Raw genomic sequence first — 144,179 nt, 5'->3', positions numbered from 1 at the left:
ATACACCAGCATGAATTATACATGTAGCATACACAGGCATGAATTATACATGTAGTATACACCAGCATGAATTATACATGTAGCATACACAGGCATGAATTATACATGTAGTATACACCAGCATGAATTATACATGTAGCATACACAGGCATGAATTATACATGTAGTATACACCAGCATGAATTATACATGTAGCATACACAGGCATGAATTATACATGTAGTATACACCAGCATGAATTATACATGTAGCATACACAGGCATGAATTATACATGTAGCATACACAGGCATGAATTATACATGTAGTATACACCAGCATGAATTATACATGTAGCATACACAGGCATGAATTATACATGTAGCATACACAGGCATGAATTATACATGTAGTATACACCAGCATGAATTATACATGTAGCATACACAGGCATGAATTATACATGTAGTATACACCAGCATGAATTATGCATGTAGTATACACAGGCATGAATTATCCGTGTAGCATACACCAGCTTGAATTATACATATAGTAATATTATTCCCAACTTCCCAACCTTACGGAGGGCATGTAGTGTCTATCATGTCTAAGTGTCTCGGAAACGTTTGAAACATCAAGACCATCTTCCCTCTTTCTTTATGAATATTTCCATGTCATAGACTGAAGTACAAAAATGTTGTCTATTGTAGAATAATTTTGACTGAAACCAGCCTGATATTCACAAATTATATTATTTAAATAGCACCACATTTTCATCTTTTGTTGATCTAAATAATAATGGGAGTCAGTACGGGATATTTCACCCGCAGTAATTATCGGGGTTGTTCTTGTCACCAGGTTTTAACATAGGGCAAAAATACCCTTACCCCAGATAGGAGGGACAGGACAGTGAAACTTATTAACTGCTTTAGAAATTCATGGGCAATTCCACTGGATCAGGGGTTTCACTATTTGGCAAAAAGAGACTGGGTGTAGGTATTTCTTGGAAAAATCGTTAGTTTAAAGAAAGAAATATGTTGGTACTAGGTTATAAATTTTTACGTAAATATTGTTTTGTGTTTTGAGGAGTATTATCATGTGTTGAACGGAAGTAATGATGGAGAACCTTACATGCAGTCAACAACACTGCAACGGTAATACGTAAAGCACATAAACTGGCCACAGTTACCTATTCTACAATCTATGTCATGGATATCAAAAGTGCAACATAATTCAGATTTCGGAGGAGAATCTACCCCACCTTTATGACAACAACACTTGTCTTTTCGTGTCAAAGCTATTCTGAATGCTAGTCTTATCAGTAAATGTTTGCTGACACATCAGATGGAACTTATTTGTGCTTTTTAAAGCTGCCATAACTTTCACAGATAAGGGTTTTGTTATGCCATTTAGTCCTTTCCATATTGCAACACATTCACTCACTTTCTCCGAGTTATATTCGTAAATGGATGTAAATAATAGATGTTATTAGTAGTAATGTGACATAAACATTCCACGGCGATGGCCGAGGCCATGTTGTAGTACCGCACGAATAGCTGCTTCCTATATTCTGAATGGTTAAAATTACATTGCAACCGTGGCGATTCACACCTTTAGAATTTTCCATTCTGAGGCTTCTAAATAATATTGTGCAAGTATTTTTACAAGAAAGGTGTTTAATAGCCGTTATAAATAAGAAACTTAATTATAACACCCTACCTTTGTATTCCCGAAATATGTTGAAGCACTTTGACATAATTTTGTTGTTTTTTAATTACACAGCCCAAGTGCAAGATGCGAGTTCAAATCCTCACTCAGCGTTTTAAACGTTTGTGACTAAATGTTACTTAAAGTGGCATAACTAACAAAAACACACTAGTAAACAAGGTTTATTGAAGACGATACACCTACCTGACTCTGAACCCAAGAAATGTTGCTCCACTGCATTTACAATCAAAGTTAGAAAGCCTGAGTTTCCCTTGCTGCACTCAACATTGACTGAGCCCGAATCAAACAGCATCTCACCTTCTCTGCATATAACGGCAGGTAGACAGTATTGATTGGATGTTTAATCGATTGCATGTTTGATTCTGACAGGTTGTTATTGGGAGTGTTTAGGTGTATGTAGATGACAATTGACTCAATATGTTAATTGTTCATGTATCAATTGTTTCAACAGCGATTATGAAACGGTGTCAGATGGATGCAAAGGGAAAATGACCTTTTATTCAGAGTAAGGATGCATGTCACTTTTATAAAAATACTTGCCATTGCCAATGCAAGCATGTCTATGCTTGATATTAACAAACAGAACAGCAGGATTGTGAGAGTTATTCGTCTTTGGTCCAGGAATGGTAGGGTTTTTGAAACAAGCAAACGAGCCAACAAAGTAATAGATAGATAGATAGATATTGGCGTTTCGAATCAAAATGGGTCAAAAACAGATAAGTACATAAAGACTACACCACAGTAAAACTTTGAGCTATTCCTTACGGAATCATGAGAGACACTAGTGCCAGAATACATGTATATCCATCTTATAATCTATGAACATTAGAAATTCCAACAAAGAGGGTACAGTTTACATGAAGAATATGTATACAAAATGCAGTAGGCTTTCTTAAGAATGCTAAGGCATGTTTTGGCGGATAGCCGATTTAAAAAGAAAAGACATCTAAAAAACTTGTACATTAAGACAAAAGTCGAATCACTAATTAACATACAAAGAACAATGCAATAAAATATGACATTCATCTCCAATAAAGTCCTGAGTAAATTCTTTCAGATAGTGGACAACCAACATAACGATAAGTTTCGATTCGTAGCGGTGTCACCCAAAATCTTAACAATCTAGACTAAGACATTTTCTGATAGAGCGGACTCATAAGGTCCGGTAGAATAGGCCTTAAGCAACTAATGCTTGCCATAAAAGTCGTAAGAGGTGACTAAAGTAATCGGGTGGTCAGCCCAGCGGACTTAGTTGACAGATGTCATCGGTTCCCAATTGCGCAGATCAATGCTCTTCCTGTCGATCACTGGATTATCTGGTCCAGACTCGATTATTTACAGACCGCCGCCATGTGGTTGGAATAATGTTGAGTGCGGCGTAAAACTAAACTCACTCACTCTAACAGAACGAGACATATTACAAATAGCATAGAATTCACTGCCAATATCCATCTTAAAAGTACCGTACACGCGTCACGTATTACCTCGGCTGTTCAGACATGTCGACAATCAACTGATAAGGTTGCACCCCCTCCACATAATTGACCCAACCAGTTGTGACACGGCCACGCAATGCGTCAGTGTTCTCTTGATCAGGTCAAGCTGAACAAGCTGTACATGTCTCATTTCTCATGTCAATTGTCTAATACTTCCGTGACGTTATTTTCATCAGGAGTTTCTTCTACCTGTCATAACTGACTCCAGCTCGCCTTATCTTTCGCCAAAAGTCGAAATTGTTGGCTCCGCACATTTCCTCAAGCTCTTGTAGTGTACGTCTGGTGTGGCCACGCTTAGCATGACTGTCAAACAGTTTCTACTTAGCCACATTTACACTAACCGCCAAAAGAAATGACGGCGATGTTCGCCTGGCGTTATGATGGTTTGACGTCCACTTCTTGGTCTGTCTAAGGTGACCCCAGTCTCTCTGTATCGCTGAATAAGTCTTATAGCCGTGATACGGTTGCATCCAGGGAGTTGGCAACAGCAGTGTACGTCGGCCCCCATCTTCACCATCCCGCTGGCCCTTTCTCCCTCTTCATCTGTTAATCGTGGCATATTTCTCGTAGTTATGGATCATATCATGCGCATAGTCTCTCATCATACCCTAACTTCATTCACTCACTCACTCACTCACTCACTCTCACAGTTGTCAGGTAATTATAAGTATGTAGTTTAGTGGGTGGTAAAGGTCCAGATACGTAAGCCATGGTCAAGCAACAGAAGGGAGCTAACACTAGTTACACTGTCACAAGCAGATTAGCGGGTTAGGGCATATCACACGAAACTGTGTGAAAGAGTCGATTCAGATGGACACACACAGTAATCAACTACTGACAGCCATATTGTTGACATGTATGCATAGTCGCTATCACTTTCATTTCCTTCCGTTTACCATACAGTAATTTCCATTGATGGGAAAATCGGTAAAAACCTCCTCATTGAGAATTAATCACTTTATCCAGGTCAGTTCTGTCAGGTATATCATCAATACCTTCCGCTGCTAAGTCTGCTCAACCTGCTATTATAATCACCACAAATGGAAGAGATGCCTGGCTGAAGACATTGATGAAGTAGGAGCGTCTGGAATAGTTATATTCCGACTGGAGTTTTCAGAAGGTAGATAGCACATACAAGCTGAAATACTACAGCCTGTGACATTTTTTGACTCGGTTTAAGCCATAAAATGCCATTGTATGAGTTGTCCAAAATATTATCGAACGTCAACGATGCTACGTCCACGTTCTCGTTGACCGCCTCTTACAAGAATAACTTGCTGTTGTTGCAATCGTTATGGAATGCATTGTGCTAAGTATGAAGGCCTGTTAGGAGGCTACATTATTTAAACTCTATGCAGTCGCTGTTGCTGTTAGCATGGTTTCAGTTGCTATCTGTATGGTCAGCATTACACACTGAGCAGAAATGGAAACGCGTTTTGTTGTAAAAGACACTACAGCAATGCCGGCCGATTCAGTTACGTTCAATATGCATGTTACATGTCTCCATCACTTCTGTCACTTGACCTCTGAGGGCCCGAACAAGGTCAGTTAACAGTGTACTTTAAGAGTTCTAATCCTGTCAAGATACATTTGCAAGGTTTCAATATCTCCAGTCGTTACTTGGCAGGACTATATGTAACTGGTCGCAACCAAATGAAAGTCTTAATGTGAGTTCTATTTCGTCAATATGAAATTTACAATGATGAATTAGCGTTCGAAAAAAAGAAGAGCTGTAAATAGCTTGAAACGTTGGATCACGTACAGTATACCTGCTTGTCAAAAATACACACATTCACAAATTATCGCAACACCTCATATGTTTCAAAGAACCAATGTGTTACCATTAACCACAACAAAGGAACCTCGATTTAAGTTACTATCTACATAAAGTGACTATTCTAATATCGAAACAATGTAGTTTCTTCAGCGCAGCAAACATGGCAACAGATTGGCTCATTCTGTAGTGCTGATATCTATGGTCTTATGACGTCATCATCAAGATTCTGGCATGCACTCATAAAAAATGGATAAGTGTAAAAAAGCGGACACAATGTCAATATCTGAATAACTTCCGTCCGCTGCAACAGCATCCTTGACTCTTCACATTATGGAATGTATTGCAGTCCGTTCCCGGGCTTGTTTCGATGCATCAAGACGTTTTACTGGAGGATCTCGCTTGGCGTATTCTGCGATCCATAATTCAGACGTAAAGTTTGACGTCGAGTCACCGCGTTTCATTATGGGGGGCTTGTTTCAAGTCAAGATGTACGTGAAGATCACTCTGACTCATTCTGCGACCGATGATGTCCCATAACGAGCTGCAAGGTGTTGATATCCCAAGTCATTGTCTCACGACGTAAGAAATCACAAATGGTTGTGATGTCAGCAATGTACCTAATTTAATCACAAGGTCATGTTTACAGCCATGCACCCCATGCCATCAATGAGCACCCCACCAAACGGCACTTGCTCTAAGACTCTGTTCAGTGTTTCAAACACGAACTTATGAAATCGAATTTCATCCTAGCAGTAACTCTTCCGTATGACTTGAAATTCCAGCCACTTTACAACAAATTATAGTTCTGATTTAATACATGTCAGCAAAGGACAGTAAATAGAAAGGTATGTATCACAGTTAAGTTATAAAACAAACTATGTGCATATTAAAACAACTCATTATTCATCAGATTATTTAGATTACATTGCGACCAAAGTAACAACACCTTACCGTGGACTAAAGGAGCTTCTTCCTGAATGATTTACCGGCAGGTTTTACTGAATGACTTTGGTCACCAGTGGTTGTGTGAAGTGCTAACCAATACTGAAAAAGCCCCCCACCAAAATGCTATCTAGGAATGCAAACACAATATCATTTGATATATTACGTGACACTGTCAAGGAATTTGCTCACAATGAATTTTATCTTACCTCACACATAAATATCCTTTTCTGTTATTTCCAGTGTACCCCACTGACAAGCGCGGTACATTTCAATGTACCCCCGCTGCCAATGGCAACTGATTCGGTACTTCGTGGTACCCTCGATGTGTGTTTATATACCCTGAGCCCGAACGGCAGGGGGTACATTGAAATATATCGGATCCTTCAGGCTCAGGGAACATAAACAAACATCGAAGGTTTGTCAAAATAAATTGGAATGCGAGACAAATCCTTTCGTAGACATCCCTAGATTTTGCAGACGACACCAGAAAAACAGACTAAGAGTTATCTCACTTCCATCGATATGCATTCGCAAAATATCGATAATTTCCGCGCATCATGCATGATTCAATGTTATTCGATATAAAGAAGTACCACTACGAAGTTGCGAATGAGTTGCCACTGGCAGCGAAGTACACTGAAAATAATAGAAGAGCGATGAGTCAGTCAGAAAACGACATTTATGTGTGAGGCAAGATAATAACAGATATCCCTTGCGAGAGAAAAATGTCGGTTTCATTTTCTTGTTTGTGTGTTTGCTTCTCAAATATGATCTCAGATTGGTAAATGTATGCCAAACGAGCCGAACTTCGGATATCTCAGTGTGTTAACGTAGATCACTTTTACTTCGACAAAGCGATGTTAGGCTGAATGCTTATGAGTATGGAATACACTCAAAGCTTATCTCCGCTTGGAACTACACATTGAAAGCGTTTGACGTTTTCTCCATCTTCCCATTGCTCGTATCATCCTGTCCACATCTCCACACACGATGACCGCAGTGACCAGTAGGATGATGGCAAGTCCTGAACTGCCTATAGCTCTGGCCGAAACACGATCATCACTGGCTGAAATCTTGGACCTTCTGTAGGAGGAGAGATTCTTTCGGTCCAACAGATAGCCGCTAACGTCGACTGCAATCGACATCAGGCGGAGCATGCACGCGCAAAAACAGTGGTGCTCAATTGGCGTACTTGAACCCAAGGAAACTGAAACCAACAGAAATAAACACATCTACTTTCTGATTATTTGGCTGTTGCACTATGTTTGATCCCCTTCGCCCACAGGTCGGTTGCTTGGGTATTTGACGCCGAGCTGAACAATATTCAAACTATATGCCGCCTTTCTGTTAACAATCGACTCTGGACCAGACAATCCAGTGACTGACATGGATTGTAAAGTCGTAGTGTTATATTTGCTTTGTGAAACGCTGCTCTATGTCGCCGCCTATGGCAAACATGGAGAGCTGAAGACTTCTAAGGCCGATTTTCATGCTCACAGGAACTTCAACCTGCCAACTCCTGATGCAAATGGAAGTCAAGAGCTTTGAATCACGAGAATCAATGTTTATTGTCTGAGGGAGTACTTTGGGTGAAATTGAAGATTAATAAATTGGAATAATACAATGGATTCTTACCAGTACTTAACGCCACGCTAGATGGATCCAGATCCAATCTGGAAACCTGTGTGCTTGACTCCGGATCGCTGACAATAGTCGGTGATGGCAGCGTGGTGATTTGTGACATGGTCATCGCTGACGTTTCCGAGGTTACAACGTTTGATGCAGAGGCTGTTTTGGACGTTGTGCTGTCATTGCTAGACGTCAAATGATCAATACTAAAGTGCAAATTATGTGATGAACTGTTTCCGAAACCAGCGAATGAGGATGACGAATTAAGACTGATAGGAGAAAACGCACGTGAGGTTATTGTAGATGCCAGATGTGCTTCTATAGATTCAGTCTCAAAGAAGGATGACTTTATTGAACTGGAAGTCATTGAAATAGCGACTGAGTGCATGTGACTCGTGGATGTAAAATGTGATTTTATAGAAGCTTCAGTCTCCATGACGAATGTCTCAGGAGATGTCACTGAACTGGACATCAATGCGTTCTCCTCGGGAACTATATACTCGGATGTAAATACACTTTCGTCAACAGGACCACCGTTACTGAAACTTACATATGAAGAATGTATGCCCACTGACTGAGTGCTGGTTAAGACAGATAGTTGAATATCCTTAGTTGTGCCTGGATATGTAGGTGATGCTGTGATCGGTTCTGACGACTTCATTGATGTCGATGATGTGGTCTCAAAGCACGTGGTTATTGGCTCATTGTCCTTGTTTGTTGGAACCGATACGGCAGCCGAAATGTAATCACCTGAAAGTTATTTCATTGTTTATAAAACAAAAAGTCTTTTTACATACATACTCCATGCTAAAATAATTAATCGCTTAAGAAGTTCAAGTATATTTATGATGCTGATATTTTACAAAGATGTGGATTACATAAAGTTTGGAGTATCAGTGAAAAATCCTAATTATTTGAGCGCTAGGGCCTTGCTAAACGTTCGTGTATTCTGTCTAAAGGACGGAAGTTTATATGTAACAGTGCGAAGCAGAAAATCGAGTGACTGATATCATTACCAACGTTGTTTTCGGGTGATGCCTTGTTGTCCGCCAAGTCACCTAGTCTGGCCACCAGATCAAACAAGTCGAGCCTTATGAACAGCACAAGTTTTTGAACCAATTCTACACCAAAATCAATTCAAACCCTACATTATAAGGTACATCTGGATCTTCCCATGTATATGTACCTTGAATACACCGCTTCACGAGAACTGTTATACCTGACGATGACGTCATTTCCGGATTGTCGTTTACGTACACCTGTTGTCTGTCGTAGATCCTGCAGGGATCGCCGGATGTGGTTTCATTGTCGTAGACTACAGCAACACACTGTACAAGTCCGGTGTAATTGAGACATGTGCGCTGACAGTCATCAATGCTCACATTAATGGAGGAGGCAGATGTAAGAGCAGCAACGTCCTGATCATCAAATCTTTCAAAGGTACATTCTTCTGATAAACCCATAAAAGGAAAACAATTATTAGATGCGATAGGCGATGAGTCATATATATGTTATTCGAATGAAGCGCGAGACATTGCAAATTTACGCCGCTTTTAGCAATAGTCCAGCAATATCACGGCGACCGACATCAGTAATGGGCTCTATGCATAGCACCCGTATGGGGAATTGAACACGTTTCTTCGACGTGATGAGCCAACGCTTTAACGGCTAGACTACTCAAAGACATCAGAATGGATCTGCTTTCATTATCCCGTTTCAGAACAGATCATATACCTTGATAGTGAGGATGATTTAATTCTCTACGTGTGTTATTGTTCCTATGCAAACTCGCCTTTTACCATTGGGCTTTTATTTGCGCTACCAAAGCTATCATTAATTCTTAATAACCGTCCTACTTGGAGTTACGAACAATAATTCTAGTGCCTTCAGCCTTTTGCTTTTTGACATATGTTACAAGAAAATAAGAATTGATCTGGCAACATGAAATACCTGCAATATGAAAGTGAATGGTCTGAGACAAAATAATGCTATTTCAAATCTTTCTTAGATCCACCTTACATTTTGATTTATGCCAAATACATGTGTTAAGTTACATTGACCAAAGCCCATCGGACATTTTGCTGGAACTCGACACGAGTTAAAGAAACTTCCTACCTGTAAACTCTTGACAAACCACTTGACGGTTACTACTACAGGGATATGTGCGGGCCTTGTTATTAGCTAAATGTATCCGTACGCACTTCTCGGTGTCTGGTAGATTTGGCTCCTTTTTATCCCAAGGCGCCCAGGCTCCAAAGGGCTCACAGTCGTGCCACTCCAAGTTGAACACTGTAGGGTCTGTGAGAACACGTTGGTGAAGACCAGTCCATATATCTTCGGTTCTGTAACATTCACGTTACTGATCGATTAAGAAAAAGGCATGCTGATTTGCATGCGACATGTAACATGCATGTCACAACACAACATGTCACAAACAGGTCACAAAAGAGCATGTCACACATATGTCACAACAGAACATGTGAACGCATGTCACAAGAGAGCAGGTCACACACGTCACAACAGAGCATGCACACACGTGGCACAATAATATATATATGCGCGCACGTGTGTGTGTGTGTGTGTGTGTGTGTGTGTGTGTGTGTGTGTGTGTGTGTGTGTGTGTGTGTGTGTGTGTGTGTGTGTGTGTGTGTGTGTGTGTGTGTGTGTGTGTGTGTGTGTGTGTGTGTGCATAGTTCACCAATGACGGACAGGTGGCCTAATTATCAAGCAGAAGTACTACATATGGTCATTCGGTGTGCTTTTTTTTTATGAAAGTCAAGGGGGATAAGCAAGCCACGACAAACTTCTACTCAGCTCCTATAGCGAATTTAACGGCTGATGGCAGATGAATATCAGCAAAGGAGACGGACGGATTCTCTAATTGTCAAGCGAAACGAAAGGGGGAAAAGCAAGCCAGGAGAACGTTTGACGATGTTCTCTTGAGTCTTGGGATTTCCTAAGCTTTCTCCTTAACTAACGATTTTATGAGTGTTTCGCAAAACTCTCGCTTTAGGATCCCTTAAATTTACAATAAAAATACGTCAATATTTGTAGCCAGTGAAGCTTTTTATTCCAGCATCGTAAAGTTGCTGTGTGTTTAAACTGGCTCCTGGCGCATTAAAACATTATGTTCTACGTCTGTGATTGGCACTCCAGAAGCTGAGGAGATGAAGATTGAGGACATGGTTTTTTTAATGGATACAGTGGAAGCTGTCTAAACCGGCACTCAGGGACTGAGGAAATAATCCGGGCTGAAAAAGTAATAATGGACTTAGAGCTGATGGTAGATGTACAAGCCATTAATGGAGGCTGAGAGTTTATGCCGGTGATGACAACTTGCCGGACTGGACAGATGTCGGTTTTGACAGCTTCCAATGTATACACCTTTTTTATTCTGTGGATAGGGATATGGGTGAGCTGAGGGTATATGTTAGAATGTTTTAATCCTAGACAGACTATGTTTTCATGGACTGCTTCACTCAGTTTTGTCCATACAAACGCTAAAGGTTGTTCAGTATGACACATTATCATCCAAAACTGTGTTCCACTGGAGATATTGCTTGCGTGAGATATCGTTTTGGCAGTGGGTTTTGTTGTTGCTCTGACGTCATCAGTTACATGACCCACAATGCTATGACGCCAAACAACCTGATGACGTCACAATGCTATGACATCGCGGTACTGCAAGTCGAATGGTTGAACAGAAATGTACATTTTTCATTGAAAACTAACGAAGAGTGCTTTTTGATGATAAACGGAATCTCACCCTCATGTCCTCTGAGATCAAACATAACAACACTCGTTCATAAAAGTAAATAATTTATATATTATGTAACTTTATCAACTCGTGGTGATGTATTTGATATCAAAAGACACTCGGGTGAGATTCTCTATAAACAAGGTTAACCTACCAGAATTTTGAAAGGAGCATTTTATGTTATGGCTTAACTTTCCTACAGTCTCCAACGCCTGAAGAGATGGTGTAAATCCAGCTAGGGTCCATGTAGGCAGCAAAGGTACTGCAAGTTCCCACGGTCCCTGGTATAGTGATCTACCTTCGGTTGCAGTGATCTCTAGTTCGTTCTTAATTGCATTGTCCTTATTTGAAATCCGATTTAGAAATAGATGCTAGTTTTAGTGTGTGCGTGCGTGTATGTGTGTGTGTGTGTGTGTGTTTGTATGTGTGTCTGTATGAAGGAGAGAGCCCCCTCATGGTGGTATATTACGTACAGATGTCCATTGGCCTCCCAGATGTTCTTCCACGATATGAAGTTATCAAACTTGGCCTCGGTATCTAACTTCAGCATCTGCTGACCATTCGCTTCACAAACAGCACGAGCCTCGTTCCAGGGTTTCGTGGTGCCGTAAAGCGTGTACTTTATTGGGACTGTGGGGGTCGATGTCGCAATATCTGAAACATCATTGACAAGTGGGTTTTTTTCAGTCACAATCAGATTCTCGTTTTAACAAATCCAGGAGACCACAACATGTTACTCCTATCGTCACAATAGTTATGGCACAGCCGGCGTTGTACAATCGACTCTGGTTTTAGCATACATTTCTTCGAAATGGAAAGGGTTCAGTCTCTATGACGTACATGTCGACGGCTGTATGGCGTAATCGGTCTTTGGGTTCTTGAACGACACTATCATTGAAGGAAATAATCGGTTTGCATAGCTGCCTGTTGTATAGGGACTCAAATAGCCAAAAATGACGTCATCGAACACCTGTGTGACCTACTTTTATAGACGGCAAGGACCTTGGAGAACATTTCGTTGGTGACCTCATTTTCACCGGGGGATGGGGGGAGGGGGGAGGGGCGCTATGACCTTGAACTGTCCTCACGGTCATGTGTGTGTTCCTAGACCACGAGCATAGCAGTCGAGAGACATGATGGAATACAGTTAAATCAGGTGGTTGCGTCCCTTTTCCATTTAAACTGCTTTATAACCCTTTCATTTCAGATCATGCATCACTTTCATCCCTGATCAGTTGATTTGTAAGTGCATTAGTAACACCATGAATACACAAAAACTGTAATGCCTCTTGAACAAAGACAGCGTTGCTAAAGGTATGAAAATGAAAGTGCTTGCTACCAACCAGTTACCACGAACCATATCCATATGTCCCAAAGGATACAGTTTGACTGACCAAGTCTCTCATCGACGTGGACATCACTGGATAGATATTTGGATGCAAGATTCGAAACACATAGAACTGTTTGAGAGTCTGGGAAAAAGGTCTGATTATTATCGAAGGACATTCCACACATTTCTACAAATGAATGGTGCGTCTTTCCAACACAATACACGGATACTTTAAAGTAAAGACAGTAACACCTTTGGACTGTATGCTTTGTTCTATGTGATATTGAAAACATTCACATAATGATATCGTTTTACTTTCCAACCAAGATTATACGATATGTTAGTGTATAGATATGTGTTTTCATTATGTGTCACTTATAGTGGTCCTCCTCCTTAAGATACATCACATCAAACTGAGATAAATGTGCACACCGTGGATATCTATAAGGGGCCACGAGGTCAATCTAGCTTCATTTAACCTTAGACCCCTGACAGTGACACTTCGTCTGCAGTCTGAGAGTGAAGAAGAAATGACCCTGTCTGGATGACCTTACAAATGGACCAAACATTACTATTTGCAACGCAAGGGCTATCCCAAATCCTTTACTAACGTGGATGATTTTGTCATCTATTACGAGAAGCAAGGAGTCAAGATGGACCTACCCTCTTCTCCAGACACCTTTGCTCTCACATCTTCCAACCCAACGATCAACAGTCTAAAACCAAGCTAAAGGGAGAAAGTGTCGTCCGCAGCGAAAACGCAACGGGAAGCAGTGTCAGCAAAGCGAATGAAAACAGACTTTTCGATAGAGACAAAAGGCTAAATGTGTCATTTATACTCGGACCACAATGCAGTCAACAACATGTCCCGTATGCTATCAGGCATACTCCAGGACAGACAATATGTTGACACACAGAAGGCAGAAACATCAACAACCCTCTCCTCTTCCACCTCCTCAGCTGCCGTATAATGAATTTATGTGATGTCAGATAAATATCTGCAAATGAGCCGAATCTACTGTCTAATTGTCAAATAGAAGTAACAGACACGAAAGAGGAAAAAGCAAGCCAGGAGGACGTTTGACGAAGTTCTCATGGGTCTGGGGATCTTCTAACTTTTCTCCTTAACTAACGATTTTATGGGTGTTTCACCAAACTCTCTCTTTACGATCTCTTAAACACACAATGAAAATACGTCAGTACATGTGCATATGTAGCCAGTGAATTTTTATTCGGTTTTGTCTACTTATTACAGCAGCGTAAGGATGCTATGTGTTTAGGCTGGTTCCTGTCTGGCCGTGTTCCAACATCACGTTCTACTTCCTTCATTGGTAATCTTGAAGTTGAGGAGATGAAAAGTGAGGACAAAGTTTATGGATATACATCTTTAACGGGGATTCTAATATCGTTGTCAAGTAAGTGGCATGTGAGAAGTAATGTTGATGATATATAAACATGACATTTGTATACAATGGGGAATGGGGCGAAAATGAGGTTTGTTTGGACAATAGATCAGGTTTATAACATAGATGGTACAAAGGATTAAGGAAGTTGAGAGGAAGCCAGTTAAAAGGATGTACATAAGTAGTATACAAAAGAGATTCAGGATGTTGATTTGCAGCCAGATGGGAAAGGTGCATTTGTACATAGATTGTTTACATACGGGATTTAAAAGGCCCTTGGGAAACCAGTAGTGGTGTGATTTTATGCAAGGATAATGTACAGTGGTTAGGTAAAGTTACAGGAAATCAATAGAGCATAAGTGTTGATAGGGCCTGAGGATAAAATATCCTTTCTCTCTGTTGATAGCAGATGTTCTTGAGCTTCAAGACGTTTCCAGGTTTTGAAGTCAGAATGGTTTCAAATACATCAAAGAAGGTTTGTGTTTGTATAAATGAGATCTAACATGTGCACAACCGTATTTTTTTATTGTACCTTGTATAAACTCATACTGTTCAGATTGTCAAGTATCTGTATGTTCTTTATGTCTTAAGACCCGTGAAGGTCCAGGGTAGAATAGGCCTTCAAATCATGCTTGTCGTAAAAGGCGACTTTCCTTGTCGTATGAGGCTCGCTGACTTGGTTGAACATGTCATCGGTTCCCAATTGTGCAGATCGATGCTGATGCTGTTGATCACTGGATTGCCTTGTCCAGACTCGATTATTTATATACCGTCGTCATATAGCTGGAATATTGCTGAGTGCGGCGTAAAACTAACCCCACTCATTCTATGTCTTAACATGTGATCTATGAGAATAAACGTCTTGGTGGTGAGCCAGCTGATGTGCATCAGTTTTCGGTTTCAGATGGAAGATTTCCGAAGTGATTGTTAATGGTTACTTTGTATGCTTTAGGTAAATGATGGGACAAGAGGGGGCCAATGAAATCACCTTCGAAACTGAATGAGAAGGTGTTATAGAGACAGTAGATAGGGTGATCCGAACTCCCTATACTTTAATGTCGCTCTGTTGAACACGCTCCTGGGTATTCATCCAATAGCATACACGTCTAATACAGCGGGTAAACGAGGATAAATGTAATGGCAAACAAGGATAAGTTGAGCATCGATCTGACAATTGATCCGTATATGAGTGCCGCCCACTGGTGCTTGCCATTGCGAGCAAAGGGGCCCCAGGTTGTTCGCGACCAAGCGTTCGCTGACCATGTGAGAGTCTTATGAGCAAGGCGTGTGCAGCTACGAACGGAATTCATCGTCATGCACTGCATGAGCACTAGCCTTCATCTGCTCTCCTTTTCACAAACCAGATGGGTTTGCTCATTGCTGTCCTGTAGACGAGATTTCTGCTCCAGTCCAACGTATGTGCGACATTTAGACCGGATACTTGTGGCATTCAATTACCTCGATGTGTCTGGAACTTACCAATGAACGCTGCCAGGACGAACATCGCTATCTCCTCGAATCTACGCATGCTAAAATTGCACGTTGAAATAGCAGACTGTAAGCTTGTAGGCATCTGTCAGGTGTACCTGTGGGAGGAAATTAGTTGTAAATTGAAATAAAGATAATCAATATCTATCAATAAGAACGATTAATTATAGAGTAACAGAGTTTACGTTAACGTCGTTTTGACGTCAGTCATCTCAGCCATATAGACAGACAACTATGAAACCGGCGTGAAAAAAACTTATTAATTTACAAAATGAAAAGAAAACACTCAGCCTAAACCTGTAGCATATATCAACTTCAAGAACTTTTTGGGGACAATTTACTTAATTTACTTAAGCTTGATATCCATTTTGATATGTACTGAGAGACAATATCTATTTGAACTGAATTCAATACGGGTTTCAACTTAACATATGGGGATGGGGACAGGGGTGTTATTAATTTTAAAATACCACCAGGGATTTGATTGTGTTCAATATTTTCAGGCGTCTCCAAATCGCAATGGTTACAATTAAAAAGAGCCCTACATATCAATAATACTCCTGCACACATTTTCCCACACTGTCCAAGATGGAATCGTGTCAGAATGACCTGATCACGGCAACGGATTTTACGACTAGGCTTTAAAGATTTATAGATATATCGACCGGTACTTCCAACATCCATCTACAGTTTCAAAAGAAGGAGAATTTGTAATAACTGTGGACTCCCTGGTTTCGTCCCAAATTCTCATTGTACACTAACAAATATAGCTAACCTCTTAATTTGATTACTTATTCTAAATACGCCCCAGTCTTTATTTATTAAGTTCCTGTTGGCCAAGGATGGCTTACCCCAGCTCGTATTTTGCACTTTTGATACCGTTACTCTTCAAAATTCACAATACAAACACCCACTAAACGTGTACACATGTTCGAGAGGAAGAGTGCGTGATTAATATCTGGTTTCGTCCCATCTTCTGTTTACAGCTTGACTAACAAGCATCAGTGTCGATATGTTAAACATGTACTTTGGGTTTAATATTACAATGTTAACACTACAATGAATTATATCCGCTCCTTGTCTATATTTTCACGAGTGTCTTTCACAGTGATGTATTGATATTTCGATAAAAAAACCCAATACAAACGAATCTTCTTCAGCGCAGGATATCAAACTGGAGAGTAATGCTTGCATCTGATACTGGTGGAACCAGAAATGCTATTACATGTGTCTACACAACCTTGTCTGAAGACCCGAGAAGGTCCCGAGGTAGAATAGACCTTCAGCAACCCATGCTTGCCGTAAAAGGCGACCATGCTTGTCGTAAGAGGCAACTAACGGGATCGGGTGATCAGGCTCGCTGTCTTGGTTCCCAATTGCGCAGATCGATGCTCATGTTGTTGATCACTGGATTGTCTGGTGCAGACTCGATTATTTACAGACCGCCGCTATATAGCTGGAATATTGCTGGGTGCGGCCTACAACTAAATTCAGTCATGTCTACACAACCTTGTCTGAAAGTCCAAACAGTATGGCAATTATGTTTAAGCGGATTGAGGTTTCTACAAACGCTTGTTTGCTTGCAGACAATCCAGTGATTGAGAACATGAGCACTGACCTACACAGTTAGGATACGATGACAAGTGTGATGCTATATTCGATTCGATAAAAGAACCTGTATGAGATCATACTGATCCTTCAAAGAATCGACTCATTTCACTGACGTGTTGCCTTTGAAAGAGTATATAACACATGACGGAATATCAATAACTTTCTTTGATCATGCAATATCATTGCAATCATACAATGTAGATTCCATGAAAGAAAAAACAGATCCACCGATTGTTGGATTCGTTTTACATGTTTACATGTTCGATGTTTTTTTTTATTCATGTTAATGAATTGATTAATATTTTATTTTAAACGCATTTTTTCAAGTACGAATTTCATTACATGGTAATATGTGAATTTTATTCGAGGGGTGCTCTCGATGGGGTTGTATCTGAATATGTCTGTAACAATTTATTTCTTAAAGATGTGAAAATGATTTTGCCACCTTTATTGTTGACTAGTAATCGGTTTTATTCAGTGTAATCACGATAAAAGACCCTACTCATCATTTTTGACGGAGTGTCACGTGATCACGTCCAAGCGGCTCCTACATTACTATAAAGGTGGACGGGTGCTATTACGGGTATGGAAAGCGTGTTCATACATGCTATAAATTGATACTTTGATGTAATATAACCATGCACTCTCATATGAAAATGGAGATCATGCCATATCATATATTAATATCTAATCAACAGACTTGCACTCTGGGCTAAGTGTTTGTGATAAGATAATAGGAAAAACAAGCTGGCTTCAGAACAGGATACTCTACAATTGATCATAACTTTAACTTTTAGGTTCCTTTCAGTAAGTAGATAGGAGCGGTAGAACCCTATACTTGTTTTATTGATTTTTAAGCAGTGTTCGATTCTGTCAACAGACGAAAGCTTTCGTATTTATTAATAAAGAACGGTGATTCAAAAGTGGATCACGTGCTGTGGTCTGTGTACGTAAACACAATGTGCGTCTATCAATTAACGTAAATATAGATGTCTTTCATGTCCTCCGGTTGTACGGCAAGATTGTTTTCTCGTTTTTTTATTAATGAATTGGTCGACAAAATCACGTCCACTTGTACAAATGGCGTTTCGTTAATCCCTTCCGTACACGAACCGTTCTTTTTTTCAATTTACGGATGACGTCGTTCTGTTTTCTGATACTGCACTTGGATACCAGGTAACGCTGTTTTTCAGGGCATAATCACTTGCAAAAGCCAAAGTTTTAGCTTGAAATGAAATTTAGAGACTATCAGATTTGTCTAATATTCATCTAGTTTTCAAATACAGTACGTTTTTCTCCTATGTAAACTACATTAAAACTTTATGTACTCACACGAAAGGCGATTTGATGTTTTATTTCATATTTTTGGTGTTAAACCCTACCTGTGCTTACATATGGCGGTGAAATCTAGGGATTCCATTCGGCATCAGATATTGAGGCTCTCCATAAAGATTTTGTGAACACCTGCTACATCTCAGTAGATCAACTCCTTATACTGTAACCATTTTGTCAAGATATGAAGGATTGGGTTAGATTACTATACAACATAATAATGTTATACTACATCATGTTTTTCAGTATGAAAAGTGTATAGTGATATTCCAAAAACGTTAACCATTTTGTCAAGATATGAAGGATTGGGTTAGATTACTATACAACATAATAATGTTATACTACATCATGTTTTTCAGTATGAAAAGTGTATAGTGATATTCCAAAAACGTTAACCATTTTGTCAAGATATGAAGGATTGGGTTAGATTACTATACAACATAATAATGTTATACTACATCATGTTTTTCAGTATGAAAAGTGTATAGTGATATTCCAAAAACGTTAACCATTTTGTCAAGATATGAAGGATTGGGTTAGATTACTCTACAACATAATAATGTTATACTACATCATGTTTTTCAGTATGAAAAGTGTATAGTGATATTCCAAAAACGTTAACCATTTTGTCAAGATATGAAGGATTGGGTTAGATTACTCTACAACATAATAATGTTATACTACATCATGTTTTTCAGTATGAAAAGTGTATAGTGATATTCCAAAAACGTTAACCACTATGTCAAGATATGAAGGATTGGGTTAGATTACTCTACAACATAATAATGTTATACTACATCATGTTTTTCAGTATGAAAAGTGTATAGTGATATTCCAAAAACGTTAACCACTATGTCAAGATATGAAGGATTGGGTTAGATTACTCTACAACATAATAATGTTATACTACATCATGTTTTTCAGTATGAAAAGTGTATAGTGATATTCCAAAAACGTTAACCATTTTGTCAAGATATGAAGGATTGGGTTAGATTACTCTACAACATAATAATGTTATACTACATCATGTTTTTCAGTATGAAAAGTGTATAGTGATATTCCAAAAACGTTAACCATTTTGTCAAGATATGAAGGATTGGGTTAGATTACTCTACAACATAATAATGTTATACTACATCATGTTTTTCAGTATGAAAAGTGTATAGTGATATTCCAAAAACGTTAACCATTTTGTCAAGATATGAAGGATTGGGTTAGATTACTCTACAACATAATAATGTTATACTACATCATGTTTTTCAGTATGAAAAGTGTATAGTGATATTCCAAAAACGTTAACCACTATGTCAAGATATGAAGGATTGGGTTAGATTACTCTACAACATAATAATGTTATACTACATCATGTTTTTCAGTATGAAAAGTGTATAGTGATATTCCAAAAACGTTAACCACTATGTCAAGATATGAAGGATTGGGTTAGATTACTCTACAACATAATAATGTTATACTACATCATGTTTTTCAGTATGAAAAGTGTATAGTGATATTCCAAAAACGTTAACCACTATGTCAAGATATGAAGGATTGGGTTAGATTACTCTACAACATAATAATGTTATACTACATCATGTTTTTCAGTATGAAAAGTGTATAGTGATATTCCAAAAACGTTAACCACTATGTCAAGATATGAAGGATTGGGTTAGATTACTCTACAACATAATAATGTTATACTACATCATGTTTTTCAGTATGAAAAGTGTATAGTGATATTCCAAAAACGTTAACCACTATGTCAAGATATGAAGGATTGGGTTAGATTACTCTACAACATAATAATGTTATACTACATCATGTTTTTCAGTATGAAAAGTGTATAGTGATATTCCAAAAACGTTAACCACTATGTCAAGATATGAAGGATTGGGTTAGATTACTCTACAACATAATAATGTTATACTACATCATGTTTTTCAGTATGAAAAGTGTATAGTGATATTCCAAAAACGTTAACCACTATGTCAAGATATGAAGGATTGGGTTAGATTACTCTACAACATAATAATGTTATACTACATCATGTTTTTCAGTATGAAAAGTGTATAGTGATATTCCAAAAACGTTAACCACTATGTCAAGATATGAAGGATTGGGTTAGATTACTCTACAACATAATAATGTTATACTACATCATGTTTTTCAGTATGAAAAGTGTATAGTGATATTCCAAAAACGTTAACCACTATGTCAAGATATGAAGGATTGGGTTAGATTACTCTACAACATAATAATGTTATACTACATCATGTTTTTCAGTATGAAAAGTGTATAGTGATATTCCAAAAACGTTAACCACTATGTCAAGATATGAAGGATTGGGTTAGATTACTCTACAACATAATAATGTTATACTACATCATGTTTTTCAGTATGAAAAGTGTATAGTGATATTCCAAAAACGTTAACCACTATGTCAAGATATGAAGGATTGGGTTAGATTACTCTACAACATAATAATGTTATACTACATCATGTTTTTCAGTATGAAAAGTGTATAGTGATATTCCAAAAACGTTAACCACTATGTCAAGATATGAAGGATTGGGTTAGATTACTCTACAACATAATAATGTTATACTACATCATGTTTTTCAGTATGAAAAGTGTATAGTGATATTCCAAAAACGTTAACCACTATGTCAAGATATGAAGGATTGGGTTAGATTACTCTACAACATAATAATGTTATACTACATCATGTTTTTCAGTATGAAAAGTGTATAGTGATATTCCAAAAACGTTAACCACTATGTCAAGATATGAAGGATTGGGTTAGATTACTCTACAAGATAATAATGTTATATTACCTCATGTTTTTCAGTATGAAAAGTGTATAGCGAGCAAGTTGGATCTTGATTGTTGGGCTTTTCGAGTTAAAACTCTGCTCTTTGAATGTGGATTTGGGTCGACGTGGACCGATCAAAAGGATCAACAACATCCCTTCTTTCATTCAATCGTTCCAACAGCTAGAGGTGGGTTGATATTGATAACCAGCGGTGGTTCGAAAGTTTAAATCAGTGCTCTAAATTATCTTTATATCGGTCAGTTAAAACTGAGGAGAATTTTGAAAGTTATCTGTCTAGTATATCAGTGAAACTCTGCACTTTGTTTTCTAAGATGTTCTAATCACTGCTTAATGACTGAAAAGGGGCGTACACTGGGACTAAAAGCCTATGTCCATTAATATTGTTCCAGCTGTAGAAAAAGAATTACATTTTGTTCTACAATGCCCATTTTGTGACAAATTAAGGCAATCATTATTCCATCATTGGAAATATCTATCAGAATATAAGCTGTATCTACTTTTAACATCAGTCAATTCACGTATCATGTAAAGTTTAAGGAAGTATATGTTTCATGCAATGAAGAAACGTAGACTGTTTCTGTCGCCAACTTGACCATGATTATTAATATATCACCTGCCGACTGCGCGGTGCTCGGTCAATACTTGTATCCTATTGTTCAATACACTGTATAATGGACCTATGGCTCCTCTACCGCAATTCATTCATTCATATATTCATTCACTAAAGGTGAAGTAATGTCTTACCTGCCTTGTAGATGTAATGAATGCAGACAAAGGGCTGCACCAAATCTTTGTTGAGACCTATGCACTAATAAATCGGATTGTATCTGTCAGCTCTCACACGGAAAGAGAAACAATGGCTCACCTACCTTTAGGCGTCATAAAAGAAATCCAGATTGGAGTGTGTGGTATGTTACAAAACAGGTAGATTCTTAAACAGTTTGCATGGATAGCACAAAGTGTGTAGGCGTATTTATCGGACTTCAGTATAGTTTATTACTTAATCTACAATCATTCACAATCCGCAAAAGGCAAGAATTTTTCAGAATATACCTAATGAAGAGAAAAATATTTGTCGAGATTCAGGCATCTGGAAACCCTGTTTACCCACATACAATAGGAGAAAAGATAGACGATACACCTACCTGACACTGAACCCAAGAAATGTTAATCCACTGTAGCTGCAATCAAAGGTAGAAAGCCTCAGTTTTGCTTACTGCACTGAGCCGGAATCATCCAGTATTTCACCTTTTGTTCACATACGGTATGTAGACAGTATAGATTGGTTAATCGACTGTGTGCTTGATTCTGACGCGTAGTTGAGGTGTATACAGATGCGGGTGTATACAGGTGTATGCAGAGGCATTATCCAGATTATTTATATCATTGTTTCAGCAGCGATCATGAAAATATGTCAGCCAGGCGCAAAGAGAAAATGCCCACCCTACCTTATAGTTCAGAGTAAGAATACGTGCGAAAGCTGCTTGACAAGAATTTTCACATTCCAAACTAAGCTAATCCCTCCCATTGTCTTGAGGAAGAGCTGTATTCGCATTGATCAAAATTCATACATTAACAAACTGAATCGTCAGATTGTTAGTGTTATTCATAGTGGTAAAGTTTATGTTTCCGAAGGTCAACTAGCTACGGTATATTTCTGATGAAAGTTTTCAAGGAATAATCAGGTACTCTAAACCAAACCCTTTGTTAATTGAGGTTTAATGCCTTGCAACATGAATGGTGTCGAATAACGGCTTGTAAGAGGTGACAAGGTGGTTCTCTTTTTCCACCTCAGAGCAAAGAAGTGGCTGGCAATGGTTGTAACCCCGTTACCATTCCACATATCTTAAGTTCATGTCCTTAACATTGTAACGAAAATTGGCAACTATTTTCTTAATTGTTCAAAGACAAATGCCATGCTTGTGTCCAAGAGCGGTCGTCGTGGTCACTCTCGGGTGGTAGTTTAGGATGGTGGACAAGAAACAGGGAGGACATGAGTCGGTGTTAGAGTTGAAGACAGCGGCAGCCATGTTTTATTACTGTTTGGTCGAAGGATGGTCAAAATGGTAAAATACAGTGGTAAACATGTGACAGAACGCACATCAGGACTGAATGGCCAATGATCCCGATGTGGAGACCCGCTCTGTCACTTACACACATTCAGAAGTCCGACGGCGATTCTTCATCGTCGACGTAGTCGTAGGTGGGGCGACGGCCTTGGCCGACACCCCGACTAGACGCACAGTCCGTCCACTTCTGTCGATGATCTAGTCTCCATGGTTGGTCTTGCTGGTTGGTCTCGCTGGATGGTCCCGCCGGTTGGTCTGTCGACTGACCATATCAGTCAGGTTTTTATACACAGGGCCATTGCGTCACATTGTGCAAGATCACTGGCCCATGCACATGTACATACGTCAGATTCGCCGACGTAGGGAGGTGTTAATTGACATGTATTGATAGCGTTTGAGAATTAAGGGTCCTGCCCGGAGGGGGGTTTATGATAAGAGGGGATACACCGAATGTTTGCCGAATACATTACATAGACAAAAGGGGATAGAATTTCGGTGCACTTTGGACTTAAATTGAAACAAATAGATTGTTTGAATAAATGAAGTTTTAAGGAAACTTATTGAAATGATTCAGTCTATGACAACACCCCTGAACGTCGTGGAGCTTTTGTCCTCAAAAGCACCTTTTGAAAATAATGACAATATTGGATGTACAAGTATACGGTAAACTGCATGGAACGTTGACGCGTTGACAATATCTGGTAGAGGCATTGATCATAAGTCACATAATCGTAATGGCATTAGATAAGATATACAGGAACGTCAAAGTAATATATGAATCGTATTGTCAACATTAGTCAGGCGAAACATAACAATAACAATACTGGACGTTTATACACAAAATGCAGGTGAGCGGAGATTCCAGCTCGTACAAAAACACAAGCGAGCGGTTATCCAGCTCGTACAAAAACACAGGTGAGCGGCTATCCAGCTCGTACAAATAAAACATTGGACGTTTCCACCGAGCGGCAAACTCCTGCTCGCGGTCGCCCATACAGTCGGAATACCTAACTGATAAGTACACGTATGACTTACAGGAACAAAAACAGAATGTGCGTAATGCGTCGTCGTTTGCATTTGAATGTAATATTTTCATGACAACAGTAAGATCTTTGAAATTGGGAGTCTTATATTAGTGAGCCTAGACTCGACAAGGCTAGCAGATGTAGATGTGATCTGCACTAAAAGTAGAATTGGCATGAGAAAAAAAAATAAACCTAACCAACTTCAAAAGTCTAAACCGAAAGTTGATGAAAAATTAATTCAAGTGCAATTGGCTCGTAGATATTTTAGCGAATTGTATATTGTGTGCCAGTTACCATAGAAAGTATTATGCACATGGATACTAAATTTTCGCCGGTATCATAACTAGGCACAAAAACACGTTGGCAAAACGAAGAAGTAGGATGTAGACTGGATAAACAGTCTCCATCAAATAAGCTTGGAGAGACAAAACTTATTATACTTCTACGACTGCTATTACCACATAAAAAGATTTAGACGTTTTCACGAAGAGTAATTACAGTATTGCATAACTCATTATAAGCTAATGTCTATAGTAAAAGTTATAGAGGAACAAATTGTTAGAAAAATCCTTGAAACCGGGAGTCTGATTTGAGTGGGACGACTCGGAACCCGCAGATAGCGTTGATCTGCATTAAATGTGTATATGCAAGAATATGTAGTAAAGTAAGAGCCTAACCGACTTCAAAAACTTAATCTAATAAAGAAGTACGCCTCATAACATCACGTACAGATAGCAATACATACTCAATCAATGAAAAGGGGACATATATAGACACATGAACATGAACGCTTGGAGAGGATTCCACATACCTTGCATGAACAAGAATGTCCGAGAGAAGCGTATAAACACATAAGTTTTGAGAACGTTCGAACAAGAGTTCACATACACTGTCACACGAGCACGACGTGAAGCACTTGATGAAGAATCTTGAGTATTGATATGATCTTGAAGGATGACGTTGATAGTTGTTGTATTCACAAATGGACTTTGCTAGGTCTTGTTGTTTTCAATGATTTTGTGAAGGCTGGTGGTTATGGACTGCTGTCTCGTTGATGATAGTCAGGTCGGCTGTCTGTCTGATGTCTTCGTTCTTCCGCCAACATGGCGCCCGACGTTGACGCTGCTCTTGTCAACCACCATTTCTAAACTACCAGTTGCTTTGCTGCGAGTTAGGGTAGGGGAATCGTGCGTGAGTCACAGCAAACTCACGCTACCCGGATTCTCCACCAGTTAAGACAGCTCGCTTGTGCCGGTTAGGGCAACCTTTAACTTTACTAGGCTAAAGGGGCTGTCAAGCCTCGATTTGGGGAATTAGCTATTGGGAGCGAACCTTGAAACAAGAAAGGAGAGAGCTGTGAGTTCCTTGGGTTTATTCAAGCAAGTGTGCCTGAGATGGGAGAACCCAGGATTTTATAACCCACAGCTCTACCCGTTTGTCGTTATCAAGTTTCTCCGATGTTGGAGTTTTCCATATGCGTTATCTACCCTATGCTGAGAAAGTTTACTATACGAGGTAGGTGGTGAGGAGATGATTACCTAACAAGACTTGATTTTCTTTATGGTATAGGCATGGCTGGTTTGTGTCAGCTGCTAATCCAAATATCTGTCAGTACGTGGTCATGGCATTTACGACAAGACAAAGAGGGTGGTACGATGGTAAAGTTGATTTTCGATTACGGCCTAGTTGGTGGTATAGATGCTCCTGCTGAGATGGGCCTACCTATCTGCGCTTGACCATGGGATGTAGCCGAGAAGAAAGGCCAGTGCCGACACAGCTCACTAATTTCATCTGTGATTAATTAGTTAAGGCTGGCATGGACGTGTTTGCTAATTGCCTGACGCTTTGCTTGACAAAACAAGATACACTATGCATAGTAATTGCTCCTATACGGATTTCCTTAGTTAAGAATTATTTTTGAAAAATATAAAAATATATGAGGAAATATATGCACTGTAACACTTGCAATGACTTAAGGGGTTTTATTTATGTACAGTTTCGTTTTTTTTTGGTTTCGATTTCTGGTTTTTATGACAAACAAATCAAATAAAAGGAATATGACATTTTACACATTCATATGCGCAGGCATCCAATTTTCCCGTGATTGTCTGGTTTAGCTTAAGCACCTGTTTACTGTTGGGAATCTGGTTACTCCTTTAGTCAAGCACGTTTTAATACATTAATGTTGGAGAGAGGATCACGGGTGTGTTTGGGTATATCGAAGAGAATCGTGTTCCTATTTAATGACCATTTTGGATCAAGGTCTCGACATTTTAACTGGTTTCACGTGTGGATCTGAGATATGTTTTGGTGATAATCATAATTGTTTTGGTTGTAATCATTGATTGCGAGATATACATGCATCTGTAGGCATACAGGGTGGTTGATCCTAAAGAATCCACGTTTGTCGCACAGAGACGACTCGGCAGCCTGACTGAATTCCCATAGTTGTATCTGTTTCTTTTAATTAGCAATGCTCTCTCGATGGCTCGGTAACTACGTGCCTATATGCAAAACGGCTTGAACGATTAACAATTTTTTTTATTCAGTTTCAACGAACTCTCGAGGCCTGTCAGATCTTTGGTTAGTTTAATGCGTCGATATTGTAATGATTGTCTTTCAAACGAGTTTCACAGAATGACGATATTATGCTAGTCACGTGATGGATGGATGATTAAAAACTGATCCCCTCGCTTAAGGTGAGAGACGAATAAAGGGATTGGGTGGCCGAGCTCAGTGACCTAGCTGATGTATGTCATGTTATACCTTTCACTAGATTGTCTGATCCAGATCTGATTATTTACAGCTTATACAGTTTGTTACTATGACTACTTGTGACAGTATTGGTAGTAGCCGAGTTAGTTAGAATGGTTACAGCAGCTGTACGGTTTGCTTGTTGAGTAACACCAGGGGCCTGTAAATAACCCCAGAACAATCCAATGATCGACATCATGAGCATCGATTTACGCAGTTCGGATATGATGGAATGTGTCAATGAAAGCATCAAACCTCGCCACCTGAGCTCGTTACTCGCCTCTAAACACACACCATTTGCTGATGATCAATTCTATCCTGCATTGTGCTTGTAGTTGATATTGACAGACATGTCACAATCGGTATGGGATGCGTTATGCTGTCTAAGAGGGTCGGAATAGAGGCCATATTATTTACACTTTGTGTTTGCGTTGTCATCAATGTTGTCGTGTTTGTAATTGTTATCTTTTTATCAGTATTATTAACAGGGATGAAATAGAAACATGTGTTTTTTTTGTTTGTTTGTGTTTTTATTTATTTATTTATTTATTTATTTATTTATTTATTTATTTATTTATTTATTTATTTATTTATTTATTTATTTATTTATTTGTTTGTTTATTTATTTATTTATTTATTTATTTATTTATTTATTTATTTATTTATTTATTTATTTACGTCGTTAGCCCTGAAGGTCAGTCCACATGTGTTCAAGGTGCAAAGTGTAAAATGTCTCTCCAATGAAAGAGTCCGTGTCAGGTCCAGCAAGGATAGTCAGGAAAGGACTTAAGGCGTTCGATTCCTGACAAGATTCAGTTGCCCATTTTCCATACCTCCACTGGAAATACCTGGCTGAACAATGTATAATTATATACCTGGCCACAACCAAACCAAAGTTCCAATATGAGATGTCGCCAGTGTATGACTGTTGTTGGCAAATATATACACACATATACAAACGGTACCCTGGCATATGAAAACACGAGCACGAGGCCTGAACAAATGAAATCGAATTTCGTCCTACCAGTATCTGAGGGTTCACATTTCCCTATCATCAACAATTGATCCGACAATTGGATGAGGTCTCACATTTGTTTAATATCAACAACAATTGATTTCCCAATGTATCGACCAGGAAGAACAGTTTACTGAAACGTGATATTTGCTAACACGCACTTCACATGGTCGTAGCACGTGCATAACTTAAAGAAATGTATGGTGCGCCAAAAGGATCAGAATAATTCAAACTACATGATTATGATAGGGGGGTAGGTGTTGTCATTCGTTACAGTCACGTGTGTATTTTCAAATATAATTGTATGGAACTATTAATTGTATGGAAGAAAATTCTTCCCTTTCATAGTTTGCCTTGGGATAGCCAAGTGGTTAAAGCGTTTGCTCGTCGCGGTAAACACAGGAGTTCAATCCTCTACATTCGTACAAAGTGTGGAGCCTATTTGTGGTGTCCCCCGTCGTGATGTTGGTGGAATATGGCTAAAGCGGCCTAAAGCCAACCTCATAATTTGTCTATGTGTCCAAAGGACATGAAAATGATTCCTTTTCGCGGGCTGCTTGTGACATCCCTCGAAAGAGGCTGCAGTTTACAGAGTTGTGTCCCTTTGGCATAAACAAAGCCTATCAAACATATTTGGACTACCAGGTTCGCCACGACTGGCCATACATGCCTCTTCAATGCATGCATACTCATCTCAGTACCTGCCACACAATGAGTGAGTGAGTGACTATTAATTCACGCCGCATCAGCTTTCTTGCTGCTATACGCAGCGAGGCATATTATAGTTGTACACTGTATGCACATAAGGCCTCTGGCCCGTATACATAGTGTTATAATGACAGACAGCACACTGACATGATTGCAAAGCGTGAAAAGCATCATAGCATTGTGAAATTAGTTACCAGGCGAAATGAGACTCTTCCATAACGACAGTGCATGTATTAGAAACATAGCTAATTTAACAGGGACAGATTCGTCTTTTGATGATAGAATTCTCATAAGTGATTCCCTTATAGCGTGACGCGGGTATTTCTGTGGAATGTACTCCTTTCTTAACTCGGTATAAGCGTCACATATAAACAACAGATGATATTCATCCTCGATATCCGCCATACAGACCGGTCAAAATCTTAGAAGTTTGGCCAGTGACTTGTGACGGCCAGTACTGATCATAATATCCGTTAAGCCAAGACTAAATCTAATAACTGTATTTCTAAGTTTCTTGCTTGTAATGTTTGTCAAGTAGGTTCTATCAACGTTTTAAAGGATCTATGTACATCAAATCTAGAACTTAAATTAAGGGTATTCATCCAATTCTGTCGAAACATATCCACGGCTCTTTGACGGAATTCGTTCATAACCAGCCGCTCGTTACCGACCCCTTGGAAAATCCACACATACCCAATTCCATACGAAAATAACAGATATCTTACATTTGATGCCCGTGTAACATAACCAATATTATCTAGATACAGTAACATGTTATAAGACTTTTTGTGTAGACCTTGTTCATGCATTTTCAGTATTTTGAGCCAATGTTTATTACAACGAAGATGAGAGTTTATGTACAGTGGGTATCTTCCACATTCCCCATACACCATGCAGTTTGGTGTTGTAATATTGATATTAAGGAACTTCTTACATGCTAGCAGATGTATTTTTCAATCGGTTCGTAAGTATTTCTGCCCCATACAAAAGCATTGGTTGAATCTGTGCATCGAAAAGTTTAAAAAAACTGATGGCAGCAAATATACCAGAGCCTATTTCGCTTTTACCGATAAGGCAACGGCAGTTTTACCCATATTCAATGTATAATTAAACAGTATTCCAAGACATTTGTATTTAGGAACTATTTGCATTGAAATGCCGTTATAGTACCATTTTTCGCCACAAGCGATATGCCCTACCCGTCTAAATACAACAATATTTGACTTGTCTAGATTGACATCTAATTTCCATACTTTCGAGTAGTTCTCCAAAATGCCTAGCTGGTTCTGTAAACCTATCACTGTGTCCGATACTAATATCACGTCGTTGGGAAACAGCAGCATTAAAATCTCCAACATATCAGGGTATAGTTATACTCCATATTTCCCTTTATGGATTATTTCATTTTCTAATTCGCTAATGAAGAAGGAGAATAGAATAAGGACTTAACAAACATCCTTGCTTCACACCCAGTAGGCACTCAAAATAGTCAGTGAGTCCCACATTGCTGCGCACACAAGCCGTTACGCATAAATACCTTGTAACATAAATGACATTTACCCCCCTAATCCTATATAAACACGATTTCGGCGAATAACAGCACAATATCTAGTTTATTACAGATTACATTTAAAACAAATTCTGAGAATGCATAAGAAGAAACTGCGATGGAACTTCCGCTGGTGGAAGTGCACTCCAATTAGAGATATCGCAGGTGTATGGTTATATAATGCCAGGAACCAACCTATCGCACGAAGTCCATGCCGAGATCCGATCTGGCCGTATGTCCATACGGGAAGCGAAGAAGAAATACCACATATCGCAAGCCAGATATACGAGAAGTAGTTTAGACCCTGAACCACAAACAAAGACAATGAAGTCTTCGAGACCCTGCTGGAGAAGTGTCCCCGCGTCTTGCTTTCCGATCGAGAGAAAAAATCATGGAGCGATTGGGCCACACCTTCAAGGAGCGATACCAGATCTTTCGCAAATTTCTCACGAGTTCATAGAAGACGTCAAATAATCGATTTCGTTGACATCTACCCACCCAACCAATTTTGACCCGCAGCGGGCAAACTCCGAATCGTTCTCGCTGCTGACTGCTATCCGGAACCCAAGGACGGACATAACCGTTACATGGACCGCCTCGCCATCATATCGAAACTCTCCACTGTCTTCGATGAAGACAAGTCGACTTGCAAGTGCGGAGCTATCGACCACTGCGTCGGCAGCAAGAAATGCGTTCTCTGCAAAAACAAAGACATGGACTTCACACCCAAGGAACGCCTTCAACTCGAGGGTCCGAAATCGCGATCGACTTCTGTCTCTCGAACACAGAGAACTGTACGATGATGAATGCCTCCTCTGGTGCCTTCGAAGCCGCAAACTCCTCCTGGACAAATTGGCGGACAATTGTCCATTCGAGAAGACAGATTCTTGTACCTTCCACCGGCTAGATGAGAAAGTAGAGCCACCACAGGGATGTCGGAACGGTATTCCTGTTCAAATACAGCAGGTGAAGGACATGGAAGCGGCAGCCCTTCCGTTCAACGAATACCTAAAAGCCCCAGACGTTCCAGAAGGAATAAGGGAAGAACCGACTGTTGCTGCTACTTGATTTGCCGACCGGTGGAGAAGAAACGATTCCGGTGTACGGCTCCAAGAAACGGTTCGGGACGCCGGTGGGATAGAAAGCCTCCGGTTGGCGGGTGGACCGTTCGTCAAGGAAAGACGATCGAGAAGTCGAGTTGCAGTTCCCCAGAGACTATTCTATCTAGTGCATGAAGTTGGGGTCTCCGGGTTTAGCCGCATGTTTTGGTGTCTTTTTCTCATGGATCGGTGGGGTGCTGTGGTACATCCGTTGTACGACGTTCCATGGAAGCGCGGCGGCCATCGAAATGTAGAGCCATCTTTGTGTCGATTCCACCATCAGCCCGACCCTCTGTATATCGAAATGGTTCCCTTCGTCTTCTTCCTCCTGCTGCTCCTCTTCGTCGTCGTCGACGTCCGGTCGTCTGACGTCTGCCAAGTCTCGATCTTCCCCATACGTTTGTAGAAGTCCTTGACGGCCGGCAGCGTGCGACCGGGTATTGCTACTTTCGATCTATCTCGAGTCACCTTTTCGGTGGCAACGGTTCGACGTCTGGTACTTCGTCTTCGACTAGAGGCGGAAGCACGGTTTTACACGATCGGCTCTCACCGTATGCCGTAGAGTCTTTTCGATCTCGGCTGCCGACAGCACACCTCGAAGTGCAAGTATTTCTTGGACTTGGTCTTCCGGCAGTTCTTTTTCCGAAGGCACGTTGGATATTCTCCTATATTGAACTCTAATTGTGGGTAAGCCCACTGCAAACCCATGAGAAACCAAAATGTATGGCGTATATGTCATCTCAGGTTCCATAACGTCTGAATTTTATGGACCTGCTTGACTTTTTACCATCAGAAAATATTCTCGTCCAGACTGCTCTCATTTAGCTTGCATGCTGCTGAGTATGGCGTTAAACAACAAACACACCAGCTTTAGAAGTCTAAACTTCAGGTGTTATGTGAACATCTGAAAGTAACTTTGTCATGATATAATGGTACAAGAATTCTGTATGACCAGCAAATAAGAGAACTATAGGTATCCATCATCGGGAAAATAAGAATGTATTTAAGCAGATCCTTCGAGTATTACCAGTGGGTTTAAGAAGTTAAGTTTTCTCATCGTACTATGCCACTCAATTTCAACACATCAAGCCTCTGAAGATCCTGATTAGAATTGATCTGCAGTAGTCTATGCGTGTCGTCAGGCTCGCTGGCTTGGTTGACACGTCTTCTGTGTGTAAATCGATGCTCATGATGTTAATCACTGGATTGTCCACGTTCGATTATTTACAGATCGCCACCATATAGTTGCAATATTGTTAAACTCACTCAATCCAAGACCTCAAATTCAGACAGAAAAAAATATAACTAAAATGTAACTAAGTGCTCGAATGTGTCCCACGTTAGCTTTCTGGGACAGTTACAGTCCGTTTGACTGAAAAGCGAACCGATGTATTGCAGTCCACCTCAAAAACTGAGAGACATATAATATTCAGTGAAATGCTGATCATAGTCAAAACGTCAGATCAACCCTGCAAGTGTTTTTTTGCAGAATTTATTTCCCTGAAATTTAAAAAAAAAACTGTTTAAGAAACTATCATTGAAATATTGACACAGTTCACAATTTGTTACGAGGGAGGACGGGCAGAGAAAGGGACAGCCAGGTGTGCGAGAAAGGATGGAGACTGCACTTGTGCACGTGCTTCTCGAACACCTGGATGAAATTCATTTTCAAGACCATCCCCAGAAAACGGGCAAATTGCATCGAGAAATTCTTCAAACTATCGATCCATTTCATTTACCTGCTGACTTAGCAAACTCATGCCACACGCGATGAATTATCGATTAGATTGTGTGTTCTGTTTATAAACAAGCATCGATAGTTAGTGTGCCCTGATAAACTAAATTGATTCTCCAATCACGACTGAGCTCCCATTTCTTTAACTTTTAAAGAAATAATAAATTTATATATTACTTTGTATGTATTTCAAAAGCTTTATATGCATGGGTGTTATCTAACAATGTGATCTCTCTGTGTAATGGAGGCTGACGTTTACGATGCATAAAGCATACAGCTTTCAAGCAGTCAGAAGATTTGTTAGCTGACGATTGATCACACGTTCATTATGGGAGCCTCCAATAGCCTGAAAATTGAATTGTACCCTTAATAGTATCCTTAAATTTTTAGCTAAAGTTCAACATTAGCTAAAGTTCAGCTATGGCCCATCCATAAATAATTTTCGACAATAGTTCCTCCTCAAACGGTTCTTAGTCACAGTTCATCTTGAAACTGAATTCTAGCCCTTAAATACTGGTGGTGGCCCTTCTTGTTTTTGCTGAAGTTCACGCTCGTATAGCGTTAATCATCTATGGCTTTCCCTCCATCAATTTTCAACTAAAGGTCACCCTTCTATAACCTTCAACTAGGGTTCACACTCTTATAGCGTTAATCCGAAGTTCACCCTCTAATGGTTTTCATCTGAGGTTCATTCTCTAGTAGTTTTCAGCTAAAGGCCATACTCTAGTATTTTTCAGCCATTATTCACACTCGTGCAGTTTTGTTAAGCTAAGGTTCATCCTCCACTGATGTCATTGTTCTCCAGTTGATCGTCATGTCCATCTCTTATGTAATGACTAACATGACAGTTGATCGTCATGTCCATCTCTTCTGTAATGACTAAATGACAGTTGATCGTCATGTCCATCTCTTCTGTAATGACTAAATGACAGTTGATCGTCATGTCCATCTCTTATGTAATGACTAACATGACAGTTGATCGTCATGTCCATCTCTTCTGTAATGACTAAATGACAGTTGATCGTCATGTCCATCTCTTATGTAATGACTAACATGACAGTTGATGGTTTTACGCTGACATGCATCTTTTCACTACGATGTATTCATTATATTTTGGATTACATTTAGAATGTGAATGATCAAATCAACATATCCTCGGATGATTCGTTAAGGAGCAATTCTCCTATCTATGTACATATTAGGTGACGATAGACTACAATGCCTTCTGCACTTTGAATGGGACTTTGGTTTCAGACATGGTCCTCAGTTAGTGAGTGAATGACTGAGTGAGTCTGGTTTTACGGCGCATTTAGAAATATTCCGGCACACATCACGAAACCCGAGTCTTCGCATGACGAGACCAGGGGACTACCCCACAGACTCGGGGAACTAGTATCTGAGAATAAACACAATGTATTTTTAGATCACATAGGTACAAATACTTTGACTACAACCGACACATTGCAATATTCTACAGTAACCCAGGTTTGTCGTAAGTGGTGACTGCTCTTGATGTTTGCAATGACTCAGGTGTTTAGGTGGCTAGGCATGCTCATTGACTTGTAGCATCGTATCCAAATGCATAGGTACTAACGATGTCCGTCAATGCATAATATGGTCACGACTTTTACTTAGACAAAAATGACATACCGCCACCAGGAGACGACTAAATCAAACAGTTTCTACTAAAAAATGTATACATGGTGGTTGCTGGGCAGCTGCATATTCCCCCTCGGGATCCCAATGGGCTATTCGTAACTAGATGAATTACACACACACACACACACACACACACACACACACACACACACACACACAGAGAAAGAGAGAGATCAGATCGTTAATGCATGTCTTAGTTCATCATCTTTTGCAAAGGAATATAGGTATTAAACAGAAACGAATTATACCTGATAAAGATCAATATGCAGTGTACGGGATCTAATGTAAATATATAAATGTACCTTGTAAATAGTTTCAAAAATGTTACATAGATGAAGGTACTACGTCCTTAATAACTTAATCGAAATTTTAAATAAGAATCAATGTAAATATATCTAATTCATAGGGGAAAATATTAGTAAAAAGGAATTAATGACAATAGACTTAATATGTTAAACAAATAAAAAAGAAACAAAAATTGATGAACATATTCTTAATAAATATAGATTCCGAAAAATAACATAGTAAACAAGAATTAATTATATGTTCATACGTATCTGAAATCCCCTCTCGAGAAGTTGCTTACAGTAAGCAGTAAAAGGATAAAATCTGAGTCTTTCTTCTTGTAGCTGTATTGACAGACACTGGGTGAGAGAGCATCCTTGTCTTTGTTCACTCATAACAGCGGTAGATGGTTTATAAATAAACGGTAAATCAATTTTTCAATCCATCATACAATGTTTATGAAGGTTGTCAACCAGAGGCATACAGGTAAATTTCCGGATGGCATACCCTTTTGTGTCCTAAGAAATAGACATGTCTTTTGTTTCCATAATAAAAAATATACCTGTTAATATTAATGTGTTTGGTTGTCACAAACACGAACATGTTTGGTAGTTAATTCCTGGTGGAATTGTACTCACCGTCTTTGAAAAAGGTGTTTACGTAACTGACAACACCAGTTCTAAATTCAACGGGAAAGGGGGTTGTGATAAAAACGCCGTGACGTCATTCTATTTGAAAAGCATGATTAATGGATGTCAACTTCTTTATTATGAATAACACGGAGTTTCGGAGGGTATGCTTGTCCTTATATCAGGATCATTCAGCTGATGAAAGAGCACGCAAACGCTCCGAAACAATGAAGAAGTTGACATCCATAAATCTTGCTTTTCTTATGCAATCCAGTCCTAAATATAAATGCCTTTCAAAGAATTGGTCATTCTATTGTTTAGGTGGATAGGGCGGTGGTGTGTTTGTGTGGTGTGTTGCGCGAGGAGGTGGATGGGTTTTGTTTTGTTTTGTTTGGAGCGACGTCTACGACGTCATCCGAATCCTCCAACAACGCTACACTAACTCCGCTAAATCATTCTTTTGATACATAAAGATATTCCCCTAGACGATGCGTCCTTTTTCTGCCATGGTGCGTGTAAGCGACTTTAGTTTTACACAGTTTTGAACAATATTCCAGCAGTATCACAGCGGGGGACACAAGAAATGGGCTTCACACGATGTACCCATGCCAATATTCCAGCTCTAGTGAGTGAGTTTAGTTTTACGCCGCTTTTAGCAATATTCCCGCAATATCACGGCGTGCAACACATGAAAATATGCTTCATACACTGTACTCATGTGGGGAATCGAACCCGGGTCTTCGGCGTGACGAGCGAACACTTTAACCACAAGGCTATCCCACCGCCCCTATTCCAGCTCTATGATGGTGGTGTGTAATTATTGACACTGCATCAGACAATCCAGTGATTGAACAAACAAGAATACACAACTCAGACAAAAGCTCCAGTCTTCTTTTTAGGTCTTTGGCATGTGTTACAGGGATGTTACAGTTGATGCTCATGCTTTTGGTCAGTGGATTGTCTAGTCCAGACTAAATTATTTAGACCGATGCCATATAGCTGGAATATTGTTACAAAATAAAACAGCACAAAATGAAGCTAACTCTCTATAGAATTGAAAGGAGCAAACACACGTTGAAAATGATATTAAATCAAATTTATTTCAAGTTGATGACATTCAGATATTCAACCGAATTATCTTGTCTGGACTTTTTTTTCTGAACTGACAACATGCGATTAGGTTATGAACATCTAACAGATCGAAACATTCAAAAATTAAAATCCATGATGATGTCAATACGCAATGATGTAGATAATAGTTTTAATAAATGGTAAAGTATTTTAACAGCCACAAGAGTTAATAAATCTGGGAATGACAGATATAAAGAACTAACATGTTTTTTAAGTTGTTTGAAAATATAGCCTAGAATGAGGTAGCACTGATGAGTTTTGGCCACTGAAAACATTTCAAAGGTAGGTTATTGACAAGTATTTATCAACATCTCTTGCCATTTTGAACTTGACATTATGAGGCATGTAAGCATTACATAAATGAGACCAAAATATATAAATGTAATACACAAAAGAGTCTGCTTTCACAAAAAAGGTATTTAGGTGATTCTGTTTGTTCCCTAAACTTCCCTAGCACTGTGCAATGTTTTCTGCTTTAATCCATCCGGGGAAAAATCATGAAGCGTTAGATATGGAAAACTTGGTGGCCATCTTGGATTTTTTGGAAAGTGGGCCCAACAAATCTTGCACCCCTAAAGATAAGGGTCCCATTGAATTAAATCCACAAAAATGTTTCCTAAAACTGATTTTTATTTCCTAAAACTGGTATTTTACGTGGCTGATAGACCTGTTCTACTACTGGTTCCCCACCAATGGGGAAAAACGTTGGAGTAGGATCTCTTCCAACACACACTTTCAAAAACTCAAAATAATTTGTCATATTTTCTATTTATTCTTTGTGTTAAATTATCCATAGTGTGTGTGTGTGTATGATGCTATGAAGATTCTGTGACAAAGATTATGAGACAACATAAGCAGCGCTAGTTAACACACAGGGCAATACTGGATAGTATTAGCAAGGAAAGATCTTCTAAACTGAAAAAGGTCATTAATTCTAACGATGACGAAAAAACAGTACAAACAATTCAGATCCTTGGCCTCCTTTCACAAAGCACTAAGGTGATCGTAAATCACTAAGGTAACCTCGGCACAGTGTTAAAGAAGGGGGGTTAAGGTTAACCTTAACAAAGGCTGCTTCATGGAAGGAGGCAATTGTATGTAAGTACCGAAAGTACCGAAAGTACCGAAAGTACCATCTCATCACAAGCGATTAAACAGAAATGTCCACTGCAATAAGAAACTAACACAACCTTTCATCATATTTAAAGCATAAACATTTCAAATGTGAGAAAATATTTTTCTACACTTTTTGTAAACACTGGAGATTCAGACTAGCGATAGATCTACCAAAAACATGATATTACCCCCACAAGTTAAAAAAACAGAGGTTAGATCAATTCTTTTTCCTGTTTTCTTGCTTCATGACAATATGCCAACATTTAGAGTCAATTTGAAAATGAGGCCCCAAAAATACCTTTGAGCAAGGTTTACCTGCAAAAAAACACAGAGAAAACTGTTCTAACCTCAAGGGGAGACATACATCAACAAGAAAAAAAGTAGTAAATAATACGTCAATCAACATCATCTGCTCAAAAAATGGCACATGTTGGACAAAAAACCCAGCTGAAGAGAGTGGACAAAGATAGACTAAAAATTCAAACAAAATTAACTTCAAGCTTCCATTCCTTCCACAGAACAAAATTTATTGTACAAATATAGAAATAGCATTTTTACTGTGTATTCATTTTCAATAATCATAAGACATCTTTGCAAAAGAAAAGTCTATACAGGCTTGTTTAATAGCATCGTTTGGCACAAGACTCTTTTCAAGAAATTAGAGGAAATAACCTAAGAGCTGAGAGTGAATATTTCTTAACAAAACATCAGCAATATGGCACACAAGAGGTGGTTCTGTCTGGTGTAAACCCATTTAGATTGAGTGAAGTTTTCTATCACTATTAGCAATATTCCAGCAATATCACAGCAGGGAACACCAGAAATGGGCTTCACACATTGTACCCATGTAGGGAATCAAACACAGGTCTTAGGCATGACGAGTGAACACTTCAACTAATACAATAACTAGATCTAGTCCCATTATCTATCCTATCACATACCATGGAACTCAAAACACAATGTCGGCATTCTCTAGCAAGACAACCTCAAAATATTTTACCCTTTTTGTCAAAAATTACTAATGCTCTCATTACAACAGTAAAAAATAAAATAGCATTTTGTTTCAAGGAGAAAATCATTACCCCAAATCAAACATTTCATGGCCTCACAGCATATGTATGAATAACATGCACATTCTGAAACCAACTCCTTGAAGGGATGAGAATGAGGATATAGTGATGGATTTCTCACAAAATTCTAGCAAATTAACAAAATTCACTTTTGTAACAAAGTTGTCCTACTGATATGTGCAGCTGATATGCAGGCTTCTGTCACAAAACACTCCTATCTGTCACGACTGGAATGACAGCAAGTTTGTTTTTTTTAAACTGACAAAAATGTTACTTATTCAAATCTACTTCAAAAATATAATTCACCTAGACACTTAAACATCATTCTCCTAATACCAACACCATTTATCACCCACTTAACCATATCATTAACACTCCATTTAACACTGCAATGACACTGCATTGACACTTCATTAACACTCCCTACACTTGAATACTGACACTATCCACAGATGCTCTGCGAATTCACAGTAAACAGCTCAGCTTGATAACTGAAGACATACCCTAAATACCATTTGATTTGATGATGACTGCCGGTACTTTATTTATTGAAATGCTCATAAATTCAACTTATACCCTATTGTATATGTGAAAGCATTAATTACATACGTGATGTCTGAAAATTTGTGCGACGGATCACTTACTGTATTGTAGTGTATTTCACTTTCAAGTTGTAAAAATATCTGAAGATACCAAAAGCAGTTAGGCATATTCATATATATTTATATTTTCTGTAATGCCACGGAAAATATCAAAACCATAACCAAATATTAAACATTAACTTGCCTGCACTGTCTACACAACTGGGCCCCAGTGTACAAAGCTATCTTAGTGCCATTATGATGATAGTGAGTGAGTGAGTTTAGTTTTATGCCACTATTAGCAATATTCCAGCACCATCATGACAGGGGACACCAGAAATGGACTTCACACATTGGACCCATGTGCGGAATCGAACCCCAGCCTTTGGAGTGGCAAGCAAAGACATTAACCATTAGGCTACTCCATTGCCGCTTAAGTGATCATCACTCCCATACATTAACCTTGGCTTCCTATAACCAACGCTCTAAGATAGCTTTGTGGAACGGGGTCCAGCATCCTATAAGCAGAGACTGAGTCAATACTGTGAAAGATATATTGAATAATATAAAGGATTTGATAATCATCTTACAATTGACCGGCAAATTGTTTAATTGAATGACTGAACTGTTCTCTTGATGATATCGATGCATTCATACAACTGGGGCTCGGTGATTGTCAATGGTGGAGCGAAGCGGATGATATCACCGTGTGTAGGCTTGGCAAGGAGTCCATTATCTCGAAGCTTCACGCAGACATTCCAGGCATCCCATTCTGGAAGAACACATCCACAAAATTGAAAACAAATCCTTTTTAACAGAAAAAAGATTCTGGAAGAACACATCCACAAAATTGAAAACAAATCCTTTTTTACAGAAATAAGATTCTGGAAGAACACATCCACAAAATTGAAAACAAATCCTTTTTTACAGAAATAAGAATCAATTTGTCTTGGACTGCCTATTGAATAGATAGTTGAGATCAATACCAGTACTTACCTACCAACTGTGTATATTTTGGAGAATATTTTTTCTCTCTGAATCTGTGAAGTTTAATGTTTTACTTACAAATGTTATATTCATATGAAGACATCCATGTGTGTATGTGTGGCATCTTGTACTAGCCCAGACTTTAGCTGGTTTTATAGTGCTCGCTCATTGAGATACCATGCTGCAGTTAAGCATTTATGCCAAGCAAGATGCAGGGACTCACAAGAACCATATTTTACTGTCTCTTGGTATGACCCAGCTGGGCATTGAACTGCTAAATTAACTGTATGTGCTGACTGAGGTGTAACTGGTCAGTGGACAGAAACTTACTCTTGTTGATAACAATTGCATTCAATAAACCCTTCCCCCTCACAATGCTGACGACATCTTTGGGCAGTGTGCTCAACTCCGATCTCAAGATCTTCCCCAGCTTTTCGGCATTGTCAGCCAGGTTCTCCTCCTCCAGAACCTAAAAAATGAATCATCATCATCATCATCATCATCATCATCATCATCATCATCATCATCATCATATCTTTAGAAACCCTTGTTTGTCGTAAGAGGCAAGAAATGTGATCAGGTGGTCAGCCGCATTGACTTGGTTGACACATGTCATTGTATCCCAATTGCATAGATTGATGCTCATGCTATTGATCACTGGACTGTCTGGTTTGGACTCCATTATTTATAGACTGCTGCCACATAGCTGGCATATTTTTTAATATGGTGTCATCGTTTATCACCATCACCATCATCAAGATCAACAACCACGATCACCATCAAAACCATCAGTTCTATCCCATCAGTTAGCCTGCCATCACCAGCTTTCACCAACACAGCCTCCTACACACTGTCATGACCATTATCATCCTCCAGTGCCTACCTAGCCACTATCACTCTACCATCATAGTCCTACAACCATCAACTACCACCACCTACACCATCATCCCCCTCACATGACCACTTAACACCAACTCCACCATTGTATCATCAGTTACGATGATCTGAAATTTTTTAATCAGTAAATTGGCAGTTCTGCACAGGAATCAAAACACACATTTGAAGACTCAAATGAATAGTAAACAGATTTACCTCTAATGCCGCAATTGCAACTTTACAAGCAAGGGGGTTGCCACCAAATGTGGAGCCATGCTCCCCTGGTTTGATCGTCAGCATCACCTCATCGTCAGCAAGGATAGCAGATACCTACATCAAAGAAAAACATGTGAGTGGGTGAATGAGTGAGGTTTTATGCCGGTTTCAGCAATATCAAGGCAAGAGACACCAGAAATAGACTCAACACAGTGTACCCACATGGGGAATCGATCCCAGTTCTTGTGCATGAGGAGGTAACACTTTAACCACTAGGCTATCTCTAGCCCTAGAAAAACATATACAACCTAAAGAAACAGCAAGTAGACAGTATAGTCACTTGTCACAAGTAATCGCAGCCAAGTAAGGCCATATACACCATATATGTATTTTCGAAACACGATTTATGCTTTTGGCTTGATCATATAAGATCTTACTGGTAAAACGCCTCCGGACAGAGCCTTTCCAAGGATGACAATATCTGGGCGGACGTTCTCGTGGTCCACTGCGAGTCGTCTGAAACACAGACATGTTGACAGTGTCAGAAAATAATCAATATTTTGATGTCTATGTGGTCACTATTTGTAACCCCATATCATACAGAGCCTTGTACCAGTCAGAATCAATTGCACAAATGTCACTTCCAGGGTATTTCTGAACAGATGCATCAGCCCATATGGTACTACGGTTGAACTCTCTAAATACATATTCTGTCTGTATATAATCCAGACTGGACCAGACAATCCAGTGATTAACAGCATGAGCATGGATTTAGCCAACTGGGTTACAATGACAATGTCAACCCCTCAATCCCGTAAGTTGCCTCTTATGGCAAGTATGAGTTACTGAATATCAATTCTCAACTGACTCTTCATGGGTCATGAAAACGATCATTATCACACACACACCTGGGATACAACAACATGTGTCTACCAAGTCAGTGAGTCTGACCACTCCATCCAGTTAGTCACCTCTTATGACAAGCATGGGTTACTGAAGATCAATTCTAACCAAGATCTTCACGTGGACGCTAACCACTAGATTCTCTACTCCACACTTGACTATTTATAAGCCTGTGTTATACAAATGCATGCAGCACTTAACAACATGCAAATTGTTAACACAAATAAAAATACAGGATAAGAAACATGTTTGTTGTCCTTACTTTCCCGTCCTGGCCAGTCCAGTCTGCACTTCATCAGCTATCCACAGCACGTTGTACTTTGTACACAGCTCCCGCACTTTCCTCAGGTACCCCTCCTGGGGCACGACCACGCCCGCCTCACCCTGGATGGGCTCCATCATGAAGGCACATACGTTAGGGTCTTGCAGCTCTTTCTGGGGGGACAGTCATAATTGTTGTTTGGTATCATTCAAGTGTAACGTCTAATTCAGTATAATATATTTCAGCTATCAAAAACAGTCTGAATAAATGAGTTCAGTTTTTCACTTTTAATGGGTTTTTGAGAGTGATTTTAGTTTCATGCAGCTTTTAGCAATATTCCAGCAATATCATGGTGGGGGACATGAGAAATGGGTTCCACACATTGTGCCCATTTGGGGAATCAAACCCAGGTCATCAGTGTGACAAGATCCAGTGATTGATATTATGATCATCCATCAGCAGACAAGAAGCAACTGTCATATCGATAAGCGTGTTGGTCTGCCATGGGAATATACCACCTACATTTAGCAGCAATGGTTGTCAGAAAATCTGACAAACAACTGCCCGCCCTGCAAGACTCTTTTGATTATTCTAAAACAGTCAAACACTGAAGTTGAAAGCACCCATGAAAATACTTCAGATTGTCCTAGGTTCAACACACCTTAAAAGGGTGAATAAATAAGGTACATGCTTGGATCAAGCTTTTACGTTGCGACATCTTTCAGTTCGAAACATCGACACAATGGTGTCTGAATGTATGAAAGTAAATGAACAATTAACAGTACATTTAATGTCACAAATAATATTCCTCTAAATACTTTTCTGTTTTTTTCATAAATATTTGCAATTATAAAAAATGGTGCACGATAATGAAATGACCATCACACTTTGGGAATCAAACCCAGGACATTACACACCAATCCATAAACTACACATATTCCACCCATACCTCCAGAGCTGAAACATCATCGTAGTTGACAATGGAGAGGCCAGGCATGTAGGGGCCATAGCCATTGTAGCAGTCAGGGTCAGTGGAGCTGGAGACAGCAGCGAGGGTCCGACCCCAGAAGTTGCCTGCAGCAAAGATGATCCTGGCCTGGTTGTTTGGGACGCCCTTGACCAGGTATGCCCACTTCCTAGCCAGTTTACAGGCAGTCTCCCCGCCTTCCACGCCTGTAGAGAAAGGGTGGTCAGTGAGTCCGCCAGGTGGTTTAATGCAAAAATAATCAGATTTTTATTAAAAAACCTCTAGGTCAGGAGAACTGACAACCACTCAAAGATGGCAAGAAAAACACTGACTGCCCACTCTGAAAGATCCCAAAATGCCCCAAATTCTAAAAAAAACCTCAGTTTGACAATCTGAAACAGGTGAATTATTACCTCAGCAGCACTTTTATAATGAAAAAGCCCAAAAATAACTTAAGCAATCTGTCCATCAGACTCAAACTGTCTACTATGTTCATTCTGGGAAACTGGTTTTCTCAAATTGAGTTAAAACTCAAAACTCAGACTTAAGTTTGATTTGAGAAATCTGGCCAGATGTCAGCTTTGTCCCTGTCAATAACTTCCTGACAAAAGTATTTTGTTGTCATCATTTGCTGCATACAGGAAAATATGTATGCCATTTGCAATTTTTTAGCTAAAAATGGAGAACTTCTCACATGACAATGGAAAATAAAACCCACAATCACGGACAAAGAAATGGCAGCAACATGGTTGTGGGGCCTTTTTCAGACAACAATCTTAAAAAATCCAAAATTATCACACTTTAATGAAAGACTTAAAAGTCATGGTGCTAAGATCTCTTTGTTGACTGAGACTATATCTATAACACTTGAATAGACATTAACCTTCCGAATCATCAAGGATTCCTACCTGTGTTCATGGGGAGGACTTTGTCATACTTGAAGAGTTTGGTGATAAATTCCTCGTACTCTCCCAGACAGTCGTTGTAGAAGGCCCTTGATGACAGAGTCAAGATGTCTGCCTGATCCTTCAAGGCCTTGACGATCTTGGGGTGACAGTGGCCCTGGTTGACAGCACTGTACGCACTTAGGAAGTCATAATATTTGTTGCCCTCCACATCCCACACAAACACACCTGGCATGAAGAAAAATATGGTAAAGAAGGATTTGTCATTTTCACTGGGATTTGAATAAAATTATCAAATCAACACCTTGCCACCATGACCAACCTGAACCAACACATCATCCACATCCACATACATTAATCAGTTTTCTTGCACCTACAACCATTAATCAGCTTTTCTTGCACCTACATCCATTAATCAGCTTTTCTTGCACCTACCCTATCACCAAATCATCTCTAAACCTGCCATCTTCAACCCACCAAACCAGCTCAGCATCTCAAATCTTGCCTTTCACTAACCACCCAGTCACACCTTCATCACAGATCTCACCTTCCTTCAACCAGTCGATCACCCATCATGTGAAATTTTTGCTTTCTTCCATTTAACCCAGTTGACCCATCATTTCAGCTCCTACCTTCTTTCATCCACCCAATCACCTTTCATCTTTGATCTAATCTTCTTTCCTCCACCCAATTACCTTTTCATCTCTGATCTAATCTTCTTTCATCCACCCAATTACTTAGTCATTTCAGCTCCTACATTTTTCCATCCACTGTATCACCACCATCCATTTCAGCACTTAGCTTCCTTTAATCCACCCATCATTTTAGGTCCTGCCTTCTTCAATCCACCAAATAATTCCATCACTATACGTCCTGCCTTCACCCATCCAACCATCACTTCAGTTCCTGCCTTCTACCAACCACTGAATCCACACATCACTTCAGTTCCTGCCTTCATCTGTCCACCCAGTCCACCCATCACTTCAGTTCCTGCCTTCTACCAACCACCCAGTCCACCTATCACTTCAGTTCCTGCCTTCATCCATCCACCAGTCACCCATCACTTCAGTTCCTGCCTTCATCCATCCACCCAGTCCACCCATCACTTCAGTTCCTGCCTTCTACCAACCAGCCAATCCACCCATCACTTCAGTTCCTGCCTTCTACCAACCACCCAGTCCACCCATCACTTCAGTTCCTGCCTTCATCTGTCCACCCAGTCCACCCATCACTTCAGTTCCTGCCTTCTACCAGCCACCCAATCCACCCATCACTTCAGTTCCTGCCTTCATCCATCCACCCAATCCACCCATCACTTCAGATCCTGCCTTCATCCATCCACCCAATCCACTTATCACTTCAGTTCCTGCCTTCTACCAACCACCCAGTCCACCTATCACTTCAGTTCCTGCCTTCATCCATCCACCCAGTCACCCATCACTTCAGTTCCTGCCTTCATCTTTCCACCCAGTCCACCCATCACTTCAGTTCCTGCCTTCATCTGTCCACCCAATCCACCCATCACTTCAGTTCCTGCCTTCATCCATCCACCCAGTCACCCATCACTTCAGTTACTGCCTTCATACATCCACCCGATAATTCCAGCTGCTGGCTTCATCCATCTACCCAATCAACCCATCACTTCAGTTACTACCTTCTTCCATCCACCTGATCACTTCATCACTTCAGCTCCTGCCTTTATCCATCCATCCATTCACCCAATCATCCCATCACTTATAATAGCTTCACTTCTTCAGACATACCTTCTCCTCTGCTGAAGGCAACTGGAAGCGGGCCGTAGTTATGGGCACCGTATTTAGCTTCTCTATCAAATATGGCTTGTGACTTAGGGCCAATCTTGATTTCCTTGTCAATAGCTGGAGAAACCTGTGTTAGTGACCTTGACCCCCTGACAAGCATCTGAGACAGCTGTGAAGCTGGGCGCCCAAGTCTCCTCAACATCTCAGCAGGTGGAGTGAACCAGCAGTTACACTATACTCTCGGAATACTCTGAAAATCGCAACATACAGAACATGAAACAAAAACAAACAATGTTTGACATTAGAAAGATTAGAGTTTGAAAGATATTTTAGCATTCAAAACAACAACAGTAATCTACTGTCTTCAGTTTGATCCACTTGCAGAAGGACAAGTCTAAATCTGTTCCATTTCCTAAAATCAGTTGATAATTGTCCACATAACATAAAAATCTACTAAAAACAGTCAGATAACCAAGTAGACTTGCAAGTCAAAAATGTGTGTGCAGCACTGATCAGAAAATCACTCTTGTGGCACAAGCTATTGTAGCTATACTATTTATCTTTGGATTACAGTTGACAAAGTGAACTGGGCTTTATGGGTCAATATTCTACTTCAACTGAGGCTGTAATACAGTTAATAATCCTGACTAGGAATTACTTTTTCCCCTTTTTCTCTGATAATTATATTTAACTATTACACTAACTAAACTATATCATCATCATCATCATCATCATCATCATCATCATATCACAGTTATCATCAACGTTGTCATCATCATCTTCATCTACATCTGACAAGCCCCTCAACACAAACTGTCGAATTGTGAGTAATGCATAAATTTTGTCAAATCATATTTTTCCTACATTCTGTGGTTTATTACTGCTGACCAGCCAGGACAGATAATCATTAAAACTGCAAATGTCAGAAAGTTATTGCATCCGATCATTCTACACCAATTTCCACAAATGGTAATAAATACAAAACCATGAAGATCCAGTGTAGCGTGCCACAGTACACCCAATCCCTAGATTGGACTATACCTGGATTTAAAGCAGCCTAGGCTAGAATATGCCCTTGGTACATTATAGCCAAGGCCAATTTATACTCCAGGGTGTGAATCCGCCAAGGCCAATTCATACTCCCCAGTATAGCCCAGCTAAGACAAACCTGGGGTACAGCAGCCTAGGTTAGATTATGCCTGGTTATATCACGTCATAGCCCAATGCATATCCCAACCACATCCACTTTTCCAAGATCAGAAGATCAGACTTATATTACTTAAACACGAAATCGGACCAGACCAATTTTGTTTCTTGTTTTACAAATCCACCAGTCATACTTTTAAGACATGAATAAGGAAATCAGTAAAAACAAATGACAAATGATTACTACTACACTTGCCATTAGTGTTCACAAATTAAAACAAAATATATTCCCAAAACATCGAAACACAATTGTAAAAAAATGTTCAATTAACTTGTTTGTTCATAATGTGATTACATGTAAAATATCCTGAAAATTCAGCTTCTAAGTCCTCACTGTTGTATGTATACATGTACTCAGTTAAACACTGACAAGTACATCAAAATGATCTTGGTTATTTTCAAGATAAATTGCATATTCTGTTGTTGATTGGAGGTTGAAACTTGGAGTCACCAACTTTTGTGTGAATGTTGACATCATGACCCAACAAATTCACTGTGGCAGATGATCTCTGCATCTGTTGCCCAGACGTCATCATGAGACATGGCAGAGGTGGTTACATATTCATTCACATTGGTTCACGCAGTCCTTTACAAGATGGTGAGCATGTGGTGAATAACTTCACCTCCAAGAAGGAAGTCTCTCTGATCCTGCAAGGATGTAACTGATGGCCCAGAAGCAGCAGTTCTCATCTTTCCTTTAGTTTTGTACAAACATTGATGGTTGTCCAGGGTCACACACGAGTCAGTAGTACTCAACATTACCAAATCTAAGGCCAGGAGTGGTGTTAAGATACTGTCTTCTTGAAGATTATAGTGGGTTGAAAGTCTGGGTTTGCATGGATTTCTTGGAGATGTGGATGCCATCATTGTCTGTGTTTTCATGTGACTAAAATTGTGTGTCCACTGCTCTGGACCATCATTGGAAGAGTCACTGGCACATTCATCTGGAGTTTGAGGTGTTGGTGGAAACTTAGACTAAGACTTAGTCTCTGAATATATATATATAAAATTTGATAGAAACAAATAAACCCATTTTAATTGAAAAGGAGCCCCATCATCATGAGACCAGAGATTCAGAACCTGAGGAAATCTAGACTTTCTTCGTTTAAGGATTTGGCATTACAGAAAAGGCTTGGCATTAGGCAAAATAATGAGGTTCAGGGACTGTGAGACAGACTAGTGAAACCTGATCATAAGGAAAAATCTTGAAGTTACTGGCATGCCATTATACCAAGGCATAGGATAGTCTATCCCAGGCATTTTTACACAATGGATACGGTTTGGCCTTGGACGGTTTATTCCCCGGGGTATACTCTGGCGCGTGCTGAACTATACCCAGGTTTAATAGGGTTAATCTGACCTGTTACACCTAGTTAGAATTGTCTTCAGCGACCATGATTGTCGTAAGAGGCAACTGACATATCAGGTGGTCAGGCTCACTAGTTGACACAACAAACCAACCAACAAACACAACTACTGTCTGAATCTTGGTCAAGGTCATAAGAATGACCCCTGCTGTGACCTTTGTTGGTAATTTCAAATGCTTAACTATCACCATGATCACACACACAGAGCTCCACGTAAGGCACATATTTGCATATTTTCCTCAATAAAAATCACATTTACTCACTTAATTACGAATCTAGGAATACAAGAAATGCATAAGAATCGCTAAAAACCCAATAGGTCTATAATACTTTGCGCACATTACTCAATCAACTAAATTGGCTTGCATATGATTCTTCATGGTGCCCAAACTCTACAACAGCATTAGCTGATGGCAGGTGATGCCTTCATATACATATACTATTATAGCCATAGCCATAGCCACTATCTAGAGTTTGCTCTAATAGTCACATGACATCTATGTTGAGTATTTAGAAAAGGCTGCCAAATGTTTGGCAATATGACAATTACTAAAAAATTTTAGTCTATGCATTTATATTTATATATGTAGAATTGTTCAGCAATGTACCCAATAAGAATAAGAAAGTCTGTGAGAAACTATTCAGTTCTTTTAACTAGTGCAAGTACATGCTAGCTACTCCTCAAAAATGCAACTACTCATACATAAACAGACATGGGAGTAAATACCCAACTGCTTGAAAAATTATCTGGAGCTCTGCATACATTTCGAAAACACGATCAGTGCACCATCTTTGTCAACCTTACTGTGATAGCATATATATTTCCCCCACCTGTCGACTTGGTTGGACTGTTAATAGGTTTTGTATTATAATGAATAAGAGCTTATTGTGAAGTTCATCTCTTGTTACTTGTTGAGCACTTATTGGCCGACATTTGCATCTGCAGTCCGTACAAGTAGTCCGTACACATGTCCACAAGACTAGCCCTGGACAGTAAGTATGTAACAGTCATGTTATCTAACCGTCTCCAGTTATCCAGAAACAAATGCTCCATTTCATATGTCAGTAATGAGTTTATTGTCCGTACAGGTAGTATAGATATGTACCCAGGAACATTTCAGCAAACAGAAATGTACCCTTCTAAAAAACAGAACAGTACCCTAAAAAGCAGACAAGTTCATGCTGTAGTTTCAGCTTTCCAGATTATCAAAATGGACAATTCCATATTCTTCAAACCAGCACCACAACTGGTTAATGTCACAAATACACCCTTTCATCTATCACACAGAGTGAGTGAATTTAGTTTTATGCTGCACTCAGCAATATCCCATCTATATGGCAGTGGTCTGTAAATAATCGAGTCTGAACCAGACAATCCAGTGATCAACATAACGAGCATCTATTTGCGCAGTTGGGAACTGATGACATGGGCCAACCAAGCCAGCGAGCCTGACCACCTGATCCCGTTAGTCGCCTCTTATGACAATCATATCTGCCTTTTATGGCCAGCATGGGTTGTTGAAGGCCTATTCTACCCTGGACCTTCACAGGTCATGTCACAGAGATATTAGTTGGCTGCATTTTAGGTAGGTGTAGTCAAGATATCCATCCCAGGAATGTACCCTTCAAGAATACAGAACAGTACCATATACAATCATTGCGCCTGATCATGAATGTGGATGATTCCATACTCCTCAAACCAACACTGAAACTGGTTTCATAAAACAAGGTTAAGCTAAATGATGGTGTCCTTATAAAAAATGACAGTTGGTTTTTACATACAGTATATATATAAAGACGGTTCCCATTTAGGAAATGGAAACAGTCTGCCAATTTTCAGACACCAGGAACCAGTTCAGTGCACTGTGCAATTAAGAACAGAATCATCCCCAGGTTAGGTATTTTTGTTTTGGTTGTACACAGAAACATATCTGAGGTAAATATCTGAATGGTAACAATGAAGTGTTCACATTTAGCATCAGAACTGAACATATTGATGTGAAATTGAGAGAGTTTAGTTCAAATCACGTTTAGCAATATTCCAGCAATATCATAACGAGAGACCCCAAAATGGAGGCAACTGACATGATCAGGTGGTCGGGCTCGCTGACACGTCATTGCATGGAATTTAGCTCATATTGATCATCACTGGGTAATCAAGTCCTGACTCAATTATTTACTGACTACTGTCATATAGTTTTTTCATTAAGATGATCAGAGAGTATGAACAGCACCTCCCGATAAACGCCCCCACAACAAACATGCATTTACTGAACAACAGTTGTAACCTAGATCTTCAAAGAGATACAGGCTGACATGTCAACACTCATGAAGGAGTCCTTTAAGTCCTACTAAATCAAGCTGAATGGTGAAAGTCTCCCACTTCTTGTTGTCTGACCATGACCTTGTTGACTGCCTGGAGAATACACATGTCTACTTGATAATTGTACCACAGAGGTTGAGGCCCCCCTCCACCCCACCCCCCCACACCCCCCCACACACACACTTGTAGAAGGGTGCCTGCCTGCCTTCCTGTGTGCAGGTGCATGTGAGAGAGAGAGGGAGGGAAAGAAGGAGAAATAGAAGGCAAGAGAAAGTATGGGACAGATAGAGGGTGAATAGCAGAGAGAAAAAGAAGTAGAGGAAAAGGAGAAAAATACAGTGAAAGGGCAAGAGAGAGGGAGAGAAAAAAGGGAAAGTGAACATGAGATAGAGAGAGATGGAAGGAAAGGAGAGTGAGAGAGGGAGGGAGAGTGGGATGAAAGGGGCCAGAAGGAGAGAGAGACACTAGTTATGAAGGCAGAGTGTAATTTATGCATTAACAAATAGATGCAGTGAGCTCCTGTGCATTTGGGTACGATGTTTCAAGTCGATAAGCATGCTTAGCCATCCAAAGATCTTAGTCAAACATAAATGACAGTCACCACTTACGACAAAGTCGGGTTACTGTAGAATATTGTAATCTTTATGGGTCGGGAGTAGTCAAAGTATTTGTACCAATATGGTCAAAGTGTACATCGTCTTTCTTCTGATATACTAGTCACCAGAATGCTTAATTATTATTTGGGCCTATGGCCTTGTCTAGTGGTTAAAGCTTTCGCTTGGCAGCCCGAAGACCCAGGTTCAATTCTCCACATTGGTACAATGTGTGAAGCCCATTTCTGTGATGTTTCCTGGAATATTGCTAAAAATGCCACAAAATCTAATTCAATCACTCTTTCACTGAGGACCATGTGCATCTGAAACCAAAGTCCCATTCAAAATGGAGAAGACAGTGAAATCTCTCGTCACGTAATATGTTCATGCATGCACAGATACTGAGGCATTGTTGCTTAACGAGTCAAGCGAGGATGTGTTGATTTGATCATTAACATTCTAAATTAATTCTCAGATAAAATGTGTACATGATCCATGTCTGCATAAAACTATTAACTATCATTTCAGCTTCTTTTAAGACATGAACATTCCGATCAGTTGGAGAACAATGGAGGATGAACGTAAGCTGAAAAATGTACGAGTGTGATTATACCTGAAAAATACTACAGGTTTGGCTCGAGCTGAAAACTGTTAGAGGATGAACCTCAACTGAAAACCACTGGAGGGTGAACTTCAGATGAACATAATACAAGGGCGACCTTAACTTAAAATTGTTGGAGGGTAAACCTTAGATAAGGTAGAGATAATAGAGAGCGAGTTTGCTTTCACTCACAGTATCTGCACCAGTGGTTACTTAGGAGATAAACATACCGTGTTGTAAAATCAGAACTATATAACTAAATAGCTCTAAATTTGATTTAAAACCTCATGCTATGTGGGTTGGGTATTTTATGTGTTCGCTTTTAAATCATACCTAGGGCTACTATAATTTCGTTACACACAGTATGTTATCTTCATTCTACCTTAACCGCATTATTAAAATTTTAAAAAAAATACATATTGTTTTGGAAAATCAGAGGTATATAACGTGATTATACATCTCTGAATGACTTCAGTATTCACTGAAGTCATGGTAGAATACTTGTTTCTGCTTGTAACGTAACTGCAGCATGCATCATCAAAGACACAGAAATTATTTTGCTAGTAATTTAATTATACACTTCACAGAAGCAACGAAAATGACAACTGAATAAACATTAACCTTTGCCAAAGTAACTGGTTGGTGGCCAGGGATGAAAATATACTGCATAATTAAATGATAAGAACAAATCTAACGTAAAAACATTCTTTATTATTGTATATTTATCATAGGATATTTATATAGCGCATATGTGCATGTAACTACTGCTTGCTCAAGACGCTGGTATTTGTTTCCCTCGATCATTGGATGTCGGTCTCAGCGTCACATTGTATTATCAATCTCAATTAACTCCCTTGGCAGTATACATTATAACTCAAGCTGCCACTTGGTGCAACGTGTTTTATTGTTGCTCTCTCATCCTAATGAGGTGCCCAGTTCACAGATGGGTGGACTGGGACATGTAGTCACAGTACTTTTTCCAAGTTTACTGCATGTTGCTGTACCCGCAACTAGGTGTATGTACATATTCATGTGGCCACCACCTGGTCATATACCAACGGATTCAGGGGTTGTGTAGTGCACAACACGGAAAGGGTCTGCACACAAAGATTTTTACATCCAGTCACAGGTTGGCTCGATCCCGACACCTCAACCTCACTGGATCACTAGCCTGGCATTTTAGCCAACTCTGCCACAGCGCCACTTCTTTTGACTACAAACATAAATAATGTATAACAAGGCCATGAACACCTGTGGACATTACACATTGTTTGATATAACACTTGGCAATATTTCCACCACAACAACATAAAAAAATAATTCCAAATTCATAAATATTCAACCCTTTTTTTATATTATCATTAGACTCAACTTCAGGAAAAAGATGGGACAATGAGCTGCTGTCACTATCAGTCAATAACCTTGATTGTTTTGGACAGCTGTCAGTGAGGGAACATTTCAGAAGTTAAAAGCGCTAAACGCATGGTGGGGGATAATAACACAATAGTTTAAAACAGTTTTTAATTTTACTTGTTGTGGAATCTGAAGAATTCTGTGTAAAAATTAGTTAAATTAGCTGTTTATTGACAACAAATTATCAATACACATAAATTTGGTATTTGAGTATTTACTGTAATTTAAGAAAATGTGTTCAGGGAGTACCATGGTGACACACTTTTGCAATCTCAATGTGAATACTTTCTTTCACACTATCTCACATGTCATGTGCATGACATCTGTGACTTCCAAGATCAAAGATACAGGTCTGTGTGCTATGGGGCTGTCATTCTGTTTTGAGAGTGCAAACATCACCATTGGATTTGTTGCATTCATACATTTTTACTGTAAATCTAACAAAATTTGTATATTATAACAGTCTGTCAGTGTGGTTTTACACAGCTGTTAACAATATTCAAGGAAAGTCACGCTGATGGACATTAAAATGGGTCTCTACACATTGTGTTGATTTAGGAAATGCAAGTTTTCAGTTCCTTTTTCCTTCACTACACTACCAAAGTGTGTTTAGTCTGATGACAAGCATCCAGACTTGTTAACTTTTATCATAAAAATTATTGCTCAGTTGTGCAGAAACACTAAAACCATAGCAACATATTACTCTCTTTGAAGACAGAAAGTATGTTTTGATAAAGTCCAAGATGGTGACATCATTTCCAAAACAAAACTATAGTGACAATGTTATATTGATGGTGAATCTGTGGAGGAGTTTTTAATGAAACTGGCTATAGCTTCTACGGCAAAGTTAACATGCTGTCTTTCCTAATGAAATTAAAACTATTATCTCCTTACAGTTATATGATATAGCAAGCTGAACATGGCACACAGGGATTTCTAATTGTTCTAAGTGTACCATGCATTGTGTAACAAAACGTGAACTTGTCTTTGCAAAATATGTTACAAAAATCCCTTTCTCCTTGGCTGAGTTGAACTGCTCTTGTTTAGAGCTTCCTGCCATTGTTTACCCCTAGAAGTAGTTTGGTGGCACAAAATTCCACCAGAAGAAAGAATGTAACCTCTGTGAAAAGTCTGATGCTGGTAATGACATTCACGACATTTTTCTCTGCCTTTTCATCAAACATCATCCAAAAAGGTGCATCTCAAACAATTATGTTAAAAATCCATTGTTTTAAGATTTAAAGAATTGTTTAAATGTAAACGAATTATAGCTTTTTGGGTTTTTTTGTTTTAAATCTGTGTATATTTTGCAGTACTATCATGAAAACTGTACAGTCTTCATAATAAACTATACACCAATCCTATGTATTCTCAACAGAATACTTATACTAAGCATACAGCAAGTATCCTGGTCTAAGAGTAATAAAAGTTCTGTCCTGTTCTGAAGTCCAAAAACTTCCCAGTTGATGTGTATGAGTTCTAAACAGCATTGAAACACCTTAAAGAGACAAATGCTTCAAGTTAAAGAAATCTTTCAAAATTTTGTACTACTCTCTATCAATAACCCTCTGTTATAAAAGTATTGCCGATGTGACGATAAATATGAACGCACTCACTCACTGTTATAAAAGACACTGTCTTCAGTTATGTGGGCAAAATGACACACTTTGAATTCATTCATCACTGATGCATACTGAAGGAATTAAGATTTTCCTAACTTTTGAACTGCTCCCAACCTCTGCCTGATTCCTGCAAGTCCTAAACACACAGCTGGCGTGCTAGACTGTCACACATTCCCTTCATGTCTGTTCAGGCCAGCACAACGTGACCGTGGTGTGAAACTGATAAGAGATATATTGCATAACTCATTTCTGCGGTTCTATCAGTCTTTAGTTCATTGAGTAAGGCCTGGTAATATATGTTCGACATTGTTGAAGCACTTCTGCGTAGCAGAGCAACTGAAAACCTTTTTTTAGTTTTCACACTAAGTTAGCCTTTATCAAATCATCTTAAGCAGCACATCTTGAGCTAATGCTGAACAATGTTAAAATGTTTTATTAGAAAATGTGGTCTTACAAGGTTACTGCATTGTTTTTTGCTATAAAACTAGGTACACATTTTCAAAACGATGATGTAATAATAATTTGCATAAACTGCTCCTATAAACATGATTGTATAGTTTGACATGGCTTAAACAGTGATTGAACAAATTCAAATTTTCTTATGATTTATGCTTGAAGAAGAACACCTATGTTACCCATACACTCTTATATGAAGGGCTAATTCCAAAAATACACACAGACCCACTGTATGAACAGAGAGAGACCTGGGCGATAGCCACCACCTACAGCACATGAGAGTTCTTCAACATGGGCTATCGAAGTGTTGAGGCATCGCAGCACAAACCCCCTACATGTGTCAGCCTTGCAAATGAGTGATCGACCAATACACATTTCGAAAATAGTGTATCCGTCCGCGAGTTTTATGCACGAAGCGTCAGATTGTCAAATTACACGAAATGCGGTTGACACGTGCTAGTAATAGTATACAGACAGTTTTTACATTTACATGTGTTGGCTCGTTTGTTCACTTCCCGAAGATGCGCATATTGCTCCAAAACACCAATATCCTGTCATGACATGATATTATCACCTAAGTACTTACATGTCTGAAGTTGGTCAGCAGGAAGTGACAGAAATCAACACCCTGTGTATTAGATAATGAATGCGCTGACTGTCGTGCGAACACAATTCGGTGACGATCCAGAGGTTGAGAGCCCTTGGAGGTGTGTGGGAGACCACCAATCATTGTGCGTGTTTTCCTTCGTCCCAGGGTGAAGGTCGTTCAGTATGTTTTGCATCTGTGCCAAGTACTGACGTCACATCATTATAAACGATACTGTTTATAGTTCTTGCGGAAAAAACTTACGGTTTTACTCTATGCATGCACGGGCACACTAAGGTATGTAACTGTCTTTTTCCTCCTTTCAAGGATTAACAGGTCTTTTTTCTGGAAATGTGCGCGTGTTTATACTCCACTGAAAATACGGTTAGCGTCAGCATTTATTTATTTCGTTAGTTAAATTCATGCATCTATTTGATAATATACCTATGTATGTAATCATTTTTTATCTCGAATTATGAAGTCATATGACTGAGATTTTCTCCTTCCAGTTCAAAAGGTTACTTGACCGGAATTTAGTGTTTCTTCAAACCCGGAAGACAAACCAATTATATATTTGAAGAAATTATTCTGAAATTTGCTTCACAAAAACGTAAAATTAGAGTCAAGCGCAATTTAGTGGATAATCAGTGTTAAACACAAGAAATCTCAAATTTATCTATTGAGTGTCACGTGATCTTTCACTGGCCGAGCGCTCAAACACAGCAGTTTTAAACTTTTACAACTTCACATAGCAAATTTTAAAAGACCGCAAGAAAATGTCTTGGAATGAAAATTAAAATTGTGACTCGTGTGCAGTGACAATGACTGAAAAAAGTCAATGTGCCATACATACGTTTGTCGACTTCAGTGGAGAGTGAAAATGCCGTCACTGAATGTTGCCAATTTATACTTGCATAAGTAAAATTTTACAAAGTTTGCATTAGCTGTTTTTCTTAATTTTTTCGAATTGGTGTTGTTTTATTAAATTTGTATGTTTCTGATGACTAACGCATCTACAGCTGACGGTAAAAGGAATCACTAATGCAACATTATGTATGCAGATCATAGCTGTTTCAGTAATAGTCATAATAATTTCAACAGTTCCCGTCACATAACTGAGGTGTTTCAGTTTTTGTCGCCGCCGCCGCCGCCGCTGCTGCTGCTGCTGCTGCTGCTGCTGCTGCTGCTGATGATGATGATGATTCATCTATGATCTATGATTTTCCTCAACATCAACTGACCTTTTGCCGCAAATTACTTAACATGAGGCTATCTAATGCACTTGTTACACATAAGGTCATCAACTGTAGCTGTTGCACATGAGGTCATCCATAGTGTTGCTGTTGCACCTGAGCTCATGTAACGTAGTTGTTGCAAATGAGGTCATCTCTAATGTAACTGTTGCACCTGAGACCGTCTATAGTGTAGTTGTTGCACATGGGGCCATCTGTAGTGTAGTTGTTGCACATGGGGCCATCTGTAGTGTAGTTGTTGCACATGGGGCCATCTGTAGTGTAGTTGTTGCACATGGGGCCATCTGTAGTGTAGTTGTTGCACATGGGGCCATCTGTAGTGTAGCCGTTGGACATAATGCCATCTATAGTGTACTTGTTGCAGTAACTTGTGTCTCCGCCCACATTTTAACTGATTCTGCTTGCATCTCGGATTATATTATGTGTCAAATGTAGTTGCCTTGGAAACATTTTCACTCGGAACAGAGTGAGGTGAGTGAGTTTAGTTTTACGCCGCACTCAGCAATATTTCAGCTATATCATCAGTCTGCAAATAATCGAGCCAGGACCAGATAATCAAGAGGTCAACGGCGTGAGCATCATTGTGCGCAACTGGGAACCGATGACATGTTCCAACCAAGTTAGCGAGCCTGACCACCCTATCCCGTTATTCGCCTCTTACGACCAGCAAAGTCACCTTTTATGGCTAGCATGGGTTGCTGAAGGCCTTTACTTCACAGGTCACTCGGAACAGATGTAATTCCACCAAGTCTAGAACAACTCTACTGGGTAAATCCGGGGCTTTGACGAGATAAAATATGATATTTGACGAGGTTATTTTGTAAAATACCGACGGGCCAGACGTAAATCAGCCATACGATTGCAAATGTCGGAAACTCATTGCACGCGAACATTCTATGTATCAATGTCACGTAATTGGCAATAAATAAAATAACACCAAACTTGGATCTTCGCTGCCTTTAATACCGCTCGTATTGATGGGAGCTGGTTTGATATTTCATGTCTGTGACATACGCAGACATCTGTCCAGCATATATATCAAAGGTACACTATACAATGTTTCATTCATTTACAGCTGTTCTGGTGGTTTTCTTTTGAACATCTAATTGTAATCGTATGTTACCACAGATAACGCGACCATGTTCACCATGAGGGGCGGGGCGGGGCGGGGCGGGTTAGACTATGGTGCTTAAAACATTCACTCGTCACACCGAGGACACGGTCGGGTTCAACTCCCAACATGCCTGGGGGTACAATGTGTGAAGCCCATTTCCATCGCCTTGATATTGTTGAAATATTGCAAAAAGCGGCGTAAAACCCAACTAACTCACCCACCCATGTCATTGGGGAGAGTCTGAGAAATGAGATGTGAATGTATATTTCTAATGCTGAGTAATCGTATTTGTTCAATGCTGCACTCTTCAATATTTCATCTATATGGCGGCGGTCGGTAAATAATCCAGTGGTCAACAGCAAGAGCGCCGATCTACACAACTGTTCACAGGAAACGATGACAAGTCAGGGAACCAGACCACCCGATCCAGGGGTTTTCTGTGCCTTTAACAAGATTGTGTTTCTGAAGACCAAATGTAACCCGGATCGTCAGTCACCCGATCATGGAGCCAGTTAGACGTGTCCGCTTTTATCTGCTTTTACCGACGTTCGGGTAAAGTTAATGCAGATCTTCATGCATCATCCACAATGCATGCTCAAGCTTCATCGTAAAGCTACAGGCATGTTAAATATGTGAGGCCATTCACAGTCGCATGTATTTCAACATAGCAAAACCACACGTTAAAGCAGGGTGTATACAACTTTTTGAGAAATGGGGATGCACACTCTTGAGAAAGTTGTGGTGTACACTTCATTTTATAAACTCTCAAGGTAAAAGGTGGGATAGGGGTTGGGGTTGGGGGTTGGGGGGTGGGGGTTGGGGAGCACACCTTTGCACCCTCCCACTGGATCCGCCTATGCAAAAGAACACATTGTATGGACCCACTTGTATGCACATTCACGAATCATTATAAAGTTCAGAATTATTCTGCAAGATTGAATTCTATATAATTCACACTAGTGCAAGAGATATTTAATAGAACGGCCACACAAATATAACCATTTTAGCCTCTGTCGTATCAAAGCAAACCGTGATCAGTAACATACATCCATTAGCACCCAGTTCGTGTTTAAGAAAAAACATCCGTAGTGACAATTTGTACACGGATACAGAGTAAATAAATCATAGACATGATAACACTACCAGATTCAAATTATCTCGCGATCATAGTATGATTTATGGGACACACTGATAGACATATGCTGTCATGCTTCCTTCATGAAAACTGTATCACCGCTTGTGGTATTGCCAACATACACACTTTGAATAGGCAGAAAAGCAGATGAGAGAGGTTTTAATTCCATTTTGTACAGTCTCGCTCGAGAAATACACATTTACAGATCATTACATATGATAAGTCATTCTACACGTACCTGTTTATCAGCAGAAAATTCTCTGTGGCGATCTCTGAGAAATTCACAAGCTGAATTGCTACAGTTAGCCAACTCAGTGCAGTGAGACAGCGCTGCGATTATCACATAAAGGGACATAACTCCTACTGGTGTGTATTACATCGAATTTCATCATCATTGCACGTTGTCACTTCTGTGAAATATTTGAAAACTTGCTGACCTTGCAACAATATTAAAATAAACTTTGGAGATATGTTGGTTTGTGTTTTTAGATTGTTTTCAACGCAGCAATATGTCGGCGAATCTGTAGAGGATGCGACCAGGAAAGGAGGGAAAATCCACCAAAAGTGTTTTATTTAGGTCATGTAATGTTGTTAAGAAGAAAGCTAGTTAACATTTTCATCCACACTTGTGTAGAATCCATTGGAAATTCAATCAGGTCTAATATCGACCCTTCGCTGTTTTTGAAGGAAGATCGATATCAGGTTAGTAATATAATATCAGACGCTTATCATGTCCAAGAAAGTAATTATGTGCTCCAGTGAAACTTGCAAATAGCGTAAATTAATCTGAGACGTTATTCGATCGGTCTTTATTTCAAGCTGCATTGAATTCTATCACTTCTTAGGATTTTCCATAAAGAGAGGCGGTGTTCTGGCCTGGAGGTCAAGCAAGGTGTTCCCTCATCGCACCAGAGTTCCTGGTTTGATTCCCAAAGAACGATATGTGAGATACTTCTCTTTAGACCTGTGAAGATCCGGATTGTAACTGTTCTTTAGTAACCACAGTTGTTATGCTCATGGGTTTCACAAACATTCTAGACCCGTGAAGATCCGGATTGTAACTGTTCTTTAGTAACCACAGTTGTTATGCTCATGGGTTTCACAAACATTCTAGACCCGTGAAGATCCGGATTGTAACTGTTCTTTAGTAACCACAGTTGTTATGCTCATGGGTTTCACAAACATTCTAGACCCGTGAAGATCCGGATTGTAACTGTTCTTTAGTAGCCACAGTTGTTATGCTCATGGGTTTCACAAACATTCTAGACCCGTGAAGATCCGGATTGTAACTGTTCTTTAGTAGCCACAGTTGTTATGCTCATGGGTTTCACAAACATTCTAGACCCGTGAAGATCCGGATTGTAACTGTTCTTTAGTAGCCACAGTTGTTATGCTCATGGGTTTCACAAACATTCTAGACCCGTGAAGATCCGGATTGTAACTGTTCTTTAGTAGCCACAGTTGTTATGCTCATGGGTTTCACAAACATTCTAGACCCGTGAAGATCCGGATTGTAACTGTTCTTTAGTAGCCACAGTTGTTATGCTCATGGGTTTCACAAACATTCTAGACCCGTGAAGATCCGGTTCAGTAACCCATGGTCCAGGCTCGATTATACACAGACCGCCGCCATAAGGATGGATTAATGCTGAATGCGGTGTTAAACAACAACCAACAACCAACCTTGATAAAAACCGACTGCATGAGATCTTCATTATGTCGAGCTTTCCTCCCTCCTCAGTCAGACATGCCGCGTGTGATATAACTGGGAGATTGCACACTACTGAACAAATGGGGCTGCAGGCTTTATTTTCATTCCTTTCAATGGTCATTTCACAAAATTTCAAGGTAAAGGTGGGTGTAAGGGTGCCCACTCCCTGCACACCCCCATCACCAAACAATGTGCCCGATTGCAGAGCTGATGATAAATGTACAAGCCACGGAAGGGACTTGTTTTTATGCCGGTGTTGTCAACTTGCTGGATTGGACAGATGCCGGTTTTGACAGCTTCCGCTGTATATCAATGTCACATGTGCTGTACACTATGCCAAATGACAAACCAGTTGAGTAAGTAGATCCTTGCTATCCTTCCTGCTTCGTGAGTTCCCACAAGAAGATGACACTCGAGGGTACATAATAAACTAATAATGATTTAGCTGGTGCATATAAACAATATCTACCGATCATAAGATACATAATTACATGCTAACCACCGGGGTATGATAGCATTCAGACAAAATGATGTTACAACAGCTACCATACCCATGTTGATAAAATAACCCCGCTGGAACTGATCTTCAGTATTCCATGCTTGTCGGAAGATGCGACTAAGGGGATCGGGTGGTCAGGCTCGCTCACTTGGCTGATACATGTCATCGTATCCCAGTTGAGTAGATCGCTGCTGATGCTGTTGATCACCGGATTGTCTTATCTAGACTCGATTATTTACATCCCGACGCCATATGGATGGAATATTGCTGAGTGCGGCGTAAAACTCAACTCACCCACTCATGATCACGCAGGATAAGTTCGACGTTAAACTGATTTTCCATCCAAGACGTTGACACTCGATGAGGGTCCCGAATGAACTAAATGTAGTTTATCTGGTGAATCTAAGCAATATCTGCCATTTATTACATGACTAAACATATGCCAACCACGGGGGCATAACTGCATTCAGACTAAACGACATCGCAACAGCTGTGTCATGCACATGTTGAAAAATTAACCGACTGCGAGAAAATAGAGTTACTGTAGTATTATTTTCAACTTTTTCATTCAAGATTAGTCAGATGTATTCAGCGAGAACACAGTCGTGATCTCATTGGATTTCATATCATTATTTAGATTGTGTTGCATTAGTCCAGATGTTGTAAGTAGAATTAAAAGTATTATAGCGTATTTGTACCGTGCATATATCCATGCATAAGCACGCTCATTGCGCTACGTGTCAAGTGTCGAGCAGCTACAGGTGGAAGACTGTCATGATTATGTGTACCATGTGTATCTAGATTTGATATAAAGGTAAGAAAGTCACAACAGTCTCTGAGGCTCTGCTTAAAGCTGTTCTGATACAGCGCTGTCTTTATTTTTGGCACAACAACAGGTTCGTGTCTTGTGAGCGGTGAGATCGAGAAGGTGTGTGCACGGTTAAAAGATCGGATAGATAAGAAAGTGCATTTCCAATGACACAGCGGAAAAGAAGACACAAGAGTTTAAGCTTGATCCGGGACTCGAAAGGAGTGGTTGAGGTTTAGTTTAGCTGTACCCCAGCTATATGGCACTGGTTTGTAAATAATCTAGTCTGGACCGGATAAGCCAGTGATCAACAGCATGAGCATCGATCTGCACAACTGTGCCATGATAACGTTTCCCAAGTCAGTTAGCCTGACCACCCAATCTCGTCGGCCATCTTTTACTGAAGAGCAATTCAAACCCCGTGTCTTCACGGGCAGCTTGTCCGATAAGAACGTTGTTTACTGTTTATAAAGAAATATTTGTAAAACTGCTTTCATTACAATTCATTCTGAGTCGCTGCCCGTGGTTGACTTATCTACTTCCAATAGTTACTGGATACCGAAGATCAAATATTCAATTCCACTGAAAGTAAGCGGAGAGTGTACTGTACAGGGGCCCGTTTCACAAAACGCTCGTAGCCTAAGATCTCGTAAGTTTTCTCGTAGCCATTGTACCTCCTATACTGTAACAAAGGAGCTACGGATGCTACGAGAAAAGTTACGAGATCTTAGGCTTACGAGAGTTTCGTGAAACGGGCCCCATGAGTTATTTTATAGAGCGATGATCCTAGGGTCCATTTGCACAAAGCGATCTTAGCGCTACGACTACCTGAAGCTTATGTTGGAGAATGTTAGTTACAATCACTGTAGCGCTAAGATCGCTTTATGCAAGTGGGTCCAGATGTATAACCTTGACCATCTGCCGCGATCTTCCCGAGGCAAGCCTGTACACTTGTCTCTATCAAAGTCTACCTTCTGCACGGCCTTGGGTGCGGCCTACTAGTAGTGGTTGATATTATGAGCAACTACCCAAGTTGGCGAAGTCGGGCGTGTTTTCAAGATTTGGTACCAAGGGTCACATTTCCGCGGTTCGAGTCCCACCCTGTGTTTCGTTAACTGGTAGACCGCTTCACTAAACCCGTTTGAATAGTATCCCTATGGAGTTTATACATGTATTTTAACTTAGTGTAGGTTTGAAGAAGAGTCCGCCATCTTTGAAACAGTACAGATTCAGGTTTGAACTCAAAACGCAAGTTATGAAGCCTTTAATTTACAGTGGGCTTTCAACATTATTGTTACTCAAGTTCCTTCATTTCTACAAACATTGAACATGGAGAGATGGAAACGAAAGATTGTCTCTTTCAACAGTATGACCGTCAAGTTAAGACGCGTTTTCCACAAAATTGGATATGTTACATGTTGGAAAACGGCCATGAAAAACGAGCCATTTTCGTTATTAACATCGCACACTCTTGGAATGTTGGGATTGGCTTTGTCATCTACCTTGAAGGAATATTAAATTTGTATTCATAATAACAAACTTACAAAAAATCACCAGATATTCCCTACGCGTATTGGTATTACATTTTATACCATGAAGCCACAAAAATGATGCAACATGAATTGAAGGTTACACAACACCAAATGTTTTCCCATAGACTTCTATAGTAACCTTATATTTTTTAAAAAAATATCCAGGCTATCAACAGCCATTCCATGTACACATGGGCACAGTCTGGCCTCTAAACTACAATAAAACACAAGTTGTGGCCAACTTGTCCGGCACATTTGCCAAGCACAGGAAGCGGAACACATCAACCCCCAGCTCCGCACCGAATGTCACCTACTTCAAAATATAGGTACACACATAAGCATAACCCATGGTGATAAAAATGACAGCACTAAATACTTAAAATTGTGGTCAGTTTTAATAACAGGGTGGATGTGCTTTTAAAACACATACACATCTTACACTATTTCATCCAATCACAGCTGTCACAGGCCTCTGTCCGTTTGAGTTGTTTCCATACGGTCCTCGCTCGGGCAGCATGTGATATTGATATAGTGTAGTGGAACCTGAAACAGACTATAACTACATGAAGTCACCATTTACCCGGAAATGAAAGAGTTATCGTTCGGACAAGGGAGGTAACTCCATGTTTATAATTTTTGTCGTGACAGACGAAGCAAAATTTAGAAAGGAACGTCAACTGTTTATCAGCCAGGCGTGTATGTAGTTTGACACGACCAGGATGTGGTCATATAGTAACTGAAAACCTAGCTACGGAAAACATATTTGATGCTTTACAAAATACAAAGATATTTGTACAAATATGAAAATGGTTGCAGCTGAAATCTGACTCGCGAGCTCATCTGAGTTTACGTAAGACAAGGAAGTAATATTACATTTCGGATCATGTCATATCCATTCGTGTGTGAAGGGTGACGGATACAACAGATACTCCTCAAGCAGCATAATGTAAGGTAGGTCTTATAAACGAAGTTAATTCTCAACATTGTGTTTGTGATATAATAACCTGTTGACATTGTATGTTTTTATCAATTTATTGTTGCAGATTGCAGGTACGACCTTCGTAAAATGCAAACTCAATATTTGAAAAGAGGAGACCCTGTTCAAAATTTCTCTTGAAATGTCAGGTCCAAAACCCCAGACTCTCAATTAACAACAATAAACAGATACTGTTGTTTGTGTCACCTCATATCAGTTATCAAGTCCATTCTCTTCACAAATGGTGAAAATTTACATAGATTTACAAACAATATTTGGTGCAGCGAATGGTACGTAGCTCAACATGTTTCCCTTTATACTTTAGATATTTGCTATGGTCTTAAATGCCATAAGCAGTTTAGGTGCGATTAGGAATATTGGTTCGCCACCCAATAAATGGTATTACCAGATATAAATATATATGGAAGTAATATTCTTTAGTATCGCCTCAGCAATCCCTCATCCATGTATGATCTTTAGGGTCATTTGTGTTATGGTCAGGGTGTTTATGAAGTCCACATTATTCAATTAATTGGGACAGCTTATTGATAATATTGCGAGTACATTTCATAAACTCAGTAGAATAATAACACTCTTCACAGTTACCCTTTCAATATTTTCAGCTGGTATACAAGTACTTTTAATGTCTTTATTTACTTATACATTGCATTTGTAATATACTTGAACACTTGTATGCCTGCTGTCGTAATGAAAAAAACCTAAAACAAAACGTGACTGCTCTCTAGATTCTGTCACTCTCACTCTGTGACAGATGTTAGGGATCATGTAAAACACAAGGGACAGTGAGGAAGTGACCAGATTCAGATTCCCAGCCCCAACCCACCAAACCCCTTGCCCCACGCCCACCCCACCCCACCCACCCTTCACTGACAATCCATATAGATCAAGCAAAGTGTATAATTTTGCAAATCTTGGGCACCATTTTGGCCCCTGAGCAGGCTTAGATAATTCTCCTACATAATCAATGCATCATGTTTCTTTTTATAGGTAATTCACATTGTTGAGCATAATATGCTCAGGTCACAATGTATAATGTTTATGAAAATGTCTGATATGAATTAAATTTTAAAATACAACATTTTTAACCATAAAATCTCCATCTTTCAACAAGAACAAAAACACAAACTGAATTAGTCATTTTAGTATAAAAAGCAGAAATAAGAACTATAGGCCTAAACGTGCTAATGAGAATAAGGGCCATTTGACAGAGTTTGTGCTTGGGTCAGCTGGCGGTCATAGCAGAAGAAATGGGGTCAGTCAGTCAGTCAAGTTCAAAATGACTGAGGCGTGGGCTCTTATATTTTTCTTCCCCGTGAGTTGACAACAGGAAAAACACCAGATTCCATGTCCTGTCCATTTTTAGGAAAAACTTACTGACATTTTTATGTCACTGTCATAAATGCAAACTATTAATCATATTTTCCTACACTGACCAGACAGCTCAGTTTCATAGTTACTTGGCCTCAGTGACATGATTCATACATGCATGCCGGTCTCAGCCTGGTGGACCACCAACATCTTTATCACATCCTGTTATCCCACCCAAATAATCTAGACCAGTCTACCAGGCCAGTTATAGTAACTCAGCTGCATGTATGTTTAACATTAAAATTGACATTACAAAACCTACTAAATAAATACCCTGCAGGGCAGCCTAGTGGTTAAAGCTTTCATCTGCCACATCAAGGGCTTGGGTTTGATTCCCAACATGTATACAGTGTGCAATGTTAAGGTATTGACTAATCACACCGAAGGCCAGGGTTCGATTCCTCACATGGGTACAATGTGTGAAGCTGCTTTCTGGTGTCCCCCACCCTGATATGACCTGGAATACAGCTAATAGCAGTGTAGAACTAAATTCTGTTACTCACTGTTAAGCATGTTTGAGAAAACATGCAAAAGTGGCGACAAGTTTATTTATTCATTAACCTGTGCAGTGCTGTCTCCATCTTAAATTCTCGCACATCTGGTTATCCCTTTCTCTGCACTCCTCCCTGATAACAAATTGTGAACTGTGACAGTATTTCAGTGATAGATTGTTAAGCAACTTTCTCATTTTTAGGACAAAATTCTACAAAAAAAATCATAGAGTGAGTATGATGTTTTGATTTATTATATATATATGAACAGCATTTCATTGAGTACTTTATGTGTATCAGTTTTCCAGTTAGATTGCATTTCATCGGTCCACTTTTGAGCCAAACGGACTGTAACAGTAATTGCCTCATTAAATTAAAGATATATGTTGCATAGTCGTTTAAAAAATTGAACATGATCTTTCTCTGTTCAAATTACAATGCTGTGGCAGATAATTTGTCTTAGAGACCTCTCTTTGGGAGGTTTTTGTTTTCCTTATGTCGAGTGTCTATGAGGAAGTTTCTGAGGAGATATGCAAGAGGATATTTGTAAGAGATTACACATGAGTAAACTGATATTTAGCCTAGTTGCTGATGCATTTGATTGTCACGCCGAAGACCTGGGTTCGATTCAGCCCATATGTGCGTTATGTCCAAAGCCCATTTCTGAGCTCTCTCGTCGTGATGTTACTGGAATATTGCTAAGAGAAACATAAACCTATACACACTCATTAACTGGGGTGTCATGTCCGTAGACTTCATTCCATAAAGCCAACATAGGACTAAATCGTCATGGTCAAGATGAGGTTTTAAAACTGTTGTTGTTAAGCAACACCCACCCACTCACTCACTGCCTCACTCACTCACCAGCCATGGTAGTCATCAGACTTAAGTCATGGAGCTTCGGAGTATGATGCTTCTGATTCTTTTGATCCATTTTTGGGGGGAATCTTGTGCTTATAACTAACAGGTTGTCTTGCCTTTCTTGTCAAATGCCCAGTATCTACTTGACAAGAGACATGTTGTCTAATCACAATGTGGCAGCCAAAGAAAATAAGCAAAGAAGAACTGGCCTTTGGCAGGGTATGAAAGTCCCAAAACTTTCAGCCAGACCACAGGACTGGTTCGATGTAAAACTTGACCAAAACTTACCTGTGCGTAAAATGTCATCATATACATGTCTAAAGTTTAACCTGACCGTCAGGCAGGTGAATTTGAGAATCTAGCAGTGTGTGTTGAAAATAACTCCTCTCGAGCAGTCAGGCTAGCAGGTATTTTCTAACACTGCCTTTAACTCATTTCTTTTGAAAAAGTTCCAGTCTTAATCTGGTCACCCCTGCTTTGTCAACAGTCTTAAATGTAATGTTGTTGATAGAATATCTGCCCAGAAAGGGAGGGTCAGTAATTCAGTCCCTCTGAAATTGGTTCCTTCTAAAAAGATGGTAGAAGATGATACTATTTATTTCCCTGACTGGTCATCCTGATTTTAACAGAAGTGTATTACAAGGTTGGTTCTGTGTCTCGAGTTTTGTGTCCCAGTTTAATCTTCAACATACCATCTCAAGGAAAGCACTCAGGTGTGAAACTTTCATTGCTAGTCATACAAAGCACAGACACACCCAACACACACAACACACACAACACACCCACACATTATTCAGATGTTCACAACTTTGCAACCGTACCTTTATTTCATTTTGAGTTCTGTTTGAATAAATCATTGCTAAAAGTAGTTATGTTTCAGACAAGTAGTGATAAAATTTATCCTATTTAAAAAATTTTCCCCCCAAAATATTTATGTACAAAACAAATCCATCTGGAGTGATAAAATTTATCCTATTTAAAAAATTATCCCCCAAAATATTTATGTGCCAAACAAATCTAGATTGAGCTAAACATTATCTTTAATATTTGGAGCTAAGGCAGTCAATAAGTTGTTTCAAAGGCATTTAGAAGTTGGTAGAATCAAACTAAATATGCTTTGTATAATATAGAAGTTGAACTATTAAGCATATTTAGTTTGATTCCTCCAACTTCTAAATGCCTTTGAAACAACTTATACAACATCATCATGGATATGAGGCAGTCTCAGCGCTCAACCAATTCACCAACTTGTCATCACTTCACCTGAAGGAGAAACTAGGAACTGTCTCGAAACATTGTGACCTTGTATAATAAAGAAGTTGAACCATAAAGCATATTTAGTTTAAGGCAGTCAATACTTGTAAAATCGTCGTACACCTGAGTGGACAGCTATTTATTGTATTCTCAAGGACCTTGCAGGATGATTAGTTGTGATGTAACCTGTAGAATATTCCAGCAATATCACGGCAGGGGACACCAAAAATGTTCTTCATGTATTGTACCCATTTGGGGATTCAAACCAAGGTCTTCAGCCTGACAAGTCAGTGCTTAACCACGAACCTTACTCACCTCCCTTTGTTTTGATTAAAGCTCATTAGTGGTTGGGAGCTATTTCATCTGGGGACACAACTTTAAAGGTCACATGCAACCAAAAAATCAAACATAATTAAAACACATTTATCACTTATTCATGACATATAATGTACACTGCTGCTTTAAAAAAAACAAATAAACAAGATCATAAGTGTACAATCGCGATTCAAAAATGCAATATTTTGTACTTGGGCTTACTTCCCCCGAAACGAAGCCTGCGGGAGACCGGACCCAGTCATACTGGGTGGATATGCACTCAAGTGTAACGACGGTTTCCGATTGGCTGTTTCATTTGCTGATATGCTGAGGGCTCATTGTGTGTACAGAAAGATGATCTGTTTGATGGGCATTTTAGAAGTGTAGCCAATCACAAGAAAGTAAGATTCTGTATGGATAACAACTTCTTTTTGTGTACTTGATGCGTCGTTTCAGTATGGATTCATATACTGTTGTCAAACAAAATCATATACACTAAAAGAAGTTGTTATCCATGAAGAATGTATATAGAGATGTTGGGTTTGGAAAATACATGTTCTCTGAATTTGTGCTCGATCCAATAAAAAATCATGTCAGTAGAGATGGTAAACTACTGCGTGGCTGGAATCTGTCATTCGTCCAAGTACAAAGCAGGACTTGAAACTGACAAGAGTTTGCACCAGTTTCCGTCAGATCCAGTCATCCGAAAAAAATGAATGTAGTATGTTTACAACCCACAGACATAAAAACATGTCATGTGTATCACACATGCCTAATTACATAATGTGGCAGACACGGGACTCGGGTGCACGAGTCATAAATCAACTTATTTTCTTTATGTCGTATAGTCTGATAGGTGTTAAGTTCAAATTGCACATGGTCAATGATTGAAGTTGTGTATTGCATGTTGTCTTTAGCAGACAGGCAGGCAGACATATAGGTGTGAATAAACCAGACACTGAGCTTTCTCTGTGACAGAGACTGCTTACCACAATCAACAAGTCTTTTTACGTAAAGAGTAGATTATTTATTTGTTTGTGTACACAACCAAGTTTATACCACTGCTCAAAACCTCAGACGCTAGGCATGCATACTGTTTCGAGCTCCGCGAACCTATTCACTGCGCATGCATCACCGGCGCAGCGCAGCACAGCTGTTGAAACCAGTTTTCCCCCCAGCGCTGGGGGGAATTTAGTGAAACGTTTGAACTCCGATTTGGCGGGCTTTTTTTCCATCACGTTTTTTTCAACTTTATAGGTTGAATTGGCATTTTTTATGATTTGTTTCTGTAAATGCATACCGAAAGGTACCAGAATCTGCAAAGTTGTGTTTTACGTTGCATGTGACCTTTAAGCTCAGGTATGTGCCAAATGCATGGTTTAAAGGGCTGTCTTGATTCGTTGCATGTCATAAGCATCAAAGGAGGCGTTCATGTTTCAATTATCAGTGCACTTTCAGTATGTGACTAAGCCAGATTCTATGCTTATATGAGTATGACTGAGGGAGTAAGGTTTTTCACCGCTGTTATTAATATTCCTGCAATATCACACCAGTAATGTAGGGAATTGAACCTGTGTCTTTAGACGATGAGCACACTCTTTAACCTCTTGGCTCCTGTGCTGCCCCACATTCATAGACAGATCTTTGGAAAGTTAATAATGAACAAGAGATAATGGGAGGGATGACAGCATATGGATGAACAACTTCTTTATTGCTGTGAGAGCAACGTTTTTGTGGAAGTTCTAACACCTTTATCAAGCAAGTGATAAACTTCCAACTTCTAAATGCCTCTCAGAGAAGTTAAGATATATATAATTGAGATATGACATGTGTCAACTGGGGCCTGTGGTCATCGGCTCATGGTGAATTAGCTCATTATTAAGATGAACATTACGTTGACGAAGACAAATGAATACGTTGACGAAGACGAAGGCATAGTTTAGTTCAAACTTTTTGTTGGTTTCACTAGACATGACAAACAAGTACACATTAATGAGGTGAGCGGATTTCCAGCTCAACCCCAGGGCCTTTCTTGCGAGCAGCATAATCCTGCTGGCAGTCGTCCCTATTCAGACAGTGGGAATACCGGACTCCACACTCACTCTCAGTATAGATGTGAGCATACATATGTATACAGTTTTCATTAACAATGGACAAGCAAAGATTCAACAATGGACAGATAGAAAAACAATAGCACTTCCAATAGCCAAGGGGGATGACCAATAAAGGCCATAAATGTCATATAAAGTAATCAATGGAAGTGACAAAGAGGAACAGGGTAGCTGACAAGACAATGATAAAAATTAAGAATGCAGATTAAATAATAACAAATGATTATCATATGGCCTGGCTACATAGTTTGTTTTTTAGAAATATTTGGATGATGGCTGCCCTGAATTAGACACTATAACACAGGCATCAACCAAGTCCTGTCCTGACCATCTGATACCTTTGGAATCCTCTGACAACAAGTATAGTGGGCTGAAGATATATTCTAACCCTGATCTTCACAGATGTTAGTGATCATTTAGAGTATGGGAGTTGCGATCATCCGATCATTATGATAATCTTGGTCATAAAGGAATGGAGATATAATCATGATAATATACCCAGCATAGCTAAAGAATGTGAGAAAGCTGGAGGTTAGTCCATAATCAACAGTCACTGTAGCTACGGATACATCACAACACATCCTAGTCGTCACCTTGAGCAGCGGTGACCATGGTGACATTGCTTATCAGCGTAGCACACACTCCAGAACTAAGTCTTCTCACGATATTCAAAGCACGCATTGATGCTTTATACATGGTCGGGTTGAGGCAGGCATGTTACTTTAAGCCTCATGGAAGGTGTAATAGACTTCTGTGGACATTAAGCTGGGAGAAATGAGCTCTACATTTACCTGAATCTCAAGTTGTTGCATGTCCCATGGGGACAGGTTGTTGTTTGACACAGCACAGCAATATTCCAGCTACATTTGTAAATAATCGGATCTGGCCCAAACAACCCAGTGGTCAACAGCATGAGCATAGATTATGCAGCTGGGATAAGATGGCATGTGTCAACAAAGTTATAGATGCAGATTTTAGTGTTTGAAAAAAGTGAACCATTGATGTGATAATGAGTACAAAGCAAGGAAAAAAAGTCGCTTTAGCAAATATTTGTGTACATGCCCATGCATCCATTCTCAATATGTGTAGGTAAAAGGATGCAGTGTTCAACATCAAGTAAGTTTTACCCTTCCTGCTTTGAAATATTTCAGGTAGGATGGACAAGTGATCTGTTGTCTGTGACAAACACAAATGACTGTATGAATCAAAGTAAGGGATATTGGATTTACAAGATTGATAAAACGCAAATGATGAAGCTAAGGAGGAAACAGATGATGAAGAGAAATGAAGGGGAAATGTGGCCAGTTAATTCCATTCCTTTGGAAATGTTTCGTCTGAATGGATATGTGTTACTGTTTCTCATATCCATTGGTATTGGGTAGTGGTATCCTTGCAAAATGGAATGTCTCCTACTTTTTTCGACTAGTATATAACTACTGAAACACAGACGCTCCTGTAATGGACCTCGTCTGTCTCCAAGTCCCTTCCACCGAGCTGTGACTGCAATCCTAAAAGGCCTAAATACAGCAAGTCTAGATTTCCTCAGGTTCTTAATCTAACATCCAAGTGGGTGTCCTTTTCAAATGAAAAAGAAATATTAAAGTTTCTATGACAGTTATGATATTCAGAGACGATGAGTTTATCTAGTAATGGATCCTGAACAAGTATTACTGAACAGTGTGAAAGACGAGTGGTTTCATGAATAGGCTCACACAAGCAAAGCACTCGAGTGTCGATATGAATGTGTGTTGAGGTTGATGTTTTACTTTTAAACATGTTGATCAGTGTTCTGGAGTAAAAATCTTCCCTGTGTTCTTTAGTATCCCAGTTTTAATGACATTACTCTTCAAGGACACAAAGTGTGTCAACCACAGATGGTTGTTTCATACCTGCTTAACTGAGACATATAAGTGTGTGTTAAGGTTGATGTTTTGAACATGTTGATCAGTGTTCTGGAGTTCTCCTTGTGTTCTTTTGTATCCCAGTTTTAGATGAAAAAGTAACATCACTCATCAAGGACACAAAGTGTGTCAGCCACACATGGCCCAGTCGTCTTACAGCTTAGCTGACACATACAGATGATAAGGCTTGAAATATACCACAGTGTATTCACCATGTTCATACTGCGTAATTTGTTTTCAGTTCGGTAAACTGAAATTCACTTTGAAAATGTGGTACAAAAAATATCACCTTACTCACATTGTGCACATTACTTTTGGAAAGTCATCACAATTATTCCATGTAATTTAATTCCAGATGACAATCTTCATTTAGCTACCATTTCTGACATTTCTGTGTGGTTATTGTCATCAACTCATGCTAAATCGATTGGATGAATGAGATCATGTAAAGGCACTTTCATTTGTCTCCCAATTGCAAGAAGATTTCTTCTCAATCTCAGAACTTGAACCGTACCGACAGTGCTAGTCTGAGGTATATATATCCAAGAATGCCCATGCAAGTCTAGAAAAAGTGGCAAGTCTAGATTTCCATAGTTTCATGTAATGAAGAAAGTCTCAGGTCTCCATTTCATTAGATTATTTTTTTTCACTATGAACGTTTTTTCAGTAAAATATGTTCATTTCAGAGACTACCTGTTAGTCTACGACAGTGTCTTTCCATGAAAATGTTTATCCTATCACGTTGTTAATGAATCAAACCGAAATGTTACCCAAAGGGAGAGCTGCATACCACACTATGTACAGAACTGTGACATGATGTAGGGTTTTCACCCCTATGAAAGATTTATTAGAATGTTGTTAGGTTTTGGTACTGACATCAGTGCTACTGGTGAACATGAAGTGTTCCTGAAAGTTTTATATTACTTGTCCTGGTAATAAGAATTAGATGATAGTTGGCTGATGATATAATGATGGCTTAATTGTTGGTAAGTGATGGGAAGGTGATAATAGTAGTAGTTGTGATTGTGAGATTATGGTGGTATGCTTGAAGTTGAAAACGTAGGGTGATGATTGGAGGGTGATGTGACGATGTGGAGGAGGTGATGTTGATAGTAGCTGGTGATTGTTGATGATGGTGTACATGGGGGTAAGTGGCCTTGGTACTAGCTTGGTACTTAGATGATGACAATGGAGATGATGATGATGATGATGGTTGTCAGGTGGAAGTGGCTGCGGTACTAGCTGCTGCTGCTGCTGCTGCTGCTGATGATGATGATGATGATGATGATGATGATGATGATGATGATGATGATGATGTGGTGGTGGTTGGTTGTGGTGATGATGACAACGTTGATGATGGTTGTGATAGTGATGGTGGCTGTGGTAGTGACTAGCCGTTGGTGGTGGTGATGATGATGATGATGATGATGATGATGTGGTGGTGGTTGGTTGTGGTGATGATGACAACGTTGATGATGGTTGTGATAGTGATGGTGGCTGTGGTAGTGACTAGCCGTTGGTGGTGGTGATGATGATGATGATGATGATGATGATGATGTGGTGGTGGTTGGTTGTGGTGATGATGACAACGTTGATGATGGTTGTGATAGTGATGGTGGCTGTGGTAGTGACTAGCCGTTGGTGGTGGTGGTGATGATGATGATGATGATGATGACAGTGATGAAGACTGTGATGGTCGTACTTGCTGTGGTACTGTCTGATATTTAACGATGATGATGATGATGATGATGGTGATGATGACAATGGCGATGATGATGACGACTGTGTTGGTCGTATTGGCTAGGGTGCTATCGGATAATGATGATGATGGTTGTGGTGATGTTTTGTGATGATGATGATGATGATTATGATGACGACGAAGACGATGACGACAACGGCAATGATGGTGATGATTGTTATGATGACTGTTGTGATAAATGATGATGATGTTGTTATTGCCAGAATACTGATGATGAATATTGTTAGTATGTGAACAAAGGTCAAAGACAGATTCACAGCTATCCTGAGAAACCATCACACTTAGTAAAGAGCAGACATGTTATGGAGGCCAGCTAATTGCTTCAAAAGCTTAAGTTTACTGACATGGAATATCTTATGGTGTTCAACATCAGATATCTACCTCCATTATACCATCGTCAATCTCTATCACATCTGGTATGTCTGTACACCAAATACTTTCTTAAAATACCTCCTCACTGTAATGGCTTCTCCTCCTCTGCAATATGCTATAGTATTCCTGCTGTTGCTGAGTGCATGGGTGCAGATACACAACAGCCCCTTGTGCCCATCAGTCCTGTGCAACTGTCTCCATCGCCAGCCTCTGTTCTTCCACGTTTGGCTCAGCTCAGAACTAAATCCAAGGAAGCCATGTACATTGTCTTGGATTGAGAACTGATTGGTATAGATTGCTAATATTGGTTACTGACTATGTTTGGAATATTAGGAAGGTAAGTGATTTGACTTTGAACTGTCAACCTTTTGATTGTGTTACTGTTTGTTGGTGTTGGAACATGTGAATCTGTGAAACGATGTTTTCACTTAACCACCTCAGATGTGCGTTGGAAGTCAAGTGAGAGGCAGCAATAACCATGATGTCTGTTCAGACAAACTGATATATTAAAAGATGAAAGAGGATAAAGATTGTTAAGTTAAAAACAGGTTTCTTTTCAGTAAGGCCAAGTGTAAAAACTGCGATCATTCTAATTGAGCTATCAATTTCAAGTGCACATTTTTTCATATGAACTGGGGAAGGGTGGGCAAGCTGGCTTAAGCATCACGCTAGTGATCAAGCTTGGTTGAGGTGTCAGGGTCAAGACCTGAGTGTAACTGGTCAAAAGCCTAAACAATGGAGTCCACTTTCTGTGCAGACTATTTCCGTGGTGTCACAGCCCCTAGTGTACAGTACACAACCTTGGTACACAACACCAAGTGGTAGAGCAAAGTGTTAAACTTGGACAAAGTACTGTGACTATGTGTCTCAGTCCACCCAGCTGTGAATCAGGTGCCTCATTAGGATGAGAGAGCCACAATAAATTTGCTGTGACTAGTAACAGCAAGTGTTGCATACTCCCCAGCGAGTTGGGATTGATAATACGATGTGGTGTTGAGATTGACATCAAATGATCGAGGGAAACAATATAATTAACTAGCAATTTGAGGAAGTACAAGTTGCATGGATAATGTGCACTTACTAAGGGGTGGGTATTGCAGAGAATTTTCCTGTTTTGATATATTGTGATACCAAAGCATATGTTGTGATATATATTGCAATATTTTGCAAGAAGTTTTTTTTAAACAAAAAAAAAAGACTTATTATCGAGTTAATGCTGGATTTATAAAGCAAAAGCACCTCAAAATCTCTATGCTTGAGAAAGCTTTAATACAAACTTTTAATTATGATTTAAAAAAATGTAAATAATATTTAGCACTATTAAAAAAGGGAAAGGAGCAATTTAAAAAAAGTAAATATCCGAAGATTTCTGAGTGTTATGAAGTTTTCCAAATGCATGTGAAAATTGGTGTATCGCAATACACTTTGATGTCTGAACCGATTAATACCTGTAAACTGGTTATTATACAGCCCAAATGTGGACTACATAAATATTCTATGATAACAAGTAATAATCTGGTGTCCAGCATCAAGACAGATCACACAAGGAAACTTTGGAATAGTAAACATCTCAAAATAAGAACTGAATTTAGCATGCTCATAAAATATATATCTTTCAGTGCTTGAAACTAGATTTATGTTTTTTCAGCGATCAGCCAAAATGTGTATGTTTAGACCCTATTTGTAACCATGGAAACAAAACTTATATCAATATACAGGGTAACATCAATCACTAACACCTTAACAATGACAATGCTACTGACACCTTGCTTTTGTTTCAGCCCCAGAATGACCTAGGTGAAACTAGACTGACTGACAGCCATGGACAACTTGATTGACAGCTTGTCATCTCATGTAGCACCACTGTCAAGCTAACTCACACCAAGGTAGGCTTTCCCACTTTGACCTGACATTTTCAAAATGCATTTGGAATCAGTGAGTTTGGTTTTATTCCAGTAAATTTTTGTTCCAGCAGTGTATCACAGTGAGGGACACCAGAAATAGGCTTCACACATTGCACCCATGTTGGAATCAAACCAGGGTCTCCAATGCATTTTGAAACTGGATGAACATGAATATATACTAAACAGAAAAAAATAACCTACGAATTTTGCAGTTTTGAAATCTCATAAAAGTAAGCGTTCATGTTTATGTCTTCTATTTAATAACTTGACAAAACACCAGTGGTGCATTTCTTTTTTCCCCAGATTGTTTTTAGTTCTGTATCACAATGTTTCAAAGCTAATTCTTGCTTCTCATAAGCTGAATGTGATGTAGGATGTCCATGATGTAAGAATATTAAAGAAATACAAAAAAGTTGTCATCCATATCCAATGTTGTCCGAACATGCATTGTGTCCACTTATGACCTGCTCAGTTGTGTCTCGGGTCATTTCAGTACAGTGCAGCTGAGTGATGAAAATGTGTGGAGCTGAGTATAGTCACATGACCCATTTACTGAAGGGTCAGTTGTATCTATGTATAGTTTATGTGTCACAGTCAGCTGGGTTGTTAGGTGTATGTGACTTCGTGATTGTTGCGTACAGATTTAAACCTGTGACATTGTTTATGTCTATTTCGCATGATTGTTGTGTTCAGACATTTGGACTCTTTGACACGTTTTATGTCTTATGTGATGTGTTGATTGTTGTAAGTGAATTAGCAACATAGTGAACAGATTTAAGCTGGGACTTTGTTTGTGCACATTCCACTTAACTGTCGTGTTCAGACATATTAACTCCTGACATTATGCATGTCGATTTCTCTTTAACTTAAATATTGCTCATCTTTTTTTTTTTTTCGCAAATCATTTACCCCATTTGCTAGATTCTTCACAAACACATTCGGCAAATGCTGAAAATTTATGTACAATATTTCCTTTTTCAATATATCAGGGTTTTCAGGGAAAACACTAACAAAAATTTTATATGTATTTGCAAGTATCTGCTATGAGTATAATGTTGCAGTGTATTAAGTTTCTCCACTGTTTCTCCACGGAAAGGACATTTGTATATCACACTGTACTGGTGTCCAGTAGACTTTCCAATGTTAATTATGTTGTTTATTTGAAAATTCAACAAGAAAATGATCTGGTTTAGTGGAAAATTTATCAGGGCAAGTGATTTTACATGTGCTGCTGTACCGGATTACACTAGCAATTTTTTAGTCATAATTTTCCACCTGTGGACATTGATTGTGATATTAGTAGTGAAACAGTAGAATTATCTTCTGTAGCATCAGGGCACACATCTGGGTGTATAGCTTTGGGAGAAGTCGACTTCTGTAAGTTAGTCTTTCAATTTTGCACAGTGAGTGATTATTCATTGGTTATGGAGGCAGAGGTTGGGTGAGGGTTTTTGTGAAGAATGACATCTAAAGGGTGGGCATTGATGACATTTTTTGCAAATATTGGTATGATGAAGTCTTTGAAGGGCATTTAGAAGTGAAATACATAAGAATGAAGATTTTTTATGGATATCAACTTCTTTATTATGAGAACACAACGTTTCGGAGTTAATGCTTACATGCTTCATATATCCATAAAAAATCTTCATTCACCTGATGAAGGAGTAAGCATTAACTCCGAAAGTTTGTGTTCTCATAATAAAGAAGTTGATATCCATAAAAAAATCTTCATTCACCTGATGAAGGAGTAAGCATTAACTCCGAAAGTTTGTGTTCTCATAATAAAGAAGTTGATATCCATAAAAAAATCTTCATTCACCTGATGAAGGAGTAAGCATTAACTCCGAAAGTTTGTGTTCTCATAATAAAGAAGTTGATATCCATAAAAAAATCTTCATTCTTATTGGTATGATGGGCAAGAACAAATTAACAAAAAATGTGAAACAGTAAAGAAGATGTGATACATGATACACTGTGAGGACTGCTTTGGTTGTGATACATCCAGAACTCGATTTGATTCGATTTTCAATATTGGACCCTGGATTCAATCATTTTCAATTTGATTCTTTATAAAGTAGAAAACAGATTTCATTTAACTTTCAGTTTTTATTAAACAAGCCATGTCACACTGAAAGCTTCTCTGAAGTTTTTACATGGAAATCAGGAATGTAAATAATATACTAGCTTATGATATACAACTTGGTGATATCATTACTAACAGGAATTCTCATTGGATAATTAACCGAGCATCAACCAATCAAGTTTTGCCTTACTTTGCACTTGAAACTGCTCGAGTTGGAGTCAAAATTACTTTCTTGCGGTGTGAAATTAATTTAAACAGATATTCAAATATAAAATCGGAATAGTGATGATGGTTATTGAAAATCAAACCAAAAGTGTCAGATTCGATTTTCGATGAATCGAACTGAATCATTGCAGCCCTTAGTGATATATGATACATGATATGTGATACATGATATGTGATACGTGAAAGGTTGATCAGACAAGCTATCCACCTCCATTCCAGTAAATGACCAGTCTATAACTTTCTTGAGAGTTGAGAACAGAACATTGTCTGTCTCACAGTCCTTAAACTGCATTATTTTCTCTTTCTCTCAGCCATTTCTGCATCACTTGAACTCTAAAAGAAGCAAGTCTTGATTTCCTGAATGTTTCCTCTCATTTGGGCCTTTTTCAATAAAGAAAATATTTGTTTCTATCAAAATTATGTATATTCCTATACTAAATGAGAAATAGCAAAGGTAGCAATTTGCTGTGCCAAAGAGTCTGTTGTATCAGATAGGTAAATTGTCATAGCATCAGTTTCTCAGTTTCATGAGTTATGTATTTATTTGTATGTCAGTGTCTTGCTTATGGATTTCCACAAAGAGTGAGTGAGTGAATGAGTATAGGTTTACACCATTTTTGGCAATGTTCCAGGAATGTCATGTCAGAGGAATTGGAAATTGGCTGAATTGCATATTGTGCCTATGTTCGGAATGAAATCTAGGTTTTCCCTGTGATGAGCCCTCGTTATCACCATCAAGCTGCCCCAACATCCCTTGCCAAAGACATAAACATGAGAGATTTATATGACCTGAAAAATTCCTTCCACATCAATCTGCTGAGATGGGAAGAAACAGAAATACTGATACAAGAAGTGTTAAAAGTAATAAAACAAACTGTGACGATCTTACCGTAACATGAGAAGTCAGGGATTTACCTCAAATCCTGTATTTAGGGGTCCCTGGAACTCAGTTTTCAGGGGTCCTGGACTACAAAATGGGTGTCCCAGGCTTTGTTGTATTATTGTTGTATTTCAGTTTCTGGTATTGTATTGTGTATCATAATCATCACATTGTTACAGTCATTAAATGCAACTGACACCATAACCCAGCTGGTAACAAACTCAGTGATAACTTAAATGAAATTAAACACAGATGTTTGATTATAGAGAGATTTATTACAATCTAATTAAGAACCATATAAACAATTACTCAGTAATGCTTCATGCTAAATAACACTGACTAGTGTTACTCAGAGTGCAAAAATTGCCAAATCCAAACAAGACAATGATCTCTCAGAATCGTAAGCAACTTGATTATGCCAACTGTAATCATAAGAATATACAGATGTTTTTGTTACTTCATCAGAATCTTTACGAAAAGTATTTAGACTTTTTCTGCATCCCTATGGATGCTGTAATAAATTTTCATGGGTTCATAGTCAGTTTTTATGGCATTGAAGACAGAACTTCACTTCCAATAAATATCTGTAAGTCTTCATTAACAATAGGGATGTATATATCATGATATGATCTAATTAATTTATTTTTGAAGTAACAATGTCTACTCCAAGGCAACCAGGTTCCATCGTTTAGAATCTGTTAGGTCAGGAACAGCTGTACCCAAACACTGTGTCATCTTACACTCAGTCGCAGTGGAACCTTCAAGCTAATTTATGCATACGATATGAATGAATCATCATTGTGATCATGATATTAACGTGTGGGCTTGTTTTGCTAATTGTCCTCAAAGGTAGTTTTCTGTAATTTTCTCCATCGGCATGCTTGAGTCATATGGCGTTGATACACATCAGTGTATCCGGAATGCAGATGTCGTTGGTGGGAAAATAACCAGTTTGAAGAATGTTCTGTAACTTTGAGGGAAATAGGTGCTAGTTTGTTGGATATTGAACATAATGTCAAGAGCGTAGAGTTTATGTTCACACTGGTGCTGCTCGATTGCCATTGTCCTTACTAATGGTATGACCGCAGGTTAAAACAGCTGTGTGAAATGTACAACAGATGTCATGTGGAACAGATGAAATCAACAATGGATGATTAACTTTTTTCTCTGTCCTGGGAATGTCGCTGTTATTTTGTGTCATGAAAACAATGAAAAGTGTGTTTTGAGAATTTCATGAGACTGCCTCAGAGAAATTAAAGGAGTAATTAGACATGAATGAGGATCTGTCTCTTCCAACAAGTGCCGAAATGGCACATGTGTTACGAGGATGTGATGCTGCTTCTCGGTTGAGTCATGAACAGGTGAGCAATGAATAGGTGTCATGAACAGGTGAGATATGACCAGGTGAGTCATGAACACATTACACATGAACGGATGAGACATGACCAGATTTGTCATGAACATGTGAGACATGACCAGGTGAGTCATGAACAGATGGGACATGAACAGGTAGGTTACGAACAGATTATGTTTGAACAAGTGAGTCCTGAAAATATGAGACATGAATAAATGAATCATGAGCAGATGAGACCCTAACAGGTTAGACATAATCAAGGGAGTCATGAACTCATGAGACCTGATAAGGCGAGACATTGAACGGGTGAGACATGACCAGGTGAGTCATGAACAGATGAGATACGAACAGGTAGGTTACAAACAGATTATGTTTGAACAAGTGACTCCTGAAAATATGAGACATGAATAAGTGAGTCATGAGCGAATGAGACCCTAACAAGTGAGACATAATCAAGGGAGTCATGAACTCACGAGACCTAAACAGGTCAGTCATGAACAGGTGAAACCTGACCGGGCGAGACATTGAATGGGTGAGACATGACAGGTGAGTAATGAATAGATGAGATATGAACAGGTGAGTCATGAACGGATGAGACACTAACAGGTGAGTCAAGAACGGATGAGACACTAACAGGTGAGTCATGAATAGGTGAACCATTAACAAGTTAATCATAAACAGTTAAGTGAGACATGAGAAGTGAATCATAAACATTAGTGAGTCATGAACAGGTGTCAGCCATGTACAAATGAATCTTAAACAGGTATTTGTTGTTTAATGATGCAGTTTGTTAATAATCAAACATGGCCCATACAATATAGTACCAATATTATGAGCCACAATTAATGCTGTGTTTATAATTTAACTCATGGATTCTGACCCCCAATCCGTTTTAATGCCCAATGTAGAGTGCTCATTTGTAAAAGTATCATCAAAGTATATATCATGTATTTCTTATGTTGATCAGCCATAGAATGTGTTTCAAACAAAGTTAAGGCCACACCAATTTTATTTCTTGTTTTATGAATCTGCTAGTATTTTTGCAAAAATAAGCAGAAGGAAATAGAATATAATATTACCTGCTCAAGAAATAAAATCCTTATGTTTTTATCGGCCAAAATGTAAATTTTTGAAGATATTATTTTGGATTGTTTTTTGCCTCATTACACGTCATAAATCTCCAGAAGCAAAATACTTTTAATATTTAGAAGGAATATTACTTCAATGGTGATTTTATTTATTTATTATTTTTTTTCCCTCTTGCCTTCAGGCTTTCAGAGAACAGGAAATGTAAGTGGTCTGGGCCCTTATTCTCGAAACGTTCGTAGCCCTAAGAATTCTCTACTTTGATCGTAACCAATGTGTTAAGTATGGGCTTAAGACGATCGTAAGGCTACGAATGTTTTCAGAATAGCTAGCCTGGACTTTTACATGAACTTCTCTTGAGACTGCAATTCCTTTTTTTGTTGAAACAGCAATTATTTAAACCATTTTGTCTTAGGAACTGATATTTATCTGGTTGTCCCAACAGAAAGTTCAGTCTGATGGTGTAAGGATGGTTTGTGTATCTTCGGGGAATCAAACCTGGGTTTTTTGTGTGACGATGACGAGCAAAAGCTTTTAACCACTAGGCTACCCCACCATTCTGATAAAGTAACTCAGGCGACATCTGGCTCATATTTACTTGAGTCAGAAGTACATTTCCTCAAATCTATCTTTTACCCACTTTGACATTTACTTAATCAGCCATCTCACAGTTCCTGAACCACTATGATTATTTTCCCCACTACCTAGCCCTAGTGACACTAGTGACATGACAATCAATCATTGCCATTTTCCCCTCAATATGAATCCCAGTTGTTGTATAATTTTGTATTTGCTTAGCTCTGAGTCCTCAGGAAAACTTATCTCAAACCCCTGAAACATAGAATCAACTCTACAACTACCTAAAGTAACTGTACCTTCATAACTGTATGCTATATGAATTAAATTGGTCTTTAGTAGCCCATGCTTGAATTTTGCTGAATGCTGCATTAAACAACAAGCCAACCAAACAACCAAGTCTTTTAGGCAATGTTCAAATGTATGGTATGTAATATTTGGGATCACAGTTTCTGAGTGAACTGCTTGAGCCCCATCTGGGATTTGAATGAACATGCTCAGAGTAAGGCATGTAATTATCAACACACAAAGTCAGTGATCCAAAGTGGTTTCCCACCACTGATGTTGCTGAAAGCAGTGGCAACTCAACTCACCCACTCATTCAGTCTCAATTAAATAATTTCAAAACAATGACGGAAGTGATTTGTTTCCATGTACATCACTCACTCACTCATCTCTGTTCCCACCCCTCTGAGTCCTTCACATCAAAGTTACAGGGATTGGCAGCCTCAATCTTAAAACACTGGTCTCATTGCACATGATGAATACTGTGAACCAGTGTGCAGAACCAGCATTTGTTTAAGTGTATGAAACTATGTAGATACATGGACACTAATCTTGGCATACTGGTCTTGAATGTTCCGAACAAGATAAGTTGGTCTGACCTTAAGCTAGCCATATTGGCCACAAAACATTTGAGTCTGTGTCATGACATTTGAACCTTCTTATCTGACTTTGTATGATTTGTGGACATGACCCAGGAGTAACCCTTACCGCTGATGAGACATTACGTTGAAACTAAAACATGATTTAGAAGATCTGGTTGAAAATGTGAAACCACCATTGAGTTTTGGACCAAGCCAATGAGAAGACTGCTTTGATGCATGATTTTTGGTTTGTTTCATTGTTTTACTCCATACTTGGTAATATTTCATAATATCTATCATGGCAGGGGGGTCTTGACCAAACGATCCAGTAGTCAACAGCAAGAGCGTCAGTCTACGCAACTGGGAGGTGATGACAAGTCAGTGACCTGACCACTCGATCCCATTAGTAACGTCTTGTGACAAGCATGGGTTGCTGAAGATCAATTCTTACCCAGATCTTCACAAGTCTGGCACCATAGCAAGTGGTCAGGGCAAAGAGAAAACAGTTTGTTGTGTCCATTAACTTGTTATGAGTGTGTGTATTATGATCATTTTAAACGTGTGAAGATCTTGGTTTCAGGTAGTCTTCAGCGCTTGTTATAGAAGGTGATCAATGGGATCAGGTGGTTGGTTGACGTAGGTCTTTGTATCTTAATTGCCCAGATTGATGCTCATGATAGTGATCACCAGATTGTTTGGTTAAGATTTCATTATTTACAGATCAATGTCATATAGGTTGAATATTCCTGAGTGCAGTTTTTAACAACAAACGAACAACAATCTGTTGATGGTGATAAGGTTTTATGCATACACACTGTCAACAACATTTACAAGTATACATCCTTGTGAAATGTGACCACTTGCCTCAATGTATCCTCGTCACGCATAAAGAAGTTCAAGATAAAAATTTTGAACCATCAATAAAAGAAAAACAATGAAAATATATATTGGAAATTGATAAAAATTGAAAAAAATAACTAGTAGATAAGATACGATGAAGGTATAGAAGGATAATCCAAGATTTACGTCTTGTAAAAGTATATAATTTAGATAGGATTGCTTGAATTTTAACATTGAATTTACATGTGTGAGAGTGGAGAGAGTGACTAAGACCTGTTATGGTCTGTAGGGTGAGAGGACTCATAAGTTTGGGTGAGATGTATTTTTCTGATCTTAAGGAGCATCATTGAACACATATAGTTTGCATTGCATGAATGGAAGAGGAAAGATATACGGTTAGTGCAAACAGAATGAATATAAAATGATATTTTTGCTGTAGAAAATACACTATCTGGGGTAGCAACCATTTATGTTGTATCATAACTTATGGCTACATGTGATGATGGTTTTAAGGTAGGGTCACAAATTTGGTTCTGGTGAGGTTACAAGATTTATATCAATTTTGTACATGACTGTATTTTAAAATTGAGCTTAAAAACATCATGAAGCTGAGGTGGGAGAAGGGGAACAGAGAGGTAATTGATTTTGTTCATGACATGCAGAGGGGTCACTTACTTTTTGCATAAATTTTAAAGGGTGGTCATTCACATTGTACATTTTTCTCCATAAAAATCATCACCCTACAGCAAAAAATTAATATCAGCTCCTTAGTTTGTTTTGACAAATGAAATCCCCTGTCACAGGAAAAGAAACATGATACATGGCAAGCATTATTAAGAATTCATGGCTGTCCTGACAGGTCAAATTCCGTTTCACAAATTGATTCAGTCACCATTGTGTGGGCCAGAGGTCACAGGAGTGTGCCAGAAAGTACAGAGGATATCTTTGACAAAAGTGTTAATGACAAATGTTAATGTGTTCATATGTCAACCAATGCAACTGAGGTCAAAGTTCACATGACCTGTCCAGGTCAAGGTTAGTCATTGCTGTATAGCAATATATAGATAGACCTGTCAGGCTTGAACAATGTAGAAGAAAACAGAGTGATCAATATTCAGGTTTGAATATTTTAAAATATTTTCTATGACTTACACTTTGAAAGGTATTCAGGCCCTGCAGACAGCAAATTATAAGAAAGATGTGAATGTTTATTGTAATATTCAGTCTTACAGTTACAGATGTCTTATAAGGGACAGCATCTGACTATTTTCTGGTCATGGTATTGCATTCATAATAACATGTTGTCATCAGGTAGCGAGTCTTCAAAAGTGAAATTTAATGGTTAAATCTGTGCTGCTTCAAGCAAACAATCCTGTGATTGACGTCATGAGCATCAATCTTAGCTGTTGGCAGACCATGACATATGACTCCTCCAAGTCAACAAGTCTTGCAGTTTAATCCCATTATAAGTAATTGCTTATGATCATGGATTGATGGATGCCAATGATATTTGTAATACCGGATCTCCACAGGCAAATAATGTTATCGATCCATCCCACATACCTTCTGCTTCCTTCTGATTAGCAATTCAGATCAGGAGGTCAGGATTGTTGACACGTATCCCACTTGTGCGTATCAGTGCTCTTGCTGATGATCACAGTGGTTCAGACATAATTGTTTCCAGAACGCCGCCATGAATATTGCTGATGGTGACTGTGCGGCATTATACAACAAAAAACATAGAAAACGTCCCCGTTGTACAGTATGGGGTCATCCGTCGCCATTGTATGCTACAACATTGTACTCAAAAACAGTCCTTACTTTGTTTCCCAAAGACCACAGCATGTTTTGTAAAATTTCTGCTTGACTGAAATCACAGTATTCACTGACTAGAATTGTCATTAAGTTTCAATGTAGCTTAGTAACACAAATGTGACACAAAACTACCTTTGATAACTCCTGGATATTTGCTGAATCTTCTGTTACTCTGAGTAGTGCTATGGTTCCTAGATGTCACATTTTTGGTTTAACTTGAATTAATAAGGCTGCTTCTTTCCTGTCCTTGTTTTTATATCAAAAGGAGGAGATTCTTCCCTAGCTAGACTACTGCTTTCCCACCCTTGTTTTAAATATGTCAAGAGAGAAGATACTGGCCAAGCTGGGCTACTTTTTCACCACCTTTGTTTTCATATAAAAAGTGGAAGATTCTGGCCTAGCCCTTGATTGTATAATCACTTTTGGTGAATGGGGTGTTTCAGATATCCATGGTATACCCCTTATCAAATCTTGTCTTTTGAATTTAGAATAAGTCTCTAAAGGGGAATGATAGATGGCGCAGCATTTGATATAGATATTGTGCGTGTTGATGTTTACGTCGGCTTGAGTTGATGGTGCCGATGTGGATACCATATTTATATTCATGAGTGAAGGAATGCGATTATGAATGGACATGAACATCTCAGTAAAACTTAGGCATTTAGTTAGTGTTTCAAATATACATGTTGCAATGATTTTGAGATAAACCAATTTGGAATAAGTTGGGATAGGTAAATTAGAATTTCCCCTTTTGATATAAGAGCAAGGTTGGGAAAGAAGGAGCAGTTAAAGTTGATTCCAGGGAGGGAAAGTTTCACCATGGAAGATCAGACCTGAGGTGTTGGTGGGGGTGGGGGAGTGGAACTTTGTCCTAGGCCTAGGCCAAAGTTTCCCTGGGGAAGATCAAGCCTTGGGGTGGGGGAGTGGAATTTTGTCCTAGGGCGAAGTTTCCCTGGGGAGGGCTTGGCCAGGGGGAAAGTTTGGCCTGTTACACCGGCATCCACTATCTTGGCTGTCCTGTTGATTGGCTGAATGTACATTAGCATGAGTATGAATTATGGCTTTGAAGATTAAGACCATGTATTAACAACACAGTGGATTATGGTTAAAAACGTAAAAACGGTGCAGTTTTGTTAAGGATGATGCCTGTGTAGGTGAGGTAAATTGGTGAGTGAAACCTGTCACCTGCACTATAAATTGATTGTCGTGTCACAGTTTGTCAGTCAATCAGCTGATGAAAGATTTTCTTGCAGATCCTCGGCCTACTCAAAAAGGTATAATTTACTTTATATACATGTACGCTTGTGTTGTATTTTTCAATGCTCTCTTTATTGATGAATAAAGAACATGATGACTCTCAACATGTTATTCAGTTGTATTTTATGGCACACAGAATATCAGTCTGAGATTGAAAAGGGAAAAGTTCGCTAAACCAGCAGGCTCACTATACCGACATATTTTGCTGGTCCCAACGCATGTCAGTTTAGAGGACTTCCACTGTACATATATATGCTTTACCATAAATCTCATTATTGAACTTCAATCATAAGGGGTTTAGCTTATCCAAGTTATGAATATAGATTGGAACAAATAAAGAGCTAAGTATAGATAACCCATCAGTAGATGACTGTCAGTGTTATCCACCATTGTATTGCTTGCATTGTTCAAACAGTTCGACTTGTTTGACACATGTATGTTGTCGTATCTCAGTTGTGTAGATCGATGCTTATGCTGTTGATCATTGGACTGTCTGGTAATTATAGAAGATCAACAGCAGTTATTTACAGATCACCATATAGCTGGAATATTGCTGAGAATTATTCCATTATTCATTAATACAGATTTTAATTGTTTCAGTATCAATTACTAGTATGTTGTATTACAAATGTATTTTATGCAGATAAAGGTTCATTGCTACATATACTGAAATAAATTTCCTTTCAAGCATATAGAGTAATTATCTTACACTTTAATGTCACAAAGACAACGTTTGCTATAATATTTTACTTCTAATTATGAATAGTAGACATGTAAGAAATGAAATGGTGCAGATACATTTACGTTGAAAGGAAGATTCAAGTCTGTAGTGTAAGGGAAGTGAAAGTTATTTGCTTAAAAGTTCTTGAATATATGTATAATCATATGTAACAATGACTGCAGTCATCTTATGACATTTAACCCAGTCTGACCAGTGCCATCTTGTCAATGGAAAGTGGCATCCCGTAGAAGAATATCCAATTAAAACTACCCACATGTATTCGATATCAGATGCCATGGATAGGGCTTAATATAATGGCTTTACATCTAATGCTTAGTCAGTATGCCACCACATGACTCTCACATCATTGTGATATGCAGTTTACATTTTCCTGTTTTTCCGTGGTTAAATGTTTCTTAGTGATTCAAGTTTAACCTTATCACTAGTATGAATAAAATTGGAAATAATTCATAGAATGCTGTTATTTTGAACAATGTTATTTTGAACACTCAAAAGGAATTTTCAAAGGGTAGGAAACTTCTTGTATATGCTGAAAATGTGGTGTGTAACAACAAACAAAGTCTTTACCACTGAGCATGTCCTTTTATCTTACTTCAGCCACGGCTCTAACCAGTTCCTCATTATGTTTGGGCTGGCTCGTGATATTATTCACAGAGATTGATAATTGTTAACTAAATATCATTCGGCCATCGCTGATTATCAGTTCAGTAAATCTGAGTAAAAAATAAAAAAATTCACAAAGTTGGAAAGAGATCAACATTTCCGATAAGTGGCAAGAGGTAGTACATTTATACACAAAAGCAGCACTTTGTACATACTTTGAATAAATCTGTAATTTTTTGTGTTATGTGCATAAAATTTATTTTGCTTCAGTAATTAAACATAAAATAATTTTCACATGATTTTAAAATTGTTCCCATCAATGATATATCCAATTATCAATCTAATTCCAGCCATCACCTGATGTAACACAACATAGATTTAACACTATGTGTCACATTCATATTTGCATATAAATATTGAATTCAGTACATTCAGGAGTGTGAAGCCACTGGAGGGATTTGAGACTGGGTGATATTGTGACATCATGTGTCATTTGCTTCTTGTATTACAGGCAGCAGAATCCTTAATCTTTTGTAACTTGTTGATCAACTTGTTAGAAACTACAAACCATAAATTGTGACAATAATCTATCCGAGAGAAGACTAAAGTTCTCATCCAGGATGTATGACTCTATGTTGTTCCTGTTGTACTTTAATGTACATTTCACAGCCGATAGGCCACATACTGTGTAGGTGTGGTGTACTGACATGTACATAGCTTGTTGATAACTTTCCATGTGTCAGTAATCACCATTTGGTAACATTTCCTGATCGGCTTATGTTATTTATGAAAATCATGAGAAATCAGTTTATATATATGCAAATGAAGGATAAATTTTTATGTGTTATCATCATTCTGCTTATAGGAAATTTATGACACATTTGATACATATTATCAGCTGCCAATCAGTGTGGATTTCCCCACAGGTAGTTAAACATCAACCACATGATGATGTACATGAAAACACTTCTGTCATTGCTATGAAATTGTTTAGCTGATGCAAGTCAGTGCGTGAATTGAGTCTTATGCCACTGCTAGCATTATTCAGCTGCATGACACCAGACCTGGGCTTCACATGTTACTGTGTCGAATCTAACATGGGATCTTCATGTGGTAAATGAACACTGTAACCTGTGACCAGGCTACCCTTCGCCCCTGTTGAAACAAGAATAATGGATAAGCCGCTTTTAGCAATATTCCTGCAACATCACAGGGAGGAACACCAGAAATAGACTTCTCACATTGCATTCATGTGAAGAATCGGACCCCTGTCTTCAGTATGACAAGCAGATGCATTAACCTATGCTACCCAGTGCCCCTTTGAGATAATGGCTTAGAAATTACTCTGATACATTTAGAATCATATTAATGATCTTCATGCTTATGTGAGGAGTGGTTTTTGATACATGATATGACTTCATACTGCTAGAACTGGCCAATCAAAGCTTCTGTGGTAATGTGGATACAGCCTTGGTTTCCGGTGATGAAGTCATGGGGTTGATTCCCTACAATGTGCGAAGATCATTGTCTGTATCCCTGTTGTGATACTGCAAGGATACTACTGAAAGTAATGCATATCACCAGACACCATGCTGTGACATCTGCTTGAATGTATGTGTGCAATTGTTGTGAAACTAATCTAGCTTTGTGTTTTTAAGACTTCATGGGTTGTATTATTTAATGCCTAACATGTTCATTACCCTGAAATTGGTTATTTTCAGATATATGAGAAGATGGATAACGTCATCAAACAAGGATACCTACGGAAGGCCTTTCCTTCAGAGAGGGGGCTTTCCAACCTTCTTGATGTAAGCACCTCAGAGATTACATTCACTTTATATGATCATTTACCAGGACTTCCACAAAGGGATCTTGGCTCTAAAATCATCACGACTTGCAGTCTTTAACTCCATCTCACAACAGTAAGTTGTAGTTGAGTGAAGATCCTTTTGTGAAACACCTGGTCCAGTTTTTCAGATTGTATCAAGATCAAGGTTAGAATTGATCTTCAGCAACTCATATTTGTCGTAAGAGGTGACTAACGGGATCAGGTGGTCTGATTGTTTGGAAGTCGCTGTTTTAAATGGGTCAGCATTGAGATACTTATGAGGAGGAGTACGTGTTTTTTTTTTCATGAATGTTTATGTTATTGAGTAATTTCATGTTTAACCAGTAGCAGTCTGCATAGGTTTAAATATTATGAAAGTTACAATTTGCATAGTTTAAATACTTTCTAAAACCTGCCAAAATCTGAAAACACATGTATAGACATTTTGGAATGTGAGCTCTCACAGTGGCTCTGTCATCATGGGCCTTACATGTAGCCATGTTGAGTTATGTCCCTTGGACACACCTGTAACCTATACTGTTGCTTGGTTTGTCTGTGGCATTATTGTCATGCTTGTGCTTTAATTTCACCAAAGTGTTCATGCCAACAACAAACATTCATGTGTGCTTTTGTCCTGTAACCAGTGAAGATCTGGGCTAGAATTGATCTTCAGTAACCCATGCAACCAAGGGGACTGAGTGGTCGGACATGCTGACTTGGTTGACACATGTATATCATCGTATCCCAATTTCATAGATTGATCATCATGCTGTTGATCACTGGATTTTTTGGTCCAGACTGAACTGTTTAGAGGTAGCTGCCATATTGCTTAATTATTGGTGAGTGTGGTATAAAACTAAACTCACTCATGTTCATGATTCTGTCCACAGAAAATCGACCCCAACAAGTGGTTTGTATTTCTCGTTCGGCAAGGCAAGCCATATTTGGAATATTATGATAAGGAGACTGATGTTTTCTCTGCGGAACCAATCAACACCTTTGACCTCTCATCCTGTAAACAAGTGACTTTCACCTTTCTGAGGAATGCTCGAATTCACACCTTCAACATTATACTAGGTGACCGGATCATTGAACTTGCAACAACATCCAGGTAGATGTAAACAACAATAGCATGACCCACCTGACCAACATGGTGTACAAAGATGATGTAAATTTCCTTCTTCTAAAGGACCTCTGAAGATCCAAGTTAGAATTGATCTTCAGTAACACATGCTTGTTACAAGTAATATCGCTTCAGTTGATCAGACAACAACAAACTTTGTAGGTTTTAATGCAATTTTTCCATTCTTATGGAAACAGTCTTCAGGAACCCATGCTTGTCATAAAATGGGACAGGTTTGTCAGAATAGTTGACTTTGTTGCTATGTGTCATTATCTTGACTCACTCATAAATTTTGTTTTCTGACTAGCTAAGTGCTCTTCTATTATTTTCAATGTACCACACTTTTAAGTGAGGTACAAGAAGATTTGCCTTGCATTCCAATAAATAAATGTTAACAAAATGTTGAAAATTGAAGTCCTGGTGAATTTTAAGAAGGGGAATTACACTGCGGCGACTTTACTAAGACAATACCTGTGGGAAAAACAGCAACCTGTAAGATTTGAATCACATATTTTTATTATTTTGATTTTCAAAACTTGTCATGCAAAACCTGAAACAAATGTATATCACATCTAATTCATGTGATGCAAGTCTCTAAAATGGCATGTGTAGCTGATTGGTTTGTTTGTGTTATCTGTTTACATGCTGAATACTGAAAAATATGTTCATTTCTAAGACTAGATTGCAGTGTAATGATTATCTTGTGATCAATATCCTGAGGTGATGTCATCATCGTAATATTTGTTGTCATTTTCTTATCCCGTGTCAGCAACCACATCCTCTTGCTCTTTCTCACTTCGTGTTGTGGCAAACATGATATCTCGGTGTAAACTAAAGTATAATTGCTTTCCTTTGAAACCTTCCTTCCTTCTTTTAACATGACATGAACATTATCATCAGGGTTATGGGATGGTTGTCAGCCCTTCCATCCATCCATGCATCCTTCCAAACATAAACCCACCTACTCACCAATCTATTCATACAACCATCCATCAATCCATACACCACCCATCCACTCACCAATGTACACACACACACCCATCTGTCCATCCTTTTATCCATCAAAATGCTCTCACCTTCCCTCTCCCCATCCATCTAAACATACACCCCCACACACCCATCCATCCATTCATCCATCTAGACATTCATAAGCTCTTCCCAAGACTGCTTGAATCCTGATGAACAATGATATTTTTCTGGGATTTATCTTCATTTTATTCTAGAGTTCAGTGTTTCCGGGTTTTTCTGACCCCACTATCACGTAAACCCTGAAACATACTCAAGAATAAAAAAGAACATGACACCCAGAAAATTCTCTGTGTTCATCAAATAGCATCTTTTAAAATTCCAGTCATGCATCTATAAGGCACTTTAATCCTTCCTATTTCTGTTGCAGGGAGATAATGATATCTTGGTGCGACTGTCTTGAAAATACACTACAACGACTTGGAATTCTTAGGGTAAGATACCTTTTTGTATTGCTGTAATATAGGTATAGAAAGGTCTGATAGTCACTCACAGTGGCTCATTCCATGCAGAATGCAGACTGAGTAGAACCTTCTTTGTCATGCTTTAAGTCAGTTAAGGTCATTACTATCCATGCTTGTTATCTACTACCCCATGCTTGTCATCAGCAACACATGCTTGTTATCCACTACCCCATGCTTGTCATCCACCACCCTATGCTCATCACTCCACCCAATACTTCTTATCTACCACCCATGCTTGTCATCAGCAACACATGCTTGATGTCCACTACCCCATGCTTGTCATCCACCACCCTATGCTCATCACTCCACCCAATACTTCTTATCTACCACCCATGCTTGTCATCAGCAACACATGCTTGTTATCCACTACCCCATGCTTGTCATCCACCACCCTATGCTCATCACTCCACCCAATACTTCTTATCTACCACCCATGCTTGTCATCAGCAACACATGCTTGATGTCCACTACCCCATGCTTGTCATCAGCAACACATGCTTGATGTCCACTACCCCATGCTTGTCATCAGCAACACATGCTTGATGTCCACTACCCCATGCTTGTCATCCACCACCCTATGCTCATCACTCCACCCAATACTTCTTATCTACCACCCATGCTTGTCATCAGCAACACATGCTTGATGTCCACTACCCCATGCTTGTCATCAGCAACACATGCTTGATGTCCACTACCCCATGCTTGTCATCAGCAACACATGCTTGATGTCCACTACCCCTTGCTTGTCATCAGCAACACATGCTTGATGTCCACTACCCCATGCTTGTCATCCTCATTACTGGTTCGATTCTCAGATTTGATGATGTGGTCACCACCACATTGCTTCAGAAGCTTCATGGCTTGTCAGTCCCAGACTTGGTTATGTACAGATATCATGTCAATACTGCAGCATAGTGTGATCTTAAAAGAAACACAACAATGGTTCCAGTGCAGATCATGCCTAATGTAACCATCAAATACAACACATTCTCTGTTTCCATATCCAATGTGTTTTCAAGACTTTGTTCATTATGTCAATCACTGGTTTGTCTGGCTCAGTCGGTAATGTAAGGACTACTGAAGTAGTACAGTTTTATACAATGAAAACACCAAATGATTCATGATTCTTACATGTGGACCCGTGAAGATCCATGTTAGAATTGATCTTCAGTCACCCATGTTTGTCGTAAGAGGTGACAAATGGGATCAGGCTAGCTGACTTGTGTCATGGTATCCCAGGCTGTTAATTCCTGAATTGTCTAGTCCAGACTTGATTATTTATAGACTGTTTATCACCTGATATGGCTGGAATATTGCTGAGTGTACCACTCACTCACTCACTCACTCACTCACTCACTCACTCACTCACTCACTCACTCACTCACTCACTCACTCACTCACTCACTCACTCACTCACTCACTCACTCACTCACTCACTCACTCACTCACTCACTCACTCACTCACTCACTCACTCACTCACTCACTCACTCACTCACTCACTCACTCACTCACTCACTCACTCACTCACTCACTCACTCACTCACTCACTCACTCACTCACTCACTCACTCACTCACTCACTCACTCACTCACTCACTCACTCACTCACTCACTCACTCACTCACTCACTCACTCACTCACTCACTCACTTTACCTTTTGTCCTGAAATCTCATACTTTTGTTTCAGAAAGAAGATCATGAGCATGTCTACTCCTTCTGTCCAGCTGTTGTGAACAAGATTGGACATGCAAGCAAAGATGATCTGGAGGATGGTTCAAAAGAACAGGAAGGGGCAGCAGCAGATTATTCTGTTCCAGATGAAGAAATATTCGGGACAGTTAGAGAAATGGAGCAGGCAGAAGAAACTGATAAAAAGATGACAGAAAAAGACATTCATGACAATCTTCTTCGTAAAGAAAGCAATGCCAGCCATGCTAGTGAAGATGACGCGTCTGACTATTCTGGGGACTTTGTTGGTAGAGAATTCTTTCAAAAAAATCGGATTCTTTTGGGAGAAAAAAAAGGAAATTCCCTAGGAAGGTCTGCTGTTGTTAAGTCTGATAAGACGAGTGTGAAAACCACTGAAACTCAACCTAAAATGGTGGAGGATTCAAATAACAATACCAATAGTTTTGGCAGTGAGGACAATTGTATAGATGATCTGGATGATGGGTATTCAGAACTGACCAACTGGTTTATGAAAGATGCAAAATTTGGGGAAGGTGGACACAGTGGAATGGCTGTCTCCCAAAATCCATCACCTCCAAATCAAAAGACCACTGCTTCATCACATATCAAAAATCAGGGTTCACTCTCAGATGGAATGTCAAAGGAAAAGCTTGTTGTGGACTTGCCTCAGGAAGGTTGCTGTAGCAATGACTCTGGTTGTCGACCTTTGGTAGGTGGTGCAACTTCTGCAGCCGCTGCTCAAGATTCAGGATTAAGAGGCAGTGGTGCTCAGAATTCCGATCCTGTCTCAAACATGAACCAACGAGCTGAAAATGTTTATAGTGCTTTTCCAGGTGCAGAAGAAAAAGTGTTTTCAGAAACAATTACAAGACAAACGGAAACATCTTTAAAAAGCGTTGAACCTCCTCCAAGGAGTTCAGCTCCGAGTGTAAAACCAATACCAAGGAGACGCACACATGTTCCCTGTTCTAAAAGTGTTGATCATGGAACCACCAAGATGTTTCACAATTGGGAGACTTTTGACTCTGTCGCTCCACCCATATCCACAGTCCCCCCTTCAAAAAGAGCTCCAAATACTTCTGTTGCTTCTGCAACAAGAGACTCCATGAGCAATGGTACAAGCAACATCCCACCGTTGCCACCAAGATTTGACTCATTGCCCTCCTGGTGTTCAGACTCCACTGACGACACCTTGTTCAAAAACATCCAGGAACGCCCAATGCCTAGAGTTCCATCTCCAGTGTTTAACCATATGACCCAGTCTTACACTGGACCTTCACCGTCCAGTCAGGAAGTTCCTCCAATTCCTCCAAGAAGGGATTCAAGGGCAAACAGGGCAGCAAGCACATCGGACATTCCCCCTCCCCTCCCTGCAAGAAGGAGCCAGAGCTTCCGAATTCAACGACCGATTACGTCTCCTCCAAACCTGACAGGTGATGTTCCACAGTTTTCAGATCATCAACCACCAACACCACAAGATATTGACGATGCTGTTGTGCGGCGGCCAGATCGCCAGTTGTCCATCAGAATGAGGATGGAGAGGGGACAGAGTGTTCACACTGTGATATCATTGAAACACAATCAGATAGACATTCTTCAAGGAGAGATGTTGTCAGCTGGTGTTGCTCTAGAGCTTACCCAGAAGTCGTGTCAGGGGATTGCATTGGTGGATATCAACAAGAAAGTTTGGTAAGTTACATTTAGTTATACATATATTTACAAAGACTATATTTTCAAAATTAGTACTTGTATCTTCTGGGACATGAGTGACCAAGACATTACACAGAGTTGTGGCCCTTGGGCACATCAGACACTGTCCTTATGTTTCTTTGCTTGTCGTTAGTCCAGTTTGCAATGCACTGAGCAAACTTCCAGCTATATTGTGGTGGCTTGTAAATAATCAAATGTGGACAGAACAACTCAGTGATCAGCAGCATGAGCATTTACCTTTGCAAATGGAATACAGTGACATGTGTCAACCAAGACAGCAAGTCTGACCATCTGATCCTGTTAGTTGCCTATCAAGCATGGTTAATAAAGATAAATTCTAACCCGAATCTTCGCGGGTCGTATAGTGGAAAATACTGACTAACCAGAAATCTCAAAATGTGACACTGAACAGACTGTTTTGAACATTTCTGAACATTATATCACTGGCTCTCTTATGATTATTGAAAGATTTTACTGTTTTTTCTATTTTGGTGCTGCAAACTCCAACTGTGCAAAGACTATTTTGTCATCAGTGTAAATGGCAACCATTGGTGTGTCATTGGTGGTATAGTCATGTTTAAGTGCGAGTCTTTGAATTTGTTGATTCCATTTTGTGTGGACCTCTTGTATATTACATTATTAATATGGCTAAGAAAAAAAAAAAATGTTAATATGTTTTTCCAAATGATTTTGTGAAAGTAACCTATGAATAACTTATGAATGGTTTCAGGATTGGAGGCTGGAACTGGAAAGACTTCCCACGTCTCCACAGCAAGTTTCATGTTGGTGACGAGTTATTGAGCATCAACAGCCAGCCTGTGGAGAATGCCAGTTCGGCCATGAAGATCCTGAAGCATGCTTCCAAGCCAATGGAGGTTGTGGTCCGTCGCATCCCCAATGCCAAAGTTTTTGAGATCAGGAGGTCAGCAGAGGGGCAGAGCCTTGGAATCAGACGAGAAGGAGGAACGGGGGAGGTATGGAGGCAATGAGAGAAGCTGTTTCTTGTAGGGAACATTAAGGCAACTTTTAGATTGTGTCAGGAAAGTTTCAGATTGCATTATTTTGACAGTAACATTCGAGGAATGAATCAAGGATGAATATCAACCAGGGATCTGGCTCTTACACATAAGGGATGAAATGCCTCCAAAGTTACATTTTTAATAGCAAAAGAAATGCAACTCTGAGAGAGAGAGAGAAGATGCATGCAATGCATGATTCTTCAATACCAAATTTATTTTCTGTGTTATTAGCGTCTACTTGCTCATGTGTAATAACTTCTAGCAAAATGATTGCCATTTACTGATCAATTATCACTGTATCATGGATTGTCTGCATCATTTCTGGTGTTTCTGACATCTCAGACCTTCTTATAAGCAGGCTGTCTTCAAAGCACTCCCTGGCACTCCCAAACATCAGCTTATCACACCAAAAACCAGGGTTCAGTTCCCCACATAGGTAGTGTGTGAAGCCTACATCTGGTGTCCCTCACTGTGATATTGCAGGAATTTTGCTGAACCAGCATAAGACCATACTCGCTCACTCACTCACTTATGTATTGCTTGTATTAAGTTGTTTTTCTGCAAGTTCTAAATGAATGCACACTGCTCCAGCTTGTATGTGTTCCAAAATTCTTCAAGACCTGCTCTTCCCATTTTCTGTTCCTGCCTCCCAAAACATTTGCTCAGTCCTGTTTCTATGATTTAACTTTCATGCAGTTCTATCTGCAACTGAGTGAGTTGAATTTGTAGCCATTTTGGGTGATATTCCAGTTGTGTCTTAGCTTGTTGTGGGAGGAAATGAGGAGAGCCTTAAGTCATGCAAATGTCACATGTTTACCGTGTCTGTGAAACCACAATCACAGGTTTAGTGCTGACATGACAAGAAACATAAGGACAGCATCTGATGTCCCCAAGGGACACAACTCTGCACTTTACAGGACATGAATTCTTGCATCCTATACGCATTAAAAATTGAAAATGGCTGCAACAAAATTTATTGGTGCATCCATAGGGACACACAAAAATTCCACTCCAGTAACAAGAAGATATCACTGAGTTTGTTACAAGCTGGGTAAAAGTATCATTTACAGTTTAACAGTGGTAATAATTTATGCGAAGATCATGATACATAAGTCAATAACTGTGTTAATAATATTTAAGCTTCAGGGACCCCCATTTTGTTGTCCAGAACTTCTGAAAATTAAAAGGGTTCCAAGGACCCTCAAATACAGGACTCAAGGTAAATCCCTGCAGAAGAAATTGAAAACATCAGAGAGCAGCATAATATGGTGACAATATATTTTACTGTATCATTGATCCAAAATAAAATTAATTAAAGAATTACTAGTGACGTTTTATGACAGGTTTGAATGTGTTGCAATGGGATTTTCATTTGTTGATTTTGGTGCATGTGTTTCAGATTCTGTATGTTGACCCAAATGGTCTGGCAGCAAAACATGGCCTTTTGTCTAGAGGGGAGTGTGTGCTGAACCCTGGCAATCTCTGTACCTGGTACATGACCGAGATAAACAGCAGACCGGTCAGCCTCTTTTTTAAGGATCTTGAGGTATGGTGCCATCATCTGACCAGAATAATTATGTTATGTTCTTTTTTGAAAATGTTTCAGGTTGTATGCTCTCATTGAGATACCCCTATCTCAGAGTCAACCTCAACATCAGATACCCTTTTTTCTGATGAACCACATTGAGACACCTTTGTCTTAGTATGAACCATTTTGAGATACACATGTTTGCGAGCATAGACTGAATGCTGGTGGTCTTGTTTCAGATTGAACACAGATTGAATGCTGTTTGCCTTGTTTCAAACTGAGCACAGACTAAACGTTGTTGTCTTCTTTCAGATTGTTCAGACTAAATGCATTTGGTCTTTTTTCAGATTGCACATAGGCTGAATGCTGCTGACCTCATTTTAGATATATGAATTCATTTGACCTTGTTTCAGATTGAACACAGACTGAATGCTGTTGGCCTGGAGATATCATTTGTGGTCCAGCCGTCAGACTTCATCACTGAGATAAAGAAACAGATAAAGAAGATGAAGAACTACAAGAGCTACATCCCACAGTAATCAATCATAAAACTCTGCAGTGTTTTATGCATTCATTTGCTTGTGATATATGTGTTGCTATTCAATACTCTGTGCTTTCATAATGGTTAGGCTTCTAGGTATCAACAATTTATTTGACCTTAAGTCTTCATTAGCTACAAAATAGAGTCAAGTTCTGCAGTACTTTATCATCCCACTGTACTAGAGTCAGAAGTGTGCATCATTTCAGAAATGTTTCAAAAGTTTCCTAACAGACTTGATTTGTGAAACTGTTAGGAAACAACTTTGACTGGACTACAGATGGTCATTATATATTCTTGGGCAGTGATTGAGATTGTTACAAAGTTAGCAGACCAACCACTTGATATTAATGGTTTGAAGCAGGGATTTATTTCAGGAAAAAGTAAATGGTTCCAGAATTTATGAAATGAATTGGCCTCGGGCGTTACAGAAAGACAGAAAGAGACGTCAAGTTGTTCCCTGTGTATGCTTGTGTATTTCACCGGTGTCTTGTATACTTCTTTTTTGTATTAGTCTAGAAGCCCTCCAAACACTTTCTTAACCTGCCCCAATATTTCCCTAGGCATTCCCATACATTGTTCAGCATTGAAAAACATGTTTGCTCCATAATGTTTCGAATTTTTTTTGGGTGTTTTGTGTTTGTCGAACAATGAGGATTTTATTTCTAAGTAATGTTAAGTGGTTCTGTATATTCATAACTAGCTAGGCCTTGTCTGGTATTTGGGAACAAGCAAAAAGGTTTCCTCTGAACTTTTTGTTTGTAAAGGTTATGTTTCAATGGACTTTGCTGATAGACATGGTACATTGTGAGGACAAAATAAACACCGCTCACTAATACAAACTTTGTTACCTTCGTCATCGAGAGAGTTTTGTCTCCATTTCCTAATGTTTAAATGCTCTTCAACCCATTCATTGTGGTGTTCCGATGATTGAAAATAATAATAATAACAAAAAATTGATCGAAAGTAGGATTGAAAAGAGTTATTGATAGTTAAAAACATATTTTAAATCAATCAGAATTTTGTTGTTTTAGTATAACACACTTGAATGAAGGAAACTAACCATTTAATTTGACAAATATTCACGTCCAAACATGAGCTCAACAGTGTTAACTTTTAGCCACTTTTTTTTGTTTAATTATGATTCCAGCAACTTCCTTGATTTACAGAATTAGTAATAAAAAAAATTAATTATTAAAAAAATGTAGAAAGTAAAATTATTGCACTTTAAAATTTAGATATTGCTAGTGAGAAAAAGCTTGAGAGGAAAAAGCCCCAAAATTGGTGATTAGATTAAAAATGTATATATTTCAATTATAATTGGAAATCGTTCTCCATAGTTCATATCCATATACATGTAGTGCTTCAATATTGAGTTCTGGGATGTTCCCTAACTTTCTTTTGTTTAGTATGTATATTACTTTCTGGAATGACTACATACATAGAAAAAAAGTTAAAGATGCCTGATTCATTCGTATTTAATAGTTGATCTGTCATGATGCATTATGAGTGAATGAATCAGTTGTAAATTCGTTTCAGAAGCATAAATCAAGGAATCTCTCAGACATGAGAATTTTCCGCGGATTTCCGGGAGTTTTTATTTTTGTTCCATAATGACCGTTTTTTACATCAAGGTAAATCTGCGATAAAAAACTCAACAGAAATGAAATCTTTATGAAAGTGTCTCAATTAGATATAAACAGTAATGAAACCTTAATAAAAAATGATTGAATCAGTTAAAGCTATCACAATATTCAAGAGTAAGAAAAGTCTTTCTACAGAAACATGCAGTTCTGATCATGATTCACTTTCACAATACTTTTAGCTTTTAATCAGATACTTTCATGGCTTTGAAAATGACCACAGTCTACCTATGTGAAATGCTTTGGTTTTGTATGTTGCAATTGATTGATGTGTAGTTGTAGATTTCAGTGTTTATTTCACCACTGCTGGTCACGTGGCTTGTATATTGCACTGATGTTGATGAGTTGGATGCAAGGACCAGGGTCCCATTTCGCAAACCTATGGCAGTGGTACAACTACCGTAAACCTATGTTATAGCATAGGATGTCCGAAAGTCGCCATGCTGTCATAGTGGTGATAGTACTGTGAAATGAGTCCTTTGGTTGTATAGAACTAGTGTTATGTAATAGGTCACTGTATGTAAGCTTATGTTATATTCCAATGTTGATATTTTACAAAGATCGAATTTATTGCTAATGTATACTTCATACCTTTCATTTTTGCTTATAAAATTATTTTATATTTTGTAGTTTTGTTCTTATTTTAGACAGAAAATTTTGACTGGATGACAGAGTAAACATTCTGTTTCTTTTTGATGCTGATGAACCATCAGTATGTCTAAAATAAGTAGCTACGAAGTTAAATTTGGACTCAATGGGTTACCTGGAATGAAATCCAGAGTTATATGAGTGGAACATAGACTAACATTTGTGAATTGTACATCAGAAAGAAACCTGCATTGTTCAGCTTTTATCAACATTAAACCTATACAAATGCTTACATTGCAGAGATTTTGATGGTACTATCAAAATATGTCACAAACATGATAAATGATGCTGTGACTTCTTAATCATGAATGTGTAAGTATTAGATACTTAAGTGTACTCATTATTCCATAGGTGCTGAAGTGATATGTTGTTATAGACGCAGAGCGTATTACCATGCAATTACATGTTTGTCTCGTTGATATATACGTCAGTAACAACAGTCTAGTTTGAGTGATTTTGCTTGAATGCACAAGATGAGAGAATTCTGATGACTTCATAATAATGCCAAAATAAATTTTTGAAATTATATGCCAAAAATTACTAAAACCGTCAATTGCTCAAGTTTCATAATATTTGCATTTTCTACTCACAGAGTCTCTTTCATGGAGCATCGTAATAAACCATGTGTATTTCAGGTGTACATTTCACATTGATATCACAGCATCATGCTGAATGCAATTGCCTCTGTGTATGTCATTGACGCTAGTTGTATATTTGAGTGTCTGTGTGACTTTTAATTGTATATTTTGCTTTGCTATTGACAAGATTCTGGCCTATTGAAGGTGATTCCTATTTCACACTTTGAAGTTAAGACTTTATAGTGGTTAGGACCTGTTAATTATGTATTTTAAATGTGGGAGTATGCCTGTATACAAATTAAATTACACCAACCAGAAACTGTTTGGTTTTATGTACTTCTTAATTTTTTGTATTGCCTTGCATGAAACATAAATACTGGTACATTAATTCACCTTTGGACACTTTGAATTACAAGCCTGCACCCTCTCTACCTATAGATCAGCTCTTGTATAAAGAAGAGAAGGATTTGATATCGATATATATGTATATTAAATGTCCTAAATTGTCTCAATTTTTTTAGATTTTTTTAATCTTCAGTTTGTAATTGTGTATTTTGAACATGTTGAAAATATATACTCATATAATCTGGAGGGACAATATACACTGGCAGGCGAAAGAGGGAAAATTACACTGGTTTGACATTGGTGCTTTATCTTTGAATGATGCATATTTTTTAACTTTGAACTGGTACCTTTATTGGGTGGTGACAATTGACAGGACTTTTTGTGTAATATTTGATTTTCTATTCATTTCCTTCTACAAGCTCAAAATAGTAAAGCGTTAGGCAAGGGTTCAGCTTAGGGTTTTATAACTGGAGTAATATTTTGTTATAGCTGTAAACTGTATCCAACAGAGTTATTTCCCTTTGACTGCCATTTTGCATTAGAACTCGGTCCAGTGCTTGTATAGTGTTCAAAAAGTTTCATCCTGTGCAAAATTTGACTTTTGAATAAGAGTAAAAGCTACTAATGTTTTTCTGCCAGTGAGATGTCAAAGTTTCAAACAAGATTTTGCTCGGCTATATTTTATCTGGATGATACAAATAAAACCAGTGTTAGGGTGTTAATTTTTGTCATTCATTCTTCATTTTTGTGGTTAGAGGGTTGGCTTATCGTGCCAAAGACCCAGGTTTGATTACCCACATGGATACAATGTGTGGTGTCCCCTGCCATAATATTTCTAAAAGCAACATAAAGCTAAACTCATCCTTCATTTAGACCTGCCCATTCACTTTCATTTTGTAGGTAGATAGAGAGGGATGTGCAGTTTTCTGACCTTGTACCTGAAACTGATGCATCCAGCTTACCAACTGATCAGAAAGTTCACCAGACCTGGGCCTCATTCCTCACAGCGATCGTAACCCTAAAACGATTCTAACTCCCATAGTTTAACATAGACTTACAACAGTCATAGCACTGCGATCGCTTTGAGGAATGGGGCTCTGATCTTGTGTTTAGGGTTTATCTGTTGTTCACCCTGTCGAAAAGATAATGAATTCTTCAAAAATGATGCCGGGAGGTACTGAGACCAACCAATACATATGTTTCCATATTGTATTCAAGACAAATACACAACAATTGCAAGGTTCTCGGGCTGGGAGGTATTAAGAGGTATTAGCCATGTTCCACCAAGCAGTCTTAGTACTAAGATGATCATACATATGGGAGTTACCACCTTAGTACCAAGATTGTGTTGTTGAACAAAGCCTTGAATCCAGATCAAGATCCACATCCACGTCCACAAAGTGTTCGTAATGCTACTACTAATCGTGACTTCATGATTTATCATTGTGTTATAAATATCAAAGCATTTTGAAAGTTTTGGGGATGAGGACCCAGCTGTCCAACTCTACCTGGGTATACATTTTTGATTTCCAAAACTGAGTGCTGAATGGAAGATGGTGAATTTATTTACCAGAACCATTTCCCAAGGCGATCTTTATATCAGAGTTGATCGTAAGTATGTGAGTTACGATTAACCTAGGGTTGGATTGTAATCATGGAGTTTTATTGTTATTATGAGTTTGTATGGCATATTGGTAAGAGTACGCCCGTACCCCTGTACCCTATCAAAAAAAACATTGCAAACTGACAAAAATGCCTCACCCTAAATACACTAGAACAGGTATAAAAATCAATCAGTGAACTTACTTCAGTGTTGGAATATTACTATGCGAAAGGTAGAGGGTAGTATGGGCAGAATTCTTTCTGTCACATGATTTATCATGGGGCTGGGTAGTCGTAGGGGTGCCTGGTAGCTAATTGGGACTCAATCACCCCAAATACCCATCACAGTCCTACAAGATTTCTGTTCTTTTTCGCCTTGTTTTTGCTATCATGCTGCCAAGGCATCAGTGGTTTCTTGATATTAATTTTAATAAAATGAGTTGAATATTTCATGTATTATATCCAAGTTCAATTTCTATTTAATGTACAAAGCATGCAATGTAATCATTACAAAATATCTGTATGTGAAAATGAGGGAAATTCAGCATCTGTTGTCCTACCTGCTCATGTCTCCTTTGTAAATTGTGTTGGCAAAATACAGCAGATTGTGTTCATGCACTGATGGGGCACACTCACAACTCACATCAAACATATTTGTCTTCATGTCTTCTCAATTTACAATTTTTTGTGATGTTATGTTATCTTTTTATGTGAAGGTGACAGCTGTGTTCCCTTTCTTGTTTCCATCAGTATATACATTTGATATGCCTCATGTGATTACTGCTAGTTTGGTCCAGCACAAAACATTGAAATGTATATACTTGTTTAATCACGATTTATCAAAATACATCTGATCATAATCAGTTATTATTAATATCTGTGAAGGTCGAATGAATGCTGTTTGTGTCAAAATGAGCATTCTGATTCTGGTTTTCAATATGGCAACAACGAAGATGGTGGTTTATATTTGTGCATTGAAGTTCCTCAGTCATGATTGTGCCATGTGTCATAAAATGCTTCAACCATAACTGCTTCTATGTGTCATTATCTGCTTTCATCATGAATGCTTCATCATGCTTTGATATATTTCAGTAATGACTAATATGTGTCTAAATGTGTTTCAATCGTGATTGCTTCAGTGTGTCAAAATGTGCTTCAGTCATGATTGCTCCAGTGTGTCATCATTCAACCATGATTGCTTCCATGCACCATATTATGCTTCATTGTGTCATATCCTTAAATCATGATTGCTTCAATGAATCACAGTGTATCAATCATGATTTTTCCAATGTGTCATAATATGCTTCCTTAAATCATGATTGCTTCTTCGTGTGAAAATGTTTCAATCATTATTGCTTCCATGTGTCATGATGTTTCAGTCATTATTTCTTCAATGTGTCATACTATGCTTCAGTCATGATTGCATTTTGGTGTCATCAAGTCCTTCAATCATGATGTATCATAATGTTTCAATCATGATTACTTCAGTTGTCATGATATCAATCATGGTTGCTTCATTGTATCATAATATGTTTCAATCATGATTGCTTCAGTATGTCATATGATCCAAGGTAATTTTATGTGGTATTAAGTGTTTCAATCCTGATTGTTTCCAAGTGTCATAACATATTCATCTAATATATATGTTGTCTCATGATATTAGCTTCTATCACAATTTGATATATGTAAACATTTAAGATGTACATAATACTTTTAAGATCTTTTTCGCAACCCTGAGTTTTGGGTGTTGATTGAGAGGGAGTATGGTTCTTTTTATATAAAAACAGCTTTTAGATAATTCAATCATGACCTCGACCTCATTTTAATATTTCAGGATTTTTTGACAAATTTACCTTTTTTATTGTTTGATGTTGATTGACATGTAACGAGTTTGGTCACAAAAAGTGGACCCTTGATGTCTGTTGACCCGGAGTTTAGACATGTAACAGTTGGGAGTATGATTTATGGTTTTTGTCATTATCGAAATCATTGTCAGGAATTTGATTAATCATTCTTGTTTTCATATTGAAACTGTAAAGAAATTCATGTTTGGATATGTCATCTGAGGGAATATGTTTGGAATACCTTGAAATACATTTGAAAAGTGGTCAAATGTAACACATCTTATATTTGTGTATTCATGTGGGAGATGTGCCAATTTGCTCTCATCAGAGGGATAAGCAAAGTCTGGGTTCTAGACTACCAGTTGTCAGAACTTCCATTATTGTGAAAGTCACAGTGGCTGAGAGGGTTAGATGACTGACTTTGCCTGCTGGCAATCAGGTGTGTGCTGAGTGTGTGAGTTCAGTCAAGGAAGGGACTCGGCAGAACAAAGGTACTGGAGTCAACTTTACAGGGAGGGTGTGATCCCAAATATAACATGTGTAACATATACCTTGAAGGGTTAATGATTGAAAATGATTGTGGCCACATTTTCTAAATGTCTTGTTGCTCTTTGCCATTCGACATTGGGAGTGTGGGTGGATTTTTAAAGAAAAGCATGATAAAAAAAAACTGTAATATTTTCACAATAAATTACAAGCAATGATGACATGAAAATGTTAGATCAACATTTAATGTTCTTGCTTCCCTGGTACTTGTAGAGGAAGCATGGAAAGTTATTTATTCAGAAAATGTTGGGAGCAAGACATTTTTGTGTAGCTTTGTCTCTGTAGTTATTGAGAAACATTTTAGAAAGAAGTGTAATTGTCATTAACTTGTATTTCGAGATATGTATTGGATGTAGTTGTGATGGATTGACTTGTTAATATTCAGGGTTAATGGATAGGGGAGGACTAGTTTGGATATAGAAAATAACCTGTGATAATCTAATCTTCAAAATGTGTGAAAAATATGCCAATTTTATTTCTTGTTTATGCATATGCCAGTCGTATTTTTTCAAGAATAAGAAATAAAACAAAATTTGATTTTACCCTTTCAAAAAATAAAATCCTAATGTTTTTAATGGCCAAAGACGTAAACTTAGATTATTTTTTATTGTTATTGGCTCCGTAAACACTCCATAAATTGCCAAAAGAAAAATACTTTTAGTATCTGAAAGGAATATTACTACTACCAGTGATATTTCTTCTCCTGCCTGGTTTTCTTCCGACAAAGATGTGTAAAACAAGAAATTAAATTAGTCTGGCCTTACCTTGAAATAAAAAAAAATTGTTCGCTCAACATGAAGAGTATTTGAAAAATATGACATGTTGTCTGTTCATATACTTGCCTGATTCCCCATTTCATAGAAAACATGGTATGTCTTTAAATGCTGACTGACAGAATTATCCCATTCTCACTGAATATTCAATGCTCAGTTCCTAAGTATCACAATTATATTTCTTCAGCTGATCACTAATATTATTCATCAAGTTTCATTAGACTTTATTCAAACATTTAAAACAAAATGCACAAAAAATGAAGGCAGCCATGTTTTTTTAAAAATACTTTTCTTGAAATGTGCATGTTTTAAGGTGAAAGGGAGTTTAAGGTTTGTGGAACGAACCTAAATTGATGGAAATATCGTTATATTTAATATAGCGATATCAATTCTTCTGTACATAGCAACGTAAGGGGTTGTATCGAGTTGTCATATTTGCAAAAAAAGATAAGCCTTTGAAATACCTCTTTTGAAAATGATCAGCGTTTCACAATGTGCTCATTTATTTAGCACCTTTGAGAAACAGTTTATGTATTTAAATTTATCAGGGGTTGATGAGTTCTCTGGATTTAGGCACTATGAAAATGCCTAAATTATTATTATTGTTATTGATATTAGAACAGTTGATAAGTTTCAAAATCATTAAAAATGTTTCAGATTTTCTGATATAATTATTATAACACTTTGCCCAAAGAGTCAAAGACTACAGACTCTTTCATATTACTACAGATGTTTATTCTGCCACGGTAACCATAGCAGTATGAAAGACTCCAGTGGTCATGAACTTTTTGGAGTTGTATATCCAGACTGTACTAAAGTCAGTTTCTACTTTGCTTTCTGTAATTCGTCAATATTTGTTAAAGGTGTTTTTCTTTACAACATGCCCCCTAATGATTCCTGTTCTTGCTATTATGAGCTCATGATTGCTATTTTTATATGAAATTCATATCATAAGTGTATGTACACACAATGTCTAGTGGTAGCTTCACGCTGATGTCTGACCTGATTGTCTTTCAGCGATTTCACAACACTGAGCTAGTTGCAGAGGCAAGTGGGGACAGTCGTTTCCACAATATTCCACTCAATCTTTCTTGATGTTGAACGTCTGCCATTCAATGGCCTCTTGCACAAACAGCTTTTTTTTTGTTTGAAATGGAATCTTGTGGAAACAGTTATTTGGGGTGGGAATAAGTAGAATTTGTATGTGAATACAATCCCCAAACAATATTTAAGATGGAAACTGTCAACTGGATTATGAAAATATCTTAAAAATACCCCAAGGAACTAGAAATCAGATGGACTAAAATTGCACCTCAGAAATGATTGTCTTGTTTGTTTTTTGTTTAGTTTAGGGGGGTGGGTGTTAATTTGGGATGACCAGTTGACATCACTTAACAAATTCACAATTCACACACTGAAAATGCTTTAAACACCTTCCAAACAAAATTTATTTGGATTAATAGCTATTCTCTTGGAAGATGGGTGCATTGGGTGTTAATTTTAACCCATTTCAGTGTTGTATATATGTTGATTTGTGGGGTTTGGAAGGACAAATCTTGGTCCAAAGACCTTATAGTGTAGCATTGGTACTGGTTCCTGACTTCATGACTTTTGTATGTCTGTGGAAACGGTTGTCCCAAACATCCAGGTTCAGTGAAAGATATAGGTGTAGATGGTGGCATTTAAAATGCGAGTGGTTACATTGCTTACGTTTTGTGCAGACTTTAGTTGGGTAGAATGTGTTGCTATTTGAGTCGTTGTTGAATAAATTGCTTGACAAGATTAATCTTTGTTCTTTTTTTTCATTTTGAATAATCCGTGTTGGTGACTAAGGAATAAAGAAACAGCAACAGTTATGTTGACCCAGAGCGATACATTTTCATGGGCAAGTTAGCATAATCTAAATCGATTTATTTTGGAAACCAATATACTTTAGGGTATTTCTGTAGAGGATTTGAAATGGGTTTTTTTCGGACGTTTCAATTGAATGACACATACTAAGACATAGTATATCCTGATTTATCACAGTGTTCATCCCTAAGGACAAGTTCTGCGATTAGTGATAGCTTTCAATAGAAATTAAAAAAGAACATCAATATGTGCAGAGACTGAAATGATATTGAAGTGTGAATCATCCTTGAACTCAAAACGGATACAAAGTTTTCAAAATGAAAGTCATTTAATACATGTTGAAACACTTGCAAGTTCAAACTGCTAACGTGGTGACTTCAAAAGACAGAAATATCCTAGTAAGGCAAAACTAACACTAGCCGTTTGTCAGCCTGACCAGCAAATTCGTCCATAACACTATCAATGTTAAGTTTGAAGTCACGGTGAATATGAAGCAAAGCCAAAGATGTCAGTCGATTTTCGTGGAGATTGAGATACTCTCAGTGGCCTTTTGAAAAGCATTTTTGCGTATTAGGGTTGAAATAATAACAAAAAAATACGGTTTAGGGGTAAATCTAATTGACAAAATTGTTGTATGCAAATGCATACTTTGCATAATAGAAGTTACGCCCATATAATCAGCGTTTCAAATAAAACTTCTGTACCGTTGTTATTATTCCAAGTTTGCTTGTCTACCGCTGCTCTCAGCAATATGGCGGTCGACATGAGCATCTATCTACACGACTGGGAAATGATTATATGACTACTTATGAATTCATTCAACATCTTACTATGCTGGTGCAATGGAGCAAATACAAATATCGTACTACACTGGCCCAAAAAAGAAACGCATAGGTGAAATTCCAATGTTATGAGAGATGATTTATTAACTTAAATTGCACAAAAAGTAATGGAACTTGAGCAATGATAATTCACACGGGTATTAACAAATGTGTGTCAAGACATATACAATCATTCACAGTGGTATTAAGCGTCTCTATTTTCCATGGCATAGTGAGAAAGTCAGTATCTGGTGTGACCACCACGGGCATCAATCACTGCTCTGCATCGCCTGGGCATTGACTGTATAAGACGTCGTATCCGCCTTTGTGGGATTCTTCTCCACTCATCTCGCAACGCATTCACCAACTGTAGACGTGTCTGTGGCTGCGGCTGTCGACGTCGTAACCGTTTACCCAATTGGTCCCATAAATGTTCAATTGGGTTCAAATCCGGCGATTTTGAGGGCCATGGAAGAACTGTAATGTTGTTGTTGGCAAGGAAATCCGTGGTAATGCGTGCTGTGTGCGGTCTTGCATTGTCGTGCTGGAAAATTTCCCTTCTACCGTCAATTGTAGGAACAACATGACGGTTCAGAATTTCATCCCGGTAGCGTACAGCATTGAGATTCCCTTGCACACGCACCAACTGTGTCCCGCCGTTCATAGATATGCCTCCCGACATCATTACACCTCCACCACCGTGTCTGTTGACCTCACGAACGCACTGTCGAGCATATCTCTCATTTCGACGTCTGTAAACACGCATCCTTCCATCATGTCTGTACAGCAGAAAACGTGACTCATCGCTGAACCAGATCCTCCTCCAATTCAAGAGGTTCCATGCCCGAACGTTCCTGCACCACTGAAGACGTGCACGACGGTGATGGGGATGCAGAACAGGTCCTGCATGAGGTCGCATAGGTCGAATTCCATGCTCTCTTAGGCGATTCCTGATGGTTTGTGGAGAGACTCTACGCAGCCCAGGAACGTGATCAGCGGTATACGTAGCAGTGACGGCCCGATTACGCAGATGAAGCACCCGGATGTAGCGGTCTTGTGCTGGAGTTGTCACCCTTGGTCTCCCACTCCTTGGACGGTCTCTGGTCGAGTTGTGTTGCGTGTATCGTTGCCAGAGACGGGAAATCGTGCTCTGCCTCACATTCAGACGTCTGGCAACTGATGACTGACTTTCCCCAGCTTCCAGACGTCCAATGGCTCTATTTCTGTTTTCTTCATTTAACCTTGGCATTTTTCGCGTCGCATAGAAAGAAATTCGAAGAATGAATCGCAACAGGACCTGTCCCCTTTTATAGCCATCATAATCAAGATTGAGATCCTGCATTTGCACGTGCATAATGCTTTCAGATTTTCCCACGTGCAGATTATACAAAGCGTTTTCAAGGTGCTGTGGTGTGGCGAATAATCACCAGAGGTTGTGTTTGTTTGTCTGTTTTGGTTGTATTGACTATAAAAACACTTAATATTTACATTAATTGTCATTCCATTCCATATTTTCCGAAAAAATCTACTTTAAAAATGAGATTTCAGCTATGCGTTTCTTTTTTGGGTCAGTGTAGATACAGCAGTAATACTGCAGCGAGTGGGCAGCTTAGTGGTCTAAGCGTTCGCTCATCACATCCCTTCCCCACCTGGACACAATGTGTGAAGCCCATTTCTGGTCTCACCCGCTATGATATTGCTTTAATATTGCTAAAGTGGTGTATACTCACACACAGCAACTTGAAAAAACAATAAGAAAAGAACACAATACAAGAAAAAGGGTGTTTTAAGGACCAGATTGTCCCTTTCTCTACAATCCCGCCCTCGTACCATATAGCAAACTGTGTCAATATTTTAACGATTCATTGTTAACATTTACTTTTGAACAAAATTCTGCAAATATTCTCAGAGTTTCATTAAGTATATATTTTGTGTTTATTAGTTTTCAAGTTACATTGCAATTAATCGGTCCGATTTTTAGCCAAAAGAGGGATAATCAACAACAGGCTCCCTGCCCAAGAAGACTATAAACGTGGTTTTAATGAATGGACAGGAACTGAACGTGGTGCTCTTGTAATGGAAATACGTGAATATATATATTTGTAAATCCTACACTGGATTTGGAATGCTTTATGTCTGATAAATTAATTTCTGCTTGCCACTGTATACTGTGTTTTCCGTGAAATATGCTACATTTGTCAAAAAAAAATCAAAACAAAACAAAACAAAGCAAAAAAAACAAAAACAAAAAAAAACCCAAAACGCACAAAAACTTCATGTGCTGTGAACCGGCTCGGTGTTCCCACCCCACCACATCTACCGAAACAGAACAATTGTTGAGATGTTGTAAACATCTGTTGATTTCAACTCAAGCGTATGCCCCAACACATATATCCACCTTAATCGATTCCCCCTAAACCCGAGAGATTTTCATCAATAAATATTTCATTTTATATTGATTTTATAACAATTGTTATCGTTTGTTTCCTCAAGAAAATGAATGACTAAGCATCCTGTCAAATAATATCGCTTTTGGGTTAAAGCCCTCTGAGTAATATGGATGACTTTTACACATTTCATGACTGATGCGCAGAGGCCGTTTTCAGTTGTCAAGACTCCGAAACAAAACGTGCCACAGTTTCTCTTAATGGCTTGTTTGATAAACGCCTTTACTACTCTGATAACGTTCATTAATATGAGTGAGTCGGGGAGGTTGTGACGACGACGGTGGAGACTGTATTGGGTCATTGACTATTTATCGCAGTCACTATCAAGGCTAAATGCGTTCCTCGTTAATCTATTCCAAGCAGCCATATGCGGACACACCAATCAAACGCCAGGGTTGATTAAACGAGTACATGCGATATATTCAGGTACGTGATTCTTGAGTCGGAGGCCTGTTAGACTTCTTGTACTGCTGAAGTGTTCTCGTCTACTTCATCCGCTGAAGTGTGTCAGTGGTGTCAACACCAGTCGGATCATTGCATTGAGGATCTGGTTCTTAAGGGGAGGAGAAAGGAATAGCTCGTCTTTGAATGAAGATCTGTGGGTAGTTTTGTAGAAGTACAGACTAATTACAAGGTAAGATGTCATGGTTCGCCGCTCATTGGTATCGTTCAGGAATACAATGTTTTTATGATAATGTTTGTCGAATACCGATACCTGGTATGTCGAATACCGATACCTGGTATGTCGAATACCGATATCTAATGGAAGCCCATTAATCCACAACCCGAGAAGACCCGGGTTAGAATTGATGTCCAGTAACCCATGTTTGTCGGAAATGGCGACAAACGGTATTGGGTGGTTAGGTTTGCTGACTTGCTTCATACATGTCATCGTAACACACTTGCGTAGACCGATGCTCCTGTTGTTGATCACTGGATTTTCTGGTCCAGACTCAATTATTTACAGACCGCCGACACATAGCTGTAAACTGTATGTAATTGAATAGTTCCTGTTGCTTTTAATTTTCTATACGTTCACATTAATATTTGTTGTTTTACGCCGCACTCAGCAATATTCCAGTTTTATGGCGGCGGCCTGTAAATAATCGAATCTGGACCAGACGATTCAGTGATCAACTGTATGAGTGTTGTTTTACGCAAATGGCAAGTCTGACCACTCGATCCCTGTGGTCGCCTCTTACGACAAGCACGACTTCACCTGACCAAAAGATAGAAACAAAGAAGTATGTGAGATACTTGATAATTATGATAGTGATGGTAGGATATTTATGTAGCGCACATATCCATAAACTCGAGCAAGGCACTGGTATTTGTTTCTTTCGATCACTGGGTGTCAAGGTCTGCGTCACATCGTATTATCAGTCTCAACTACCTGGGGAGTATACAACTCTTGCTGTCACTAGGCGCTCCGAGTTTTTTTTTTATTGTGGCTCTCTCATCCTATCGAGGTACCCACTTCACAGCTGGGTGTTTACTGCATGTTACTGTGTCCGCAGCTAGGTGTATGCAGACATTCATGTGGCCACTATCAGGTCAAATACCAACGGATTCGTGGGTTCTTTTAAGTGCACAGTGTTGTGTATTGCACACTAGGGCTTGTGACATTATGCGGAGGAGGCGGTTCTCTCGCCATACCAAGCCGTCGATGGAATGTTCTTGTGCTGATGGCGTGTCATAGTGATGACGCCGCCGTTGACAAATCCGGGCCCTTATTCCCGAAACGTTCGTTACCCTAAGTATTCTTAACATTGATAGTTGCCAATGTGTTAAAAATGGGCTTAAGAGGTTCGTAGGGTTACGAACGTTTTGAGAATAGCTAGCCTGTGCCTGAACTGGATCTGCCGGATGTTGCCGTCTTCGACCGGTGTCTTGACTCCAGGTGTTCCTCAACATCGGTGGTCTTAACAATTTGCTGATGTTGGTATTGCTGCACTCGACAGTTCTTGTCATTCTGGTCATACCGATCACGCTGTATCGCTGCGAAAGCCTTGGTATTTTCTTGTTAGTTTTCATTTGTTTTTTGCTTGTTGTCTAACAACGGTATTTATGACTAAATCGTGCACATGCATTTGGACCAATGTCCCATAATTTCGTTTTTCATTTTTATTGGTGAAGGATATTTACACATATTCATGCAACTAGTACATGCTGAACGCGCTGGTTTTCCCCTCGATGACTGGATGTCAATCTCAACAACACACCGTATGACCAATCTCAGCTCCCTCTGGATCATCCTACTCTTGTAGTCACTAGGCGCAAGGAGTTAATGTGACTTTCCCATTCTTACGCAGAACTCATTCACCTCTGGGTGGACTAACACACATAGTCACTGTCTATGTTTACTTCACGCTGATGCACCCGCAACTGGGTGTATTCACGTATTCACGTGGTCACCATCTGGTCATTTACCAACGTATTCGTGGGTTCTTTTAAGTTCATAAGGTTGTGTACCGTACATTAGCGGTTTGACAATTCTGAAAGAGACTGTTCACATAGGTGACCCTAAGATTTTTACATCCGATCACAGGCGGCTCGAACCCCGCACCTCAAGCCCGCTGGGCCACTAGCCTGGCTCCTTAAACAGCATGCAAACAAACTCAAGATGCAGCAAAAGGACTATTAGTTTATCATACCATCTGTTAGTGTCCGTTTTGAACAGTATTTGCAATTAAAAGGTCAATACTAACATTGTTTCTACTTTAAATAATAGCCATCGGCTATCACAGGAAACTAATTTCTTAACTGTGCTGTAACCGGCAGATATCATGGACTGAGGAAAGCACAGCACAGCATCATTCATTCCCAGGACTCTTATCAAATAGTCGATATGCTTTTATGGCCAAATATCCAAACCATATTCACTTAGCAAATAACCGAGTCATATTCGGCTCTTTCGGCTTCTTGAAAGGTAACGATTTCCGCTTGTGTACCACCACGCAGTAATTACAGGTAGAACCAAATATTTGCCAGGAACAATTAATGGCTGATAAATCTCGGAAAGGGAATTCCAAGTAGCAGGGCCATGTGTCTTGGAGAACTCCAAGTCTTATCTTTCAGTTCCAGAGTGTCCTATAAAACCCATATTCTCTTTGTAGACTAAGAAGTGCTTTGATTTAGTTCTGATATGGCTTTCTGTAGTGTACGTGTCTTAAATACTGCAAGGGAGGGCGATGATCAATTTGTCTTCATGCTTCCTTCTGTACAAGGATAATCACTGCATGAAAGAACGATGTCTACATTTAGGGTCGTTGTAATCGATTTTCGTCATGTGCAGTTCACTTGCAAGTAATTATGTCATGCTGAGATTGATCTGAATAGTCTGTGGATGTAATTCATGTGACGGCAAATTATTCCCGATTAATGTCTCCTGTTGGCAACGTATCAGCATTACGGCGGCAGTCTGTAGATAATTGAGTTTAGATGAGGCAGACATGTGATTGACAGTATGAGCATCGACCCATGCCGTCTCGTCTTGTCACCCTTAAAGATCCTTGAGTAAGAACTGATCTTCAGTAACCCATGCTTGTCGTGAGAGGCGACTAACGAATTCGGGTGGCCAGGCTTGATGACTTGGTTGTCACATGTCATCGGTTGCTTAGATCGATGCTCATGCAGTTAGTCACTGGATTGTCTGATCTTTTATTTACAAAGAGGGTCTTGTCGCTGGAATATTGCTGAGTGTGGCGTAAAACTATACTCACTATTGGGGTGCTGGCAAACCAACAACAACGTCATCAGATCTGACTACACAAACACCTGGCCACTTCTTCCTTTCAGTAAACGATGCTGGGAGTCAGTTCTGGCTCGAATTCCCCAAGGTATGTATGTTCACTGTTTACTGGATACAGCACATTGAGGTTAACGTGAAAGCTTTGTGTATGCTTTGGAATGCAGAATCCACGAACAGAAATGGTAACAGTAAGATGCATGTATTATGCTCTAATTGAGACAAATACAATAAACAAAAAAAAGAAAGAAAAAAAAGAAAAAAAAAAAGCAGCCTCCATCCTCCGTCGCACTCCACCTCCTCATTGCCAGCAGAGGTCTTCGACACCGGTCATGGGAAAGTGTTTTGTGTCTTGCACTAGGTCTCGGTCATGTGGTCTTTGCGGTCTTGGACAATACGTTGGACAAGTGCTTCCTCCAAATTCGATTAGCAACCGTGTGGTGTATCACTAATATTGCGACAGTGCTTAACTGCTTCATATGCACGCTAGCAGCTTAACATTGTGTATTTTCTGAAAATTTACGTCTTGTCATGTCCAAATATATGTATTTTGTACTGTCGTCTTTTCAACAGTTCAGAAGACTGCAGCGCTCATATTGTGCTTTTATAACTCATTTATACCCACTGCGCTTCGCAGAATGTGAACGTGTGTCCCATAGCTTTAGAGATATTGAAGCACCTGATCTGCATGTCCAGCATGCTTTGGCACAACAGGAACAATATGTGTATTTTGTATCCAAACTGCCCTTATATTCCGTCGGTACCTTATCTATGCGAATGTGTATGTTAAATATCCCCGCACCCGTGGGAACCGGGTTGGGATTCGCCTTCAGCAGCATGACATCTATATCAAGACGTGCTGTGAGTATTCGTCATCATACAAAACTAATGATTAATATTATGAACAACTTCCGACAGTATCGGGTCAACAATCCACTGTAGTTGTCTCTCATGGCAAGTTATCGCGACATGTGAAGATCAGGGTTAGAACTGATCTTCAGTAAGTAACCCATTTAAGAGGTGACTAACGGGATTCTTTGGTCACGTTGTTTGACTTGGCTGACACGTAATTGAATGACAGTTGCGTAGATCGATGCTCATGCTGTTGATCGTTGGTTTGTTTTAGTAGGGATTAAATTATTCGCAGACCCACTGGCTGGAGTGTGGCGTCCCGCAACAAACACACTGATAATGTGTCCCCGGTCTTTCACACGATTATTGGGCAAGGTGGTCTGGTGGTTAAATCGTTAAACAACCGGGTTCGACTCCGCACGTATGTACATTGTGTGAAGCCCATTTCTGGTGTCCCTCGCTGTTGCTAGCCATTATGCCTGCTAGACAATAAAATACTTCGCTTGTACGAAATTTGAATGTAGAAACTATGCCAAAAAAATACAAAAAAGATCAAATACTGTAACAAAAAATAGGTAAACATGTCTGAATGTTCAAAATATTTTGTTTATGTTCAAATTACATAAAGAAGTCATCGTTACGCTGCTAATATGATGGGCATCTTATCAGAGCAGAATCTTGCATGATTTAAAAGTATATCATAACTTGTCGGATAGAGTGATATATATTAGAAAATGACCCCATGAAAATTCACAAACCAGTTCGGCCAGCGACTTTGATGATTTTCTGGCCCTATTGAAGTTTTACTAGCCACGGGCTAGGGGGCATGTGGCCAGTTCGCACAATGAATCTCAGGAGAGAAAGTTGTACGTTGGATTGGATTGGCTCTCTTGCCCCTCGTTTATACATAGCTTAGCATACAACATGTAGCCAGTGTGTTTATTGAATCAAGACAGACCTTTTAATTTAACAAGGGCAGTCTGTTTTGTTGCTTTCAGCTGAGCATATTCAAGGAATATGACAAATCATCTTATTAATTCGGTGGTCTGGGGGATACCCGCCCTTGATCTCAACTAAAACTGCGGAAATGAAATGACGCAAGGGTGACGAACAACACGAACATAGTGAGCACGTCGTTGAAGGCAACGGGTGTAGTAAAATCATCACAAGAGTTTTCTCCCTTGTACCTCAAGAAGATTGGTTGGTGGGTTTGATGTTTAATGCCGCACGCCGCAATATTTCACTTCCGTGGCAGCTGTCTGTAAATAATAGAAATAACAAGACAGTCCACTGATCAACAGCATGATCACCAATCTACTCATTTTGGATATGGAACGCGTGGTGTAGGGGCTGTCGTTATATCGTGTCGTCTATACCTTCATGCATGTGTTGATAATATAACAAAATATTCATGTTTGAGACACGTGAAGCGTTCGCTGGTTACGCGGAGAGACCCGGTGTTCGATTACTGACATGGGTACAATGTGTGAAACCCATTTCTGGTATCCCCGACCGTGATATTGCTGGAATATTGCTAACAGCGTCGTAAACCCATACCCACTGACTCACATTCCTGATTTGTTATAACCTCGAGAATAATTGGGACTGCCGCTGTTTGTTTTTAAGAGGATATTCAGGACTATGATGTCGACTGTTTGACTACTCGAACTGACTCTTGAAAACCCAATCATCTTGTCCGGAGCTCATGTTTCGTGTTTAATGAACCATCCGAGTTCAGGTAAATATAGTTTGGAAAATCTGGTGTCTAATGAATGACAGAAAAACTGAAAATTAATATGGTTTTGCTTTGTTTATTAGTGTGAACTGTATGATGTTACACTTTTAATGAATACTTATATAAACATGCAATGAATATTGACTTACAGTCAATTAACCTTGACTCCACAGATGTCATATAACCATGCCAGCTCGTTTCATGATCAAGACTGTAATAGTACCAGTCAAGGATGTTTGGATTCTTTCATAATGAGAGAGTGAGGTTTACCCATTGGCGTGTTACATGTCATTCGAGAACATGTGAGTGTATCCAGGAGGCACAGTGTTTGTATCCAAATGGATATTGCTTATTCAGCAGTATGTATTTTTTTTGAAGCCAGTTTAATGATGCATCAATATAATTATGATGAAAGTTAATATGTAAATCATGTCGAGGGACCTCCGTTTCCAGTTCTGTAAGATTTAGTCCAGTTTATGGCAGTGAGATTATCACTGAGAAGTCTTGTTCTTGGGTGACGTTCTGGACTGCCAGTCCAAAATCCAGAATGAATGTTGTGGACTGAAATCTGTTCAGTGACCATCAACTTCAACAAGTTGATCATTTGCTGATACTTTCCCATCTGTCAGGTAGTAGGCAAAATAACTCAGGGACACTTCCATAAGGCTGTTGTGAGAGAACCATATCTAATCGGTAAAATAGTTTGGGACAAATCTTAAAAGTCCACAGCTGCTGTAGGTGAGTCAGTCTCTTCAGGTCAGAATGGGTACCCAAAACTAGAATCCTGCTGTCATCAATCAGGAGAAACCCACCAGCAAATACCGTTGCTGCCCATTTGCCTTCGAGAACACGTTCCCTTCGTACAAAAGAAATGCGATTAAAATGAAAAACATTTCCTGTCTCCAAATGTACAAAACAAAGTGTGTTCATAACCATATTCACCCTATCCTGTCCGAATTTTGAAAAAAAGTTCCCAAAGACAAGCTCAATGTGTTCTTAATCCTGAGATGAGAAAACACCCTGTAGGATTACCTGTCCATGTAGCAATTGATCAGGTAGGTAACAATGGGTTAATTAAGGCTTAAGTAACTTCATTTCATTTTCACACAGGTTTCATTATCATAATCTCATTTTCAAACAGACCAATTAGTTCCAGTTAGTGATGGTAGTTGTCCCAAATTTTGTCAGTGTGATTTCCGTATGTCCCAATTCTATCAGTGTGATTTCCGTATGTCCCAAGTCTATCAGTGTGTCCCATTTCTGGCGGCGGATTAATTACGCCCCTCCCTAATTACGTCATCTGGAGACTGTCAGTTTTGGGATTATACTGTATGTAAAGGTCATAAGGCGTCGTTCGTATGTTTGTCAAACGAACGATTTTAACGCGATCTGTTTGCACAGGGAGGTTCAATCTCCTCTAAAGTTTCTTACATATTTTAGGGGGTAGGGTAGTCTAGTGGTTAAATCATTGTCTCGTCATGCAGGAGGTCCTAGTTCGATTCCCCACGGCGTGTGAAGCCCGTTTCGGTGTCCCCGCCGTGATGTTATTATAAAGTTGCTTATGCGGCGTAAAACCATATTCACTCACTCTTGCATAATTTCAGTCAGGTGGCGAGGTTGTCTAGTGGTTAATGCATTGTCTCGTCAGGAGGATAGTAGTAACATCAGTCTGATGTCAAGTATAGCCGAATGGGGAGAGAGAGAGTGGGGAGGGAGAGAGAGAGAGAAATAGAGAGAGAGAATAGATTTCGTTGAACGTAGTTATAGTGATAAAAATTACAGTTTCACCGGCAATCAGTGATACACCGGTTATTCTCTAACGCGTGAAGACCTGCGTTAGAGTTGTTTGTTTGTTATTTAGGGCAAAAATATGGATTCAGCGTTTTCATAATTCTTAATGTTTACAAAGCGCTTATTGATTGCCATTGAAAATCCACACTTAAATATTCAGATTGTAATGGTAAACATTGGGCACAGAGGACGGTCAAAATGGCGTAGAATATCTCTGAATATCCTTACAAGAAGGAAATGGACAATCACGTGTATGGATCGTCACGTGCAATCCGGGAACCATTTATTGAACAGTCATGAAGGTGTAGTGGAGCTATAGTCCGTTTGGCTCAAAAGCGGACTGATGAACTGCAGTCTAGCTTGAAAACTAATAAACATAACATACTCAATGAAACGCTCATTCACAGTTTATTACGAGGGAGGAGTGCAGAGAAAGGGACAGCCAGGTGTGCAACAAAGCATGGAGACAGCACAGCACAGGTTATTGGATATATAACTTTCTCGGCACTTGTGCACGTGCTTCTCGAACACAAGGCTGTGCCTTTCCCTGCACTCCTCCCTCGTAATAAAAAGTGAACTGTGTCAATATTTTAATGATAGTTTGTTAAACAGCTTTCTTATTAGAACAAACATTCTGCAAAAACCTCAGAGTTGGTATGATGTTTTTATTATGATCAGCATTTCATTGAGTATGTTATGCTTATTAGTTTTCGAGCCACACGGCAATACACCAGTCCGCTTTTGAGTCAAAAGGACTATACATGGCGTGTCAGTGTTATAACAGTCTTTTTTGTGAACTTAGGATGGAGGAACCATTTTAACAATTTAATGGTAACAACTTCAAAAGCGATATAGCACTTGACCGTACAGTATGGCCTACCACAAAACAACCGAATATGAAAATTGAGATAATGTCGCCGATTTTAAATGTTGTCAAGTGATTTGCAATAGGTAGCCACGACTATGCTCATGTACGCCTCATTCCATGCAGGGCGGTCGGGTAGCCTGGTGGTTATAGCATTCGCCCGTCACACTGAAGACCCTGGTTCGATTCCCCTCATGGGTACAGAGTGTGAAGCCCATTTCTGGTGTCCACTGCCGTGATATTGCTAAATTATGTGTTTGCATCGCGCATGAGATCAAGATAAATCTATGCTATTACCTAGACTTCTCATGGGTTTCGGGGTATGGTAGCCTTGTGGTTACAGGGTTCGTTAATCACGCCTAAACCCCGGGTTCGATTCCCAACATGACTACAGTGCGTTAAGCCTATTTCTAGAGTGTCTCCTCGCGAAACTGCTGAAATACTGATAAAACCGGAGTAAAACTAAACTCAGTCATTCACCATTCCATGCATGACAGTTTAAAATGTACACTTTTTCGTGTTTGAAGAAATCCTTTGTAAGGCCAGTTAAGTAAATTCCTCGTTTTTCGTGTCCATAGCCGACCAGACACTTAATTGTGTATACATATTTTACCCGATTCTGTCTTGTTTTGCGCATTCCAATTTTTTCATTCTGATCAGTTTAGCAGGATTATCAAGCCATGTAAATACATCCCGACTCGCCCTCGAACCTATATTGCTGGTCCCATCTATTCTCACACGTGGCATTTTTTATAGCGAGTTAAATTCGGAGGCTGGTCTAGCCATGTAAACAAATGCTTTCGGCCTGTCTATCAATGGTTAGAATCGCAGAAAGGTCATATGTTCTTATGAGTCAGATGGACTTGATCACATATTTAACCTACTAAACAGTTTTATAATCCTCTCTCCCTACCAAGTAACCTTTTTCATAAATGTCACGGGAGATGAGAATAACCGGCTTGATGAATTATTTCGAAATCGGTTGTGTTATTTGAGCTTTAACCTCAGGGGAGGCATTATCTAACGGTCTCGAGTTCACGGTGTTGGATGTAGGGCATCCTACCTGATTATACCACAGTCAGGCTCCCTGGAGCTAGGGCGGACTACAGAATTGAAAAGAATTTTGACGAAATCCTTCAGTATGTAGTCCTGCGAAAATAGCAGTAGCCTCCTGGTTAAAGCGCTCGATCACATGTTGAAGACCCGAGTTCGATTCCCAACATGGGTGCAGTGTGTGTAAAACCCATACCCGGTGTCACCCAAGGTAATAATTGTAAGAATGTTGCTGAGACCTCACTCACTCATTCATTCACTCACTCACTCACTCACTCACTCACTCACCGTTGTGTCCTGGAATAAGTGTTAATTTCAGTTTTCATGCGACGTATTCATCAAATATATGTAAATGTTCCGAAGACTTTGGATTGTGATCTTCAATCAGTCGATATTAAACGACGTCATGAACATACATCTAAAGACTGGAAGGCACAGAGTAGCACGTGACCACGGCACTTTAATCCCCAACAAACAGTTGACAGCTCGACTGACGTTTGGCACCGTCGGAATACTCCGCCACCAAGTGGCACGTGATATGCTTCAAGACACATCCGCTGACCAGTGATCGAGAACACTGAAACCCCATAAGTTGAAGCCCACACATCAAATCTGATATAAGATTCCTTCCAAGGTTGCCATGTTGGTAAAGTAATAAACTCAAGGTCCAATCTATTTTTATACACAACTGATTTTAAATACACACGGAAACAAATTTGAAGCAATATTAAAGGTTATTATATTATTATGAATATCATAGGTTAAAATAGCAACTAGCAACTGACGGTGCAAATTAGAAATATAATTGAGATCCACCCGTGAAGATCCGCCTTCTACAGCATGACATCTATATCAAGACGCGCTGTGAGTATTCGTCATCATACCAAACTAATGATTAATATTATGAACAAGTATCGGATCACCCAATCCACTGTAGTTGTCTCTCATGGCAAGTTACCGTGACATGTGAAGATCAGGGTTAGAACTGATCTTCAGTAACCCATGCTTTAAGAGGTGACTAACGGGATTCATTGGTCATTTTGTCTGACTTGGCTGACACATGTCATCGTATCCCATTTTGCGTAGATCGATGCTCATGATGCTGACCACTGGATCATATGGTCCACACTCTATTATTTACAGATGGCCTCCATATAGGTGGAATATTGCTGAGTGCGGCGTAAAACAACAAACCAAGTGGAATTAAGTAGCAACGTAAGGGCAGAACACGTGTCGCGTTTCACATATAAGTCTTCATATGGAGTAATGGCCCAAGATAATGTCGAGAGAGAGAGAGAGAGAGACACGTGCCGGTAATGTAGTTGGCAAGCCTTCCATGTGCACAGAGGTATTTCGTTACTTGCTGACGATGCTGTTAATGGATGGCCAATCCAAAACAGACAAATCCGTCAATAACAATTAACAAGGCTGTATGCTTCATTAATAGCAATACATTTAACGGTGGTTATAAAGAACCCACTAATTTTAACTAATTATAACCGTAATTGACTATATATGCACTTCGACTAAAATGTAAAGCAAATGGGTGGAACCGAACAGTTCGACATGCCTATCATTTCGTTACAAGTGCGGTCGTTATAAAAGTAGGTTTCTAAGAATATATATAAGATACATTTCAGAGAATAATTTGTTCATCAGCGTCTTCTGTCTGACGTTCGTGAATCACATGATCCACTGCAGTTCGCCTATAACACAGGACGTGGCGTGGAGGACGCCAGTCAGTCTTCTGTCGAAAATTTATGACCACCTAAGGAAGACAGGATCATATGTGAGGATCCTATTCATAGACTTCAGTTCTGCGTTTAATACGATCCAACCGCATCTTCTTGTAAGGAAAATGATGGACCTCAACATCGACCATTCAATAATACGATGGATTAGCAGCTTCCTCACAGGCCGACTACAACATGTGCTCGCCAATGGTACAACGTCGCCGACCATCACCATCAACACAGGCGCCCCACAGGGATGTGTGTTATCTCCCCTTCTGTTCATTATATACACGAATGACTGTGTGGCCAGTGACAATATATGTTCTAATATCAAGTTCGCCGACGACTTGGCACTAGTGGCACTCCCTACGGACAGTGAGGACGGGTACAGACAGGACATCGATAACTTAGTCACATGGTGTCATGATAACTTCCTTGAGATTAACGTTGCGAAAACAAAGGGACTGGTAATTGATTTTAGGTCAAAGAGAAATATGGACCATGTTGAACCCATCTGTACTGAAGGCAGTGTAGTTGAACAAGTATCAAGTATTTAGTAACATTAATAATAATATATAGTAATAATATTTAGTAAGTATTTAGGGACTATCATCGACAACAAATTGAACTGCAACAATAATACGGACTCTATCTACAAGAAGTGTCAACAGCGATTATATTTCATGAGGAAACTTAGATCTTTTAATGTCGATGTCAAACTGTTATCACTTTTTTATTCTTGTTTTGTTCACTCTGTTTTATCGTTTGATATTCAGTGCTGGTACGGATCCCTCTCCCTTAAAAACAAAAACAAACTGATAAAAGTTACCAACATCGCCTCGAAGATTGCAAACACCCCCCTTGTAAATCTATCTTCCCGATATGAAACCCGTGTTCTGTCCCTTGCACATAAAATTGTCACTGATGAAGCACACCCATTCAACTCATACTGTTCCCTTTTACCTTCCGGCCGCCGATTTCTGATTCCCAAACTTAAAACCAACCATGCCACAAATTCCTTTATTCCAAGTAGTATTAAACTTATAAATAGCACCTGTGATAAATAAGTTATTACAACACATATGCAATATTAATTTCACAATATGATCTCAATTAATCATCTTATTGTCATAATTACTCACTTGTTATATTCATATTTATTTATATTTATATTTATATGTGTGTTGTGTTCTTAACTGCTGTACATTTGTTACTTCTGTGACCAAGTGAGTGTAAAAAGAATTCCCATTCCGGGTAATAAAGTCTTATCTTATCTTATCTTAACCCTGAATAATAACGACTCAATTTATAAGAAACAAAATATTTGTCTGAAATTCATATAGCGAAAATGAATATTTAAGCGCCAGCCTCTTTCAAAACTTAGATGTGAAGCCATGGAAATCTTAGGCTGAACTAATTGTGGAGACCCATTCATCTTTGGAGAAGGTTCATCTGGTAACTGATTTAGGGATTTCATAATAATTTGTATTCACAGTTAAAGGAAATATTGTTACAGATATGATGACACTGTATTTTAAAACAAAATAACTATTCCTATTGTGCTTATACAAGACTATAAAATTTGACCATAGAACGAACAGTCATTTCTGATTTTCACTTTTCAAAAGAAGGTAACCTTTTCGGGGAAAACAAAATGCATGTTTTCCAAAAGCTCATGCATCCTGTTGAAAGTAACAGATAATTTCCATTATGGTTTTGTTTTTAAACTAAAACTACTAAACCAAATCATGAAAGATGTCTAAAAGATTTCTTGTGTGTCAACCTATATATTTGCAAAATATACTGGATGGCGCTTAACTTTTTATTCACAGTACATTATGGATCGATGAAACTCAGAGAAGGTGCCAGGTATCTGCGAGGATGGTAGCTATGATGATCTATGGAACGATTACACGTGTCTTTCTCACAATTTGAATAAAAAGTAAGCGTTCTTTACCGACCTGTCACTGCAATGCTCTTGCAAGACGATGATGAAACGGCTGGTAAAGACAATACAACTATTAAGTAAACACAGTAGGTACTCCTCCTGTAAACATACTAGATATTTCTCTTGTAAACATGTTAGATATTTCTCTTGTAAATACATTAGATGTTTTCTCTTGTAAACATACTAGACATTTCTCTTGCAAAGGCTTTAGTTATCCCTCATGTAACCACTCTAGGTATTCCCCTGTTAAACATTCATGTTGTTCTTCTTTTAAACATACTATTTATTACTCTTGTAAACATTCAGGTTGTTCTACTTTTAAACATACTATTCATACTTGATGAGTGAGTGAGTGAGAATGTGGAATAAACACCTGAACACGACTGATAATATACTGAACAGCAAAAGAAACGCTCTGGGTGTTTATCAATATTTCAGATAGAAGACATAAACATGAGCGCTTACTGATTTCAGTTTTCTTTGGCTGTTCAGTATATATTTTCTGTTGAAAACACTGGTAACCAATTCATCCATCAATCGTGTGTTAATGCCTCACAATACGCCGAAATCCACCCAGTTCCCATCCCATCCCATCATGAAAATCGTTACACCATCCATCTTCGTCTTATCACATCGCAGTACACTTCTCCAATCCCGGTTCCCAGACTATGCACTACATGACTGTATATCATATCAAGTAATGCATTTATCGGACCGTAGATGCGTCCAGGGTATGGTGGAGATTCATCGGAACGTATATCCTGCAGATATCGAGTATAACCTATTCTCGGAGGATTGACATTCCACGTTACCATTATGGCGAGGCGATATCTTGTATTTCATCTGAAACGCGATTCTGATTCTCACTATTATCGGAAATGATAACGGTAATTTCATTATGTATTGATGCGAACAGGGATTGAAATTCAAATAAACGTATCATCTGGGTTATCAATAAAGTCTAATAATGGGACTAGGGCACATATCACGAACGTTTAAAAGAAATAATGCATGGCAAAATCCATCACAAGATGAAAGTAATCGTAATTCGTTACCCTTGCAAAAAGCGAAACCTCCAATAAATGCAAACATTCCGGAGTAACAATTTCAAAATGTGCAAATCTCGAGAACGAAGGCTTATCACAATAGGTGCATTTGTGCATTTCTGCTCTCTCTTCCTGCCTGCGCATACAGGTAGTTGGATTTACTTCATTCTAACACCATTTGGTCGTTATTTATGAATGTGTACATGTCAACGGACAATAGCCTTCGTGGTCAAGTGGACAAAGTGTCAGGAGAACGAAAGGTCGCAGTTCGAAACTGGTTATGGTAGAAGGTGAAGGTTGTTTTTCTTCCCCAGGATTTAAGGGATATAAGAAGGACCGGTGTATAATTCCTGAGTGGGTATCTATCATTGCAAACCGCAGAATGATGCCTCAGTTGGCTTGCTCTTGACGACAATAGTCTGGACGAGTACAAGAAGTATTGCACGTGCACTGCATGGGCGCGAACTGCATGGGCGTGTGTGCGCCGAGAATTTTAAGCCTCAGCTCACCTCACCCCATCCTTATCATAACCTGTTTGGTTAAAACGCTTCTACTATGTATTAAAAATCACAAGATCTCGTCCCGTGCATAATCTAGCTGTTTGAAGCTGATCCAGAAAGGTTCTTGCCGCAGTATGTGACTGTACACACATCCATCACTGCCATGACTACAGTTTACCTTATTTCCCTTCTCTGCCCCTGTCAGACATCTATCTGTTCCCATAGACGAACCTTCTGTGGTGAACCTTTTGGATAGTCAAGAGAAGGACCGCCTCGAAACCTCCCTTCAGTGCCGTTGGCAAGTATGTATCGATATATATATATATATATATATATATATATATTCCTGTAGGTTGAATCAATCTTCGAGGCTCGTTTTGGGGCTGTATGAGGGTATGGTGATTTGCTTTTGGAACAGGGCGGGGGACTGGGAAAAAGATGAAATTATGGTGTATTAGATTTTGGTTTGGGCAAGTGAGTTGCTCCAGATACAGGTTTGAGTACTGGATGTATGCTACTATATGCGGAGCGGCATTTCGACAGAGCACGAGGAGATCACCATTACATGACTTGATGACGTTCTTGACATCTGTGTTGCTCTCGGCGTTTCGACTACAAAGGTCAACAGTGCTAACGCCATCCACCCCTCTGGACTCATTGAGGTCAGCGTGTCAGGAGAGATGCCTCGAGTAAAGGTCAATGCTTGTATTACTCAGTCTTGTCAGTATTTATACCCATATTTGCTCCATATCCTAAACAACAACAACAAACCAGAATATATACCTCAATCAACTATATTTTCATAAGTTCATTCAAAGTAATAACTGGTGACTGGATAGTGTTTATCTTTTGCGGGCATTTAAAAATGGACATTTTAGGGTCAACGATTTTGTCCTCATAAAATATAGATTAGAGGGTTTCATTCAAGGCTTTGTTTGAGACATCATTTTGTTTCAGTGCCCCATACAGTTTATTCCAAAAAGGAAAAAAGAAAAAAAGTTCGAATCACCCGAAACTTATAATTAAACGCAGTTATTGGTGTCGTTTCGTTTAAGAAGTGTTACATTTACTGATACCCCAGACCTCACTTCACTGAGCTGTCTGACTGGTTGGTTGGTTGGTTTGTTGGATGGGTGGTTGGCAGGTTTGGTTGTTGGTTGGTGAGCTGGTTGGTAGGTTGGTTCTTTGGTTGACGGTTTGGGCCTTTCGTTGGCAGGTTAGTTGATTGGCTGGTGGTTTGGTTTGTTGGATGGTTGGTTGGCTAGTTGGTTGAGTGACTGGCAGGTTGGTTGGTTGGGCGGTCCGGTTGCCTTGGAAAAGTTTGGTTGCGTTAGGTTTCTCTAGGTTGCTGATTAGGTCTGTTTGGTTGGTTGGCAGGTTGGCTGGTTGTGTTAAGCTTTTCTAGGGTGCTGATTAGGTCTGACTGGTTGTTTGGTTCGTGCATGACGTGTTAGTGTAAGGTCATCTAAAGAGATTCCTCCGACTACGTCGTGCTGACGCTGATCCTGACAACGACATCGTTGCCCATGCCAACCGTCATGTGGTTCCCTGCCATGACCATTATGGAACTATGGAGGGCAATGAATGACCATGTCCATTGTCCGAATGTTTGCCCACAGGTGTATTAACGCTATCCACCATTCCAAACTTCCAAGAGGCTGATTACTACATGATTCTGATTTCCTAATTGTTATGTTCACCCACGAGCTTGTTGTGCGGAATACGTCCATGTACAATGCTGTAGTTCGTGCCTGTACATTGGTTTTATATGGTGGAAAACGGTCCACTTTGACGCTTACGTGCTCAGGTTTTATGGTATAACGTACACATATACCCAAACGGTATGTGTTTGCTCGTCATGAAAACCAACTTTCACTCCAAAGGTGGTAAGATGCTACTAACTCTGCCCAGAGAAATGTTGTTCCTGGTAAATTATATGAGAACGATTTTGCAAACAAGCTACCAACAAATTTCATCCTGGACTAATTTTCCCTGGTAACATAGTTCGGACGGCTTTGATCTATAGCCATGAAGATATGAGTGAATGAGTGGTTCTACGCCGCTTTTGACAAAACCATGGCTGAAGACACCAGAAATGGGATTCACACTTTGTACCCACGTGGGGAATCGAACCAAGGTCTTTGCCGTGACGAGCGAACGCTTTAACCACAACGCTACCCCACCGTCCCCATAAAGATATATATGACAAAAATCAGGTCTGTATGGTTCATAGAATAAATATGCATATTCCTGTATTAATAAATATTGTGTGCGTGTATGTAAACGTGATTAACATTTCGGTGTTAATAAACTAGTAGGGACGGACGCTAATAACACTGCCAATATGTCTTTACAGGGCTTTATCAACGGTCAAGTCTCTTTAAGGAAGCCCACTGGGCGTGAGGTAAATGTCACTCTCTACTGGAGAATACATCTAGTAAGAGGTCGTTATCATTTGCTGATTCCAATAATTATCGTGAAACAAAAGGAATCACCATCAACTAAATACTTTGGATGATATTCCCCACCTTTGATAGTAGCTGCAGTTGGCAATCATATTCCGTTAAAGGTCAAGAATGTTCTATTTGTCATTGCTAGTTCGTATAACGGTATCTATTCGTCGTCCAAAGATGTCATGTAGACAAACTTCATGGATAACAACATCTTTATTTCATGCGCTGTTTCGTTGACATTGGTACGATTTAACTTAGTTTTACCCATTTAGACATGCATTCGTACAACCTGGTATGACGGAAAACCCGTCAAAACGACAAACCCAACGACCAGCCGTACTTAATGTTATAAGATAAAATGCGTTTTGGAAAGATAAAGACTAGAAATACGCACGGCAGTAATCACAAAGAAGTCAAAATAAACTGTAACTTGAGTGAGTGAGTGAGTGAGTGAGTGAGTGAGTGAGTTTGGTTTGACGCCGCTTTTAGCAGAATTCCAGCAATATCACGTCGCGGTGTACCAGAAATGGACTACACACATTGTACACATGTAGGGAGTTTATCCCGGGTATTCGTCGTGACCTGGGAACACTTCAACCACTGAGCTACACCATCGCATCTAGCAGAGGATAGAACCGGGACATATCGACATAGAACATCCAAAGATACTGTTTCCATAGAGAGAGAGAGAGATCGTTAACGACCAGTAACACGTGATTTACCTTCGTTTCGACTTGCCTTGCAATATCGACCACCAGCAGGTGGGGTGGCTAGCACACTGTAATTAGTTCCACAATTTTTTCGCTGACAGAGTAGGTCTCCATGTTCATTACAGGTTAGTGAAAAGATGTACACAGATGCGAGATGTGTGGAAGATGACACTGCTCTGTTGTACTGGGTCAGGGTACAAGGCCAGTACAATTAATACACTGTATATTTACTGTATTAAACAGGACTTGTTACGTGGAAGCAACTAATGATATGAATTCTATTAACACTTGTGATATCTGGTGTTACTGCATCATTATATTACACTGACCCAAAAAAGAAACGCATAGCTGAAATCTCATTTTTAAAGTAGATTTTTTCGGAAAATATGGAATGGAATGACAATTAATGTAAATATTAAGTGTTTTTATAGTCAATACAACCAAAACAGACAAACAAACACAACCTCTGGTGATTATTCGCCACACCACAGCACCTTGAAAATGCTTTGTATAATCTGCACGTGGGAAAATCTGAAAGCATTATGCACGTGCAAATGCAGGATCTCAATCTTGATTATGATGGCTATAAAAGGGGACAGGTCCTGTTGCGATTCATTCTTCGAATTTCTTTCTATGCGACGCGAAAAATGCCAAGGTTAAATGAAGAAAACAGAAATAGAGCCATTGGACGTCTGGAAGCTGGGGAAAGTCAGTCATCAGTTGCCAGACGTCTGAATGTGAGGCAGAGCACGATTTCCCGTCTCTGGCAACGATACACGCAACACAACTCGACCAGAGACCGTCCAAGGAGTGGGAGACCAAGGGTGACAACTCCAGCACAAGACCGCTACATCCGGGTGCTTCATCTGCGTGATCGGGCCGTCACTGCTACGTATACCGCTGATCACGTTCCTGGGCTGCGTAGAGTCTCTCCACAAACCATCAGGAATCGCCTAAGAGAGCATGGAATTCGACCTATGCGACCTCATGCAGGACCTGTTCTGCATCCCCATCACCGTTGTGCACGTCTTCAGTGGTGCAGGAACGTTCGGGCATGGAACCTCTTGAATTGGAGGAGGATCTGGTTCAGCGATGAGTCACGTTTTCTGCTGTACAGACATGATGGAAGGATGCGTGTTTACAGACGTCGAAATGAGAGATATGCTCGACAGTGCGTTCGTGAGGTCAACAGACACGGTGGTGGAGGTGTAATGATGTGGGGAGGCATATCTATGAACGGCAGGACACAGTTGGTGCATGTGCAAGGGAATCTCAATGCTGTACGCTACCGGGATGAAATTCTGAACCGTCATGTTGTTCCTACAATTGACGCTAGAAGGGAAATTTTCCAGCACGACAATGCAAGACCGCACACAGCACGCATTACCACGGATTTCCTTGCCAACAACAACATTACAGTTCTTCCATGGCCCTCAAAATCGCCGGATTTGAACCCAATTGAACATTTATGGGACCAATTGGGTAAACGGTTACGACGTCGACAGCCGCAGCCACAGACACGTCTACAGTTGGTGAATGCGTTGCGAGATGAGTGGAGAAGAATCCCACAAAGGCGGATACGACGTCTTATACAGTCAATGCCCAGGCGATGCAGAGCAGTGATTGATGTCCGTGGTGGTCACACCAGATACTGACTTTCTCACTATGCCATGGAAAATAGAGACGCTTAATACCACTGTGAATGATTGTATATGTCTTGACACACATTTGTTAATACCCGTGTGAATTATCATTGCTCAAGTTCCATTACTTTTTGTGCAATTTAAGTTAATAAACCATCTCTCATAACATTGGATTTTCACCTATACGTTTCTTTTTTGGGCCAGTGTACTTGGCGATAATCATGGATCAATATGGCTACATTTCGTCCGAGTCCATATTAGTCCAAGCCATCTATTTGGTTGGTTGGCACTGGACTCCAATGACCGGGTGGAAACGTGGTGTCAGTGACCTGATGTATCCGGTTGTCAGTGGCCTGGTGGAAGCATACTTATGATGACCTATTGGTATCTGGCATTCACTGTCCTTGAAGTATTTGAGGGCATATGTCCATCAGGAACATTGATCAATGTTAGTTGTTATTGTGGAAGTTTAAACGTGTATTCGCAGTATTCAAGAAAGAGATTTTCGCAGAATAATACAACGAAACGTTACCCAGTGAATACTAATGACTGCGAATTAATTTTTGATGACACTTGCAAAGAGTGGATGGGCGAGTCTAGTTTCACGCGCACTCTATCTATATAGGAGGACGACAGAACAGCATGTTTGATGTCCATAATGTTGACGTTATGGTTTAGTGAAATGGTTGTTGCTTAACGCCGCACTCAGCAGTATTCAGTCTATATGGCGGCGGTATGTAAATAATCGAGTCTGGGCCAGACAGGCCAGTGATCGACAGAATGGGCATCGATCTATGCAGTTGGGATACGGTGACATGTGTCAATCAAGTCAGCGAGCCTGACAACCCGATCCAGCTGTAGCTAGTCGCCTCTTGCGACAAGCATGCATTACTGAAGATCAGTTCTAACTTGGATCTTCACGCGCTTGCCATATAGTGAAAGTATATAAATCAACACAGTAATCTAAAGAAACAACTCAACGGTTTGTCTTGACGACAGAGGCATCAGCGTGCCCTTACATGAAGCAATGCCTTAAAGGCACACTATCACTTCACACTCCTCTAAAAATCAATATTGCATTCTTCACATTAATACTAGTTACAAACATCAACCCCAGCGAAACTACTATATCATTTATTCCGAAATCAATTTTGTATTAAGATTACAATATGAAATTAGAAAGTTCGAATGAATTATTGCTGCTTTGCATTAAATCGACTCTCGCTCCCTCTACGGAAAGCAATTTCTGTCTTTCAATCTTTCATCTATCAGGTGCGGTGGGGTAGCCTAGTGTTACACTGTTCTATCGTCACGCCTAAGTCACGGGTTCGATTCTTAGCATGGGTGCGGTATGTGAAGTCCATTCTTGGTATCTCCTCCCGTAATATTTCCGGAACATTGCTGAAGGCCACGTAAAACCATCTCTCACTCACTCACTCACTTACTCACTCACACACTCACTCACTCACTCACTCAGCGTTGTTAAACTATAAACTACTCCGCCAGAAAACAAAGTGTCCTCAGAGAGAAGAAACAATCTAACCCGCGAAACACATGCCGCCCCTCAGTGCCATACACATCTTCACTGACGAAACAAATTGGCCATGTGGATTTCAAGAACTCGTGGTATTCCATCGAACAGTGTTGATACTTTGGTTAATTTCGCCACAAGTTCTCCTGGTGGCGTCCTTCAGGCATCCTGTTCTCTACGTCATTTCCCCGATCACCAAGTGCAGTTTACGAAGGGGGCCGCTCCCGAGCCGTGACTGGAATGATAGAACACCCATTAGGTAAATTGCAATAGTGACCGAATCTCATTGACGATCATGTAACTCTATAGACATCTTCGCGTAGGAATCGTCTCAAGTGGAAGCAAGCTCACCAATGCCATGACATTGATGAGGGATTTGACAGTTAAGACTTATTTCCGTCAGGTGTGGTCAAATTTCGAAGCACTTTTTGGTACTAGAGTGCGAGAATTCTTGAATGATCGTGTCATCTTCCTGATCTCTAGCTGACGATGGTTGTTCTGCCCTTTCATTTCATATGTTTAGGCCGCCTTAATTTTTCGAATTACTGGAAACTGGAAACTGGAAACTGGAATACTAGTAAACTGTCTGCAATCTGTTAAAAAAATGACGATAAATCGGATTTAAACCTGCGAAAGGTTTCGAATGTTTACTGATTATGACAACGTTTCTTGAGTACCAGTATATTTTTGTCAAGGTCACAATGTATGACGGTATGGTATTTATTGTCAATATTTTGCTGATTGTTTTGCATTCAGCTAATTGGTCGGTTGTTCCGACACATTTGACGTCATCAACTTTCTATCCACCGATGTAATAAACGTAACATTCAGAGGGTCGTTATGTCTATTAACAACAGTTTGAGAAAAAAACACGATGGAAATCGTAAACGAATTATCGTATTTACCTTAATCTTCAGTTACATGATACTCGTTACCAAACAGAGGAATTGATGATGGCGTGAATTATGACGACAGTTTATTGGGTTCCCACCTTTCACAGACACATACAATGTTTTCAAAGAGTAGTGGCGGTATTATGAATCAATAGAATTGGTTTTCCTGAACCCCCACACAGTTGCAAGGGACACTAGTGTTCAACTCCATCCACATGGTTAATAACGTTTGTCGCGGTCAATGAAAACACTCTAGCGCCTGACATGTTTTCATAAAACATTGCATTTGAGTTAAATTTATTTTTTTAAAGATACAGAACACATGATCTGGATTTTGCAGAGACAACCAAGTCATCGCGTCTGACCACCAAATCCCGTCTACGACAAGCATGTGTTGTCGAAGATCAGTTCTAACCCGGATCTTCACGGGTCTCACAGTTTATGTAAAACTGCAAACCAAAAGCAGTTTTATGTCTGCATTTTAGCGATATGCAAAAGAGGCGAAACTTACATCTTTACCAAGCATGCCAACGTCTCACACAAACGATCAGTTTATATTTCCATCCAGAGGATTAACCTTTATGCGCGAAAACAAACTCCATCTAAGTTCCTATTCACCGTAAACTATTACGCGCTGGACCACCTCTTCATGACCTGTGAAGATCAGGGTTAGAATTGGTCTTCATCAACCCAGGTTTGTGGTATGAGGCGACCAAAGGGATAGGTGGTCAGGCTGGCTGACTTGTTAATACATGTCATTCTATGCCAATCCGAGATCGATGCTCATGCCGTTGATCACTTGATTGTCTTTCCCAGTCTCGTTTACTTTGGAGATATAGTAGGAAGCCTTAAAAATCCAACCACCCTGCCATCTTCTTCACGAAACAACCGCCTCATCTGCGAGGAATTCGATTAGGGTTATGATTCTTTTTCCCAGGTCTGGGTGGGGTTGGGCGGACTGTCCCATTTTGCTTCCCCAACCCGCCATTAACTATACATCTATGCCAGTCCTTCGTGTCCACTGTTTTCCATACATGTTCCAGTTAGGTTCTACGGAGCATCGATATCTCCTTCTGAATCAATGCAAAATGACGCAGGAGAGGTTTTTATGCATCCGTATAACAATATTTAATGTCTAGAATTGATTAAAATATTCCGGGAACGGCATTTCTATTGAAACCCAAACCTATTCCTTGGCAATGTACATCCCAATTTATGGGTCTCATGCTGCGAACTGTGTATGCTTCTCGTAGGGTGATTTCTGTTTGAAATATGGAATTTTTCTCTGCATTCGTCCTTGGGTAATTCTTCTTTGAAATAGCATGTGATGCGATTTGGATTTTAAAGCTTATAATTTGACCTGTTTAATGTTCAGACATAACTTTTAACGACAGTTAAAACAAGTTTATTTTAAATATGAACAACAGAGGATTTTATAGTATCTTGAATGTAAAAACGAGGGATTTGCAAGGATGTACTGGTCTGAACCGTATTATTTAATTTTTGGATCATAGTGTTTTAATTTTTAATGTGGTAGAAAAGCTAAATGTGAGGCTCGTTTCTGTTTTATCATTTGAGTAAAATTCACGATAAAATAGTTATTTGCCAAAAAAGCAAGGAACATAACCCGTGATTCATATATCGGATACTTGTCTAGATATTAAATGAACATGAACATTAAAATCAAAGTTAGATACATCTTTAAACATGAAATACATTGCATTCGACATTGTTTAGGTCCCAGCACATGTTGGAATGCGTGTGAATGAGACTGCGGATAAATTTGAACAAATCCGGATAACCATTTCCTGAAGTTGATTTATTAAAATGTCAACCAAACCCTTAGACCATCTTTAAAAGCTGGTAATAAAATTCGTCGTCGTAAAAGGCGAGAATAGGTCATTTTGTCACCTCTCCGACTTGGACAATATGGGCAATATGCTTACAGGTGTATTACAGATAAAACGGTCTCTTTTAGATTTGGCCATTGCAGTTTGGAGACACGTGAAAATATCGTACATTATCGAATTACATAACAACATAAGACAAAACATAACAACGTAAGACAAAATGTCATAAGCACTGTACATCTGTAGGTTGATGTATCTTCTTTACAAACAGGTTAGGCAGCTTACTGGCCCGCGTCGCCCTAAAACTGTCAAACCAAACATCCAGCCAACCAACCAACCCACCGTCCACCAACCAACTATCGAGTCCTGGATGGATTAATAGAAACTACTTTGCCTGGGAGGCATGCGACTCTTAACATTACCATCCATATCATATGATGTCGTTTCTTTTCTGTTATCTAAACAATTCTGTTTGACGACGCAGTGATCTGCTATTTATATCAAGTCAAGTCAATGTGTCGGGCACAAATAGGCAGCTCTTTCGCCCACTTCGCTCTGAAACTATAATGTCAATCGGATCCTGGATCGATTAATGGAAAGTACTTAGGAAACATGCATCTTTCAATTTTACCATCCATGTAACTCGTGGCATTAAAAAATCTGTGATTCCTTCTCTAGCAAAATATGGTATATTATTACACTCTGTTCGGCAAGGTGGATACACAGTTTGGGGCGTAAATATTCCTCACAACAAAGAGTGTTGGTGCGAAGGATCTTGAGTGAATTGATTAGATGGGATTCATTTGCTGATCCAGGTGTGCGTGCGTGCGTGCGTGTGTGTCCTCCCCCACGCACTTCAATCCGGAAAGGTTATTAAAGGATCTCAGGAACACTGGTGAAAATGAATTATGCACCCACACATCCTTTCTCAAAAAGTTGTTTTGCACCCTACATGGTAGCCAAGTATCCTCTAGATACAGTAACTCATTGTAACACGGACTTCTTCGTGACGAGAGAAATATCCGACCACAACCTGCCAAACCGCCTATCCGCCTCAGGGTGCATGCTGACTCAATGGTTAATGCACAATAACAACATGAACCGTTGTTCTCGAGTTGGTGACTGGTTACAACATTCAAGTGTGGAACACTACCAGGCTACAACATTAAGGGGTAGAGTTAATTGTACGCATAATCCTGTATTGTGGTGGTACAGTTGTGAAAATGTACCGACAAATGCTGACGACAAATTAGTGATTACCATGTCAAGCCTAGAATATCAACTTTTCCCTGATGCCAGCCATTGGTCAGATCCATTTCTACTGACATTGTTAGCCGCTACCATGCAACCACATACTTTGGTAGCGTTGAGTCTCTGACCCCAGCCAGTCCCTACCATCATTACCACCACCACCACCACCACCACCACCACCACCACCATCATCATCATCATCATCATCATCATCATCATCATCATCATCATCATCATCTTGGTTATTTTCAGAACGTCGTCCTGTAGGTATAATATTGATGAGCAAAATGCTCATTAGCAAACGAAAAAGCAAGTGAACAAATATCGCAATCATTACTGATCGCGCATTATGTAACAACACTGACAACGAAAACATTCTCTATCTACACGAATGCACGGGTACATAGGCACCAAACGTCACATTTGTTTTGCACTGGTACGTGGTGCCGTGTGCTGTATTAGGTCTTGTTGCTTGGGGATTGTGTCATGCTCTGTTGTTTTGTATTGCTATCTGCTGTTTTACGTTATATTAAGTATTGTGTTATGTTAGATTGTGTCATTTTCTGTCGTTTTATATTGCTGTCTTCTGTTTTACGCTGTACTACGCCTTGTGTTGTGTCACATTGTGTCATTTTCTGTTGTCTTATGCTGCTATCGTCAGTTTTACGCTGTACTACGTCTTGTGTTGTGTCACATTGTGTCATGTTCTGTTGCAGTGTAGTGTTACTTGTTATTTTAATCTGTATTAAGCCTTTTTGTGTTCCTAGTTTGTAATGGTCCATTCCTGGTTGTCTGGTTTTGACCATCCTGCACAAGCTTTCAACGAGCTTCCTTCAGGGTTAATAATGTCTTCATATGTCTTCAAGACACATGAGTGGAATAAGGAAAACTTAAACTCACGTCTCTGATTACCTTGCAAAATTGTTTGTAACGTGACTAGAAGACTACCATTACCAACAATTAATCAAATTTATAAAATCGTCTGAAATATAATTACGTCTTTGAAAGGCATTTTAGAAGTTGTATAGATGAAGGAAAAACAAGTACTATGGATAGTCAACTTCTTTATTGCAATGGGTGCTACGTGCATTAATATGCACATTAATCTACTCTCTTCAGCCATCTTAGTGTACATCAACTTATCCATTTTATACAGTCATTCAACAACAATCCAATTTATATCAACCTTGTCAGTTGTATATACACACTTGAAGCTATGTATAAAGTCTCCATGTTACAGCTCTATGCATCACTTGCTTGATAACGGTGTCTTTACCCACAGCCAAAAGTCACACCCATTGCAATAAAGAACTTGACTATCCGTAGAACTTGATTTTCTTTGAAATACAGTTAGTCTCCAATTCAATTCAAACCAGAACTTTATTCATCAACTGACATTTCACAATCCTGTTTTGGCCCAGAGTGTACTTAGTCTAGGAGATGACATTGGTTACTCTTATGCTGTGTACATTAATAATTCGATTAAAACTCGCTTCAGTATAGTTTCATCGTGACACATGAATTTCAAATCTTTATGGCGACTGGTTGAACTAGAGGGAAATGGATGGACTATGTTCTTGAGTCTTGGCATATTACCGATACACAATCAAGTAGATATTTACAGCATGCATCTGTGGAATAGACTTGACGAAATGCAAAATTCATGATTTTGTCATGTTTCCATTTTTTGGAACTGAAATGTACACGCCAACAGCAGTTGGGAGACTTAAATCAGATGCATTTCTCCAGGGATAGCGTCTTTTTTTGATTTGTTGCGTCCATTTGCAGCTGTTTGGTGGCTGTTACGTTTGAGGAAATTTCTTCAAATAAGAAAGATGCTATCAATGAACGATTTATCACCGCCTTTCGTAACACCACCAAGGAGTTCTGTAGTACTGACAATAAGAGAAAACAGTTTTTTCTATTTTGTAAATGTTTGTACTTAAAGCCCCAAAGTGCCAGACAAAGCCGTTGTTGACATCACGAGGAACGCTGTTGGATTACCATGACTACCAATCAACAAACACATCACGTGTGCGCATATCAGTGCTTAGAGCGTTCTTACGTAACAAGACGTACTTATTTTGTAATGCTCTTTGTCGTGGTCAGGAATGTGTTAGGAATAAGAGTGTGTGAATATCGATTTACGCAGTTTTTAGCAATATTCCAGAGGGACATCAGAAATGGGTTTCACACATTTTCCTCATGTGGGGAATCGAACCATGTCTTTCGGCTTGATGAGTGAACGCTTTAATCACAAGGTTACCCCACTGCCGCATTGGTAAGAAGAAATTATATACGACGCACATGGATATTAACATAAACATATGGCATATTAGTTCGAAAATGTTGTTACAATGTGACGTATACTTTACAACCAACATTGCCAACCCAAAAGCCATATTTAGCGAGTCTGAAATCGAAAACACGGACATTAAAAAATAAAACATATTAGTGTATCATCTTTCGTTGTGGACATGAGATACCCTCTCACCATACGGCAAGGAAATAAAAGTTACTGAACACTAATTCTTGAAACAAGTGCGTCTTCATCTACCAAACTAAGGGAAACTGTTCGTCAAAGACATTTAGTTTTTTCTGTGATCGTTTTATAGCTAAAGGCAAGTGTATCAGCTGAACCCGTAGAAATAGTTTGATAGTTAAAGTGTTATTTTTTCTCTATTGCTTTCAACGGCGCATTGGTGAAAAATGTACACCATCTAGCCTGCAAAATATTCTTCAGTAACAAACACGTGGATATCTACATTCGTTCGCCTTGATCATTAAAGTTGTGTAACTGTCCACAACATAAACAGTGTTTAATCCAGCGTTGAACTATAAACTCGGCGTGACGTTGTTCCGTCGGCTACTTGGTCACCACGTGTCAACGACAGTCACGTAACGTCACCTAGGCGTAGGTGTGTGGAGCGTTACGTAAGCCAGCGCCCCTGCGTCAGACAGAGATTTGGATTTAGCTTGCTGTCTATCCGGCGTGTGTTTTGATGCTTTGTAATAGTAAACTGAACCCAGGTCCATCTTTGCCTTGGCCAAACCGTTGTAATCAGATGAATGCATTTGGTAATTGCAAAAAATGAAAATTGTTAATTGCCTTTGTTTTTCGGACTCAACTCCCAAGGTGCATGTAGCTGTCAAGGTGCATATAGCTGTCATATTGTTGAGTGTGGCGTTAAACAACCAACCAATCATCTGAATCGACTAAAAGCTTAATAACAGAAAATGAAATCGTTTCTACCTTTAAAGCCCATGGTGTCTCGACCATTTTTATTTAACTATGTTCACGGCTAATACAATACATTTTTCAGCACAGTGTCATCAAAATCGGATAAGGTGTTGACGTTTTATTTGCAGATATTGATATGGATTCGCGTTATTAGGATGGTTGTCCATTAAGTCAGACAAATATGCCATCAGCAGTGTAGACTGCACCGCGCATATGTACAGCTTCCATGTGGTGTGACTTTCACGTGAACTGGCACGTGAACCTTTCAGTCATTCCCTTCAACATGCTTTTCAATATGAAGCCATATTTCTTGTGTCCACAGGTGACCTCACGTGCTGTTATTGGTCGAATACCGCTAATGAAAATATGTTATTTTGTTAATTGCACTTTTAGCGATAAAATACTGGACAGAGAAATTAGCCGTCTACTTTCTCATCGCACGTGTGTTTAAAATTAGTTAGACTGAATCGAAAAAATATTAGACTTATTAAGATAAGTCATGTTCAACGTGTGATTTTCCATCGTTTCTCATTTACTTGGATTTTAAGGGGAACATATTGGATCTTAATTATGCTCAAGTAGTAAGTTTTCATCTTTTCACATTTTAACGGGAAAATGTTGGAAACTGGTTATGTTCATGATCTAATTTGTCATCGTTTCACGTGTAGTTGGATTTTAGCGGGAAGATATTGGATCTTAGATGTTCAAAGTCTAATTCATCGTCGTTTCCTATTTTGCTGGACTTCAGAGGGAACTTACTGGATCTTGGTTATGTTCAATGTCTAATTCACCATCGTTTCATATTTGGTTGGATTTTTTACGGAAAGT

General features: G+C 39.2%; 3 protein-coding genes across 4 annotated transcripts; 1 reads left to right on the top strand and 2 right to left on the bottom strand.

Moving 5' to 3' along the window:
• Window positions 1-6,823: 6,823 nt before the first annotated feature.
• On the bottom strand, window positions 6,824-15,571 carry LOC137264949 (uncharacterized). Its single transcript, XM_067800297.1, has 7 exons — window positions 15,523-15,571; window positions 11,784-11,964; window positions 9,669-9,895; window positions 8,740-9,003; window positions 8,019-8,303; window positions 7,560-7,931; window positions 6,824-7,056 (listed from the first exon to the last, which is right to left on the bottom strand). The coding sequence occupies exons 1-7, from the start codon at window positions 15,569-15,571 to the stop codon at window positions 6,824-6,826; spliced, it is 1,611 nt and encodes a 536-aa protein (XP_067656398.1).
• Window positions 15,572-36,913: 21,342 nt separating this feature from the next.
• On the bottom strand, window positions 36,914-60,625 carry LOC137265135 (ornithine aminotransferase, mitochondrial-like). 2 transcript variants are annotated; one of them, XM_067800450.1, is made up of 9 exons: window positions 60,514-60,625; window positions 46,610-46,856; window positions 44,850-45,074; window positions 43,924-44,147; window positions 42,975-43,147; window positions 42,247-42,325; window positions 41,810-41,923; window positions 41,048-41,186; window positions 36,914-40,502 (listed from the first exon to the last, which is right to left on the bottom strand). In XM_067800450.1, exons 2-9 carry the CDS (start codon window positions 46,806-46,808, stop codon window positions 40,339-40,341), a joined length of 1,317 nt encoding a protein of 438 aa, XP_067656551.1. In that variant the 5' UTR covers window positions 46,809-46,856; window positions 60,514-60,625; the 3' UTR covers window positions 36,914-40,338. The 2 variants fall into 2 exon arrangements, with proteins under 2 accessions (XP_067656551.1, XP_067656550.1); XM_067800449.1 differs by lacking the exon at window positions 60,514-60,625 and adding an exon at window positions 56,774-56,900.
• Window positions 60,626-65,422: 4,797 nt separating this feature from the next.
• LOC137264875 (uncharacterized) lies at window positions 65,423-111,175 on the top strand. Its single transcript, XM_067800222.1, has 9 exons — window positions 65,423-65,776; window positions 78,036-78,140; window positions 92,207-92,293; window positions 93,204-93,424; window positions 94,833-94,896; window positions 96,614-98,304; window positions 99,056-99,299; window positions 100,744-100,890; window positions 101,286-111,175. Exons 3-9 carry the CDS (start codon window positions 92,219-92,221, stop codon window positions 101,409-101,411), a joined length of 2,568 nt encoding a protein of 855 aa, XP_067656323.1. The 5' UTR covers window positions 65,423-65,776; window positions 78,036-78,140; window positions 92,207-92,218; the 3' UTR covers window positions 101,412-111,175.
• The last annotated feature ends 33,004 nt before the right edge of the window (window positions 111,176-144,179 follow it).

The sequence above is a fragment of the Haliotis asinina genome, chromosome 15 (assembly GCF_037392515.1).
Source record: "Haliotis asinina isolate JCU_RB_2024 chromosome 15, JCU_Hal_asi_v2, whole genome shotgun sequence".
In the NCBI taxonomy this organism is placed as follows: domain Eukaryota; kingdom Metazoa; phylum Mollusca; class Gastropoda; order Lepetellida; family Haliotidae; genus Haliotis; species Haliotis asinina.
Note: the sequence above shows the minus strand (reverse complement) of the source record. Positions and strands in the feature narration are given on the sequence as shown.

What these genes read in the sequence shown, in the direction of transcription:
- LOC137264875 (XM_067800222.1), top strand. Translation starts at nt 92,219, where the DNA reads ATGGATAACGTCATCAAACAAGGATACCTACGGAAGGCCTTTCCTTCA. An exon ending in GGCTTTCCAACCTTCTTGAT is followed by an intron (nt 92,294 to 93,203) that starts GTAAGCACCTCA and finishes TTCTGTCCACAG; the next exon opens with AAAATCGACCCCAACAAGTG. An exon ending in GAGAAGGAGGAACGGGGGAG is followed by an intron (nt 99,300 to 100,743) that starts GTATGGAGGCAA and finishes CATGTGTTTCAG; the next exon opens with ATTCTGTATGTTGACCCAAA.
- LOC137264949 (XM_067800297.1), bottom strand. Translation starts at nt 15,571, where the DNA reads ATGCGTAGATTCGAGGAGATAGCGATGTTCGTCCTGGCAGCGTTCATT. An exon ending in CGTGAAGCGGTGTATTCAAG is followed by an intron (nt 8,304 to 8,739) that starts GTACATATACAT and finishes AATAACTTTCAG; the next exon opens with GTGATTACATTTCGGCTGCC. An exon ending in TAGCGTGGCGTTAAGTACTG is followed by an intron (nt 7,057 to 7,559) that starts GTAAGAATCCAT and finishes TGTCGATTGCAG; the next exon opens with TCGACGTTAGCGGCTATCTG.
- LOC137265135 (XM_067800450.1), bottom strand. Translation starts at nt 46,808, where the DNA reads ATGTTGAGGAGACTTGGGCGCCCAGCTTCACAGCTGTCTCAGATGCTT. An exon ending in TGCCTTCAGCAGAGGAGAAG is followed by an intron (nt 45,075 to 46,609) that starts GTATGTCTGAAG and finishes TCTTCATGCCAG; the next exon opens with GTGTGTTTGTGTGGGATGTG. An exon ending in AGTCCTCCCCATGAACACAG is followed by an intron (nt 44,148 to 44,849) that starts GTAGGAATCCTT and finishes CTTTCTCTACAG; the next exon opens with GCGTGGAAGGCGGGGAGACT.